Source organism: Aptenodytes patagonicus, chromosome 6 (assembly GCF_965638725.1).
Source record: "Aptenodytes patagonicus chromosome 6, bAptPat1.pri.cur, whole genome shotgun sequence".
Lineage (NCBI taxonomy): Eukaryota > Metazoa > Chordata > Aves > Sphenisciformes > Spheniscidae > Aptenodytes > Aptenodytes patagonicus.
In genome coordinates this window covers 25,015,493-25,158,591 of record NC_134954.1, presented here as the reverse complement: position 1 = coordinate 25,158,591, position 143,099 = coordinate 25,015,493, and the positions used below count along the sequence as shown (strand labels likewise).

General features: G+C 46.0%; 3 protein-coding genes and 3 long non-coding RNA genes across 12 annotated transcripts; 3 read left to right on the top strand and 3 right to left on the bottom strand.

Moving 5' to 3' along the window:
* Nucleotides 1-58,687: 58,687 nt before the first annotated feature.
* OTOS (otospiralin) lies at nt 58,688-62,133 on the top strand. The gene is made up of 4 exons (XM_076340690.1): nt 58,688-58,731; nt 59,037-59,115; nt 59,453-59,479; nt 61,748-62,133. Exons 2-4 carry the CDS (start codon nt 59,064-59,066, stop codon nt 61,930-61,932), a joined length of 264 nt encoding a protein of 87 aa, XP_076196805.1. The 5' UTR covers nt 58,688-58,731; nt 59,037-59,063; the 3' UTR covers nt 61,933-62,133.
* A 323-nt stretch (nt 62,134-62,456) lies between these two features.
* On the top strand, nt 62,457-64,758 carry COPS9 (COP9 signalosome subunit 9). Its single transcript, XM_076341598.1, has 3 exons — nt 62,457-62,568; nt 62,693-62,765; nt 64,458-64,758. The coding sequence occupies exons 1-3, from the start codon at nt 62,506-62,508 to the stop codon at nt 64,493-64,495; spliced, it is 174 nt and encodes a 57-aa protein (XP_076197713.1). The 5' UTR covers nt 62,457-62,505; the 3' UTR covers nt 64,496-64,758.
* Nucleotides 64,759-77,385: 12,627 nt separating this feature from the next.
* Nucleotides 77,386-83,405, bottom strand: ADIPOQ (adiponectin, C1Q and collagen domain containing). Its single transcript, XM_076341596.1, has 3 exons — nt 83,239-83,405; nt 79,866-80,085; nt 77,386-79,426 (listed from the first exon to the last, which is right to left on the bottom strand). Exons 2-3 carry the CDS (start codon nt 80,074-80,076, stop codon nt 78,900-78,902), a joined length of 738 nt encoding a protein of 245 aa, XP_076197711.1. The 5' UTR covers nt 80,077-80,085; nt 83,239-83,405; the 3' UTR covers nt 77,386-78,899.
* Nucleotides 77,674-106,008, top strand: LOC143162003 (uncharacterized). Its single transcript, XR_012995635.1, has 2 exons — nt 77,674-77,949; nt 102,224-106,008. It is a non-coding gene; the product is annotated as an uncharacterized LOC143162003 (long non-coding RNA).
* Nucleotides 95,517-117,605, bottom strand: LOC143162002 (uncharacterized). 6 transcript variants are annotated; one of them, XR_012995633.1, is made up of 7 exons: nt 107,195-107,566; nt 101,742-101,879; nt 101,495-101,635; nt 100,608-100,831; nt 100,104-100,136; nt 98,306-98,447; nt 95,517-96,933 (listed from the first exon to the last, which is right to left on the bottom strand). It is a non-coding gene; the product is annotated as an uncharacterized LOC143162002 (long non-coding RNA). The 6 variants fall into 6 exon arrangements; XR_012995632.1 differs by lacking the exon at nt 107,195-107,566 and adding an exon at nt 117,403-117,605 and having other exon boundaries at nt 100,104-100,831; XR_012995631.1 differs by having other exon boundaries at nt 100,104-100,831; nt 101,495-101,664; nt 107,195-107,568.
* A 7,922-nt stretch (nt 117,606-125,527) lies between these two features.
* Nucleotides 125,528-128,166, bottom strand: LOC143161602 (uncharacterized). 2 transcript variants are annotated; one of them, XR_012995559.1, is made up of 4 exons: nt 128,014-128,166; nt 127,044-127,150; nt 126,033-126,206; nt 125,528-125,926 (listed from the first exon to the last, which is right to left on the bottom strand). It is a non-coding gene; the product is annotated as an uncharacterized LOC143161602 (long non-coding RNA). The 2 variants fall into 2 exon arrangements; XR_012995560.1 differs by lacking the exon at nt 128,014-128,166 and adding an exon at nt 127,737-127,902.
* Between the last annotated feature and the right edge of the window lie 14,933 nt (nt 128,167-143,099).

Genomic DNA, 143,099 nt, shown 5'->3' with positions numbered 1-143,099 from the left:
TGCCAGGGTGAAATATGGATTCAGAGCCACTTCTGTGCTGACTTCAGGTACTTGCCTGAACTTTAAAGCTGCTCACTAACCTCTGGTGAAACACCCTCTGACTTCGATGGAAGCAGCTGGACTAATTTGGGCATACATCTACAAACTTCACCCACCCCAAGTACCACCTGTAGCAGCAGTATGAACGGGCAAGGACTGTTACTGATCGCTCAAAACATTTATTTTGCTACCTGTTGAAGTTTAAATGCCTTGCAATGGAACATTTTCCTGGCAGCCCTAATACTATCCATTTCTTTACAAAGCTGCTTTCTAGCTATTTGGTAAAGTTGTCTGCAAAGTTTCCCAATACTTCAGCTACAGGGCTACGTGGCCTGCAACCCAGATGGGGTTGCTGCTAGTCTCAGGGAAAGATACAATTAATTATCTGCTGACAGCACAAACCGGCTTTAAATTCTACAATTTGGGGGGGGGGGGCAGGGGAGACAACAAATGAATCCGATCTTCAGTGGACAAGATACAAAGGTAACAGATGCTGGTATGCCATGACCTAGGTCTCATCACTGTTCCTGTAGGACTAATGTAAATAAAATTTAACAACCAAAGAAAAAAGTGAGAGGGGGATTCATCTGTAACAGCTACCAGCTACACTCTAGCAGTTTGGCAGATAGTAAAAGCAAGGGTTAGCTCCTTAGCGTGAGCACAGTGGAGCTGTACTGAGTGCCAGATGAAGATGTCCAAGCACCAGTCCTCTCTACAACATGGACATGACCCAGCTGAAAACCAGCACAGCTCTGGCAGGAACACTTATGAGGACAGGGCATCTCATTCCATCTCTTCCACAGGTGATGGACACCACCCACACAGAAGGAGTGAGAAGACCGAGTGCCTTAAGGACATTAAACAGGCCCTTAACACCTAGAGAGCATACAGTTCTGTGATACGGACACAACCTCAAGTGAGAGCTTCATCAATGACAAGAAAAGCCCACAGGAAAGCATCCTGTGCCTCCCTGTAACAAGCCAGTCTGGAGAGTCAGACATAAATACCACCTAATCCTTACATTTCTGAAGTTCACAAAACAAAAACTAGAATTAAAAACAAACAAGCAACACAGATGACTGCTCAGACTGCAACCACAGAAACAAACAGCTAATACAGAAACCAGACACTCAGTAAGGTATCTGCAGATGCTCTGTGCACACAGGAATCATGACATAAATCCATGGGACAACTAACAGGGAAAAACACTTGGGACTAACATGACCCCAAGAACAGCTGAGAAAAGTAGCTGAAGAATGAGAGAAGAGGCTAAGAATCATCAACAGAAGTCTCAGGTCAGGGGAGGAAGATATGGGAGGCAGTAAAATGCCATTCAGTTATCAAGAAGGATTTTGTCCTGCTTGTCTGCCAATCCTGGCTAATTTACGACTTCCAAGAAATAAGGCTCATCTCTGAGTGCAAAGCATGCTACCAAGCTGAGGCCTTCAAATAGGTCTTTTAAAAGGAGCCATGATCAGATCTGTAAGACTGAGGATGAACAGAAAAACCACACACTCCAATTTGCTCTTTGTCCTGTACTCACAGATTCCCTTTCTTGTGACTAATCAGACAGAATAAACACACTCTTGGAGCTAGATGTCATGGCTGATGAGTCTTAGTCAGATTATCAGGCACAAGTTGTGCCAACTGATATCAGGATGAGCTGATGGATTCTCAATAGGCTTTTCTTTATTCACATTTGGCTTTTGTGACGCATGCCCTTTACTGGGAAAGGAAGGAGCTGAAGGGTTCTTCACACCACAAAAACCCTCAGCAAGAGGAAAAATAACTCTTTTCTGATGCTGAATCTATTCTTCTACTCTTTGGCTTTCTTGCTGACATGAAAACATCAAAAGTTATATGCAGGATGAGATCATGTCAGTGATCTCAATCTGAATGTTACCATATGGGTTAATAGTTTTGCTGGCTCCCACGCTGGAAGTGGTTTAAATTTTCCAGAAGTTCAGCGGTCCAATTTAAGAAAACAAAACACTCCCAAAACTTTAGACATTAATCTTGGGTGCAATTCCAGTACAATCAATGGAGCCACAAGATGGAAAAAATTGGCAATTTCTTTGTATCTCAGACAAGACTAAGGTTACATTGGCCACAGATAGAAAAACTATCTGTTTCTCCCGAGTCAAAAATGAAACTACACATTTGACAAAGAACAAAAACATATAATTCAGTTCAAGCTAGGTTCAAATGCCACAATTTCTCAACATCTATATTTCACATACATCAAGGACACAATGTTTATATGTTATCAATAAAACTTCCAGAATCTCCTTCCTGCCACGGTCAAATTCAGCTTGCCACAGATGTAATCCGAAGGGAAGGCTTTCTGTGTGTGTATATATATACACACACACACAGGGTTTTTTTATCTATAAAAACTGAGATCTGGAATCTGCATGTATGTACACATGAAGGGTAAATAGCTTACAGCAATGGACTCAGTGTATGGGTAGTAATAACTGAGGTCTGGAATCTACATATATACACATATGCATGTATATATATAGGTTATACGTAAAGACTGAACAGAGGCATTCCTCTTGATCTGGAAGTCAAACTTACATCTCTAGGAACTCGAGGGATCAAGCCTTGATTTGCAAGGGTATTTCAGGGACCTAAATATACAGGTAAATGCTGAATGGATTTTACAAAAGCCACCTGAATGAGCTAAGAGTTGCCTCACTGAAAAACAGCCTCCTTTGTTAAATTGTGCAAATCCCTCATAGGAACTTACCCACACTTAGCTGCTCCAATAAATTTATGAATCTGTTTCCTTACCTTCCCCCTTACGTGCATTGGCTCAAAGTCAGCAGCTGACTAATCGGACGTGGGTTAGATTCTGGATGGGGACAATGCCTCATTGTGGTAAAGGTTGTTGCATAGTGAGTTCACAGCAATTCACAGTTCAAAATGTCTCTCACAATTGATGCAAATCAGAGCAAAATAACACTCAAAATATAAATATAGGGAAAACAACTTGTTGATGGATAAGGAAAGTGATTATTTGAAGAGAAACCAAACCATTAGTGCAGACTGAATAAGCACATAATGAACAAATGGTTAGAAATATCCTCAGCACAAGGACAGTGGAGCAGGTAACCATTTCATCACAGAAAAAGGCAAGAAATAAAATTGGCGAAACTAACATTGTTACATGTGGCTTCTTCACACATTAATACCATGGACTGCTAAAGCACCTATATGCAACCTGCCTGCTCAATCCTCTTTGTACAACTGATATCAAATTTATCACTGGTTCCTATCCATTTGCTGCGATAACGATTTTCCCCCAAAACCTGTTTTGATGAAATTTCCCTATAACATCCTGACATGGCAGAGGTGACTCAGGCTTCTGTGCTGCTCATCTGCGCTAAAAACAGCCTCAAGTTTTCATTCTACACTCAGTTTTTAGGTTGAGGTATTGGCAAGATGACAGACTTGACTCTGATCTCACATTGGATTACCATCTGCAGACACGTAGTTCCTCTGTTAAGAATCAAGATTCATCCTAAGGCAGCAGATGAGAAATCAGAATCCAGCTCTACCTTAAAATTGAATTTTCAGATCTCGGTGTCAATGACCAAATAAGAGACCCATCAAGGACAGGTTACAGATAACTAGAAAACTAAACAATCATGCTTAGGGCTTCTGAGCATTTGTGTTGTTGGTTTGGGGTTTTTTTTTTGGCTTCTCTACTTTGCATATGCTTCATTACTAAAAAAAGGAAAGATATCTTAAAAAAGGAAAAAACCAAAATAAATATCTTTGCAGATGAAGCAACAGTTATAAGCTATATAGAAAATCACTACAATAAACCAACAGAAACCTAGCTTTGTGCTCATTACAGGCACTTCATCAGAAGCTTAGATAGGAAGCAAAATATGCAACTCCATAGGTGGGCAATCAGGTACTGAACTCTCTGGGCCTATACTGAAGCTGAGGCACTACCCACAACAAATTGAAAGAAAAATATTTAGTTACTATTAACTGAGAAAGGGGGCACTGACAGTTGTTCCCCCTGATTCAGGTCTCATTGTAACAACAGTCATTAACTGGGATGCAATGGAAAGTTCACAGAACACCCAATAGGGCTCTAATTCTCTTTCCAAATTAAATTTGAACTTGTCTTGTGATGACTCTGGCCACCTTTGGGAAATAAGGCAGTGATCTCAGTCCAGCTCTTAATGAGAAGGTGTCTATGCCACCAACACCTTTACAGCTGATGCTTACAGGCATTATGTTTGCAGTCTAAATAATCAGGTCAGGAATTGACACCAAAGCTGACCCTTCCAACTCTGAGATGAAGCAGGACCAGCTACAACCTGTGTGGAGCTACCACACTGACACATTTATGTCTAACATCAAATGATGTAAATTAGCAATAAAGTTACTGGAAAGAAATCCCTAATTTAGCAGTTTAAATTAACCTTTAGTATTCAAACAAGATGGAACAACAACAATGTAGGAAATCAGATGCAAGACAGGTAACTGGGGATGCCTTTCAGAGTATGAGACCTCACTATCATGAAGCCTGGACCAGCCCAGGAAGGATCAGGTAAAGCCCAACAAAAAACAGTGTAGGAGCCATGGATTTTACAGAGCAAGTTTTAGGGTTTGACCTAATGTGTAAGCAAAACCATATGAACAGCCAATGATAATTTGATTTAGCTGATTAATGAAAAAATAAAAAAGGTCAAAAAGTGATGGCAGAGAAGATTCACAGTGAGTGTATCTGCACACGCCTATTGCCTGCAACAATTTGGCTACTCGTTATTAAAAAGGAATACCATGAGAAGCTCATATATGACTGAACTAAATGACAGGAAGCAACTCCCATTGAGGAGGAATAAGGATGATTAATATGTTGGAGGGTGATATACATCATTCTCGTTTGTGCTGTTTCCACTGCTCTAGAGGAACTGAACACTAAAAATAAAAAACCTCCTTAGTTTAACTAGGATTTTATCATCTGCTTTCATATTTAAAGGAAACGCATCTGTTAAAATTAGAAATTAAACAGAATAAAAAAATTATGGGGAACTCAATTTTGCTTATAAGTTTTGCTCAATAAACAGGACTGCCCAACTGGTTGCATTGAATGGGCTAGTACTCCTGTGATGTTAGATAGGGAACAATTGTGTTTTGTCAGCGGAATTTGTTGCTTTTTGGAGCACACAGAGAAAGCCTAGCAATAACCAGAAAACAGAACATACACATTAAACAGCAGCTCAGCTTGCAGCAGAGTATTATCTCAGACTCTCCCTCATGCTGATAAAACTTACCCACTCTACAGAAATTGTGACAAGGGAAGAGACTGATATTTACATCAAAAGGCTTGCTCCAAACACTTATACACTAATTCTGAAGAAAAATCCAGAGCCATATAGGTCTATACCCAGTTTTTCAGGTCTAGGAATCATCCAATTAAATTAGAATTTCCTCATCTCTTGAAAAACAAAGCACATTTCTAGTCACAAATCTGGTGAACTTGGCAGCAGAGCAACTTCTGGGAAAGCATTTTCCTAAGCGTGTGGAAGATCAACTTTGGGATTGCCTAGTGCAAGCCTAGAGTAACATCAGGGCTTGTCATTCCAAGGGGCTTGGCCAAAGTCATGACTCCCAGATCACCATGAGGCCAAAGGAGAGATTTGGCAGCAGGGCACTGGACATGACACAAAGAACTACAACATGACTGCCGAGATAAGAACTTGGGACCTCCAACAAACCCCTTGCTAGAGCTGGTAGGCCTCTAAGGGTTTGGTTTTGCTATGGTCTCACTTCTTGGCATATGCACAAGCCATCTTGTTTCTACTCCCACTTCAAGAATGGCTCAGGCCCAGTTGTTAAAGTGTTCCTACAAGTCCAGTTTCCTGGTATCAGGCAGGTTGTTTTAAAGCAAAGGTATCAAACTGAAAGTGAGTGGTGTTCTCTGTGGAACCCTCAAAACCCTTCAGGCTTCCTTCAAAAAACACCTCACAGTAATTTTCAATTCATTCTGAAATGTAACTGAACTTACACAAAGTTTATGAAGAACAGGGTTTCATCCCCACCACCCTTTTAAGTGTTTTAATGGTGATAATTTACTTTAAAATGAATACCTAAGCCTAGTCTTGTAACAGGTCTAAGATGCTTCCCACACATTCAAGTAGATATTGTCATCATCAGATAAATACTTAAAACACTTGATAGATAACATTGTTTTGAAAGGTGTATTGAGAGCAAATTGCTCACTAACTTTTGAAAACATACTTTTTCCTCCCCAAAACAAAAGGGAAACCCCTCCAGTATTTTCATCTCAGAAGACTGGCCATTAAAAGTCACACTAAAAAAAAACCCTCAGAGGAACACGTTTGAGCTACATTTTGAAAACTTCTCTCAAATATTAAGAGCTTATTGCTGTATCAATGAAATCAGCAAAGCTGAAGTGGATCTGGCGTACAGAGACCACTTGACCCAGTGGGATCCTGATTTAGGATGCTGCTATGCTGTGAGAGAGCTAAGTCTGCAAGTCAGATCTTTAAGCTAAGAAACTACAGAAACACCCATTTATCATTTCAGGACAGAAGAGATTTTCCTCTGCCATCTGAATCTGAAGATCCTTGGATTCTCCTGATGGTATATCAGACCTCTAACATATGAGTATCAACAGCATCCTCAGTGCTAGAGGAGTAGATGGTAATGTAAGGGTTGGATAACTGCCAGTAGGTGTGTGGCATGAAGGGCATCAAATTAGGAAAGCACCTCCATCAGAATAAAGACAAAAACATGACACACAAACAATAGTAAAGGGCTAAGGAGAGCAAGTCAAAAGCGGGAAGCAGTGTCTTCAGCTTTTCTTGATGAATCTATTTTTATTTGTAAAGCACTCGGCTTCTGGAGCAGCTAGGTGTTTATCTGCTAACAACTTAGTAGCATCATCTAACAATAAAACTTCACATCTATTCCAGATTGCTGCTGTTTGTTAAAGACTCCAGTGTATTGCAGAAACTGATGTTGAATTCATCAAGCCACAGAAAGGACAAGTCTATTCACTTACTCTATGTAAATCCACTTTCTTCAGTGTATTTATGCCCTAGTGCATAGTTACAGATGTCTCCAAAGAGGTAACTCCCCTGGCTTTTGAGAATTTACAGCCAAAGGGAGTCCAGGAGCTACAGCACAATCTTGCTTTCAAGCTATGGGCTCCAGCAGCTCTCCAGGAGACCACAACCACCGAGGTCCAGACTGCTATAGGCACTATGTAAGCTTCTATGTCTAACATTTGAAGATTGAAGCTGAGTGGACATATAAAAACAATCAAAGTCTACTTCACCGCGTATATTATTCAGGCAAGTGCATTTGTTAACCACCTAGCAGCAGCAGGTTCTCAGGAGCCAGCAGTACAGGTGCCAGAGCAGAACAGATACCTGCATGCAGGCAGGGAACTGGGAAGAGAGGAAGGTGTTCTCTGAACTGGAATATTAATGGTCATTTTGAAGGTTGGCTATGCTGTAAGCCATTTTGGTTCCCCGACAACACTGATAAAACAACAAAAATTGAAGTGTTTCTAAAACGATATTTTGTTGTTCCTGTGGGGATGCCAATGTATCTACCTGCAAAAGGTAATAGCTCTGTCATGGAACACGGTCCTGATGGTTAAAAACTCCCATAGATCAAAGGAAACAATTAACATCCTAAAGGTTAATGCCATTTGGTTGCTGTTATATGAAGTACACAATGCTTGTTTGTTTGTTCTCTCTAGTTTTTTAGGCTTGCCAATGTGACGCCCATCTACAAGAAGGGCCGGAAGGAGGATCCGGGGAACTACAGGCCTGTCAGCCTGACCTCGGTGCCGGGGAAGATTATGGAGCAGTTCATCTTGAGGGCGCTCACAAGGCATGTGCAGGACAACCAGGGGATCCAGCCTAGCCAGCATGGATTCATGAGAGGCAGGTCCTGCTTGACCAACCTGATCTCCTTCTATGACCAGGTGACCCGCCTAGTGGATGAGGGAAAGGCTGTGGATGTGGTCTACCTGGACTTCAGCAAGGCCTTTGACACCGTCTCCCACAGCATTCTCCTCGAGAAGCTGGCGGCTCACGGCTTAGACAGGTGTACTCTGCGCTGGGTCAAAAACTGGCTGGACGGCCAGGCCCAGAGAGTTGTGGTGAATGGAGTTACATCCAGTTGGCGGCCAGTCACGAGCGGTGTTCCCCAGGGCTCAGTTTTGGGGCCGGTCTTGTTCAATATCTTTATCGATGATTTGGATGAGGGGATTGAGTGCACCCTCAGTAAGTTTGCAGACGACACCAAGTTGGGCAGGAGCGTTGATCTGCTCGAGGGTAGGAAGGCTCTGCAGAGGGACCTGGACAGGCTGGATTGATGGGCCGAGGCCAACTGTATGAGATTCAACAAGGCCAAGTGCCGGGTCCTGCACTTTGGCCACAACAACCCCATGCAACGCTACAGGCTTGGGGAAGAGGGGCTGGAAAGCTGCCTGGCAGAAAAGGACCTGGGGGTGCTGGTTGACAGCCGGCTGAACATGAGCCAGCAGTGTGCCCAGGTGGCCAAGAAGGCCAATGGCATCCTGGCCTGTATCAGAAATAGTGTGGCCAGCAGGAGTAGGGAAGTGATCGTGCCCCTGTACTCGGCGCTGGTGAGGCCGCACCTCGAATACTGTGTTCAGTTTTGGGCCCCTCACTACAAGAAGGACATCGAGGTGCTGGAGCGTGTCCAGAGAAGGGCAACGAGGCTGGTGAGGGGTCTGGAGAACAAGTCTTATGAGGAGCGGCTGAGGGAACTGGGGTTGTTTAGCCTGGAGAAAAGGAGGCTGAGGGGAGACCTCATTGCTCTCTACAACTACCTGGAAGGAGGTTGTAGCGAGGTGGGTGTCAGTCTCTTCTCCCAAGTAACTAGCGATAGGACGAGAGGAAATGGCCTCAAGTTGCACCAGGGGAGGTTTAGATTGGACATGAGGAAAAATGTCTTTACTGAAAGAGTAGTTAAACATTGGAACAGGCTGCCCAGGGAAGTGGTGGAGTCCCCATCCCTGGAGGTATTTAAAAGGCGAGTAGATGAGGCACTTAGGGACATGGTTTAGTGGGCATGGTGGTGTTGGGTTGACGGTTGGACTCGATGATCTTAGAGGTCTTTTCCAACCTCAACGATTCTATGATTCTATGATAATTTGATATAAAGACAAGTTCCTCACCTGGTGTAAAACACAATAGCTACTGCATTTATATGTATTTAGCTTTCACTTCATTCCAGATCCTCTGGAATTTGTAAGCTATTCTATGTCTCGTAATTTATAAGTTACTCCCCCTCATTTTAGCACTCATTTTCAGAAACAGGTTTTATATTTCTTGCTTTTACGCTTGCAAAGTCCCTTCTACTTTGATTTGCCTTAAGGCAAATGTAACCATGCTGTAGCCATGTGTTTGCTTACTGGAGCCACAGTAAATCTTTTTTTAAGGATTGAAAATATCCTTGGCAATGTTGTCCTGCCTTCCTGAGAAAAACAGTGTCCTGACAGGTTTCTAAAGCAAGTGCAGCTGGACTAACGCTGGGTGGGAATTTTCCTTAGGGGAGTCTGGCTTCACTTTTTAAAATTTGTGCTGGATGCCTCAAAAAATGTCTCCAGTTTCAGGGAGTAAGAAGAAAAAAGCAAAGAGGCAAGAATGCAAGCCTACAGAGAGGACAGAGAAGATGATAGTTTCCTAAGACCATTTTGCCTTACGTACTGCATAAATAATTGGCAACAAAAACTTCAGAAAATTTAGCCTGCACACAGTACTAATTAGAAGATACTTTGATAAGACCGGAGTGCAAAAATATTTACTTTAGCCATCATCTTATTTCTGGAAACCTTGCGTAGCTAATGTCTGATATATTCCCCTTTCTCATTCCATTGGCTGACAGTGAGTATATGATAAAACAGAAGAATGAAACATTTATAGGTAACAGATACCAGATTGGAACTTCCTTATTTGTTTAGATTTTTTTCCCATAGTTAACTCTTGTTACTAATTCTTCACATGTGGCTTTACAAACAGGAGTTGGGAGTATCCTCGGTGCTCACCTAGTGCTGTGTTGCATATCACACACACGGAGGCTAAGACAGTCAAAAGCTGTGAAGATCTAGGCACTTTAGCCTCACTGACCATCATTAAGAAACGCTCTGGCATTAGAAAAAGATGAAACATTCAGAGATACTTAGTATCAGAGGTACCAAGCCTAACATGTATGTTCAAACCTCCTTTGCCAATTTCCAAGTTTCCTAAAAAGGTGGAGGAACACGTGCTATATAGCTTTTTCCCCCCTCAAAAACATGCTCAGCAGGAAGCTTCATAAAAGGACTTTAGCTTCTGTCCAGTGTAAACTGGACAAATTGTCAGTGATTTTGAAACAATTAATTCCTGGCTTTTAACCTGTCCTGGTCACATTGGGGTGATGTGGCTTTCTTTATCATCAGGATTGTTTTATTGCCCTTGAAGGTATATTTTGGAAACTACAGATGAGATTTATTGCAATTGATAAAGAAGTGGTGGTCCAGCATCTGAATCACTCCTCACAGTGTATCAGGGAAGAGCTTACAGAACAGAAGCTAAGTTGCTACTGAAGTGAAAAAAAAAAAAGTCGGCTCCATATCATTCACTATATTTATTCTTATTTCTAGCTAAAGCCCCAGAGAGAACTTCCCTCAAGAGGTTCATTTTAAAATGTCCCTAGGAGATGAGCACTTGAAATCTGGCTCCAGTATTTCTACCTCAGTAAGAAAGGAACATCTAACAACTCAGACCCTTGTTGTTATGCTTTGATGTCCTTGCTCAATTTCAGAGAGTTTATTTGCAAAACAAGGTTATTTTGCTTCCTTCCTCCCACCTTTTGTATAAGCTACCTAAATTATGTTCTTTATTGAGCACACCTTCTGTTACAGTCCTAATTACAGCACAGCAGACTCGTCTCAGGGGCAGCCTTGATATATAAACTGCCATGTCAAGAATGACAAGAACTGCCACTATGAAAGCCTGAATCTTTTTGTTTCTTGACCCGAGTGCTCAAGAACTGTCATTTTACTGTCACATTCACAAGATCTTTTTTTGCATTTAATTCACTGCATAACTATAGCTTTCTGTACAACCAGAATCCTAAAGGACTGAAATAACTTCTCAGCCTACAGACTATATATAACACTATAAGGTAATGTGATTTTAAATCTTTGTTACTGTACATGACCAAGTAGCAGAATTTTTCTCCACAATGAGATGCAGTATTTTGTGCCAAGTTAAGCTAGGTGTCCATGAATAATTCCCATGGTTACTATATTAAAAAGCAGCAACCAGTAAGATAGCTCATGTTTTAGTGAACATCATTTGCCAACCATTTTATGAGCACTATAAACATGAACTGTCTTCACCTTCATCTTAAAGGATAACACAACACAGTATTTAGCTTTCTCAGATTTACATGATTCAGAGATCAGAGCAGATCTAGGTATTTCAGTATCCCAGAAAGTGAATTTGAGGCCACTATTGTTTTTCATTGCTTACTAAAAGACAGGCTGGGTTAAGCTGCAGAATTAGCTCTCCTCTGATTTTACCAGTGCCAGTCCATCATGACTGTGCCCTACTACAAAGGGGCAATCTACAAAGCACCTCATCATTATGCTTTTCACATGCATTGTACCAAAACATCTACCCAAGCAGTTTCCAAAGGATGAGCGCCTGTGGGAGACATGGGGTTTGTGCTGTTCAGGATCTGACTGTTCAAGACTGGGCACTTCAGTGACTACAGCCAAAAATACAAATGGTACACTATTTATAGAGAGGAAATAGATCAAATTTGAAAATGAATCACTCACTAACTCAACCTGAATATAGCTTCTAGGAATAATCTGCACTTGGTTGATTTCCATATTATACATTACCACATTACTACAGCATTTCCATCCCAAGGCGCTCACCCTCCCCTGCATGGGCTGGGCCTTTGTTCAGTGTAAAATGCACCCCAGTGGGAAACATCCTTTTGTTGCAGCTGCACCTGAAGGCATCGGTTCCCCTCTAAGGACATGTCACACCCAAAACATCAAGCATTTGGTCTTATAATATGGCCTTTTAAAACTTCATCTTCTTAACAAAGCTAGTGAAAGCACTGTAGAGTTTTATGGCTATAAAACCTAAACTCAGATGATAGTGTCTATATGCTGTGAACCACAGCAGGCAGCTGCTTGTCATGTGCGGTCAGCAAGTTCTCCTTCGAGTCACCAACACTGCCTTTATTCCTACCTCACCCTTCCCTCAGCTCAGAGGTGAAATTTCTCCCTGCAATGTAGGACATTAACCCTGTCATTACAAATTTGACACTAAAAGATGAACTATACACTACTTCACTGAGAAGCCACCTTTAAAAAAAAAAACAGATGTTATATCTGATCCTTAGCATGCACCCAACAAGAGCAGCCCAGATTTCCAGCAGAAACGTGTCAGTTTCCCTTTCATTTACAAGTTACCATAGGAGCTGTGGATAAATGTGCTTGTACTTGGTGAAGGAGGATTAAAATGGGCTTCTTCCATAAATATATGATAGCCATTTTACACCTGACAGTTGTAAATGTTGTACAAGCACAAAATTCCATTTATTAATATTTTAAGAGGAAAATTAGATTAGTACAATGAAAATATTGTACTTCTGAGTTACTGAGGTAACACAAACCACTATTCCAAACATGCTAAGTAATGTATTTCAAGAAGCTACTAAGTGCTACAACACAAAACCAGAGAAGTACACTGGATACTGGTATACAACTGGCATACATACAGCACATCCATATTTTGCCACATACTGTGTCCTGAGATGCACTATAAAGAACCACAGGTTGAATTCTTCCTTCATTTACACTGGCATGACTGTACTGGCTTCAGTGGGACTGGACTGGCATAGCAGAAGGAATCTGTTCTTCCCTGCGGTCTTTTCCTCAGAAACGCAGCAATCAAGCTTCCTGTCAGAGTAGCTAACTGCAAAAAACCCACAGACCTTGGGTTTATCTGGAGCCAGATACATATTTGTGGAGAAACCCTGAAGAATGTTCAGGTTTCTCAGCCCGACATGCTTCAAGCAATTTAACAATTGGAAAGAATGCATTTCTAAGTGAGCATTGTATAAACATTATTTTCTGCAGCCGTCTGCATCTTTTTTCTGCTGTAACCACACATACCTAAGTATGACTCATGCCCATGACAGGAGCCTGGAATTCCTGTGTCCCAAGCTATAAGCCAAGACATCAAGTTATCCAGTTTCCACAGACGACTCCTGTTTTTAATCCAGCATTTTCTCTCACCCAAACCTCGCTTCTATATAGTATTTTACGTTGCAAAAGTTTTAGAGATAGCCTTGTCCTCCTCTTCTGCTTTTTATACACAGAGGAAAAATTGTGGCTGCCCAACTCATATGGATGACAACCCAAAGTTACAAGGTCACCTCAACTTGTTTGTGAAGCACCATAGTTTAGAGGAATTATTTACATACATGTATAGAAAAAGCACAGCAGCTCTGCTAATTAATATTTTGACATCTACTATTCCTGACCATCAAGCCTGCAGTAAACTCTGTGTTAGCTCATTCCTTGTGCAAAGAATTCTGCAAGGCAAAGAACATGATGCATCAAGTATTATCAATTTACAAGTATCCTCTAAATCTCTGCACGTGCTTCACAGATATCACACATTTCTTTTGTTTCAATGAGCTGATATTCAAACAGTTACAAACAGCATTGGCCAATTCTATACTTCAACTGCGAATGCAATTAGCGTAATTGGCTGTTAATCTACATATAACAGGAACCTGGGACACATTCTCAGCAGGCATGCAACCATGCAACCCCTCTGACCTCAGAAGATCCATGCTAGCTGACACTAGGGCTAAATCCAACCTGTAGTGCCTGGTGCTTTTGTTACAGCACTCACTGCTCTTCTTCCCTCAAAGTGAAAAAGAAAGCTGGAGATCAATTACAGATGCAGACAAAATCTTCCAAGCCACATTCAGTTTGGTTTCTTTATCATCACTTAGTCCAGATACCATGAAATGTTCAACTGCACGAAGGCACAGACTCAGATATCATATATTAATGTTATCTATTACTCTGTGCCTTTGGGGAAGGGAGCTTCCTCTCTCCCAAGCTGCATATTTTTAACATCTGCTATTTTAATGCAATTTTAAAAAAATATTTTAGCTCTGGAGCAAAGAGCTTATTGGATGGCAGAGTCCCACAGAGCCTGAATTAGGTGTTTCAGGTCACAAATCTCATATTTCAGCCTTTTTTTAGAGGCACATATTACCTGGGGAGAAAGTTCTGCTGTTTGCATCTAGCAACAAGCAGTGTAGAAGAATGAAGATTTATTTAAAGCTACTTTTTATACATTTTAAAGAGAAGAGATGACTGTTTAAAGATGTTGAACACCAAACTGAGTGTGCTTTTAACCCCTTTCCTGGCAGTGCGGAGAGGAATCTCTGCCAAATGAACTGGAAGACTTCCACTAGGAACACTCATCTGCCCTACACACAGCGCTACCGCTAAAATCAGTGTCCCAAGGCACACTGTGCAAAGGGACAGTGAGAGAGAAGGAGAACCCCTATCTCGAGCTTACACACACTGTTTTGGGCTTTTGCATCGGGGAAAGCCTCTGTCAGAGCTGTATCTGCATAAATGAACAAAGGATGGCCGGGACACTGGTACACGTGCCCCGCTGGTGCTGGGCTTACCTTCGAGCCTAGTGCATCTTTACATGCACGGGGATTCCCCATCTAACTGCCCCTACAGCCAGTGACACAGAATTGGGGAGGTTTAGCTAAAATAGCCCCATCTCGTGACTCCTGTTAGTATTACACAGAACTACTATTCAAATGAGTGCTTTGTTTCTATTTTAGTTCTTTCAAACTAAGCAATATCTTGTAAGACTGTAAGAGGTTTCCCTTACACTTTTCATCATAGAGCAAATACAGTTTTAGCATATGGCTAGCAGATTAACAAGAGGAGATCTGTTAACAGGAGACCACCGCAGAAGTGATTCCCACAAAGTTGCAGATTCCCTGCAGAGCTCAGACCCGTTGCTTGCAGCCAGAGCTGCCCTCCACATGCCTTTCCCTATCTGTGTTTGGAGAATGTGCTCCCCAGCCATTGTGGGTAAATATCTTCCAGGGAAAGTACTGGCTCCCTGCAGACAAGATCAGGTCTCAATAAAGTCCTAGTACACAGCTCCCTACAAAACAGGGTGGGGAAACAGTCCAACAACTCAAATGTGGAGAAACAGTGCCTTAATGTAAGGGGCTCACCAAGGCAGTGCCCACCACACCCCTTTCCAAACCAGTATGTCCCACTCTGTTCAGGACCAGTCAAAGACCTCGCACTGTGGCAATGCCCCTTTAGAACAGAGGGCTGTCCAAGACGCGCGACTGCATTCGCCTTTTGTCCTAAAAACATGGACTTAATCATGAAAATCTGACACAACTGAAGTTAGCGGTTTTGATCTTGGGGATTGTTTGTACGCTTAATACGGAAAGGCTGTATCTGATTTTGTTGGTTCCCACTAACAATCAGTGCAAAATGATGAGGTATTGATGCTATCTGAATTCTTTCCTCATTACACCAAACTTAAGAAAACATGCTGTGGCAATTTGCACTTGTGACATAATGAGTGTCAATTGCTACAAAGGAAGCACAGACAATCTGAGAACTAAGGGATGTGAGGATTAAAGTGATTCTCTCAGACACTCACTTTTATCTTAACTAGGAGGAGTCTTGCTATTAAATTCCACAAGCAAGCACAACTCTGAAAAACTCAGTTGGTAGCAGTGCCTGATCTCCCACGTGTTTTCCAGTGCAAGGAAGCATTAAGAGGATCTGGTTTCCCTTCGGAAAGCCACAGGACTGTTGTGTCCCTTTTCAAATATTGACAGTGACCCCCCACGTACAGCATCAAGGAAAGTTTGAGTCACAGCTTCCCCAGCTCACCAGTCTCCATCCTCAATTCATCTCAGTGCTCTTCCCAAGCATCCCCCCGCCTCGTTGCATGCCTCAGATTTCCTCTCTAATTGTCTTTGCATAAGAAACATGCCCTTGACTATCTCAGAAGCACCTCTTTAGCCCCCCCAAACTCCCTTCACCCCACGGTTGCTGCAGTGATAACCCAACCCATCTGTGGTGGGCCAGATGCTTTATCACTGTTGTACAAGCAGCATCACTCCTTTGGGCTAGATTCTGCTCACAGTGCAAGAGGATAAAAGAGCAGTGCTTGTTTTGTCTATGCTGCACCTATGAGCAGCACAAGGCTCAGGATGGGCAAAAACCCCACACATCTCCCCAGAAGCTGAGAGCCATCTGCAGCCTGCAGTGTGTCCCCACCTGCTTGCTAATGGCCTCCAAAGGAGATCATTTAAAGCTTGCTTGGTTAAATATAAATTGTTTAATCTTTGCAGTGTAGACATGCCTAATCCACAGCAGCATGAGATTAAATCGAACACTTGTTATTGTTTTGCTACGGGAAGCAGACTGTTTTTAAGGGGCGGGGGGGGGGAGGTTGGAAACCTGTGTCATTTCCAAATAGATCGCAGTAACTGATCTCAACTAAATAAGAAAGTTTCCTTAATTTTTTCCCTGTCACCTAATTTCTGTTTTGTTGCCTATTTTATGCCTATGACTTGTCTTGAGACTAAAAGCTCTTTACAGAGTTCATCACTTTCAATACATTTATACAGCACCAAGCACAAGAGAACACTAAACAGATGGGCCTTTAGCGCTATCAAAATATAAATGTATAATCATATGCTGCATCTCTAACCTACAGGGATCAAATCTGGTATAGCATGCAAGAGTCCTGGGGCAGGACCCTTCTTTCATTCTGCTGCACACCAAGGCAGTGCAGTAAGCCACGGCCTAAAGTTAAGCTTTTAGATTTTGGAATTATGTATTTAGAAACTGTACATCTTCCGACTTTTTGGAGCATGGTCCAGGTTGGCTCCAACTTACTGAAATGCTGTAGCCACAGAATGCTGAACAGTAACTGAAGCATATACTGGTCAAGACCAGATACAGGCAGTAAAGTGGTTATTCACACACATTTTTGGTCCCTGAAGTCTATTTCAGATGGCTGCACTTCAGTGTAATCACCTTGACGCACAGACACAAGAGGAACTTCAAAGAACTCCTCTGTGATAAAACAGCAGGACTCAAGCAGGAGCCCTCAGCTGCAAAGGTTAAGCAGATACAGTTGATGCCCCAATTGAGCAGAGCTAAAAAAGGAGATTATGTGAGTGCATTTGCTCATGCCTTCATTCCTCCTGTCCCCCAAATGGGCTAAAGCTTTGCCCTGTCAAACTCTCTTTGAGAAACAAGGTGCTCCATCTGTTAATCTTGTCTTGCTGCTTTTCCTGTAAAAGTTAGTACAGTGGCTTTCCAAGCTAAAATCAAGGCCTCCAGATCCCTGATGCTGTATGTCTAGAGGAAGCATTATTACCCTGAGCTTATAGGTGGGGAACAGTTTGCCTCTAGACTACTCAAAAAACTCTTAGCTGAGCCCAGGGCTGAACTGAAGTTCTGCCTCCCAGCCAGTCCTTCAGTCAGACCTTTCTTTCTTCTCTCCAATAGGATCTGTGACTTTTCCATAGAAAAACTGTAGAAACTGTTACCGTTTCTGCACATAAATTTCCACATATGAGGTTGACAGAAGAAGGAAGAAAAATAAGACAGTGGCCAGTAAAGTCAGAGAAAGTAGCATACGATAGCTGTCAGAACTGGTCAGAGCTGAGATTCCCAGGTTTACACATCCAAGGAATTGAGTCAGCTTCCTCCCAATAAATATTTATTGGGACCACTGACCACTTCCAAGGTCAGCATGTGCCAGATACCGACCTTAATTACAACAGCACAAACAGCTTTTATCAATCATGAAAGTCATTATTCTCCAGGTGCTGATAAGCCTGTTCCCAGCCCTACTCCAACTTTGTTATTTTTAATAACTTATTCTGGAAGGATTTGGAATGTGAATTCCCTTTTCCATTCATTCCTTTCTGTTATTACAGTCAGGGATTCCAGCAGTTGGTTTCAAGCGATATTTACTGCTAAAAGCCTGTCAGACATGCTGACTGGAAAATATTCATTACACTGAAAAAAGAAACCCCTCTTTCTGTCGATGCACTGGATTTCTGCACTCCAGGCAGTCAGCTTCACACCACCCAGACAATTTCATACCAAGGAACAATTCAGTTTTGAATTCCAGAACTTCAAATATTAGTAGCAGCAAAGAAAACAAGCAAAAAAAAAATGGTGTTTTCAGTGACCTATGTAACTTCCCTCAAACAGCCAGCAATGTTCTTAGCCAGTAAATGTTAACATCTGTAAGCCCCAGCTCTAGTCTGTTATATCACATATTCCTGCTAGGCTTTAAAAAAATCCCCCCCTCCCTCTTCCAGTTCAGTCGTGTACTGGAAGATACTGCACTGGGACCTCAGGAGGGGACACTGAGCTCTCAGGGACTTGTGCTGGTTTGTCACCTCTGCACCCTTCCAGCCCCTACCTGCCACAAAACCCCACGGGTGGCCAAGATAACCCTGATGGCCACAGCAGCCTTACTTATCCACTTTATGAAGCAGGATATGATCAGCAGGTCTGACAACACCCCTACCTCCTCTGTAACCCCAGGATTTCCAAGGGGAACCTCAGACTATGGGTGCCTATGCAGAGCCTCAGCTGGAAGAAAACTTTGAATCAACTGCAAGGCTCCAGGAAGGCCTTTTCACCCTGGAAAAAGGAACCAGTGGGGTAAGGGTTCCCACAATTCTTCTCTCATTTCCCCAAGTTTCACAGTTGGCTGACAGAAGAGGAAAACCCAGCCTTGTAAGATTTTGGGGGCATGTCTGGTGCACACCACGCTCAGGTTTTCAAATGGAGGTCTGAAAGACTTTCAAATGTGCCAAACCGACATCAAAATCTAGTTGGTGGCAGTAACAACGCAGAACAGAGTCTAGATTACAAAACAAGCTCACAAAGTTTTCAGTAGTTCAGATGCAGCTCATCTGCAGCACATACTGTGCAGAACTATTACAAAAATATTCCTCCGAAAGCTCTTCCCAACATCTGCACTTTTTAAAGTCACAATTAAGAGCTGTTGAATGTTCTGTTCCTGCCGTTTTTCCTAAAAATCATGCCTTGGCAGATAAACCACTGTTACATCTTTTCTGCTGCAATGTCCTTCCTATGCCAGCTACAATGCCGAGCACTATTTATAGCCACATAAAACCAAAATGCACTTATACAAGATTCTCTTAGTAAACCCAAGTTAAGGAGGAATTGCAAACAGATCAGCTTCTTTGTGTAGTAAAACTATTATCATAAATCTAGGATCTAGAGAACTGCAAGCCTGCATAGCAACAGAAAAGTTCAACAGTTGAGTCCTGTTCTCCTCACTCAGGTAAGGCCAGAGTACCTGCACCAGGACCTACAGTCCTCCAAGAGATCAGGAAAAACCCAGGATCTGTCAGGGCTGGACCAGTGCTGTTCCCCAAGAGGGGCGAAAAATACAGTCTGTGGAAGAGGATAATTGTTTCTGAACTACCTCGGCTCCTTTGCAGACCTTTCTAGTGGTGACAGACACATACTGCTATTTTGTTAAGTTTAATTCTCACTGGTCTTTGTCAGGTTTTGGGTAACACATCAAGACCTTTTTCTCCAGTCCCCACTCTTGATACAGGTAATGTCCTAATCTCCCGGTCTCCATTAGATGTCCTTCCTCTCAGCAGATGGGACTGGGCATGCAAGAGGCTGGAGCCTCCCCTGCCCTCCACCTGACACGAAGAGGGAGAAGAGCTGGGCTGGCAGCACAACTGCCCACTCTGCCCAGGACATCTCTTGCAGGTGTAAGGCACTGTAAGAGTATACAAGCACCACCATGCCTGTTTACTTGCCACAGTTTTGCATTCCAGCCTTCCACAAAATTAACCCTGACCTACACCATTGCAACCTCATTTACAATCAGACAATTATTTCAAGGTAACGCAGCAGCAGTGCCTTGGAGAACATAGCAAACCAGAAACGCAACCCTGAGGTATGGTGTCATTGAGCACTAAAGAGTAGGTCTTATGACTCATCCCATTACTGCATATTACAGGATGCTAATTATGGCTCAAGAAGACCAGTGAGATATATAGGTATGGAAAGAGTCTGGAGTCTCTGAAAATGTTGGACACACTATAAGAATAAGACCTGCATTAGACTGCAACATGAGATAAAATTGTAAAGGGAGCAAGTGAAAACATTGAAAATAATGGGCTTCTTGCAATTATAACGTTGTCAGCCTCTTGTGTTATTTCTTTGAAAAACTACTAGCTTTTCCCTGTAATGATCAGAAGGAGGGCATGTGCACACCTATGTAGGCACCAAAGACATTTTTAAAACCTACTTTCAATATACTTTTAAAGTTAAAAAAAATCAAGGTGGAAACTTCATATTGCAACAATCTTCCTTCAAGCATGCTTTAGGGTTTTCACAACCCCAAACCATAGTGACTATTCAAGCGAGGACACAATGAATCAAACATTTCCTTCCCTTAGAGCTGTTGCTGGAGGGATGCAGTCCTCAACTAATTGACTGTCTCTTCTTCCCCAAGGAGGGACCCATTGCTATGTATTGTACATTGGACATTCCTGTGACCCTGTTTTCTCAACTTAGACCACCCCTTCCTTCTACTCCATCTCAGGAAGTTCCTACAGCATCCGTCATTGGTACAGAAGCAGAGTGCTCTACCACAAAACATCCATAAGCCCTCTTCTAATCAGCACAGCTGAACAGCACAGCCCATGCTGGGATACCTCACACCCCACAGCTTTTTTCACATATCTGACCACAACACATTTCATGGAAGAAATTTCCAGCAAACTTTTGTATGAGTGTGGGCTTACATCAGGTTCTTAAATTATTGCAGTGTAGGTTACTGCAATTGCCCTATAATGCCAAAATTTCATGGTATCTGCAAACAAGAGACCAAGTATTTAGACTAGGATTTTTCAGAAGCACTGAAGGATTGATAGTCCCTACCAAAAAGTCCTTAAACCCCTTCTGGAAACTGTTTCTTCACTCTATTTTAATCTTTCTATAGAAGTAACACATTTAACTGGTGCAGGGATGCTGAACAAGTAATGAAAAGGTCAAACCTAGCAACTAGAGTTATTTCAGTATGAGGTATTATACTGTGCCCATCTATACTAAAAGAACTAGCAAGGTTGTGAAGCCAGGTGTTAAATAGTTCAGAGAGATCTGTTGAGCCTTTGTGTTGCTTCCTGAAAAGCCTGTTTTATGATATAGTCTAATTACATGATCACATCATATTTTTCTCCAGAAGTTCCCCACCTCATTCAAGACAGAATAAATGACAGTATTATGTTTCACCTTCTGTGACCGGTACCTATCCCATGGTCCTATTTACTGCACACTGTTCAAAGTGTGCACTAAAGAAAAATATTTCTTTATGGCCTCTTCCAGTGCTTGGCACTCTTGCATCCAAGCACTCCAAACACCAGTGAAAATCTTTTCGCAGTAAGACAAGGAGATGAGGTGCTTTTACTATGTGTACACAAAACAGACTCTGCACCTATGAAAAGGCACTCCAGACCTTAATCTCAGCCAGCTAAGACCAATTTTCAAAACTCTTGACATTATATTTGGTTCTTGGCTGGCTTAAGAAGCTGTTTGGGACTCTGGCACTGAGCAAAACCAACCCCAAAATAATGAATATACAAATAGCAGATGCTGGTGAAAGACTCATTTCCACAGGAACTCATGGTGGGCACAGATAAACACGTTTGAAAGGCAAAGCTCAAACTCCCCTTCCACAAAGCTCGCCTGTTCTCAACTTCTCCTGGGACTCCCCTTACAGCATACCTACACGGAGGTTCAGGTGTGAAGCAATTCTTGTAGCAGAAGGACCAGCCACTTCCTGAGCACAACCAGGTGCAGGGAAGGGGTGAAGACTCAGTTGGAAATGGTACCCTCTGATCCTGTACTGAAAGGGTCAAAGGCTCCCTAGGCAGCCTTTGTCCCATCGTGCCACACACCGCTTTCTCCTTTGAGACCTCACCATTTCACCTGTGTGTGTGCAGTTTCCTAGGCTTGCCTGTTTTAAAATTACTTTTCCATATCCAAGTCTTCAGACTCTTCACTCCTAGTTTTCTTTTTCCATCTCCCCATTTAGCTTTTAACCTTTCTGCAGGCCAGCCAGCCACATTCATCCCCCAGCTCCTGGGTGCCACACGGCCACCAGAAAAGGATGCAGAAAGCACACAGGAGAGTCTCTGCTCCCACTATGTATCTACTTTTCCAGCAGATTTTTGGGGAAATGCTGATGTACTCCAGAAGGCATACCCACGATGAACTGCGAAGCAGCTACCAAATCAAATAATTTCAGAGCCTGCAAGACTGGAGAGCGTGGAAAGACCTCTCACTTGGTCAGGTTTGGATGGCTCTTCCCCACAGGAGCAGAGGCCAACCCACTAAACCAAAACAGTCTGTATTGGAAATTTCAGTCCATAGCCCAGTGGTCTTAAGACCTTTACGAAGGAAAATTTATAAAAATAAATATAACAGTACCTTTATAAATACATGCACCATTCTTGCTGAAGCTTCCCAAAAACATCCAGCCTGATGCAGATATGCAAACTGGAAAGTTTTAGTGCACTGTACTTGAAGTCTGATAAAGTTTGGAAGAAAGGGGCAGACCACTTTGCCTGTTGCTCCAGCTCCACTTTTAACTATGCAGATAATTGGTATTAAGAAGCTTCTTTAAACAACTGAAATATGACCAAGTGAAAGCAGGGCTTCCCAGGAAGTCCTGCTGCTGGCTGAGGGGTCAGCCCCAGGGTCCCACACTGCCAAGAGTGGCAACTGTCGGCTGGATGTGGTTGGGCTGCACATACAGCCCTGTTCTGGTTGCTATGGAAACATTGGTGATGTCAGCACTACGATGAAAAAGGACCTGAAAGGTAAACCAATGAGCTCAAATTAACATCTGCACATGGATTGTGAGCAAATAAAGTCAAGAGCACTGATATCTCAGTTTGCATTTGTCTACTATGCATCTAAAAATGCACTTGCAAACTTTTAAGTTTAAATTCAACACTTTTGATGTTTCCAAAACCCCTTTGGTATCCTCTGCTGAAGTGTGGATATGGCTGTTCTGTAATAAAATAGGCAAAAAGTGACAAACACGCAAGAGCATTTCTGCTTCCACTGCTATCTCCCTTCCCACATGCACAGAGTCAGCGTAGCAAGCTCTGCAACTTTCCCATGAACTAAAAGTAGCAACATTGGAGCAAAAGTATTGAGTGTCAGTGATGATGAGAAAGTTTTGTCAGGAAAGAGCAGATAGCATCTGACACGTGGAACAGCAACAGTAATGTGGAAATTAGAGACCTAGGCATATGCTTTCTAAAATTATCCATGAAACTAAAACCAAGGGCAACATACTTAAAATACTCTTATAGGAGGCCTGCAGACAGCATGCATGCTGCAGGACTGCTGTCTGAACAGGATTCGCAAAGCAGCCTCCCCTGTGTTGGACCTGGAGTCTGCCTTTGGGTGAGCACGGACTCCAACATTAGCCTGTCCTTTCCCACCTTGAATGCTGATGTCTCCACCACCACATGTTATTATAACATTGCTAGCAAGACACACTCGGACATACCTTTGGTAGCTCTTGTTTCATGCCAGATTGCTCAAAATATTCCACATTTATTTTATTGCTGCCTAATTGACTTTCCTCCCCCCAGGATAGCACTAAGCACAGCCAGAACATTTATTTGTTTGATGCAATGTGATTTTCAACCAACTGTGGAAAAAGTTGGCTTCCCAGTCAGCCTCTCAAGGACAAAAGTGACGCTGCAGACAATATTTCTCTGAAAATAGCCCCAGTTCCCCCTCACCGTGACCCTGCCTTCAGACAGCTATCCCTGGATTTGCTGCTGCCCAGTAACTCACCATGCACTAGCAGAGGGGAGCACAGCCCTGCCTGGCACACAGCAGTGCTGGGCCAATGGCAATCACATGAAGACAAGGCAAAACATGGGCACTGGTTAACCAGGACAGTGCTCGGGGGATGTTACTTTAACTCTTCTCAGTCACAGCTTCCGCTGGGGAGCTTGTGGCCTGCCATGGAGGATACCTCATCCCCATACAAGAAGCAGACAGGATCTCTAGATCTTTTTGAAGCAGAGAAGATAAAAATAGATACTTGCAAAGCTGATGGTTGATGAATCTCATGCTGCTTCACTGACACTTGAGAATTTTACCAGCCATTCCCCACCTTCCCCTCACTTTATCAAAACCTCCAGTTTCAAATTATCTCCCGGTGTAAAAACAAGAGACTTTGACACCAAACCATGCAACAGAAGCACTCTTGATCTGTGGTTACCTTACACCACTTGCACTCCAGTAACACAACCCATTGAAATCAGTGACCCTATTTCTTCCTAGGGCTGTTGCTGTTCTGGGGAGCACAGGAGGAGTGCCACAAGCCTCACATCAGACAAGGTCAAATACAGTTCTTGCTGATCATGAAACAGGCAAACACAGAGAGGAGCTACAGGAGGAAGCTCCTAGTAAGAATGCAGCACTAGGAACAGCCCTGCTGTGAACAGCCATGAGCAGGGGAGTCAGTTCTCATGCTTCTAAATGACATATGTGCCATCCCACATGCATGGGGAAGATGGATTCAGCATTACTGGCAAAAATCAAGTGTTTGAGAAAGGATTTTGATGGCAAAGGGAATGACTTAATGGGGCATCTCACATGAAAAAAGTGTGAGAATAGGAACAGTGACACTTGTGGAGGAAAAAAGATTAATAGGGGCATTAAGGATGGCATCATTAGCCTAGCAGAGGGAACAGTAATAAGCAACCAGGCTGGGTAAAAGCATGTGGGAGTTACATAGGTAGTCTGGATAATCAGACAACATATGGCCACTTTGAGAATGAAGCTTTCATGAGGTCAATGAGGAATGAATTCTGCCACACAGCCTGAAAGCTGAGAAAGTTTATTTAAAGGGATAGACAAACCCCAACAAGTTATGTATATTCTTCAAAAACTAACATGCAGAAGGCACAACACCATTTCATGCTAAGGCTGCAGTCAACTGAACTGGGACTAGACCCTTAGCCTTCACAATTCAAGTTGCATCTATTTTGATTTGGTGTTCGTGACCACAAGTACTGCATTTGCCCTGTGTGCTCAGGCTGTTAACCTACAAGAAACAGCCATACTCTTTACTGATAACTCCACATTCTGCTGGTGCAAGAAGGTTAAAGAGTGGCATAATGAACTTGTCCTGACCCTATAGCCTCTAAAACAGCAATAGAGCCAAGTGTGTGAGGTGGGCTTAGACAATCTGGAAACACAAACAGGGAAGGCACTCCCTCTCTCCAGAGGGAGACCTGGTAATCCTGCAGATTGCCTTCCTCCCAACTACTCAGCATAACCCTGTTACCACCCTGAAGTAGCAGTTTGCATAAGGTAATATACTTTGAATATTTCAGGTTAAAACCTGCCCAAAAGTCAAGACAAAGCTTACCCTACACAGCAGACCCAGCTAAAGCTGTGCATCAATCCTTTAGCAGCACATAGGCTAGGCAACAAAATCAACACAGAGCCCTTACACTTAGGCATGAGGTTGCTGGATTCAGGACATCTGTTTCAGATGTCGCTGAATAAGGGTGTCATCCCAGGAATGACTGTCTCCTTTCCAGTAGGATGACCAGTTGTCATCCTTACCCTCACTGGACAGACAGGGCTCTTGCCTGACATCTACAGTAAGGAAAACAGCCAGGTGAAAGATTCTTAATTTTGGCACTGACCAGGGAACGCAAAGCCTTTGCTGAACGCAGACAGTATGCCTTTTCCCTCTTGTATCCAGCAACATCCAGTAAACACCACAGTTCTCTCCTGACTCTACTAGTTTTACACTGCAGTCAAGACCCCCAGAGCCTGCAGTACTGCACATTTGCACCTCCTGCAGTGCTTTAGCCCTGCAATAGTTAAAGATCCCATCCAGAGTCAGGATTAGCATTTGACGCCTTTAGGATCTTGTGGCTAATAAAAGCCAGGAAAATGTTACGGAAGAAACCAGGAACTGCTTCAGAAAATTGAGACACAGGTGACAGGGAACTAAAATCCTTCTCAAGCTCTTCAGCAAAAGCTGAGGTTTGGGTTTGTCAAGAAGATCTGAGTCTCATGCAGACATTCAAGGCTTGGGCCAAGGTCAGGCACAATACAAAAGAAAACAAGCAAATATTAATGCCTGGCTTTACTCCTTTATAAAAATTCAGTCCAGCTCCAGTCCTAATTTTCTTATCATTTCTTAGCATTTCTGTCACCCTGTATGAACTATGTGCTATTGATGTATGTACCCAATGTAAAGATTAATTGAAGAACCACAATTCAGGACATTAACTTAATTCCCTTCTGCAGGTACTCTGCAGTATTTCATACAACTTGTGGCCAGGAATATTTTATTAGTTCCATGCAAGAGGACTCACAGCAAGTGCTGTTGCTCAGCCTTGGTTAGCTGAAGCTGCCGCACAAATTCCAGATCACAGAGGCTGGGGAGGAGACAGGACAAGAGAGGGAAGCTGGCTCTGATATATGAGGATGATGGGCAAGTACACAGTCCTTTATTTTAGACTGAGAGGGATGCTCACAGCAAGAGTTGGGGCAATAGTGCCATTGCTTTTGAGTCCTAAGATAGGAAAAGCAGGGTCCGTGGGGTCGAATTTCCTTCCAGTTGCCTCAGTGCTTTCAAGAATAAGAGCTAAGCCTGGTATTTACTCCTGGTTTTAGGAATAATTATCCAGCAGCATGAAACTCCTTCACCTAATTTGGAAGAAAGGAAAGCAAAGACTATCAGATTAATCCTGCTGGTAAAAAAACCAGAGAAATGCATTAGTAGAAGTTGTACCACTACTTGAAGCAGACAAAGATATCACAAAAGATAGTCTTAACTCTGAGGACAGGAAAGAAGAGCTCTGCAGCCACAGAAAGCTGCTGCCTGGCCAGGGACTGGTCTCAGCCCAGCTTTAAGTGCTGAAAGGGAGGTTTCTCCAAGCACCTATACTCACATTTAGACACCTGCTCAAGAACAGAGAGCGTAAATGTTTTCCAAGCCACCCTTCAGCCTCTGCTGGGCTGCTCCCTAGACTTGGTTTAATATGGTGGATGTTTTGTTCAGGGAGCTGATGACTTTGTCCATCCCTGAGGGGATGACTAACCACTTTCTGGAAGTTTAAGTATTCAGACCACTTTAAGACACCTGTCTGGAAGGTGCTATCCAGGAGGCAAAACAAGCAGCTAAAACACAGGTTGCCCCCAAGGTCATGAAAAGGGTAATATATTGGTTAAAATAGAAATTCAAACAAAATATTCAGAAAGAGAAAAACGTGTCCAAGAAGGCAGTTTAGCAGTTGGCAACCAGTTTTAGAGTTTGACATCTCTGAATAAGAGGGTCTACATAAATACATTTTTACACTTTTTTACATCAGCTCTTAAAGTCAGACCTCAGTCCTGCAGCTGATTCAGAGCTCTGCTCATGATGCAGAAACTTTTACAGGTCTCACCAAGACTGCCTTTTTTGTAATTTAATATAAATGCCAATTTCAGCACACAAATTAACTGTGAGGCCAACTCTTTGAAGAGCTGGCTATCCTCAGTTCCCAGTGAAGTCAAGGAGAGCCAAGGCATCCGTAAAGGCACAGGATCAGAGTATATTAGAAAATGGACTATTACCATGTTATAAAATCCTGATACATTCAGCTAGTTAATGCCTCTGAGGAGTAGAAGGGTAGACAATAATAGGAGCTAACAGTTCATTCCATAATATTAGAGGAAACTAGATGCAGTCAAATTCTGTATTTCAGCCTAAATATTGTTAATGCATTTCTAAATAGGTGGGCAAAAAAAAAATCAGTCAGTTTTAAGTATTCTCTAGATAGAATAATTAAGTCTCCATTGTGACATGTCTCTGTAGGCATTTATTTTTCCATTAATAGAGGATCAGAGCTATAGTTTAATTATTCATAGGGTTCTAAAGAGATACTCCATTTTATTCAAAAAGTCATTGGATTACAGGAAAAGTCCACCAAGCTCCCATACACCTTAATAAGGCAAAGCAAGCAACATGAAGGGCAGGCTCAGAACAGAGGGAAAGGAAGGCAGGAGAGTACTGCCAGTGGCAGTGGACACCCTGCTCCTGGCAGGGACAGTTCCCCGGGCCAAGCTCTGCAGTTATGCATCCTGGGTCACCTTTACCTGTCCTCTGGGGATTCCCCCACTTTCTGCCCATGTGTTGGCTGTATTACATGGGTGAAGTTTCACATGAGCATCACTACACTGATTGACACTGCATCTCAGCCTGGGATTTTCACAGGGGCTTATGGGACACAGCTCTCCTCTGCAGGCAGAGCTCAGCTCCTTATTTCTTTACATTTCTTTGGAAGTCTCAGACTTAATTTCTCCAGCACTTGTATGATCCCTTCATACAAAAATACTGATTCCTGAAATCTACATAAATCAGATTATCCGGTCTCCAGGGACTGTAACTTAAACATAATGCATAAGCACAAACATTTTCTGATTACATGTACAGTCACGCTCCACAAAAAGCTGCTGTAATAGGGAAGATTATTCTTTACCTGCAGAGGTACCTAAGAGGGGTTGCTGCTTTTGCAGTGACAGAGCATGGCACTGAGCACGGGTGTTGTCACTGCTGTCTGGTGCCCTCTCCTGGCATTAACAGTGACACGACCTGGTAAATCTTGGCTAGATAATGACAAGCGAGGTATTTCAGCCTAGAGTGTATCTTCAGGACTGGGTGGAAACTGGTTAAACCATACATTAGAAAATATAGTTTTACATCAGATGAGCTTAAGGTATGATAGAATAACTGGTTTTTTCCTCTTTTCTTGGTGGAGAGTTCCTTAAATTAACATTTTGGGGAAAACAAAAGCTTCCAGCTCCCCCAAAGAAGAGTTTAATTTTGGTTACAAACTTTTTAGCCTCATAAAAAGGAAATTGAAATAGTTTGTGAAACACTTCTGGTTAGAAACAAGCCTTTCAATTATTTAGAACTTCTCAACTAAAGAGTTTTATGAATAAAGTCCCCAACACCTGGAAAATTTTCTCTGAACCTACCTTAAAAAGAAAGAAGTTTCAGCTGGATAATTTTTCTCAGAAGTGGGAGTTAAACCTCTGAACAAGCTAAATATTTTTAGGACAGGTAGCTACAAGTCATAAGATTTAAAAACATAGAAAATATACATGTTACCCCACACAAAATCATTGTCCAGTTGAAAGCATGTACAGAAGATTACATAGAGTATTGTGATTTCACTGTATATTCATGCATGACCAGCTGATCAATACTGGCAAAATCCTGGTCTGGAAGACCCAGAAGGAGCTTACAGATACATGATATTAGCGCTTACACTAAAGTGTATTGCCTCCTGTCTATAAAGGAAAGCCAAAACAGATACATCTCCAATTCTTTATTTTTAAGCTAGCAGAATTTTAGAATTGGCCTACTTATTAGTCCCTTCAGTATGAATTATATGGACATTACACATTAGCTCCCCAATTGAATATTCTCTATCTTATATCCACAACTACACAAGCAATTGGAAGCAAGACTTTAAGTCAGACCTTAAGAGATCTCTTGCACAGTTGTTGAAAAAAGGACTATTAATCTAGATCACTAGCACAAAACTTTCTTCAAATGTGTTCATGAACAAAAAGTCATGAGGTTAAACATGGCAAATTCAAAATTAGCAAAATTATATTTCAAGGAATCCATGATTAACTGGCAGAGCTGGCTGTCACGATTGAGAGCTTCACTGAGTTGAGGCACTGATATGATTAACAGCCACGTAGGCCACCACAGGCTAGGTTACACAGGTCTATTTGAAAGTTACAAAGCAAGTTTTGAAAGAAATTCTTGTTCCACACCTAAATCAGCTTCCAGTCATCAAGCTTATAAAGAAAAATACTCTTATGCATGCTTTATGCCCAGCATTTATCTATACCTCTTCCTCTGAAGCACTGAGCACACAGGATACAGGCCCGGATCCTCCATGCCCCAGCCCTGAGCCACTGCTTGCATTTCCCTCAGGCTTAGCTGCGACTCCATGCCTTGCCATCATCTCCATGGGCCTTAGCCTGGGATCCCTCCAGGCAAGTGCTGTATGAACAGAATATGACAGACAGTGAAAACAGGCACGTAAAACATTTTACAGCCTGGCCACCTCATCATATCCTCACTCAATTGCTTTAGCAGCATTTCTCTTTCCAAACCCACCTTCTCAGGCCCAGCCATTACAACCTTGCCCCTCAAAACACCACCTTGCCCTGCCAGTACACTTCAGGGAAAATAGCCTTTGCTCCCAAGGAGTCTGCGCCAGGGACAAAAGAAGGAATGATGCAATGGGGAACTACACACAGGACAAGATCTTGGGGGGGGGGGGGGACGGACACGACTCTCCATTTGTAACTTTTTTTTTTTATAATCCAGGCTCAGTCCTAGGTGCTTTTCACACTAACTAGTGCTTTGTTGGGTCATTTTATTTTTCTTCCTGAGACAGATGCACCATATCAGTTCTCTAGCTGAACAGGCTGTAGTAAAATGGGGATTAACACAGCTAGTCCCCAGCCCTTGCTTCCCCAGTCACACCTGCCACTCCACCTTCCCTTTGGCCAGAATAGCTGGCTGTCCTCATATCCCACAGCTCCTCTGAAAGAAATGCCAGTTTGGGGATACAGTAGGCTACAAAGCAGCAGCAGCATGACCGAGCTCCTCGTATTTTGTCCAGCTGAACTCCCCTGTGGTGTGTGGAGCAGAGACCTAACCCCCATGCTTGGGCCTGCAGATCTCCCAAGCACAGAACTGAAATAAACAGTTTAAGGAAGCATTTTCTTCTAAATCCCATCCCTCTAAGCGAGAATATATGTAATACCAAAAAATGGAGAAAGCCTCAGTACATTCAAATACAGAGCTCAGGCTGTGAACCTCTCTCCAAGCCCTAGACCTGAAAAAGTCAGAGGGCCTGCCCTGCTGACAGGAACACAGTGGCCCCTGCACTCCTGCCAGGCCCAGGGGCAGCACAGCAGCGTATCTCCTCAAGGAGGAATTGCTTTTACAAGCCAGACCTTGAGAAAGCTTAAATGTTTGAATCATCAAGTGACATATGGCTGAAGTCTGCCAGCCTTTAGTCCAGCCCTCCCTCCCTTCAGCTCACCATACCACTCACCAAGGGAAGTTAAGGGAAAAATAAGAATAAAAATTAAAGCCACACTTCATGAGATAGCAAACAGATAGGCAAGGAACATCCCTGCTGAAAGGATGCAAGTGTCAGCCACCACTGACCAGCAAACCAGGCAGCTGTGCTGTAGCACTGTCCTGGCAGGAGGGTCTGCGATTTCAGAGACCCAGATGGAGGACAACATTTGCTCTTTCTTATCTTAGAAATTAGCCATCACTGCATGCTTTAGGACCACCCTCCTTTATGAGTACAGCCAGAGATATTTATTAAAGAATATTTAAAAAACATGGGGAAGTTGCAGGAAGCTGCAGCTTGGTTAAGGGTTAAAATATTGGAATGAGAGTTACTGTCAAAATCTAGGAACACAAGATGCCAGACCTCCCATGTTTTTACTGCACATTTCTGCAATAAGAGTCACTCCATTAGTCTCCACCAAAAAAATATTTCTGTCTGTATACTTAGGTCCCTCAACTTAACAACATCTGAGGGAACCCTCTCACCCTGGAAATCAAGCCAGGCTGGAATGCAAGTAGGTGGTACGTGACATTTGTATTAACTCTCATATGTTTAAACAAAAAGGTGTCAAGCATTGAAAGTCATCAACTGAAAAAATTCTTACAAATACAGTTTAATTGCAAACACATCCCCTGTCTCTCATTAGAGACACTTAAAGCAATAGTGCATTTGCACAGACCCAAATGTAGTCCTTTTGAGAAGACCTAGAGTTACTGACCCTCCCAAAGAGCAACCCTGACTTTGTTCACATGGTGCTGCAGTTACCCAGATGCCCAACTTCACAATCAAGTTGTCCATTGGGTCAACAGGACTTAGTTCTGTAAGGAACAGTAAACATGCCTATACTCACTACCCTTAGACCTCTAAAATACACAGAAATCATTTTAGAACACGGTTCACAATGAACATAATTTCTCATCAAAAGTGTTTGTCTCCAAAGAGGTCTGTGCCTAGTTAAAGTTTCCACACCCTCATCTTCCCTTCTTCATCCACAAGTTTTCCTTCAAACTTCTATTTTGTCTCTGGTTGAAGGCAAATGACATTAGAAGGACTACTTTGTCCACCTCTTAGAGGAAGTAAATTTCCACAAACAAAAGCTTCATTTAATGAATTTAACCACAGAATTTTAATTCGGAGATGTCAGTCAGTTAACTGGGGAACAGTCTGTTATGACCACCTGCCTAAAATACAGTGCCTCCTCAGGACTGCAAGCTTACGTATACACCTATACTAAGTGACCAGTTCAGGCTTTCCTTCTGACCTCCCTGGCTCCAGCTCCTCTTAGCCAGCTTTCTCCAGCAGGAACTGAAGCCAGCTGCCCTGAAAGCATTGAAGGTAACCACTTCTTCAGGATAATCATACTGAACAGTGCTCTTCAAGGTCTCACTGGTTTCTCAGTATAACTGACTTGCAAAGCAGAGGCAGAAGCTACCACAAGTAGCAGCAATACTCATCTAGCTTTTTTTTCTTTTAAAAAAAAACCCAAGGATTCAACAGAAAAGTCTGAAAAATATCACATCCAGAAACCTTCCCAAACTAGAAACCTTCCTTAAAACACTCCCAAATAACAGACAAATCCTTCCTTTCCTTCTGCTCACCCTAGCAATACCAACATGTGGGAAGATACCTGCCTGCACCCCATATACCCAGGGATCAATGCCATGAGACAGGAATAATTAAAGCTTTTAGCCCTTCTGGGTCCAGAGACTTTCTCTTTCAGGAAAACCCCTCTTCAATACTCACACAGCACAGATGAATGCCCCAAGAGTAGAATCAGGCCCTTTTGCCCTGTTCTTGCTTTTAAGGGCTTGTGTTCCCAGCAGCCCTGGGGAGGCAATCAGTGTTAGTAAGTGGGGAAGTGGAGTCACCTGAGGTAGCTGCACCTGAAGCAACACCTGCCCCTTAGCCAGTGTCCTAGTGAGGACTTAGTAAATGAAAAAACAAAGGTATTAACAGTTCCAAAACAAGGACCAGGGAGGGGAGTCCATTGCTTTGAGCTGACCCATGACTCAGCACAATCCAGGGGCCTGACAGCCATGGTCACCACATGCCTCAGTTCTCAGCCTGCTACGGGGGAAGCAGGCAAGACTGGATCACCAAAATAACCTCAATGTTGTCAGCTGTACCATGCTGTGGAGGGGCGAGGGGGGCTTCAGTGTCCTGGCACCCCACTGGCACCGGAGCCAGGCGGGGACAGCCCTGGGGCACAGACCACTGCAGCTCACACAGCTCTGTGCTTCCCACCCTCTCTGAGGGTGGCAAATCATGTGCCTTCCAAGTCTCACCTCCAGTGCCAGAGGCAGAGGCTGGAGGGATGTGCCATGGGGTTCACTCTTCTCAGGGCAGCAAAGGGCAGCCCTCAGGGCTTCCCGAACCCCAGCCGGTGATGGCTGCGGGACCAGAGGGCCAGGGAGCAGGAGGTTTCCCAGCGAGCAGCTCTGGGGGTCGTGAGAAGAGGAGAACAGATACATATCCAGGCTCCTCCCAGACTGATTTCTTTCTCCTGCTCAAAATCAGCATCCCTCAATGGGGCTGTTCTCATGATAGAGGGCTATTTATTTTCATGCTCACCACCTCGTGGTTTCCTGTCCCCCTTGCCCATTAGCCGAAGCCGCAATTATCTCTGCCTTATTCTGACAATGCAGCTTGTGAAAACCATGACTGAGATATTTCCAGGACAGTTGAATTAAAATTCTCATAGGTCAGCTTTATCCTGTGGCAGATTTGCTGTATTATTCGGATACCAGCAGTCGGTCATGATTAACAGAGCAGAGGACAGAAACGCTGAGCCACTTTCTCGCACAAACGTGTATTCCTGAGATACCTGTACATAAAAATGTGTCACTTCCAGATTATGCAAAATTAACAGGTTTCAGATGATCTGTAGGGCATCTTGATATTCTTGCTGTGTCAACAGAGCCAAAACCATAGTTCAGTTCTTTAACTGCACTCATCCAGCCTCTGAATTTGATTGCAGAGAATTATTACAACCAAGGCCTGGACCCTGCTGTGTCAATTACAGCCAGAAAGACTATAAGACACAGCTCCTGCTTCAAAGGCTATTTGCTGTGTATACTGACAAACAGAGCACTTGTTATCCCCATTTCCCAGACAGGTAACTGGGTCACAGCGAGCCTTTTGCCTGAAAGTGAAAGGGGAAAATATTTCACCCCCAGCTTGAGTTCAACGGGAGCAAATGTTGGGCACACACCACATTCTGGAAAGGCAGGTGAACAGAAAGGCAAAGCCGTGACCCTTTAAAAGTATCCTCAGTGCAGAGCATACCTGGCCAGGGCTACAAATGTCTCTACAGGTACATGAGGGGAAATCTGCAGAAGGTGGAAATGCCGCTCCTTCCTGGGGCGATGGTCGCAGGCAGTGGCTTGCAAGGGGCTTGCTGTGCACGACTCCTTCTTTGCCATCAGTGGAGCAGCAAGTTTAACCGCTGTCCATCCCCATGTTTGCCTCCCTGAAGGGGAATGGAAACCCCAAGTGCCTGCTCTGGCACCCTGCTGTGCACCTGTCTTGGCCACCATGTACTGCTTTGGAAAACAGGCATTTTCCGAGGCTCAAGGGAAAAGCTGGTTGCCTGACACACATCTAGGAGAAAGGGGACTATATGTATCTGGCGAATATAGTTGTTCTCCAATCTCATTCCTGCTGATCTAAACCAGCGTGAATTTGCACTGAAAACAGTGAAGCAATGCTAGCATGGAGCCAACGTATGTGAGAGGAAACTCAAGCCTCATGCCTCCAGCTTGTATTTAAAACATGTTGCCTACCTGGATTGCTGTGTATGACATAATTAAGATAACACATCATATAGTGCTGGAGCAACATGAAACAGTGCCTGCCCTACCTGACCTTTCCTGCATTATTGGAAGCTCATTTGTGCCCAAAGCACAAAAGCATGTGCACTGCTATTCTCCTTATGGGCTCAATTTACTCCTGAATATTGTCATCTACAAAATATTCCTGAGCAGGAGAACAGGTTAGGTGATAGACAGTACTTGACCATTTTTCTCAACACGGTTAGATAGTTACAGGCTCTAGTCACAGCTGTTCAGCATTATGCTGCTGTAGAGCTTCCACTTTTCTCCTCGGCTCATCTCATATGAGTTCAGTAGATCTGGAAGCTGGAGAGACCAATAACTATATATTTACATGCTATCTGTTGTCTTCTTCAATGAACAGCCTTAAGCCATCTGGAAGAGTCTCTAAATTACTGCTCCGTATCACGCCAAAATGCTCAGCAGATCAGAAGAAATGCTCAGAAGTGCATCTCCCCAAATGGTCTCAATTCTGCAAAGACATTCATTGTGAATACCTCTATGAATCTGTTTTTGAAGTGTGTAAAAATCTTTTTTCTTCCTTCCTTCCTTCCTTCCTTCCTTCCTGGGAAGCGTACAGAGCATGTCACTGCTACAGCCCAGACAAGCGTCCTTTCCAGGAGGGTCCTACCACATGGACACATGCTCCAAATTGGGTGCAATCTGGGGCAAATTGTCAGTTGCTGATGAAACCTATAACTTTCTGTTGCTCTCAATTTTTTTGTTTAAGCAGAATCAAAGCTGCAAAATATTTGATTTGTATTCAGAGGTATGTATTTTTTACATCCCCAAGCAGTTGAATAAGAACACGAAGCATAAAGATATAAAGAAAGAGAAGCAGAATGCAACAATTGAGGTGAAACCAGGGAAATCAGTCTAAGTTCTGCATAAATACGTTGGCAGGAATGAGCCCCATCCTAGATCTAGGGAGATGACTAAAGATAGAAATGCCTATTCTATCTTTTAATATTACAGTTGTTACTATTTAAATCAAAGCAGCATTTTGGTCTACAATTTCCCATGGTTACAGAGAGGTGCTTTTTTATCCTGATCTGTGCTTTGGGGAAGAGGTTTGTCTCTCTTCTACTTAGTAACAGGAAAATGATGTATATTAAAAAAATATTTTTAAGCCAAGTTGTCAAAGTTTCAAATTTCTTACTATGTAACCAAATCCCACAAGATCCCAGATCTTGGAAATAAGGGTCAGAGACTTTTGAGGTTTTCTAACCCTTAATATTTACATTCACAAATGCTTCGCAGTGTAAAATTCTGAGAAATGGTCAGAGTGATTTTCCCATGTTTGTTTATCCATGTTGACACTGTGGCAGCTAGCTCATCAAATAATAATGAGGCTGTTTCAGTGTAATACACAAGGAACTGCACTTTTCATATAGTTCCAAGTCAGATGGGGCTATTTGTCATTTTTGTAGCTGAGCTGAATCAAGTTGCTCTAACTTTAAACCTGTATTACCTTTCCCAATCTGAATTGCATTATGGAGTTAATTTAAATTACTTCAGGAAACAGCCATGGCACTGGAGGTGCTTCTGTTGATAAAAGTGTACCTTGGAGCATTAGTCAGGTTGCACACATAGGGAATTAAGCGCTGGACCCATACAGAAGATGAGATCCTGGCCTCAGCAAAGTTAATGGCAAATCTCCTTTTGGCTGCAGTATGATCAGGCTTTCTGTCTGTCCTTCCGGAGAATGAGATAGGAGGTAGTAAAAAAAATAATAAGGTGCTAGGTGCACAGTTCCCAAATGTAATTGGCTACATGGTGGCAGCAAACTTGAGACCTTCACATAGCCACTTGTTTTGCATCATACATTTACCCTTCTTCTGCAGGTCTTATGCAGAGTTAAGGTCTGAAAAGGAGTTTCAATGAGAATAGCATAGCAATATGTTGAATCTTGAGAATAAATCATATCAGTTATTTCTGAAACTACCCTGCCCATTACCAATTTCACCCACATGTGATGACAACATTCTTTTTTTTGATCTATAGCCAGCACCCATGAAATCACAGACCTTAGAAAATGCCCTGTGATTTATGTCACTAATGCAGACAATGCAGGCAGCAAGCTACAAATGTTCCCTGCACTGCACCTGTGGGTTACTCAAGTGGCACAGCAAAAGAGCTGCATAATTCCCCAAGGGGATGAAGAGAGCTGGGATGACAGCACAGACCGGGGTTTCTGGCCTGCACCCCTTCTTTGCCTTAAGTGACGGCGAGCATCTCCTGGGACCTGCCGAGTCCAGAATCCCCTTTCATTAGCAGCAACATTTTGCCTTTCACAGGGGTTGAGCTTCCTGCACTATCTTATCTGCTAATTGGGAAAGAAAATTCAAGATGGTGGTGCTCGAGTGTTGAACTGCTGACTTCTTCCACAAAATCAGAAGTCTGATGTGTTACTACAGTACTGCCATTGCCAAATGGGAAAGAAAATGATGTTTGAAGACTTGACGTCTTTCTATATTAAAGCCTTCCATCTTCTAGGTACAGTAATAATAAGTGAGGCCTTAGAAGAGAATGAACTGAAATACCACCTTAATTATAGAACTGCTGACACTTAGAGGTGTTCTTTGAACTTCCAGCGTGCAGCTTTTTAGGATGAAAAGCTACAGGTCCTAAAGCTGTCCAGAAGCTCTGACTGTTCCTCTCTGTCTTTGACACTAGATGCCCATTCTGACTGGTTTTCCACATTTCCCGAATTTGGTCACATCAGCATCGGGAGGACACAAGCAATCACAGGGGCGTTCAATCTTCTCCAATGGCTGAACCAAATAATGAAAGGCATATGTATTCCTGTTGTGAAGGTTTCCCAGCCTTCCCTAAGTAATTGATGTCAGAATCAATACACCACTTTTTGCTGCTATGGCTCAGCAGCGTTTATGGTAGGTTTCCTTTTTAACTGTGCTTTCATTTTTCCAATTTCCTGCTCTTAGAATCTTGTCCAGTAAATTCCTTGTTTGGGTTTTATGGACTTTTTGATCATATTTCTTAGAAGATAATTCTTTTGGGATGTCACAGGCGCAGAGGAGCTCAAAAGAATTATCATTGTTGACAAGATGTTTGACCATGGACAAGTGTTCCTCATTAAGAACAGGTTCTATTTTCTACTTATAAAAACAAACTTCCTGCACACTCCAGTTACAAGGAAATGGCCTTATTTTTATAAGGACACATTTATGTTTGAAGCCAGCAAGGGGCTTAGTCCTTCTCTGGCCTTTTATCACATTCATGCTTGCTTTCCCTTGCCCTTGCCGAACTTCAGAGAAACTCCTCTCAGTACATCATCAACCCCTGACCTAAAGCAACACAAAAATACCTTAAAAATAATCTTGTGTGGTTGCTGCAGACTAGCACAGACTGCTGAGTCTACCATACCTCCACATCAGAATAAGAACTAGAGTCATCCCACATATCCTTGGTTCCTGCTGGCTCTGTCCTTGCCTTGCGTTAAATTCCTGGCTCTTCTGCCGTGCTAATCATCTTGCAGCACTTACACACATGCAGATCTAATGCCTAGAGCAATAGCATGAATTGCCTGTGGTTACCCAGGAATGCCGTCACAGAGGTCTAAATACAGCCTGGCTCTCCCAGGTCTCATTTGAATTTTTTTTTTTTTTTTTCTTCTTAGTGCCATCTTTACCAGCCTCCCTAGCTGAAACGTGGTGCAGCTGACTGCAAGCAGCTGGCACGCAGGAGCAATCCAACTGAAATTAATGGAGTTGTTAGAAGGCTTAAACCCAATCGTCTGGATAAGTTACCTGAGGTCACACAGGGTGAAGACAGTGGAAATCTAAAGATTTCAGTTGTTTCTGGCTTAAATCCTGGCAGAAGCCATGATTCAGCAGACATTAAAGCATGTACTTAATTAAAACATCCAACTTAGCCCATTCCTGGTCAATAAGGCATGTGAATGTGTGTTTAACTTACTTTCTTTGCAGTGTTGTCAGAAATAGCTGTTGATTGCCCCGTTACCTAAAGCTAAGTACTCCGCATACTTTCTGCCTGGCTTTGGACCACTGTGGTGGTGTTTCCAGAAGAAATGAAGATTTACAGCCACACTGCAATGGGAAGACTCTGAGTCCCGGCCGTGCTGGTTGCATCCTCTCCCAGTTCTGGCAGCCGTGCCCCCCTCACCCCCTGGGTCTGTAAGCCTGGGCATTATCCTCTCACTGCCGCCTGCCCTACACACTCATGTGCTTTCAGAAAGGTCTCACCTGCCCTTAGCAAGGCCAGTGTCTGGGGATATAAAATACTTGAATATAAAAAACACAAACTCCCGCCTTTTTTTCTCCTTATTTTCCATAAATCATCCTCTAAGTTCCCTGTGTTGTAAACACAAGACTTGTGTTTATAACATGTATTGGGCTTGAAAGGGATGGTAAGTTGACAAAATCTTAGTTTTCTCTTACAGCTTCAGAATGGTTAAGGACGGTCAAGGATTTTACATTACACACAGTTTATTTCCATTGTAACAGCCACCAATATTTCTTTTTAATCTTTTGTTAAGGACAAAGAGAAGAAGGCGGGGAACTGGAAGGAGGGGGAGTGCATTTAAATCATTTCTATTTTAAAGTTTAAACGAGGCTTTTATTTTATTTAAAGCCCGCATTCACTTTGCTCTTAGCAAAAAAAATTTCAAATAACAGAATTTCCCACCGAATGGCATTTCCACATTTTGAGCAGCTCTTGCAGCAATACATACCTTAAAGGGGCATTGTGAGCCTGAATTAATTACGGCTCCATCCTCACACACACTGGGCTCTCTGGCCTCAATCCAGCAGAGCACTTAAAGTGCGTGTTTCTCGCCAGGCGTGCAAGCCGGCCTGCCGGTTTCGCTGGGTCCCTCTGCCTACGTTTAAAGGTAAGCATGTGCGTAAGTGCTGTGCTGGAGCAGGGTCAAAGGAGGCAGCACCTCGCAGGCTGAGCCTTTAAATCTCTAGAGCATCTTGAGGTCTTCAGAAAAAAGGCAGTGCTGTATCAGAGGCATGTGTTTACACACGGAGCTGTATGTAAACCTTAAAATGTAACCGTGTGAGCCTCCACAGATCTGATGTACCCGCACTTGCTTTTTTTTTTTTAATAAGCAAAATTTAAAATATTATCCACTTCAGAATTGATATAAAAATAACAGCTGTGCCCCTTCCAGATGGGAAGGAAAAAACATGCAAACAAGCTCACACACACACACAGAGTGAAAAATACTTTATGTTGAAGGATTTATAGTCTGTATTTCAGGGTCCTCCTGTTTCACGCAGATGAAAATGGGCATTTTATCATCAGTGTGATGATAAAAGCATTAAGAAGCATGTGAGAACAAGAAAAAGGGAGAGAGGTCGGCCTAACTCAAAGCAAAAGGAAAAAGCACTGATGCGAGGGTAAGCTCACATTAACGAGATGATGGCAAAGGTACAGGACTGGGAGTTTGCGGAGCATTATTGCGTGGGAGTCGTTTGCGGAGCAGTATTGCTGGTTCTAACTGAGTGGAGGGGTGAGGAAGGGATGTGTGCATCGTGGGGATAGTCAATCATGTTTGCAGTGTTTTAGCGAGGTCAGGAGTTGATTACGTGTGTCAGGCTCCAGCTTCCCCGGCAACTTCGGAGGGATTAGGAATCGTGCTGGCTTGGGCACTGGGGAGGTGATGGGACTCTATTATCTCCCACACTTGCATTTCAGATAATGAGGGGAGGAAGGACACTGGCGACTGGAGAGGAAAACACAGGATCTTTGTCTCTAGGCCAAGCGAAAGGAAAGCTGCGTAGTGAGCAAGGACATTTTATACAAAAGGTGAGGGATATTCTGGCAGTTTGCTCAGTGGGAGTCAGAAACTAACGTAGCAGGTCAGCTAAGCTGAAAAAGAGAGGTTTGTGGTTTAGGGTAATCCTTGCAATACCTGCTGGTGGTCAGCCTTCCTCCAGGCTGGAAGTGGTGAAAGGAGTGGAGGCACCGACCGGGTTGTACAAACACTGGGAAGCATGCAATTTACAGAGCAGCCCATGCCTTGGTCTAGAAATCGGGAAACAAGCCTAACCAATAGAGACCTTGACAGGTGCCCCCAAGTATTAAGAAGTACGGTGAGGAATGGATTCCCCCTGTCCCTTTTGTTTGCCCAAAAGACCCTCTCTCTGCTGGTTCTTGAGCATGGCCAGCCTGCAAAAACAAGTAAGCACTGCTTGTTACCGGTCCCCATTTTGGGGTGCTGCTGGGGGGAGCACAGGAGTGTCAGCATATGCCTGCTCACCTGTGTTGGGGCCAGGGCTGGGCTCAGGTGGGTTGTGGGTGTGGACCACAGTGCAGGACAGGCCACTGAGGAGCTGCTAGGAGGGCACAGTGACATGTGGAAGCAGGTGACAGCACAGTGCAGCTGAAGCCTGCTCAGAGGGAAGTTGTATCTGGACCATGTGGGTCAGTGCCTTTACACATACTTATGTCTGAAACGATAAATTGTCTAAGCTGCTGTGCTTTGCATGTGCTTGTACAGGAGTCACGTTTATCAGGGCCCATCCTTAAACGAAGGAAAAGGAGAGCAGAGCACTCAGGCACCAGCTGCCTTGCACAAAGTGGGAGAAGACGGTGCCCTTGGGAAGGGAGGTTCATGATGTACTACCATGCCATGTGTCGCCCAGACCAGGGAAATCAAAGCGCTGGCAAGAATTCAGCAAGAGAGGGAAAACTCCTGCCCTTTTCTCCCAACAACATCTGAAGTGCCTGCCTGGCTTCTGGCCGCTGTCCCTAAATGCTGCACAGCTCTAGCACTGGGTGAGACAAGCTGCCACATGCCTGCAGCCATGGGACCTGGTCCAGCACCACTGATGGCCCTGCAAAGGCTGATGCTGAAGGTGAAGGGCACGGGCCAGGCAGACAGCACTGCCTGTCAGTATTTTGTACCATTTGCCTTCTAGTGCAGTTCACAGGCATTTGCCTTGGAAAGCTTACAGCAGGGAACACAGGCACAGAAAGCTTGGGCCACAAAGAGAAATTGCCTTGATTCAGCCTCCAGGCAGCATATTTAGTCTTTGTTCCTGTCCTGAGAGCCCACAAACACTAGAAGAGCCACAAGTCAAGGGGAGGGGCTAAAGTTCATCATGTTTTAAAGAGGTTAAAGATAGATATGAGCATGATTTTAGATTGAACATATCAATACAGGAGTAAGCACCTTCATGATTTTCCAAGATCACATAGGAAGACATTAGCAATGCCAAGAGCTGAACCTGCATTTGCCGAGGGATGCTTTGGGGCTTTGCCAGCACCCGCACCCTTCCTCTCCCAACTCACCCATTGCCTCCTTTGGAAAAATGTCAGTAGTTTGTTTCTTTTCCCTTTCACAGACTGACATGTTGTCAAGGCCCTGGGGGCATTAATAGACCCTAAAGCAGCTTCACCTGGAGGCTCCACCCACAGCCCTGCCCATGGGCCCAGGAGCCCATTTAAGCTCAGCCCAGGGCTATGAGTCACAGTCTGAGCTCTGTTAGATTGTTGCTCTCTAGCTCAGCTGTGGTCAAGTCTGTGTCTGCTCTATGAATCCTGCCTGTACTTTTGGGACCCTGACCCATAGTGGGCTTGGGTGAGTCACTGCTCAGCACTGCCTTCCTATAATGGCTGATGGAGCACAAGTGGGGGGAGAAGGGTGTCTGGGAAAGTGGTAGTGTGTTTTCTGCCCTCTTGTTGCCATGAAGGTGAACAGTGTCTGCACAGAAGATGTAAGGTGCTCCTGGTTTCTTTTTGGGAAGGAAGAAACAGTGATACCTTCTTCAATCACAAAAGCAGTCTGCTGAAATACTTGGTAAAATACAACTCAGAAAACTGGCTTAGGCAGAGTAGAGAGCTTATGGCTGAGTTTGATGGCAAAAAGGTGGTGTGCAGGAAGAGGCTGCAGGGAAAGACGGAGGATTATAGACTAGGGAAACCCTGCCTGGGTGTGTAGGGATGGTGTTGGGAAAGCCAAAGCTCATCTGATCTGCAAACTAGCAAGGGGTTTCAAGGGTGACAAGAAGCTTTTCCGCAACTGCATAAGCAGCAGCAGACTCCACAAGGAATGCGTAGGGCCAGCACTTAAATGAGGAGGGGTGTTTTAGTGATGGTGGATATAGTAAGATGGGTATGCTTGGACCTTCTCTGTCTTGGTCCTTGCTCATGAAGTGTCCTGGGCCTTTCCCCTACACACAGGGCCTGGGGCAGAGAGGTCCTAGAGGCAACGGAAGGAGGATGCAGACAGGGATCCCCAACCAGGCAGGAGGGAGAGTGTAGGTGGAGCTGAAATGGTGATGGTGGAGTACCTGCTCCAAACCTGCTGGGATCTGAGCTCTATTGATTACTTTTGGCTTGATTTTTATCCTGTCCCTGGTACTTCAATCTCAGCTTTCCACATATTCCCAGTGACGCCTTTGCCTAAGCAGGCACCTCAATACTGAGAAGGTGTGCTGTGGACAATATTCTTGGTGTCTGTGTGATTTCCCTGCCAGCTAGGCTGTGTGTATGCAGTGTGGTGATGACTGCTCTGCCACAGCACCCATGTCCCTGCTCCTGTGCAGCACTGTGGTGCTGGTGCCCAGGAAAGAGGGAGTCGGGGTGCAGCTCCCTCCTGTGCACATAGAATCCCGCAGCTGCCTCCCTAGGTGTGTGCCCTATATCATGATGTGCTATGGGCTAGGTGCTTGTGCCTGCAAATAGTGTCAAAGCTGTGATGCTCTTCTGGTGGTGTTTCTGCTCCCTGGGCCAAAAAGGAGGTGTGAGTGTGCAGCGGAACATCACCTGGGAAGGGGGTGCTCACCCCTGACTGCAGAACTTGGCTTCTGGAGCCTGAGAGTCGGGGGGAGAGAGGACGAAGGGGTCATAGTGTTCTTTCCATGGGATGAAACTTGCAATGGAGGGCATCCTTCATGCTGTTTCAGATTACTTTAATATATCTGGTCTGGTTTAGCATTCAGAAATACCCTGTGGAGTTTCTTCTGCGGCGGGGTGTGGGGTATGGAGAGCAGGGAGCTAAATGTTCCTTTCAGTTAATACTGGGCTGGATTCTGCCAGCCTTATTCATGCTGACTAGTCCTGCACTTAGTGCTTATCTGTCTGAAGTATCCCACCCAAGGTGTGAGTCCTTCTGTAGTATTTTACCTTGTTTGATGGAAATAGGAGCTTTTGATTGTTGAAGCAATAGAAATTAATTTGTGGTGACTTAGCGATGAGATACTCAAACCTGTAGAAAGGAACTGCCTAAATCCACCTTTTGAATCTGTAGTGCATCCCATCCTTGACAGTATGACTGAGCATCTTAATGGTGATAGTGACACTGAGCTTTACTGCGCAGACTAGAAATAGGGACTGGCTTTTATTGCTTAATTAGAGCTTTAAATAGAACATTGACCCAATACTCCCGCACCCCCAAAAAAAAATGTTTGAGGACTCCCCTTCTGCTGAGCAAACAATGTCAATGCTATAAAACAAAGACTCTTGAGGTAACATCTTTCCCCCTTCTGAGATGGGGTTATCACTATTGTGATTTTGGTCCTGCTTTTTGTTGATCTCCTGATGTAGCTTAAGTTTTGCCCTGACTCTACTCAAATTAAGTGTGCGACCAACAAAATGCCAAATCCAAGAACATCTGAATACCTCGAAGTGTGAGCAATCCTGTGCTTCTAAGTTGGCTGCGCTGCAGAGCGGGGATCCCCGGGCCGTGGACAGCAGAGGGAGCCGGAGCCCCGCGGCAGCAGCCCCGAGCTGGGCTGGGTCCTGCCCGGGAGTCTCCCGTGGAACCGGGAAGGTCCTCGGCAGAAAACACATCGCTGGCAAATGCAACTTCCCCTACTTCATGCGAACTGTCTTACTCCACGTGAATGAAATGAACTTCCATACCAGGGCTCTGGTAAAGCTGTCTTGCAGATGCATATGGCTTAACTTCAGCCAATACTGACAAAAAGCTGTATTAAACTGAATATTGAGTCATGTATAGTCTGGGCTGTCAGTCAAGTTCAAATGCAAACTGACTGCAAAGCAATGTGTCAAACATGGGCTACAGGGCATGATCATCAAATGATGAACTACATAGCAATAAGTGCTGCAGGCAAGAACTGCTTTCCCTGTGTTTAACTGTAAACATCAAGGAATTTCAGAGTGCAAAGGCCAACAAAGCTGTTTTAAAGATTAATTTATACCATTTGGTCACCTTTTGTACTAGGTTCAGTCCTGTTCAACCTCACTAGAGTTTAGCACATCTGTCCAAACTAGAACCTTAAACCTCTAATAATTCCTTTCTGCAAAGTAGCTTGTACAACTTGGTAAGGCTACTAACTTAGAAGGCTAAATGCCTGATCAGAATAAATAATGCCTTAAAATAGGCTAGCTATAAATATAAGCTCTGCCTCCAATGTATAAGGCAGTAGCTACCTGGGTGACTATGACTTAGAAGTTCCTGACAGGCATGTGACCCTCCTTGGCTGCTTTGCTAACCTTGAGGACACAGGAGACAAAAGTGTTCCCAAATCCTCCCTGCTCCAGAGCTGGGGATGCTGAGCCATGTGCCATCCTTTCCATGGGACTGGCATAGATGGGCCGTGGTGAGTCATGGGTGTGCAAAGAGAAATGATAGCCACAGCTCCGTGGTCACACTCCTGACTGCAGATGTGACACTTCCTCTGTGCCCTTCAGCTTTACTCCTCAATGCCCAGCAGAGTACGAGTTTCCAGCTATAATGGCACTTGCAGGTGAGTTACAGCCCAGCTCTCCCCATGGCAGAGTGGGTACAAAGCTACAGCAAGGGCAGTATGGTGTTTGTGGTACCCACGGTGCTGGCTGGCCCATGAGAGATGAGACTACATGCTGAGCCAAACTGGGATTCTTGCAGTTCTTGGGGGTTTTTCCTCCCACTGACCAGGCAGGGTGACTGTTCAAAGCTGTGGTAACATCCTGACCCTACTGCAGCCTTCACTGAAGACTTCTTTCCCTCTCTTGCAGGTCCAAGAAGAACACAAATGTCTGAGCCTTGTCCTGGAGCAGCATGAGGGGCACTGTCCTCCCAGGTGCAACTGCTTCATATGCTGGCAGGCAGTTCCTCCCTGGTGCATTAATGCACTTGTTAAACCTTTACAAATTGAGCTTGTTTCACCAAATGCTGGAAGACTGAGGGGGAGGCAAGATGTGGGTGCTGAGCAGCATCTCCAGCAGCAAGCACACAGGGTGACTGCACTCTTCAGTCATATCGTGCAGATCAATATATTGAACTTGATAGAAGCTGCCTCCTTGGTAGAAGGCTCTTTCAAATGTAGACATCCCCATTCGCAGCTGAAACAATCTCTTGATAGCTGGATGGTGTCCCTGGGCTAATGCCCTGCTCCTGGGTGGCCAGGTCACTGCCAGCATGGCAGGGCACCGTGCAGCACTTGCTCCCTTCACATGTGGCTTTTGGTCTGGCAGCTGCTACAATGATACAGCCCCTAATGCAGTCTCATTGGTTGCTGGTGTCAAATATACTAGCAACTTGCTCTGATTTCCTTGATGGATTTTTTGTAATCAAGCCCATCCCTTCATCAATTTGGTTTAATCAATTTTATTGTGCGTAGGGCAGAGCTGCTTGTGGGCAGGTGTAACTCTGGTGATATTGAAGTAGCCTTGGAGCATGAATCAATGGGAAGAAGAGACTCTGGGTGTAAAGAAGCTTCTGTTCATGCTACTAAAATCTTAACATTGTTTGGTAACAAAATATTTAATACACTTTTACTTAAAGAAACATCTCTGTGAAATGAAAACAATAAACAGCTGCTGATGGCTTAATAGCTTAAGTGTAGCTGGGACATTCAATCAATCTGAAAAACAATTTATTGTGAGTATATTTCAAAATGGTGGAGGTTATTGCTATGATACATCTAACCATAATGGCAATGGGAAAAATATATCTTCTCTTGAGAACTGTGAAAGGGCTCAGTGACCAGTTTGTTAGATTCCCTGCTGAGTTCAGTCATCTGTGGCTGTGCTGAATAGCTGAGTATGGCTAAAGCAAAGAACTGACTGATTTATCAAAAAAGGTGCCTTGGAAACAAACTTAGGCCTAATGTGGGTGCAGGAAGGGAGAGGACAAGTCCTGGATGCTCTGCTACCAGAATCTGGGTGCTGCTGCCTCTCATTCTCCCTGCAGCACAACTGCTTGGAAGCAAAGACTCCTCACTGCAATGCACCTTCTGTGGTGCTAACAGGCATTGCCAGCCTTGTCTCCTGAAGAAAGATGATGTAGGCAACCAAGTGGACTTGTTGGATCTAATATTCCATTTTGCCTATAGCAAAAATTGTTTGAAACCATTAGCAAATTCTAACCCACTTTGGCAGCCTAGATGTGAGGTTCTTGTAATTCATGTGAAAATTTGCAGATGGACAGTGGAGAAAATGTATTGGTGTCAATGGTGATAGGAGGGGAGAAGTTGGCCTGTAGCTGTTCTTTGCTTGCCCAGGAGCAGCTGCTTGACTGGTGAGCAGGTGGGGTAGCCTCCAGTGCTGTTCAAGCAGCCTTGCATGGACCCTTGAGAACCCCAGCTCCAAGCACCAGGTTTGGCTGCCCTGCCCTGGGAGGGAAAGGGACAGTGGGGGAGAGCTAGAGCCCCTTGCAGGAGCTGGGGATACCAGGGTGTTCCAGGGGAGAGGCACTGGGATATCTGGCAGGAGCTTCTCATTGGGAGTCAAGCTGCATTTGTCCTGCTGCTAGTGGAACTACTCCCTTGCTTTGGTTTCACTACCTGCTGCTGCATACAGCACTGCCTGCTCTCTGTGAACACCTGGAAACTCATTTGCATCTACAAATATAACCTTTCTTCAGATAGAGGTTAAAATGATAAGTTGAAATAAATGTGAACAGATTGTCACGTCCCACCTACGAGAAGGGGAGAGTGACTGAGGTCCGCAAATCCCCTTGGTGTGGATTAAGGTGAGATAACACTCAAGGTCCAGACACGAACATCAACTTTAATGGAACAAACACTTCTATAAGCATCAACCCTCTGTGTATTAATGTGTCACATAAGCTAAGCAGCTTTATGAGAAGTTGAGGTAGGCCTTATGGTACTTAGCAGCATCAAGGGCAAGGAGTGAGAAGGAGGGGTGGGGGGGGAGAGAGAGAGATAGACATCACCAATCCTGGATCCAGCATCAGACCTGCCAACAGGGACTGTTGGTGCGGAGAGCACCCCAAGGAGGCTCATGTGCACCCCTACTTATTGGCCCCAGCCCAAGGTTTCTAGAATCTTCTCTCACCCCAGCTTCAGGAGTGGTTGAGACATTAGTCAGTCAAGGAGAGTGACGCTGGGCCCCTCCCCGTGGCTGGCTTCTGGAGCTTTCCCTGGGGCATTGCCTGTGCTCACAGCACAGTCACTTGGGCCTCGTCCCTTACACCACCCCGTGGCTCAAACACTCCAAGGTCCTCTTTGATGGTGGTGATCTGGACATATCGCAGAGAGGAAGGGATAGAAGAGAAGGAGTGGCAAATCAGGCACCTCATTACAGCAAAGCTGACAGCTAGACCGATTAATATTAACAAAAGCATTACTAAAGCTTCTACTATCCAATCCCACCATCCCGTAAGTCTGAGGCTTTTGAGCAAAGTTGAAATCCACAAGGCAGGGTTCCAATCCCCCGTCCAATCACTCGGTAGCATTGGTTGGAACAAGTCTCCTGTCTTGGCTGTGATTTCCTGCACCTTCTGACGGGCTTCCTCGATCGTGGTCGTGGCATTGTGTATGGTAACGCAGCATTCTCCAGCCGTATGGTTTAGCACTCCACACACACCTTGTTCTTTAACTAGCAGCATGTCTAAGGCTAAGCGGTTTTGCAAGGCCATCTTCAACACCTGCTGTACCTGTAAGTTCAATTCTCCAAAAGCACGTGAGGTCCAATTACTCAAAACATGCATTTGCCAGGTTAAATTTTCTAACACAAACTGGTGTCTTTTAAGAGTTACATATGGGGTGAATATATTTTCTAACATCAGAGATGTTGTCATGCCCCAGGTATAATAGTCAGGTATTTGGACTCCATGCACTGCCCACTCAGGTGCAGACTGGGGTGTTTGAGTATCTCGTTTCTTTCGGTTGTACCCAGAATTAATAAAATCAAATGTTTTGGAAGGGCACATTGATGGAATCCCGATGGCACAGCGTAAACCTGCCATTTCATGTACATGTAGGTGTGAGTACATGCTCCCATCTGAACATGCCCAAAAGGTACCCTGAGGGGCTGGATATTTAGCAGTGGAGCATGTTGATGGGTCGTAAGGTTCAGCTAGTTTGGCTTCCCCTTCCCACGCAAGATTCCACTTCGTTTCATGGGTAAGTGTAACTCCACATTTTAACGCAGTTTCTTGATTGATAATGTTTCCATAACACATAGGATCTCCAGGCTTAAATCCTGGTACGGAAAAACCCCAACAAATACACATATCTCAAATAAAGATTCATAGTTCTGGTACATACCAGGTTTCTATTGGATCCCACGATAACGAGTCACAGCTAATTGTTTGTGAGCAATTCATTAGAGGAGTATTTTCATAGGGTAGGGGATCTATTTCTCGTGTATCAACTATACTATCTGGGCTGGATAAGAAATGTTTAAGGGACCAAGCATATTCATAACGAGAATGATCAAGGTGAGCATAGCCACCCCACTTATTAGGAATTTGAATACACCAACTGGGGGAGAACGGGACATTATATTCGTGGTGTAGCGGTTCGCCGTGAGGCAGGGAGTCCCACCACCGTACCAGATTACAGGGGATCTCCACCTCCTGGGGACACCATGTCCATTTCAGTACAAGATTGCAAGGGATCTTCACTTCCTGGGGACATAACGTCCAATTCTTTCGGGCTGCAAGGGCAGCACTTGTAGTTCCCTTACAAAGCTGTTGCTTCCAACAGGTAGCATTCCACATGTCTCTCCAGGTCCTGTTAATTGGAAATAGGTAGGCCTCTGGAGAGGGTGTATACCAAGTTGTCCCGCTATATTCTTGGAATGGGGATGAGTCTGCTCCCCACAAACATTTTCCTTTCCCATGTGGATTTTGGATGCACTTTTGGTTTAGTATTTCTAGCTTTGAATTTAGAATTTGTGAAAAATTTAGCCAAATAATGGCAAATTTAAATCCCACTGATGTGGATGTGGGGAGGTCCACACAAAGACCTTGGTCTGTTCGATTCCAGATTCGGGTAAAGCCAGTAATCAGCTCCCATGCCAAGTTGGGTTGGTTATTCAAATTCCCAGTTGGTTGAAACAAGATTATACATTCACAAAGTAAGAATATAAACTTCTCCCACACCATCTCTCTCTAGGAAAGAAATAAAACAAGCTTAGTAAAATCAGACAAACAATGCAAAGAATGACCCACTCAAGAACCAAAAGCATAAGTCCCACAGTGGGCTTCCGGCAACCTGCAAAATATATTCATAAAGATGAACAATGATTAATAAGATGGGACAATCCATCGGGTATGGATTTGGTGATCCTTCCCATGTGCGTCGGTGGCCACCCAAGTATAGAGATTTAGCGGGTTTTTTTAAGGTTAAAGGCACCGCTCCCACCATCGGTAGGTCCACCAGAATGGGTTGTCCCGGATAATGGAGCAGATTCACAGAGTCCTTAGCCTCCCTTTTTCCAGGAAGTATGGACAGAGGCTTGGGACAGAATGCGGTGAGTCGTGGGCACCCATTAATTCCCCAGTGGCTATTAACTTTATATGCTGCATCTGATAGTCGCTGTGCCCACCCAGGTTCATGAGGTTTCAGAGCTCGCTTTAAGAGTCCGTTGGTGCGTTTGACAATGCCATTTGCCTGGGGGTAGTACGGAGTGTGGAAGATCCACTGTATTCCTTCGCCCCATGCCTACTCTTGAACCACCCCAGCAGTAAAGTGGCTTCCATTATCCGATTGGATTGATTGGGGTTTAGGTAGATAACTGAACCATAACTTCAAACTTTTCACAGTATTGTGTCCCCAAGTCATGGGCCCTCCTCATGCCCATCTGCCTCCTCGTGGGGCTAGCGCGTCCCGCAAGTGGTCTTGCAGTTGCACTGCATATAGTTTCAAGGAATCGGGTAAACCTTGGATCAGGGGAGTCATTCTGTCGTGGTTAGCAATTAATAACATTGGGGAAGGTTGTTGAGGGACCAAACGCCTATCATGCATTAATTGAAGACAAGCAGCCTTTTGCAAACTCTCGATCAAATGGTTTGTGGTCAGGGTTTCAATACACACAGGATCTCCCCTTTCCAAGGGGTCTAGACCCCCTGCCCAATAGGCAGCTCACTGGGTTAACGACCACGGCTCCCTGGGGTCATCAGTAGTTAGGAAAACCCCTGGCCCCCAATACCCCTGGGCCTCATCTTCCGACAACAGGACTCGGTCACCACTGGTTAGCGATACCCTCCATACATATTCCGTTTCAGTTTCTTGGGCCAACCTGGTGTATATTTCCTGGATTTTTGACATTTCTGCTGCCAAATATGGCACCGTCTGGGTGGTAATTTGTGGAGCTCCCCCACCCTGGCCATCATCAGTGGTCTCCGTTTTAATCACCGGCCTCATCACCACTTCCCCATTCTCGGGGTAAAATATTTCTCTCTCAATTTCTAAGCTCTTAAATCGGATACAAAGGTCTTAGGCTCTGTTTTTCGGCCACCTGTGCCAAGCTTGTAAATCCCGGCACACTATCCGGAACAGAAACAAGATCTGTCCGGTCGGGAGATTTTTGTCCCCCTTCCTCTAATTCGGACCATAAAATTTTCTCTTGGTCCAGTGTATCTGACAGGGCCGCGTGGAGTCGCTGAGTAGCGTTATGTTCAGCGGCTAGTTGACCCTGCAGGGTTTTTATTTGTTCTTGCAAAGATTCAACCATTTCATCGTTGGTTCGCTTAACCAGGTGCCTCTCCTTCTGGGCTGCCACTAGTGCTGCTCCCAACACAGCACACACCGTGTCTTTCCCTTTTCCCGGTTGCGCCTTTTGTTCCTTCATGAGTGTTGTAATTTTATCCGCTACAGCTTTCGGGTCGTGCCAATTAATATGGGCCCATGCCATTCCTGGTGGGGAAGGGCATGCCTCATATTCCTTTAACTTTTCAATAACAGGGGAGCAGTCAAGCACCGGCATTTCCCGGGCAGCCATGGCTTGCCACTGCTCGAACCTCTCCCGGCTTATAGCTGAGAGGTCACTTCCCAGCTCTCCCCCCCCCACACTCACTGGGCGGAGAGTCGGTATCCCGTAGGACCTTCCAACACTGAGGGGATCCTGTCCATGATGCCAATTAATATGTCACATCCCACCTACGAGAAGGGGAGAGTGACTGAGGTCCACAAATCCCTTTGGTGTGGATTAAGGTGAGATAACACTCAAGGTCCAGACACGAACATCAACTTTAATGGAACAAACACTTCTATAAGCATCAACCCTCTGTGTATTAATGTGTCACATAAGCTAAGCAGCTTTATGAGAAGTTGAGGTAGGCCTTATGGTACTTAGCAGCATCAAGGGCAAGGAGTGAGAAGGGGGGTGGGGGGGGAGAGAGAGAGATAGACATCACCAATCCTGGATCCAGCATCAGACCTGCCAACAGGGACTGTTGGTGCGGAGAGCACCCCAAGGAGGCTCATGTGCACCCCTACTTATTGGCCCCAGCCCAAGGTTTCTAGAATCTTCTCTCACCCCAGCTTCAGGAGTGGTTGAGACATTAGTCAGTCAAGGAGAGTGACGCTGGGCCCCTCCCCGTGGCTGGCTTCTGGAGCTTTCCCTGGGGCATTGCCTGTGCTCACAGCACAGTCACTTGGGCCTCGTCCCTTACACAGGTACACTTTCTAGTTTGCTCTCAAGTCTGATTTATTTAAGTGTAGAATTACTCAACTCTATGGTTTGTAAATCTGACCTTCACCTTGACAGTTAGCTCTAGTACATGTGTAAGTGGTTCATTTTAACTTGGTTATCTCTAATTGCACTATAGTTATTCTGTTAATTGTTTTGTAATGATCCAAATCCATCTGCTGTGTCTATCTTCAATTGCCTCCAGGGACTACTATAATCAGGATGATTAAACCAGCTGCTGGCAGGAAAAATGTCTGTTCACAAGAACTGGAAATATGCAATATTTCAGTAAAACAAACTGGGTCAGCCTGGGAGCTCACCTGGCCCAGCAGCAGAGGATGCCTGAGGAGAATAAGACACAGCACAAAAGTGCAGTGATGCTTGGTCACACTCTGCTCCCAGGCCAGGCTTAGACACCCTCAGCCAGGACACTCTGTAGTTGATGATAATACATTATGACAAGACATGCCACAGCTTAACTGTATCAAAACCCACTACCTTTTGTTTTGAACAAGCCATTGCCAGACTAATTTGATGTTTCTTGGTAGAAATCAAGGTCTCTTCATCCCTTTGCTGGCCTGAAGAGTCCCAGTCTGCTTTAGCTGGTCCTTGACTGTGAACTCTCCTCACCCCCTTCTTTGTGTCTTTTCTTGTTCTATCATGTCCTTCTGCGATGGCGAAACCAAAAATGCATGCAAAATCCAAAATGGGAGCAACAATAGCATAGCGATGCCTTGTGGTTCTTTTCCTCTCTTCCTATTTGATTTGCCTTTTTGTTTGTGACTTGAGCATTGAACATTTTACTAGAACTATCTATTGTAGCCCCAAATTAGTTTCTGAGTGGGAATGGTCACATACCATGGCCCTTTAAAGTTGGAGATATTCACCCAGGTACCTTATTTTACATTTACTTCTACTAGCTATTTTGTTATTCAACTGCTTGGTACTGTCAGGTCCTCACCGGATTCTGCCTTGTCTGCCCTGGGCTTTACTATCCTGGGCAACCCAGCATCATCAGAAAATTTTGGAACTTCTGTATTCACAAAAAGCGAAGCAGAGCTCAAAGGAAAGAAAATGAAGCTGTGAATGCCTGAAAGATCTAGAGCAATTCACACCTGTCTGAGCAAAGCATATTCTAGTCACATGAATCTCCTTTTGACCTGTCCTATTTGGAACAAATTGCTGGAGGAAATAATCAAACATTTGTGTTTCCCAGGGATGGTCTATATATCACTGCCGTTGGTCGTTTCTGATGTGTGAAAGTGTTGCAGCCCTACAGAGAACATTTTGTCTGCTCAAGCCAGGGGCAAAGCACTTCAGATGCAGCTGCAAGTGCCACTTAGTTTTTAAATAAGTTCTTACAGAACTCTGCATGCATGTGCTTTTGCCTATTGATTAAATAGGAAATACTCTGTTTCTTTAAAACAATGTACAGATTTTTTTCAGTGCCTGGAGGATTATAGAAATTTTTTTGTTTGTGTAATACCAGTCTAATATAGCTATTGAGATAACAAAGACACCCATAAACTCCCTTTTTTGTACTCCTTTATCTTTGTTTCTAGTGAATCAACAAGGAGAGCTGAATTGCTCCTCGGGGACTAGCTCTGCATAAAACAGCCCATTAGCAATGGGCCCACCTGCAGGGCTCGCAGCTCCAGGACTGTTCCCCATCAGGGAGCAAGTCACACAAACAACTGTGCTGCCCAAACTGCATTCCCCTATTCCCGAGGGAATGTCCTCAATGTTCCAATTGATTTCTGTCTCTGACAGAGTTGACTGATGTATGTGGGATTTTCTGGCTTTGAGAGCCATCTACAAAAAGTACATATTGATTGGATCCTCTTGGGACAGGTGGGTGGGATAAGCTCATTACCATCAGCCCCTTCTATAATGTAGCACAGCTTTTATGAGTCAGTGTGTTACCGTAAATCGGCAGATGAAGAACTCTCCAAGACTCAATTTGGAGTTTTAGAAAGCAGGCATTCTTTATTGCAGCACTGGGTGCAAGGTGGAATTTCCACAAATCAAGCACACCTAAGGCTAGATCACCGTTACATTTATACACAAAAATTACGAGGTAATACACTCCCAATTACAATGATTGGTTAGTGATTTACATAAACTTATAATATCTGCTGTGTCATTCTCTTCTGTTACTACGCTTGCGCAGGGGAAGGGTCTTCACCTGGGCAAGGGTCTTCTTGACCTGTGGGTGTGTTTTTTAGTATTATAATGAGGACGGTTCACTTCAGGTTACCTTAAGATAAATGTTACTGTCAAGTTAACTCAATATTCATTCATCTACCATGTCAAGTTGTCAAATAAGTCATTCCATATACAATGAGGCCTAAGTGGCCTGGTCGTGCTCTGAAGACTTAAAGGTAAGGTTAACGTGGTTCACTGACTAACACAACAACCCTTTACATAACACTAACATGAAGATTAATAACACAGCAGCAACCCCTACACGACGTTCACATAAAGATTAATCAAAATGTTCTTATATTTACTCATTCACCAACAAACACAAAATATAGATTCAATAAAAATAATAATTAACATTTACAACAAGTGGTCTTATCTAAAAAACTTCATGCAAACTTTCGAATAAGGTACCTGAAAAACATGCTGCTAGCAAACATAACAGTGTTTTGAACTAATGTGACTTTCTGAAAAATAGTAAAACAGTGAATTTCTTTCCAAAATTAGTAGAAATTAAAATACTGGACTCTTTCAGCAGCTGCCCTGTTAAGTGCTAATAGTACCTACCGAAACGTGGTTGCTGCTGAGCCAAATTTGCATTTGTGGGCACCATGGCATCTCCAACTACTGCTCAGCAGTGAAGAGGCTGCAGGGCAGCAACTATTAGGTAGGGCTCTGTTAACTGATCCATACCAGCACTTGTGCTGGGTATCGAGTGTTGTTACTTCAATTGCCTTCTGTGTGGAGTCTGAAAAAAGGAAAGGGGTCCTAGAGCAAAAAAAAAAAAATGGAGGCTATGGAGTGAAGGTGCTTGTGGTGTATTACAAATGCTGCAAGTCAGTGCACAGTGTGCTTTCTGGTTCATTCCAAAAGATGTGATGCTCTGTTTGGTGCACTGAACCCACCATGCCCAGTCCTTCAAGCAACTGGAGTAGTGCTCTCCTATTTAACAGCTTCTGAATTATGATGCCAGATCCAGCTCATCAGTTCTTCTGTAGTCCCATGCTGTGTTTAAAACAGACAGACCTAGTGGGGGGAAGCAGTCATGTACAGCAACATAAGCCTTGGTAGAAAAGGGATTAAAATTAACATTTAAAACAACTGTATCTCTTGGCTGTATCCCCTGATACAACTGTTTTAAATGCTAATTCTCATCCTCTTTTTATAATTTCCTAGGCTGCCTTTAGCATGGAAACCCTCAGAATTTATTTCCATCTCCAATCCGTGCTTTAGCAAATGGAGAACTTCGATATGAGTTAAACTGAAAGCCTGTAATTGTTAGAAGACTGTCACACTGTCACACCTGTGATCCTCCTAGCTCTGGAAGTGGGTAACTCCAAGCTTCAAAAGACAGAATAAGAAACTGTAAAGGAGGTTGGTGTAAAGGTGTATGTCAGCGTGACCCTCAATAGTTACATGAATTCTCCTAAGATCATCCAGCATTGTAGCAGACCACATTGTGACCTGAGTGACCCTGAACCTGATAACCTCCGTGACTTTGTCGTCCTCCTACAGCACCATTAACTCCTCGAGGGGAGAGCTGCAGGATGTGGCTGTGTCAGGAACATCGTTATTTTCCTTTGTCATCATCCAAAATATGTTATCTCACATCTCACTTGGAACCACACCTCCCTTATCAACTGCCAAAAAAAAAGCTACTGATGGATGTGCACAGAAGTAGCTTTAGGCTAATTATTTATTTACAGCTAATGACTATTTTATGTGTGTATTAGCATATGTCAGTGCTGCTCATAGTTTATTTGAATAGGATATACAGATTAGGCAGTGAAAGGCAAAGTGCTGTTTGGCTTTGCAGGCAGTGCTGGTGGGTGGACCCGAGTGCATGTCTACACCAAAGGACTCCACCAAGCAAGGGAAGTGCCTTCTCCCACGTTGCAGCTGCTGTAACCCAGGCAAGTGGGACAGAGGTGCTGGCGGTATCTGGCTGATGTAGGACCCTTCCTGCAGGCCTAGGAAATACTAAACAGGAGGATTAAAGCCTTTTAAAGAATAGGTTCTGCTTTCATAATATTTTTCTTTTCAGCCTCCACAAGAGTTGGCACAGCTTGGTGTGCTACAAAGCACTCTTTTTTCCCCTTGCTCAGAACATCTTTAATTAATTCTTGGCAGGACTATCTAACTCTGCGTGTAGATAGGAATAAACTCCAGCAAAGCTGGGGCCTCCTGCAAGGCCACTCACTTCGGTCTCTCCACTCCAGGACTTTGCGTGAGTGTGCAGACTTTCCCTGCATGATACTCCTGTGGCAGACTAGTGGATATGGTAGAGCAAAGGCACCAATGTCTGAACCCACACACACAGTTGGGAAATGCAGTTGTCTAGAATCGAGATAGATAAATTATTTTGTACGCCATAAAGGCAACTGAAAACTCCCAGCCAAGAGGGAGCAGATCAGATCAGCACCCGTACAATCAGATCATTGCAGCATGAACGTGAGCAGTGAGCTCTGCACTGGCGGTTCAGCAGATCCTTTCCAGAGCAGAGCCATCTGGAAACAGCTGCCACGTTTGGCAACACAACCTGAACAGCCACATCTTCTAGAAGCATGGAAATCCCTACATCACCCCATGAGTCGCAGAGCTCTTTCTGTTACACCTTAGTCCCTGACCACACCTGCTGCCATCAGGACTTTGTGCTAAAAGTAAATCAACCAAGATGTACACATCGACTGAATATTCTCCAAACTGTGTCTCCCCTCCGAGCTTCTCGAAGTGCTGGATCCATTCAGCAACCTGCACAGACTGGAGCCCAAAGCACCTGCTTGGCATTGGGAGAGGAATCTTTCCAGGAAATCAGCATAATGTGAAAGTGCATTTCAATGCACCTTATCGACCCTCTTTGAAAGCTGCAGTACCTGCACCATCACCATGGCTGAGGTCATTGGGGACCTACTTCTTTGCTTAATGTAAGCCAGTTGATTTCAGTGGGCACTTGGTGCCTATGTACACTTTAAGATCTAGATTTTAAGGATCTCAAGTAAGAACATAAATCAGTGTCAAGTGTCTGTGGTTTTTGTGGCTCAGCTGGAGAGGGAACTCAATATCCTCTTAGCAATTTGCTCAAATAACATTTCTTAAAATCTGTTTTTCTGAAGGGGTAGAAAAAAGAAAATTGGGAGGGCAGCAAAGGTAATAATCACTGAATTTGCTTCTGGATTTTCTCCCTCTGTCTTCAAAATACAGAAGCGTTATTGCCAAAGTTCCTGATACCCTCTCTGAAACCGTCCACTGTCTCTTCCACGGACAGTGCTGAAATATAATGCAAAAGTGAGCAGTAAAAAAACCTCTGTGTGAAGGCAACAAAAGCAGATTGGTGTAGTAACTCAGTGACGTTTATCTCCTTTTCCCCCCACCCTTCCTTAAACAGCGCTGCTGTTTTACAGCAAAAGAAATCCTTTCGGAATTTTGTAGCCGACTTGGAGCTACAGACCTTTACTACTGCAAGAAGAAGAAAAGGGGAGAGAGAGAGGTAATTTCTAAAGTGAAATTAAATTAACCACAAAATAAAATATTTCCAAAGACACTTAATTTCATGTCAGTTCAGTGGAGCCTTTTGGATTTATGCCACCTAAAAATAAAATACCAATACACACTTCAGGACTGTGGTTCTTTTAATACTCTGTGTTGCAGTTCAGAAACTGTAAGGAAATGTAATTGGATCTTGTTATGCCTAAATTACTAATTAGAATCTGTTTCGGAACATATTTGTCTAATAAAAGAAGTAACAGACTTTGTATAATTATTAATCTCTTGTAATAATCCCCAGCTGTACAGATTACTTTTCAGAAACACGCAGAAAAGATGACATTTATTGGCTTACTTTTCTTCTGTATGCTGATGAACATCCTAACAGGTAAGATTACTGCTGAATTTATTCTCATTTATTTTTTCAAGCAGCCAGAAATATTTTGTTACTTATACAGTATCTTCTATTTAGTATCAGATATCGCTCATGTATTAATCACAACTGCGCTGGCTGTTAGTTAAAAGTATTTGGTTTGTAGCACTGAGTGACTGCAAACGGAATTCCTTATTCAGCTGTTCAAGAAACAAAAAACATTTGGCTGTACAGAGGGTCCTACGTGTGCATTAAAGAACTTGTCAGCTTCTGGCTACACAGTAAACGTTTTATTAACTGAAAGTCCTTCTGTGTGGGAGCTGGTACTGATGAGTTTCCTCTTCATCTACAGATGCCCGATCAATCCAGGATGGAGATGGTAATTCTTAATGTTTTTCTTTCCTTTGTATCACTAACAATTAGAAGAGTCATTTGTAACTCCCAGACCTGATCCCCAGCAGTGATTTTGGCAGGAATGCTTACTAACCTCAGTGGGCTGTGGAAGTGCTTTCATCTCATTCTGGTGGAGAAAGAAGAGTGAATTTTTAGAAATTTCTTTAAAATTTATTAAAAGCTGACATATTAATGTCTAATAATAGAGCTAATATACTTGCAGCCTTAAAACGAAAAGAGGTTATGGTCAAGTCACTAATTCTGTTGTACAAAATCATAACTGGAAAGCACCAGACTTATAAACATATTAGGCATCTGAGAATTTTGTCTGTCCTGAACAGAAATACTATATGCGTGTCTAGTTATTGGCAAGAAATACTGACTTCCATGACAAAAAGCTTAAAATTTACAAATTGCCACAAATCCAATTAAAGAAATGTTGGAATAAATCCCTTAGCACAGCTACCCTGTGGTTCGTGTCACTTTGCACGATTAGCCCATTGGATTAGTGTTTGCCTTTGATTAAAAAAACCCTCAGCATCCTAATGATGTTTACACTGGCTTACTGATGATTATATTAGTTAACCTCTCTCTGGTGTTTTCAGACAGAATTCTTTCTGAAAACAAAGTTGCATAGAAGTATCTGCAATAACAAGGTACTGCTATTGCTGGTGTACATCTCGGTTAGTATAACCAGCAGGGCAGCCAGCAGCATCCTGAGTGCACAGATACAAATATGCAGGGAGAGCATTATAACAGATATGGAAAGTAGAAATATATATGCGGAATAAGGGTTAATATGATTACTTTTAATTCAAAACGTTTTTCCCATATGTTCCATTATATTTCCTTATGGCTCTAAAATCTTTTGAATGCATCATCTGTGTTTTCACAAGTTTAAGGGCGCTATTGTATTTGTGCACAGCAAATATTTCTGTGGCAACCTCTTAGACAGTCAGGAAAGTGTGTGTCAATCTAAAAATAAAACCTTGTTCAGGCAGTATCCTGTTGCTCTCATTACCAACAATTACGGTTTTCTTTCACACTGGGCCAAGCAGCAGACTGCAAAGTGAATCTAAGGTCAGCTGGTATAAACAGTGAATTCTCCTCTGCAGACAGCATTTGGCTGGTTCATTTGATTTGTTATATGCCATCTGTGCCTGCGCGCTGCAAACTTTACTCTGTAAAATTAAGGTCTGACAATAGGATTGTTGAAGGCTCTTAATTCCCACTAAAGACCCTGGTCCCAAGCTGAGCCTGGTGAGTAGAATGGCTCCCATTTACTTAAATGGGCTTTAAATGAAATCAAAATACTGGGTTTAGCTTTGCTGCACAGAAAGACATTTGTAACTATGTGGTCTCAGCAAGTGTTTACATTTTGTATATGCTTCTGTGTTTGCCCAGATTTGGGCCCAAGGGTGGTCAGCTCCTGCATTTTCAGAATTGCTTTTGTTTTCCTGCTGAGTTGGAAATCTTGTTTCAATTGAAATAGCCAAGGTGACTTGTTTCAATTTCAAAATCTCACATTTTCTCAGATATTCCTACAGCAGGCACAAATGCAGCTGTCTTCCAAGTGGCAATGCCTTTCCTCTCCATTTTCTTAGCCTGTTTCCTATGGCCCGCTGAGAAGAGGCATGACTCTGCGGTCCCAGGCAATGCCAAGGCAGCACGGACCCAGTCACCGGCAGCCCAGGGCAGATGCTGCACCCCTGGCTTCTGCTATACTCAGCTGGGCTGCCTTTGTGCTGAGATGGTGGGCGAAAAACTGCCCAGCTCTTTTCCCTGGCAGAGCAGGCAGCTGCAGGGGCACAGCATAGATGATGGCACCTTATTCCTTGTATTTTTATATTAGGCAGAGGAAATGGCGTGGAGGAGGAACGGGCAAATATGGCTTTAAATTGCAATTGCTCCTTGCTTTTAAATACCCATCTGCCTTCTAGAAATTAAAGCAGCCCAGGGAATTCTTGAATTGTCCCAAATGCCGATGGTGTCCCTTCATTCCTGCTCTCCGTCTTGTCCCATTCCATCATTCCTGGTGCAGCTGGAGCAGAGGGCACCGGCTTCATCAGGTGAACAGCCACCTTCTGCGGAGCCGGGCACAGAGGGCTCAATGGCTCTGCCAGCCTCTCTCCTGCCAGAGGAGCCCACAAGCCCCCCAAGAGGACATAGGACACCAAACCATGTTGGCTCCCAGGCCCAAGCTTTCAACAAAAATTCTTCATATTATACTAATCTGCTTTTTTTTTAATTTTAGATCTCTACCAGGGATCTGCAGCCTTGCCGTACTGGCCCTTCTCATCCAATGATTTCTGGTCCTACGTGGAATATTTCCGGACCCTGGGAGCCTACAACAGGATCGAAGAAATGGCCAGAGCCTTCTTTGCCCAGTTCCCTTTTGGGAGTCACCTTGGGTATCATGTGCCCAACCACGAGCACTAACTGCTTCACTCATTTTTCCTAAAGCTGGTGCTGAGATGTTTAAGCAAAAACACGGCTGCCAGCAAATGCACCTGAACTGCCCCTCAACCGCTTGTTAATAATCATAGCAGTCACGTGTAGCATTTCATGCTTTAAATCAGTCTTTTCTTTTTTACAATTTATGCTGTTGTGCGAAATCAATAAACTCCTTGATTCTGTTGCGAGGGTTTGGGAGTTTTTTTTACACATAACGCTCGCAGCCTTAACTCAGGAAACTGATCTCTGTGCGTATAGCAGTTAAATACCAGTCCACCCAGTCTGGTGGCTGGAAGGACCACCAGTATAATTCCCAGCCACATCCCTTGCAGGGTAACAGTGCCCTCTCGGCAGTCCCTTGCCTAGCTCAACGCCATTTTCCTCACTTCAGGCCTGGGCCTGGCCCCGGCCCCGGCCCCGGCCCCGGCCCCAGGACAACCAGAGAGAGGCGATACCGCCAAGCGCGCAGAGCGGCGCCCTCCGGCGGGCCTTATAGCGGAAGTAGGCGACCGCGCGGCCGGAAGCGGCGGCGCGAGGGGGAAGAGCGGAGGCGCCGCTATGAAGCCGGCTGTGGATGAGATGTTTCCTGAGGGAGCCGGCCCTTATGTGGATCTCGATGAGGTGAGGGTGTGTTGGGGGAGCTGCCTGCGAGGGTGGGGGCGGCGGGGTTCCTGGGCGTGGCGGATGGTGGCGGGGCCGTGCTGCCCGGCCGCGGCCCGGAGGCGCTCAGCGCCTGCTTTCCCAGGCAGGGGGAAGCACGGGGCTGCTGATGGACCTGGCCGCCAACGAGAAAGCGGTGCACGCCGACTTCTTTAACGGTAAGGGCCGTCGCGTTCCGGGGGTGCGGGGATAGGGGGTCACCGCGAGGATGGTAACGCCTTGGGCCTGCCAGGTAACAGCTTCAGAAACTGAAAGTTATCAAAAGAAACCTCGCTTCGTTTCTCTCTAATCTCATGTCTTTGGTGCCTGGTAGTCGCTAAAGTTCTCACTAACCGCACTTGTACCGAGCGCTATGGTAAGAGTGCCTCAGTGTTCAATGAGGCGGGTGGGAGTGATACAATGCCTGTGTTGCTCCTCTCCTGGAGGTTTTAGGCGATTTGGCGTGCTAACCACTACAAGGAAAAACGCCTTGATCTGTTTGCATAACAAATAGCTTATATTAAACAGCGCAAATACATATATAAATGTGGACAGAACTTTACAAATTGTCTCTAGGTGTTACTACGTTATAGATAATTCTTTAATCTTTTAAGGTATGCATGCATATGTATCCAAAGCAAAATAAAACATTGGGTTTTATGTCTTCTGCATTTGAAAGTCAACTGTATGCATATAAGTGTATACAGCTGCTTTTAGAGAGGGGAACAGCTATGTATCTGGCCACTTAGGGGTAGAATATGCAACACCTTACACTTGGTTACTAAGGTGGGGGTTTTTATGTTTCTTAAGGAGTATATTTAGATATGTCAATAGTGAATTTCAGATATGTTATTAAATCTGGTTGCTGTGGTGGTGTTGATGTCACAAACTGGTATTAATTCTGAAATAAAGCAGGTTTCTCATGTTGCTCGAGACTTAGAATACAGGAGAAAAAGGAAGTTCAACTCTCAATAGTTGTGAGGGACCTAGCTCTTTGTTGGAGCCAGCATATTCAGGAGTAAGTATTTCCATAAAGTTCTCCCATCAGGTTGTGGTATTATATTCTATTGGTAGTTTAGGACTCTTCTAAATGAGGATTAATCCTCAGTCTATTGTATGGCACTTGTACATTCCTTCTGTAAGAACAAAGACTTGGTTTCAGTTATGTTGTTAGTTTATGCTCAATATACAAAGAAGATACAAAGCCAAGTAGTTGAGAGTACTTCCCAAAGATGACTAGAACAGCTGTGATTAGCTGGACACATTTCACTGGTCTGACCGAGATGAGTTTTCTGAGAGAGAAATGTTATTAACACCTTCACAGCAATGAAATGTTTTTTAAGGAAGGGATTTTTAACAGCAAATTACAAATGTGAACATCAATCTGCAAAATTTATAATCGTGTGTGTGGATACTATGACCTAAAGCCAGAATTCTGCAGGAGTGTCCGTATCTGAGACTTGCTGCATGCATAACGCTAGTACTTGTTTAGTTCTGGAGTCTGGGAATCATGGTTGATCCACTCTGAATGTGATGGCTACTTATCGTGTTTATAAAAGCCCCTCCTTTGAAGCTTTACTTTGCTTTCATGAATTTAATTGCAAAGCTTGCATGGTACAAGTGAAGCAGTTTAATTTGTGTGGTAGAGGCATACTCCCACATACTTGAGTCTGCCTTTCTTTCCTCTCTGTCTCTTCCCACTGTGATATTACACTTCTAGTAACTGATGGTACAGTAACTCTCATTCACTTAATTCATCTTTATTTCTGTACTTAATCCAAATAATTAAAAACTGTACTTGTGGAGTATATGCATATATAACAGTTGAAACTTCTAAGGTTAATTTTACCTTATCTTGCTTTTCTGACTAGATTTTGAAGATCTCTTTGATGATGATGACATCCAGTGAACTTAGTTGTCCAGCTATGCAGTGCTGAGATGTGGATTTTTCTCTAGGATCACCTGTGGTGTCCATTATTTATTAAAATAATCAAAACAGAAAAATCACAAGGTGGGGGGAAATCTGTATAAGCTGCTTGGGGAATATGAAAACCAGATGGTTAAAGATAACTAAGGGGGGAATTGTGGACTGTTATTTCTAGGAAGCTGTGTGTAGATTTTTCTTAAAATTTTACTTGCTGATGTGCTCATTCAATAAAATACTAACAAAAACTCTCTCTGCGATATTCTTTGAAAGTAGATACTGCTGTGTTCTGAGCCCCCGTAGAGAATGATTTTTTATTAAATCATTCACTGTTACTTTTGGATATTATATAAAGATACATGGCAGGGCATATTGCTGCCTAGCAAAGTTTTTTGTTCATCCCACAATATAGTATTATCTAGGGCTAAGGCAGTTGGTTTTTCTGAATAGTTTGACTCTCATTTGCCAGTCGCACTAAGAATAGTGTTGTGCGTCTTCCCCTGTTTCAAGAGAGATATTCAGCTACCGTCAATACTTAGCTTTTAATCTGGGAAGGTCAGGAATAAAAAGTAGTAGTTTTGTCCTGATATTTTAAGCAGAGAAACATTGTGGCCCTGGGTCATGGGAATACTTGGATTTAAAAATCTAGTTTAATTCTTGAAATTGTACTGTGTAGAAAGAAAATAATTTTAGGATTCTTTTCTCCTGCAGCAAGTACTGTAATTATTCATACTTATTATGTACAGTGTATATGAATCAGTCTGTTAGATGTTAATTCAGATTTTGACACAAGTTTTCAGAACACTTTTAGGAATATTCTAAATATTTTGGTCACCTTCAGTGACCAAAGTGAATCTCTGAATGAATGGAACAGGTGATTTTTTAGAATATTATTTCAGAGTCAAGAATTTAATCTTGTCTAATCTTAAGTGCAGTCTGTATTTCATACATTGATCATGCTACTTAAATTTTGCCTGGAGTGAAACCGTTTCCTCCCAATCCTTCTTTCACATGTTTTTGCTTAGTTTTATCTTAAAAAAGGAGATCTTAAATCATAGAATCATTAAGGTTGGAAAAGACCTCTAAGATCATCAAGTCCAACCGTCAGCCCAACACCACCATGCCCACTAAACCATGTCCCTAAGCGCCACATCTACACGTCTTTTAAATACTTCCAGGGATGGGGACTCAACCACTTCCCTGGGCAGCATTAACCACTCTTCAACCAATGTTTAACCACTCTTTCAGTAAAGAAATTTTTCCTCATGTCCAATCTAAACCTCCCCTGGTGCAACTTGAGGCTATTTCCTCTCGTCCTATCGCTTGTTACTTGGGAAAAGAGACCAACACCCACCTCGCTACAACCTCCTTTCAGGTAGTTGTAGAGCGCGATAAGGTCTCCCCTGAGCCTCCTCTTCTCCAGGCTAAACAACCCCAGTTCCCTCAGCCGCTCCTCTTAAGACTTGTTCTCCAGACCCTTCACCAGCCTCGTTGCCCTTCTCTGGACACACTCCAGCACCTCAACGTCCTTCTTGTAGTGAGGGGCCCAAAACTGAACACAGTATTCGAGGTGCGGCCTCACCAGCGCCAAGTACAGGGGCACGATCACTTCCCTACTCCTGCTGGCCACACTATTGCTGATACAGGCCAGGATGCCATTGGCCTTCTTGGCCGCCTGGGCACACTGCCGGCTCATGGTCAGCCGGCTGTCAACCAGCACCCCCAGGTCCTTTTCTGCCAGGCAGCTTTCCAGCCCCTCTTCCCCAAGCCTGTAGCGTTGCATGGGGTTGTTGTGGCCAAAGTGCAGGACCCGGCACTTGGCCTTGTTGAATCTCATACAGTTGGCCTCGGCCCATCGATCCAGCCTGTCCAAGTCCCTCTGCAGAGCCTTCCTACCCTTGAGCAGATTAACGCTCCCGCCCAACTTGGTGTCGTCTGCAAACTTACTGAGGGTGCACTCAATCCCCTCATCCAGATCATTGATAAAGATATTGAACAAGACTGGCCCCAAAACTGAGCCCTGGGGAACACCGCTTGTGACTGGCCGCCAACTGGATTGAACTCCATTCACCACAACTCTCTGGGCCCGGCCGTCCATCCAGTTTTTGACCCAGCGCAGAGTACACCTGTCTAAGCCGTGAGCTGCCAGCTTCTCTAGGAGAATGCTGTGGGAGACTGTCAAAGGCCTTACTGAAGTCCAGGTAGACCACATCCACAGCCTTTCCCTCATCCACTAGGCGGGTCACCTGGTCATAGAAGGAGATCAGGTTGGTCAAGCAGGACCTGCCTTTCATGAACCTGTGCTGGCTAGGCTGGATCCCCTGGTTGCCCCGCACATGCCTTGTGAGCACCCTCAAGATGAACTGCTCCATAATCTTCCCCGGCACCGAGGTCAGGCTGACAGGCCTGTAGTTCCCCGGATCCTCCTTCCGGCCCTTCTTGTAGATGGGCGTCACATTGGCAAGCCTCCAGTCATCCGGGACCTCCCCCGTTAACCAGGACTGCTGATAAATGATGGAGAGTGGCTTGGCAAGCTCCTCTGCCAGCTCCCTCAGCACCCTCGGGAGGATCCCATCCGGCCCCATAGACTTGTGAGTGTCCAGGTGGCGTAGCAGGTCGTTGACTGCTTCCTCTTGGATTATGGGGGGTTTATCCTGCTCGCCATCCCTGTCTTCCAGCTCAGGGGGCTGAATACCCTGAGGATAACGGGTCTGACTATTAAAGACTGAGGCAAAGAAGGCATTAAGTACCTCAGCCTTTTCCTCATCCTCAGTGACAATGTTCCCCCCCCCAACATCCAATAAAGGATGGAGATTCTCCTTGGCTCTCTTCTTGTCATTAATATATTTGTAAAAACATTTTTTGTTGTCTCTAACAGCAGCGGACAGATTGCGTTCTAGCTGGGCTTTTGCCTTTCTCATTTCCTCTCTGCATGACCTAACGAGATCCCTGTACTCCTCTTGAATTCCCTGCCCCTTCTTCCACAAGCGGTAAACTCTCCTTTTTTTCCTGAGTCCCAGCAAGAGCTCCCCCTTCAGCCAGGCTGGTCGTCTTCCCTGCCCGTTCTTCTTACGGCATATGGGGACAGCCTGCTCCTGCACCTTTAAGACTTCCTTCTTGAAGAATGTCCAGCCTTCCTGGACCCCTTTGCCCTTCAGGACTGTCTCCCAGGGGACTCTCTCAACCAGCGTCCTGAACAGGCCAAAGTCCACCCTCCGGAAGTCCATGGTTGAGGTTTTGCTGGTCCCCCTCCTTACTTCACCGAGAATTGAGAATTCTACCATTTCATGGTCGCTAAGCCCAAGACGGCCTCCGACCACCACATCTCCCACCAGTCCTTCTCTGTTTGTAAACAGCAGGTCGATCGAGGCACCTCCCCTTCTAGGCTCACTTACCAGCTGTGTCAGGAAGTTGTCTTCCACACACTCCAGGATCCTCCTAGACTGTTTCCTCTCTGCCGTGTTGTATTTCCAGCAGATGTCCGGGAAGTTGAAGTCCCCCATGAGAACAAGGGCTAGCGATTGAGAGACTTCTGCCAGCCGCTTGTAGAACACTCATCCGCCCCTTCATCCTGGTTGGGTGGTCTATAACAGACTCCCAGCAGGATATCTGCCTCGTTGGCCTTCCCCCTCATCCTTACCCATAAACGCTCAACCATATCATCATCACAAACGTTCAGCTCTAGACAATCGAAACACTCCCTAACATACAGAGCCACCCCACTGCCTCTCCTTCCTCGCCTGTCCCTTCTGAAGAGGTTATAGCCATCCATTGCAGCACTCCAATCGTGAGAGTCACCCCACCATGTTTCTGTGATGGCGACTAAGTCATATCTATCCCACTGCACAATGGCTTCCAGCTCCTCCTGTTTGCTGCCCATGCTGCGTGCATTGGTGTAGATGCACTTGAGCTGGGCTATCGATTTCGCCCCCAGCATTGGCATGCCACCCCTAGGCTCATCTCTAGTGAGCCTGGTTTTATCCCCTTCCCCCTTCGAACCTAGTTTAAAGCCCTCTCAATGAGCCCCGCCAATTCATGAGCGATGATCCTTTTCCCCCTGTGAGACAGCTGAACTCCATCTGTTGCCAGCAGGCCCGGTGCCGTGTAAACCTCCCCATGATCAAAAAAGCCAAAATTCCTCTGATGGCACCAGCCCCTGAGCCACGTGTTGATCAGGTGTGTTTTCCTGTTCCTTTCAGTATTCTTCCCTGCCACTGTAGGGATTGAGGAAAACGCTACCTGTGCTCCCAATCCTTCAGTAATGTAACAGTAAATGTAACAGTAAGTATGCTGGGCCCCTGAACTTAAAAATGTAAGCACAATGAAAACAGTAGGACTAGGTGTCTTTTTATTGTGTTCCTGTGGATTTCTCAACATCCTCTGTTTCATCATGTGGTGTATGTTAAATTGGCATTCTGACATTTACTCTGCCTAGTGTCTGACATTACAATGTGTCCCTGAAGGAACAGTCTTGCTGAGGCAGTCTGCTTTTCCTTTTTAGTGCTCGCTTTGCTTAAAGAGGAATGGATTTCAAGCTTTCCTCGTTGAAAGCAATGTAAACATTTTGACTGAGTGGTAGCAACTGTGTTTGGACTGTTCTAGCTTTGGTGCTGTGCTTTCTCCAAACTAGATTTTGAGAAATGAGCTGCTGCCAGTACATGGAGGCTGCGTTCTGCGCAGGTGCGAAAGATGAAATAGATTTAAGAAGCAACCCTTGCTTCCTCTGCTTTTTTAGCTACTTTCTTTTACTGATGCCCAGATTCCTCAAGATGGTCACCTTGGTTTTGGAATACTTCCTTGTCCTTGTTTTGTGTAGGTTTCTCCTTTGTTTTTCATTTGCCTGCCTTAAGCTGTAAGAAACTTGAGCCTTAAATTTTCTCAGCAGCAGGAGTATATTCTATGCTACAAATCCATCTTGAACAGTTGCTCTTCAGTATGAATGGTGCTCCAGTCCCTTCCACCTTCTTTTTAGAGATGTTCAAAACCTCAGTGAAGCATTGGTTTGAAGGTGCTAATGGTGAATAGTTTTGTAACGTCATCTTGCTCGATCAAAACACAGAACCTATCTTCGTGAAACTGGGTAGAGGGCAAATAATGCTCATGGGTCCAGCACAGCCTAAAAGTCAAGAGTTTTCATCCTTGATAGGATATAGTTACCCATTGAAGGTAGGTACAGCTAACTCCTTCTTGTGAAGCTTTCCAGAATATCAGTGTTGCATGTTAAAAAGCAGCATAAATAGTACTGCTGGTACCTGGGAAGTGTGATATGCCTGTCTGTAGGGAAGGAACTTACTGTATGCGGTGTGTAAAAGTGTTTGGGTTAGTAAAATTCCTTATGAAGAAAGCTGCTGAATTTCATGAATGCCTTGGTGCGCAGCTGATGCCACTCTGGCTGTAGCTACTGAGAGTACTGTGAGTAGGTGGTTCTCTGGTATTGCTTCCCAGCTGCTAAGCTTTAACTTAAATCTGATACCTGGTGTGGGTTTGTTCTCTTGGGATGAAGTGAAATGAAAGTTCTTCAGAGTTGGAATGGGATGATACCGAAGGTATGTGTGTTGTAGCTGTCTGGAGTGTGAAGTTCTCTCCTTCACAATGAGATTGGGTGAGGAGTGTGTATATAGCTTCATCTTTCTAAAGAGGGCTGTCAATGTGTAAGAACTTTCATCATGAACTGTAATTTGTTTGGGTCCCTTTTGGGACAGTATTAATATGGAAAGGCTAATCTGAAGAACAAAATGCCCTTCAGCTTCAAATGGTTTCTGTGTTATCATTTGTCAAGGCTTTCAGTCTAATTAGTCTGCAGGCTATATCAGCCTGTTGTCAGGAAATAATCACAAGATGTCAGAACCTCTAATAAACATTGATTTAAAGGGCATTTGCCTGCCTTGGCCATTTCATTTACTGAGCTTTGATTCCTGTACTTTTTGTGGAGATTGACACTGCTCATAATAGGTGTTTCTGAATGAAAGAATGAGCCTGTTCTAGCAGCATTTTTCACACATTTAGACTGATGTATATTACTTTATAAGCTGTTGGGTACTGCTCAGTATTTCAATGTCCAAATAAATGCTCTAATCTGAATAGATTTATGGAGGTACTGAGGTTAGTATCATGAATTGTCCTGCTGACTTCAGTGGGACAGCTGGCAATGTATAAAGCTGACCTTCTGCCTGAGTCTTGGCAGGATGAGGTGCTAAGTGCTAAAATGCTTTAGAAGGGGTGCAGTCAGTTGTGCAGTGCAGGTGAAAAGGAATGGCTTCAAAACACTTAAATGTCAGCCCGTTCCCTTCGGTACTCTCACAAGGCCAATTCTCCATTTGCAGGAAACTGCAAGCTATCACAGTATATTCCTGGGAATTAAAAATGTGTGATCTATTTTGAGCTGAAAATAATCAAGTCATTGTGAGGGAGAGAAAGTTACCATGCTAAAGGAAGCTGGCTGTCATCTGTGCATAACATTTCTGCAGTGCCTTTTCTGAGCTGGCTACCAGGTTAGCAGCAGAATCCAGTGCTCCGCTGCTCTTCATGTGAGCAAGAATAGGTAAGCTCCGACCTAGTGTGGTAGTAGTGGGTTTTCCTTGGTTGTTTTGGGTTTTTTTTCTTGGTTAACTTCCAGGTAATTAAAAGGTTTTCCTTTCAATTTTTTACTTCAATAATTGAAGTGGAAGGTATTTTTCTCAATAAAGAAGGAATTCATTTAGATGAATAAATCGAGTTCTTACTGCTTCTGCAGGGTTTTGGGAAGCTGGCAGGCATCTTCCTGCTCTCAGTGTGCAGTTGTTCAGCACATGAAAACATGCTGGGCAGATGACACTGCAGCCCTGTTCTCTGCAAGTCTCCCTGTCAGTGATGGGGCTGGAATGCGAGTGTCACATCAGGGCGCTCGGAAAAGCACTAGCACAATGCAAGTCAGTCCTTGGCAGCAGGGATGGCTTTAAGGACAAGGATTTGCTTCCATGTTTTTACTTCCAGATTATTTTTTTCAGTTTGCCTTTTGTTTGCTCCAACTGGTCTTTGCCAAGCAGTAGGGTCAGAATGCTAATCCAAATTATAACCTTTTTCTCAAGTTACTACAAGGAGTTCAGAGCAGAGGGAGGAGCAGAGCCTTCTAAAGCTTTTCACATTGGCAGATAGGGCCTTTTTGGTGAATACTTTTTTCTTATTTATGGAAAAGTCAGTTTGCATGTAACAAGTTTCCAGTCAGTTCTAACTTTATCTGTGTTCACAACACCTGGTCTGCAGATGTGACATGTATGTACAAACCTTATATAATCCCATGTGAACTCATGTAAACTTATAACCTCTTGAGGGAGCAGATCCTATTTTGTATATTGTTGTGTATAAACAGGCATACAGCTGAGAATGGCATGTACGAGTTGGGTGACTGAGCACAGGAATACATATCAACAAGGGAATGTGACAAAGCATCCCTGGTGCAGACAAGGAGCTGCCCCCACCAGGGGAGTCTGAGTCCCCCTGGCCCAGCTGAGGATGCTTCGGCAAGGACACTTACAGAGGGGACTCCTGTCATCTGTCCTGTCGGAGAGCTCCCTAGTCAAAGTGTGCCCCTGCTCATGGCTCCCAATAAAGCTTGCTGAGCAACGTGCTGCTTTGGTCTTTCAGTCTCCTACTGCTTTGAAGTTGCCTCTGCATTGCTGGGATACAGGTACTGTGGTGTGGGAATCCCCCTTCTCTGTGCTTTACCTCATCCAGGATGACAGATCCACCTTGGCCTTAAAACACTAACCAAAACATGTGACAGAACTAGAATGGCTTCTCTAGAAATCCCTGTCAAGGCAGTGGAGAAGCTGTGCTGTCCTGACTCCTTTGGGCGGAGCACTGTGTTTTCACAGATGCCTAGAGGATTGGAGGGAGCTGGGTGTGTTGCTTCATACCCCCTGTCCTTCCCTGCCTGACTCTGTAAGGGATTTAGAGAGGGGCTTCAAGTGCGATCTCCTGCTCTGCCTCCCTCCCTGATACCTCTCCATAAAGCTATCCTGCTTTATGAGAGGGATCCCACAGATTGCCTTGTGGGTGGAAATCCTCTGATATGCCACACAGGAAGAAATAGATGTTGACGTTTAATGCTTCCATTTCAATGGGAATAAACCTTTCCTGCCCCTTGGAGTGGCTGGAGAGTAACAAACTGCACCTGCATGTAAGGAGGTCACACAACTGTCCTCAAAGAGCAACGGTGTTATGCTGGGCTGGTCTCCTGGGATGAGTTTAAGGATGAGCTGAGAGTGGGTTTGCCGATTTACAATCCCATGGCAGACTGAGTCTTTTCATCACGTACCTACATCTAGTACAAATATCATAAAAACACTTGGCAGCCTTGCTCCCAGCCTGGGTATGCTCAGGATTGGTTTCCTCCAGAATATTTCAAAGGGTAAACTTTAAATCTGAAGTACAATGGTTGATTAGCTAAATGTAGGTCTTTATCCTAATCCCTCTGCCTTCTTCCATGCCAAAAAACCTCTAGTGAGTTTATACTTCACAAATAAATACAAGTCTTGCAAGCAATTTATCTCCTTCTTGTAGCTCTTTGTGGTTTAGTGCAGCTGCTATTTGTATTCCAATTAATTACTGGCACAAGTGATTACACGGGATGGGGTTGAGGCACAATTAGGCTCAGCCTATAATTGTGTTTAAAAGGACCACGGATGCTTTCACAGATGGTTTCCCTGCTGGATGAGACTGGCCAGTCTCTCCAGCTGTAGCCACGTTATTTCTCCCTAATTGTTAGTGCAGTGACTTAAGTCTTTCATTGGGGGGTGTTCTTGCTTTCTGCCTTCAAAAGAGCATGCTGCCTTCCTGCTGTCTTTCTCTGAGCAGCAATACAGGGAGGGAAGAGTCAAACAGCTGTCAAGATCAAAGGAGCTGAGTGCTCTCTTTATAACCTGCCCTAATTACAAAGTGGCAAATAAGACCTCATTCTTGGTGCCTTCATTGTATTAGTTGCTATCTAATAGGAGCTGCTGGCAATGTTTATGCCCAGAGGCATCCCATTTGTGTGCCTGCAGCAGTACATTAGTTTCTAAAGGGAAAACCAGCCATTTAAACCTGCCACAGCTAGAGGGGCAGTAAATAGTGAGACCTAACTTTGCACTAGCCATCTACTGTCAGGATCGATTTTAAAAAAAAAAAAAAAAAAGCCAACCCCAAAACATTTAAATTTGTTGGAGAGCAGGTGATTCTGTGCCCTTTCAGCATGCCAGTGTCATTCTTGGCTCCTTCACAAGATAATCAAACGTTCAAAGCACTGTGCAATCCTCGGGAGCCAGCCCAGGCCTTGCGTATGTGCCTGTTTTGGCCAGGTTTTCCCATCCCACAGGTTTATGAAGCATGGAGGGAGAGTAAAACCACAGCAACTCAGTAATGGAAAAAGGCTGGATTCATTAGGAACTTCCCCTGAGCTTGTCCCCGAGGACCTTGTTACCCTCCTGAGCCCTATTTGCAGCTCTCCCCTAAAAGAAGCATAAGGCCCTGCAGCTCCCTGCCCTTGGGCTACCGTGGTTGGCCTGGCTGTGTGACCCTGTCGTGGCAGAGCCAGGGACGTGGAGGCGTGATATGCATACCACATGCACGGATTTGGGTTGTTCCTGGGCTATAAGGACTCCCTGGGAGCTCACAGCCTGGTGGGATAATTGCTGGCCATGCTCAGCTGCTGCTCCTGAAGCTTGTCAGCATGTTTTTGGCTTGTTGAGACCCCATGTGCAGACACCCACAGGGGCTGGGCAGCCTCAGGAGGCAGTAACAGACGTGCTAAGGACAGCTTCAGGGCTGGACGCTGGCTGCAGTGGGGCAGAGGTGTGTTTGCGGAGGCGGGGGGGTTCTTTGCCTGCCCTGTCCCGTGGCTGTGCTTGCTTTACTGATAGGGTGAGCATCTGTTGGGAATATTTGCCCTAGGGGAGAGCTGGGAGGGGGCTGATTGCTGCTCCTGGGTGTACAAAGTGGCTTTCTGGGTGGTGGCTTAAACTGGGATTTGGTGCCTGCTAGGAAGGTAAGCGTGTGTGTCTCTTTAGCCGAGTTCTGTAGAGCAAGAGTCTTACAAAGATTTGAGGGGAAAGACTTCATAAAATAGTCCAAAACCCTAAAATAGTCCAAAACCACTAAAATAGTCCAAAAGCCTAGGGGCTTTGACCCCTATTTCCACGCAGCAGGGACTCACCTTGTTCACAGCCTGCTGCCTGGGCTGCACTAATTGAGAGGCTGGTCTGTCATTTGCTAGTTTTTGAGGTGCCTGGCTGGGACATGCATGAGCAATGCAGGTACCCTGCATGGAGCATCCTTGTCCTGAGCAGGGAGCTGGGAGGAATATGGTCTCTGTGTTCACATCCCGGAGGGTGAGTATCCTGGTGAAGCTGCATTTCAGTTTTTATGACTGTGACAAGGGAGAAAAGCCAGTACACAGAAAGCCTTAATGGTTTTCTTTAAAACTTCCCAAGTGCTTTGTCTTATTGTGTTTAGAGGGGTTCTTGATAAAACACACAGCATAGAAAGGGTGTGCTATTCTCAAGCAGGAAATCTCTGTTTGATGAGGATTTTAGCCTGGGATTCAGACCCTGAGGTTTAACCCTTTAAAGTGTGTTTGAAAATGTCCTGTAAAAGACAGAAGTCCCTACTGTGCTTCGGGCAGAGAGGAGCTGAGAGGAGGCTCGCACTGGAGCTGCTTTGTTGCCCTCCTGCCCTGTCACAGCCCTGCCCTGGGTTACTGCATGGGCAAATACTCTTAAAGGCAGGTCCTGCATGAACCAGACTGCCCCCTCCTTTTTGCATCCTCGCTGCTTACAGAGGCAACAGTACTTCTGCTCGTCATAGCATATATTTGGCATGTTACTTGCCCTGGTTGTGTTTGGAGTGCTGGGCAGGGTTTGGGAGAGATTGCTTGCTCAATGTGTTTACGTGAGAGACCCGGTGCAAGTTGAAGACCACGTGCTGTGTTGCACACCAGTGGGAGGAACTGAAATGAGGTCTCTGTGCCAGCCCCCACAGTGGGACAGTGTGAGGCGGCTCGTCAGCCCAGCAACTGAGGAACAACAGGGGCGCTTTCAAGAGAAGCCATGTTCCTGTTTTTCAGTATCTATTTTTGGTGAAACAAATATGCCCCTCAGCAAGCAACCTGACTCCTGCCCTGACAGTGAGGTGTCAGCTCTGTAGCTCCCCTGGCTGGAGTCAGAGTCCCCAAACACCTCCAGTGCCGAACCCCTGTTCAATGGTCCGGGGGAGCAGAGCACTGCAACCCCCCATGACCCTGGTTTTGATGATCCCACACAGCGTACAAGGAGGCAGGCACCTGCGCGTGAAGCTGCCGCTCGCAGAGGAGCTTGGAAAAGCCATTTACAGGGTGATAAAGAGGCTACATGTTTAAACATTAAATAAGATAAAAGACCTTCTATACTAATATACAGCATTCTTGTGGAGCTTTGTTATCTCATGGTCTGTGATAACGTGCATGTGTGTACATCTAAGACATATATTCTGCTCATATATGAATATAGCAGTGACTGCAGTGTTAGGTGACACTTCTCTTTCTGGATACGCAGCCCTGAGCACCCCCACCCTGACAGCTGGGACAGGGGAAGACCCAGGACCAGAACCAGAGCCAGGCTTTGAAACAAGGACTTCCAGGCTGGGTCTCTGCTGCAGGGCTTGTTTTGGTCCTTCCTGTAGCCCTCTGCTATCCCGTTGCCACGGTGGCCAGGAAGCTGACCAGGAGTCGAGCGTGACCCTGGGCCTCTCCTGGGGTGCTGATCATCTGCCACAAGGTCTGACTGCACTTGTGAGCATCCCGAATGGTGTGCGGGATGATGTGGAGGGCAAGCAACCACGTGGGGTTCAACAAGACTTTCCCATAAAGGCCAGCATGGCCCTGGTCCCCGAGTTTCTAACACATGAGGTGTTTCTTGCACTACATCCATGGTAGCTTGAGGTGGGAGATGCTGTTGGCCTGGGTGGAAGTCATATCGATATGGGTCACTCTGGTGAGAGGGCCATTGCAGGGGGTTGTAAGAAATCCTGGGTTCTGCCCTGGCCTAAAGCACACAGCATCAGATGTGCATGGCAGTGTGAAAAGCCATGTCTAAGCCTCTGAGTCCTGGTATACAGGATAAAACTGTAAGCATATTTGCTCCTGCTGCATGGCAGCAAGGAAAGGAATAATTTTTGACTGCCTCTTGGGAACTAGTCTTTAGATTAGCATTTCCTCCTAGTGTTTACCCCAAATGCTTCTTAGCACTTTGCTTGTTTCAATTTTCCCTGCCTTCAGAAAATCCATCTGAAAATATTTGAAAAAAACACTGCAAAAGCTCTGACTTGATCCTTTCAATTTAAGCCTCTTATGCCATTTGATCCAGCAACTGCTGCATCTCCTTTTGTTTATGGATTAGTTTTTTACAGTTTGGGGTTTTTTTTCCCCCTGTTCCCACCCCATTAATTCACACAATAGGAGCAGGTTTTTTCCCAGCTCTCTGAATTCAGAGTGATCAGGTTGAGCATCACTTTAGCCCTTGCTAAATCTAGTATACTGGAAGCTTGAAGCCTCCCCGGCCAGCAGAGCCCCTCTCTCTGGCTGGCTGGTCAGGGTGGATTCAGGCACAGTGGTTTTGGGGAAACAGTTGGGAAACCAGAGCTCTTTTTAACCAAAAAGGAGGCAATACAGTGCGAGGTGGTGAAATGCTGAAGCCTTGGTGAAAGCTAGAGGGTGGGGAGTTTCTTGGGAAAGCAAAAGGGTGCTGCTCCTGCGTGTGCCAGCCCAGGATGCCCCCACCTTGCTGGCAAAATTTTTTTTTTTTTTCCTGGGCTGCCTGGTGAGGCTAGGAGAATGTCCCTTTCTTCAAATCCTTCCCAGTGACGCATACAAAAATGTGGGAGCATTCTCATTGAGAGAGTGTTTTATTGTTGTTATTATTTGTAATGTGGTAATTCACTGGAGTGTAGAAAATGCTGCTGCTGTTCGAAGTTATTTCAGTTGAAGCTTTTAATGCTGTTTTGTGCTTGTAATAACGCGTTAGCTCTGATCTGTGTTAGCTTGTTCTGAAGCTTAATGGGAGTCATCTTTGAATGTATCTGAGAAGCCATCAAAACCTCTTTTAAAAGTCAAGCAAGCTCCTTGAAAAGCAGCTACTAATCTCAGCCTTAATACTCTTCCCCCATTAAGGTAACCTTGCCGAGAGCTGGGGCAGGTCCTGGCGGTGTTCATCCCAGGAGCCCACTCAACATGGAAGGTTGCACAACCGCCTGAAGCTCTGCCCATCTGGTGTGCAAAACATTGCTTATGGCACACTTACGGTGTGGAAAAGTAGAAACACGGTTGCTAGATCTCAACTTCTGACTGCACTTGGGAGCTATTCAGAGGGAAGATGGGACAGGATCCTGCCAGCTTGTAGATGGAAACCTCTGGGCTGAACACGTACTCGTGCCATCACCCCCAGCACCAGGTGAGTGATTTGGGAAGGGACACCTCCACCCTGAGGTCCCCTCTGCCCAGGAGCCTTGAAAGACCTTCTGCTCCCTGGTCAGGCACTGTGTTTGCAGGGGAGCTTCTGGCATTTCTGAGCATCACAACTGTGCGGCCAACACATTTGTGACCACCTCAGGACCCCCAGAGCCATGCAATCAATGGGCTGCTTTTGTGGTGTAGCCTCACTGGCATTTAGAAGGCTTTTCAGATAAATCAAAAGAGAAGATCCCTGCCCTAAATGAGCATGCTGTCTACATTAGAGAAAACGATAAGGGATAAACATAAAAGGAAAATCAAAGAATTAAAATCAATGAAAGTTAATAATCTGAATATATTAAAAGATCTGGGCTAAAGAAGGGAGACAACAAACCATGGGTGGAAGTCAAAGGCCCTAATAAGACAGGATAAGACAGGGAGTTACGATGGAAAAATCAGAGCCATCCGTTCCAGCTGAAAACAAGAGCAGAGATGGCTTTTGTGAATAGTCTTCTCCCTCTTCTACTCAAATTTTTAAATGCTGGCTAAAATGTTTACCATTGGTTTAAATGAATTTAGGTAGTTAAAAAAGGGAAATTTAGAATGTGGTATTTAAATGTAACCAATTTTTCTCTTATCAGTTTTAAACGTAAAAAAAGGTTAGCCCATCTTGAGAGTTACTGTTTCATGATGTGGCAGGAGTGGTGTTTGACTTTGGGCCCAGGTTTCCACAAGGAGAGCAAGAGCAGAGGTAGGAGTGAACTCTTGGTCCCATGGAAGTCACTCATGTATAACCTCACTGATTTTTCAGGTAATAGGGTCTACCCTTAGCAATCGTTGCCCCTGCAAAAGGCAATTTTCTGGTAAATACAGTATAGCTATAGCGCCAGTGCCCCAGAACACCGTCCAGGGTTAAGCCACCTCGTCCTCTCCCATGCAGCACCCCTTGCTTTAATTGACATCCAGGTCTGGGTACAGGAGGAAACCCATGAAAGTGGAATCGTTGATGTTGTCGGCATAGACACCATTGTTGTCCCCCTCCCCATATACCTGAAGCCAGACCTCATCCCCAGTGCTGAGGTGCAGCAAGACAGAGCCGCTCGCTTGGTCAACGTTGTTCTTCTGGAACTGGTCATAGGTGAAGATCACTGCCTTATCCTTCTTGTAGAGGCTGACCTTGACGTCTGTCAGGTAGACTGTCAGGTGGTAGGCGAAGTAGTACATGCCAGGGATGCTGCAGAGGAACTTGCCGGTGCTGGCGTCGTAGTGGCTCTGCTCATTGTAGAAAATCTTGCTGAAGCGGATGGGGACATTGGGGTGGGGGGCTCGCTCCGTCAGCCCCACACTGAAGGCAGAGCGGTAGACGAAGGCGCCTTCGCCCTTCTCCCCCTTCTGCCCTGGGTATCCGGGAAATCCTCTCGGCCCTTCCCGCCCCAGGACTCCTATTTCGCCTTGGTCACCTTTGGGGCCTTGAACACCTGGGGGAGAGAGTGGGGGCAGGGAGTTGTTTGCACTATGCCGGCAGCCGCTACCCACCGGCCCGAAACGCAGAGGGGGCTGTGGCATGAGGATCTGCTTGGCAGCATGGAGCAAGAAGGGTCCCCTGAGGAAAGGCTGGATGACCTCAACACCCCTCATGAGCTGAGTCAGCAAGTGGAAAGCCCGCTCATCCCCCCGGGCTGTGTGCAGAGCTGCCGAGAGCAGCATATCTGAAAAAACATCATTAATTGGAAAAACAACCACCAGACCAAACTCTTTGACTTGGGTTGTGGAATCTCCATCCCTGGAGATACTCAAAAGCCATCCAGACAAAGGTTAAGCATGGACCTACGAGATGTGAGACCTGCCAGGGCTGGCCCTGAGCGCTGGGGCTGCCCATGGGCTCCAGCACCGACATACTCCCTGCTCCTCACCAACCTTCCTCTCCTTTCTCTCCCTTTTGTCCATCTTTTCCGTCTTTCCCGTCCCGGCCAGGGAGCCCGTTGTGGCCAGGGTAGCCAGGCGCTCCTCCCATCCAGTTGGCACACGGTGTTTTGGGGTCGGGCTGGACCTCCTGGGCGGCCACCTCTGTGCAATGGGGGGCCACCAGCAGCAGCGAGCAAAGGAAGAAGCCTGCTGGGCCCCTCATCGTCAGTTCCTGATGTGGACAATGGCTTTGTTAGCTTTAAAGGTTAATAAGTAAAAAAAAAAGTGAAGAAAAACTCCACCCTTGAATAATGGAGAGGCCCAGAAGACTAAAGTTCAAATCAACATGTCTGAAGGAAAGCAATTCTGCTTGCCCCAAGGGCCCCTCCACATCCACCATGGTGCTGGTGTGAGCTCCAAGAGCCAAGCTGGAATGGGGCTCCTGGGAGCAGTGTGGACCTCAGCCCGGGAGCACATCCAGCGCGGAGTGGAGCAAACGCCAGTTACTCCCCCAGTGCTCACGGGCTCTTTGCACAGGCACAGATGTAGCTCAGGACCTAGCACAGCAGATGCCAGGGTATCCGTGGCCAATTTCTTTGCAAAGCTCTGCTCAGTTAGCCACGATATGCTCTAACTTCTGCCCGGCTGAGTGAGCAGCTGATTGGAAGTACAGGTCTGGCAGGGCCTGTCTCAAAACCTCAGAAGCCTTTAAACCACATGCTCAGCTTATCGCTGTGTGTACAGCCCGCTAACCTGAGCCTATCTAGTGTGAAGAGAAACTACAGCCAGGCTTTCCATCTCGTCTGAGTGACTATATGAAATTATGATACAGTTTTTTTCCACCCAAATTATGTTTCTGGATTACGGGAAGACAAGTTGCACAGCATTTATGCACTGTAGGGTCATATTCTTCTTTAATATAGTTGCTTTGCTAATCAGAGCAATTAGTGCGGCTCCCCAGAACCAGGTCGGTGGTGACACCCTATGGCCAGCCTGGGGCTTTGTTCCGATGCTCCCAGAAATCAGTGGGACTTTGGTGGGCTTTGGGTCAGGCTTTTAGGAAACAGATATTTTTAAATTACTGTTTTGTGTGATGCTGCTCCTCGGGCAGAGATTATACTCTGGAACAAAAAACGTATCCTGTTACGGGGATTGTGAGTGGCATAATGGGCAAAAAAAAGTGAGTAACAGCATGGCCATTAGAGTCCCTTAGCTCTGTAATTTCCAAGAAAAACAATGTTTCAGAGCAATTCCTTTGCAGGGTTTAATTTAAATAGGCAAGCTATTTAAATGTCATATTTTAACTAATGTCTTATTAACTCTCACGTAACTGCTTCAAAGGAAGCTAAATAACAAAGAAGTTACCATGATTTCAGTTTTTGCAGGATAGTGGGGGGGGGGCGGCTTCGAAGAAAACTTCGAAGCTTTGCTTAATGACTTTGGCGGGCAGTACCTAACAGCATAAAATCAGGGAACTCCTAAAACCGTGCCCACCCTGCTGGGCTCTGGCAATCCAGCAGCCACATGGCACCCTGAGATGGGGCCGTGGCCCTGGCTCGGAGGCAGTTTTGGGCTGAGGGTGCCATGGGGTCCAGCGACCACAACCTGAACCTTAGGCAGTGTTCCTGCATCTCTGCGCTTTGGGAAGCGAAATGCCCCTTTGCAACAAGGGATGTAACGATCGTCCATGAACCAGGCTGGACAAGTGAAGCAGATGTCTGTAAATCCTAAAAGTGGCTTGGTTTGGCAAGTAAGGGTGTGCATATTTGGGCACACTGCAACATGGCCACTTTGCCATGCCCCAGTGGATGGCACTAAGCGGAGGGACCCCTGTCCCCCCGCCTGGGTCCCCTCTGGCTCGGCTACATGCATGCGCTCCAAAATCAGCACAGGCTGTCTGGGGACATCTAGCTGTTTGAAAACATGCTAGTGTTCAATAAAAATCTGCCTCTAAATTGAGTTTCTTGAGCTGTGTTTTGGTGATTTTGTTGGGGTTAGTTCCGCTTTCTCATATGCTGCCTAGAATTCAAATATCATTAAAATTTTAGCAACATGTGCCCCAGAGCCAGGTCTTCTGCAGGTGCAAAGTAAAACCCTCCTTTAAGGTCAAAAGCGGTGCAAATTTGAGGCAGCCCAAAGCAGGGCTGCAGGGAGCTCTCCTGGCAGACGCCTGTCCAGCTTGCTCTGAAGGGCTCGAAGCGATGCCCGTCCCACAGCATCCCTGGGTGGCTCCTCACTGTGGATACGTTGCACAACCTAGTTTCCTCCTTTCTCATAAGAAAAGTGTTGTGATAGGCAAATGCAAAACTACTTCTATTCCTACTGTTTGACTCAACCACAAGTGGTTTGCTTGTTTGAGAAACTAAGCAGTTCTCTGTCATAAGTATGTCTTACAAAGGGAAAGTTGTAAGCTATGTCTGCTAGGTCTGAGTTTAAATTCTGGTTTAGGTATGATATCCCTTTACTATATCTTTCCCATTTCTTTTCGTCTTTCCATCTGATGCTCAGCAGTGTAATGCGAATAATCTGCTATATTTGAATGTCAGTTGTACCTTTTGGACAAGTAATAAATGAACTAAGTAGTCTTGGTGACTTTCAGTTAATACAGAAGCTGCCAAGGGAATAAAAGCTCATATGCGTTATATGAAGCTTATTCATTTATCAGCAGAAATCAGCATATCATCCATAAGAACAATGCCATTCATAAGTGCTACATAGTGATTCAGACCACGATTCAGAATTTAAATTTTACATAACACTATATAAATATTATATATTTTATATATATAAAAATATTATATATTTTTATATATATATAAAATAAGTCTCTGCACAAAACACAATAGAAAATCCATCTGTTTTCAAACTCCAGTATTTTCTTCAAAGGGTATTAACCAGGCATTTGGCTTATGTTGATCTTTTTTTCTTTTTGTAATTGCTTGTAGCATAGTTTTTGCTGAAGTTCCAGCAGTGACTTGCTCCAAGGGGCTTGCACCTTAAATCTGGGTGGTGCAGGTTTCTGGCAAGGAGCTGATACGACTCAGGGAGATTTGGGGCAAACCCAATCTTCCCAGGAGTCTTCGAGGAAAGAGGTGAATCGAAAGGTGCCAGTGCAGTACTCGCTGTTATAGCCACGTGGTTTTTCACTGCTGTTCCTCACTACTTTTCATTTAGGAGTTTTGATCTCTAAATAGTGTTTCCAAAAACGGGAGTATGAATCTAAGGGAGATTGGCTATTCTTGGTTTAAAATACTCGCTGGCTATTCTGAGAATAACTCTAAGAAAGGAAACTTCTTGCGAACAGAAAAGTCTGTCTGTCTGATTCAGCCCAAAAGAAGAGAAAATCCTGAAGTTAGTAAGAGGAAAAAAAAAAAATCATGCTTACCAGCTGCTTTGAGTCCTAGTTGGCTTGCTGCAGTCTCTTTAGAAATGAAGTCCGGCTACCACATCGCTATCCCTAAGGGCATGGGGAGCTGTCAGCTCAGACACTGCATTTTCCATTTGCTAGTGCGCATGCTGACCTAAAAATTGGGTTTTCCCATTAATTTTTCCTGAGTTTCCATCACTTAAGTTTTGGACCACTTATATAATCCAGTCATACTCGGATAGCTTGCGAAGATAGCCTTAATGGGGAAAAGATAGGTTTGGGAATTTGATAGGAACGGAAAGAGCAATGGTTTGCTGGAGAAGCCCATGTGAAAGCCTGCTCATCGAGGGCTGGGCTTGTACAGCACAAGCTGCTGCTCCGTGTAAACTGGGAAATGTTGGTAGCAGCTGACGGAGAAAGTGTGCCTACAGCCTTGCATTAATGCACTCAAATGGGGTTTTTTCAACGTGTTTGTAAACTAATTATTCTGTGAGAAGTTTTGGCTTCTCCTTTTAATGGCAAGAGCCATTCCTGCCTGGAGGCTGCTGCCACACCGAAGAAGGGCAAAGTTACCCGAGGGGAAGGGCAGCACTGGGGGAAGAGTTTCGTCTTAAGCCAGCCAAGCGCGTGCCAGCGCTATTGTGAATTATCAGAGTAATTTCAGCCCTATGGATGGCTTTCAACCTATCACACATTTTGGCTTTAGGTCAAAGCAAAGTCTTTTTTTCCTTCTGTCTCTCTCCTTCTGAAATGGAGGTTGAACCTTGCACAGTGGAGGTTTTCCTCTCCAGCTGCTCCGGGGCAGTTCAAGGTTAGCTAGGAGGGACCTTGGCAAACCTGGGCTCGCAAAATAAAAGAACAAATAAATAATTTCTTATAGGTAGAGCTGGGAGTCAGCAAGGGTGAATTTTGAAGTCCTGAGGAGAAGGGTGCACAAGGGAGGAGCCACAGGATGGCTGCTCGCTGCTTGCCTTATTTTGGTCAAGCCCTTAGTCCAGCATTTGAAGAATTTGTTGGGGTTTTTTTTTAATGATTATTTTTCCATGCAATGTTGAGACATAAAACAATCCCTCATGCAACCCCAGTAAAATATGACAGAGATCTAGTTGGATCTGTTGTTTTCCTATAAATGATTTGCTAGAGCCCTGTGTGTGTTTGTGTGTGTGTGATGCCAATGTTTCTGTCGAAGTCTCATCTCCTGAGCAATGAATGGAGGAGCTGGATCTTGGAACTGAAATAGGAACTTTTTTTGCAGTGAAGATGAGAGGTTTTTTCAGCTGCCTCTGCCCAGGGTGTGAGCAAGACAAGGCTGGTTTCCCTGCCAACTCTCGGCTTGAACCCCGAAATGCATGATTGGGGTATTTATTAGGCTGCCAGGATTTGAAAATTGGACCTGATGTGTTTAATAGGTAGTACTGCAATTACCTTATGGCCTTTCAGTTCAGTTGTTAGGAAAATACCACGGTGAAAAATCTTTCAGTGGTTCATGAAACAGCCTCCCAAACGTTATCCCTGCCTCCCAGAAGAGGAATGGAAGTTTACCTCTGGGGGTACAATCAGTTGATACAACCCCCGACGCACTCGCTTGCAGTTATGTTGTCTTACACACTTGGTTTGCGGGTTGGTGCTGGCTCCTGTTCCCGCTGCAGAGGGAGATATTGTACGATCCAGTGAGCTACTTCTGACTGTGTGACAGGAAAACATTTAAAATGCCCTTTGCTCTGCCTGGCGACAAGCAAAACCTGCCACCAAACGCAGACTGGACCGGCAGCGCCCACAGCTGTGGTGCTCAGAGGCAGCAGCTCTGGTTGGGGCTGGGGGGTCTTTTTGGCACAGAGAAAGCTGCTGTCCCCAAGTCCTGCAATACCTTCTCCTCTTTGCACCATGGTCACCAGATCTCCGGTGTGAGACACGCTGCCCATACCTAACTCAGCTACAAACCTTGTGCTGAGCCTGACCTTATTTTCTCTCTTGGATCTGATGAAAGCTTGCAAATACGAAAAATACAAAACCGACTTGATGGATTGTGGATTGCAGCTTTCACTAAGAATTAAAAATAAGCAGAAAGTTATATTTAGCCATCTATAAACAGGAATAAAATAGAGCAGGAGGCTCATTATCAGCTGTGATCCATCAGCGCAGTCACAGTCCCCGCTGGTGCGATTCGAGGGGTGAAAAATCGCTTTGGCTGTGGGGAGGTCAGAATGGCTGCCTCAGGAGGAGGTCGGTGGCTGCCCGGGCCAGCCTGGCCCCATGGGCAGGATCCATGCCATGGGGACCGGGGAAGGAGACCCCAGCTGCCCACCGCTGTCCTCCCCCAGTGGGTTTGAGCCAGCACCACCGTGGAGCCCAGCCCGTGGGATCCCTTGTCCTCCTGGTCGTCCCTTCCCGAGGTTGCTGTGTTCTCCCCAGCACTGGGGCTGGGGCCTCTCTGCTGGGAGCTGTCCCCTGCCCTGCCCCAGCTCACTGTCTCTGCGGGACGCCTGGCCCTTCCCTCGTCTTTCCGCTGGCCCTGGATACTGCACGTCCCAGAAACAACACACATTCCCTACTTTGCTAAAAACGGCAAAAACTGTTTACGCCATTTAGCAGGCTGGCTGACAGGCTGTTACATGCTATTTTGGTGCTGCCCAAGGCTGTGCACAGTGGAGGGACCACAGGCTCCATGCCAGGGGGGCTGCTGCCTCTGTCCCCAGGCACCACCCGCACCCCTGGCCGAGCCGGCTCACCTCTCCATGGCAGCCCAGCCAAGGCCGCCCATGTGGCCAGACAGACCCTGTGCCCGTCTCCACCATTGCCCCATGGGCCCCACGGGCCGCAGGATGGCGGCAAGTGCTGAGGAGCCAAGTCCAAAGAAAAAGCAGTAAAATGGCCTTTAGAGCCGGTGCCGCTGTCAGCAAGGACCCCAGCCACAAATTGCAATTTTCTGTGATCCCATGCATCATTGTGCGCCCAAACCCTTCCCCATACAGCATTGCACATTCCTCTAGTAGCTAATTATTAATGGGGAAGAGGAGCTCTCTCCCTGTGGGCAGGCTGGAGGGTGTCAGCCTGGTCCTGCGTGCCCTTGGGGGCTGCTCAGCCCCTTCTCCAGCAGCCTGGCTCCCGTGGGGTCTGCCGTGCCGGTGTGTGCACCTTGTGCAGTGTGGCATTGGGCTGCTGCAGCCATTCGCATCCCCCACAGTGCCGCTGGGGAGGCACAAGGGCCATTGGCATGGCACGTGGTGCAGCCATGCCTGTTACAAGCTCATGGACCCTGATGTTCCCACTGGATTTTCCTACATAAGCACAGGGAGGCTGCTTAGGTCCAGGGACAGGCAGACCTGGCAGCACTGGCCAAGCAGGGTTATGTGGGTGCAGTGCAGGTTGGGCCAGCCCACAGGAGGGGACAAGGGCTTTACAGGGCCATGTGGAAGTCTAGCTGGGCTCTGCATGGTGGGTTGCTCACCCGAGGCGATGGTAGCGCAGGTCGGGTGGTGGAGAGGACAGGAGCCCCATGGGTGCATGCCATGGTGGGGATGCTGAGCCAAGCATTTGGGGGCCACCAGAAGCCAGCAGCAAGGAGGGGACACGCCCTGCTCAGCCAGGCAGGGGGAGCCCTGGCCCTCACCTGGCTGCAGGACCATGGGACCCACCTGATGCCTTTGCCTTTGCTGGATGAATCTGGTCCACTTCTCGGCAGCAGGGTTACCGATTTTTCAGCCCATTTCACACGTACAAACAGGGTCTTTTCTTCCCTGCAATGGGCAGCTCGGGCAGAACAGCTCCTTGCCAGGCTTGAGCAAGAGCGTGTTTCTCTTCTCAGTGACTGCAAATAAACTTCCTCGGCCTCAGGGGATCCCTGCTTGGCTCCCAGCAAGGGATCTTGGCGCAGCAGGGTTTCCCATGCCGAAAGGGACATTGAGACGCATTTGTTAAGGAAACATGGCCCTGTAAATACTGCTCAAAGCTCCTTTTATTAACATTATAGCTGTTCCCAGGGCGCTCGTTTCTGCACTGGCAGTTCGGGGTGCCGCTTTGGTCTCGCTGGGCTGTGCCAGGGAAACGCAACCAACGGCCCGTGTAGGGGGGTTATGCATGACTCCGTCCAGCTCCCCTCCGCTCTCACGCCAACTTGCAGCTGAGCCAAGTACTGGCTTCTTTTAGCACAGGCTGGTCTTGTTTTGGGTCTCATTCTGAGCTGGGAAGAGGCCGGGCAGAGAACAGAATAACAACCTCAGTGATCTGGTATGCGGAGCACTCCCCTGCAACATCCCCTGCCAAAACATCCTCCCCAGATTTTGCTCCCAGCAGTGACTGCATCTTTCCAATGAGGCATCTGAGAGGGTACCTCTGCCCAGCTCTCCCCTTCAGCTTTGCTCCACAGGCTGAGCTATTAATGAGGTATTTAATGAGATTTCTACTTGCCCATTAAAATGAACACCTCAATGCAGGTGAGGAAGGAGAGCTTGCAGCTGATAATCACACAGCCCTCCAAAGCCTAGTTGCGTTCATCGAAAACACATTTTTACAAAGTAGATAAATTATTTATTAGGACAGCATTTCTGAGTAATTCAAGAACGGAGAAGAGCAGTTTCCTTTCCACACATGAATTTCTTCGTTATCCAAGTCAGCCAGGCCCTTCGGCTGTAAGGATTGGACAATAGATGGTGCTAACCGCCCTGGCACCGCAAGCCTGGCCAAGTACCGCCAAGGCTGGGGGGACTGGGCGCTGGTTTGCAGTGATGCTCCTGAAGAGCCACCACTTTGGCAGAGAGCAGCAGGAGGGCACGTCGGGGTTTCCTCCAGGCGTCTTGGACAGCCAGCGTGGCGCCTGCCCTCGGTGGCACTGTTGGCAGAGATGCTCCTGCAATTCCCATCTGCTTGGCCCAGCCAGGCCCTTTCCCCTGCCAGTGTGTGGGCTGTGGGTTGGAAGGGAGCCATGACCCCAGCCAGCTGAAAATAGAATGGAAGAGAAAAACTTAGGGGTTTGTTTGGGGCTTTGTGGTATTGTTGAAATGTGGTGGAAGTAATCCCAGCTCAACTACCATGGGCTCCCTGGTCCACATCACTCTTCCAGCCTTTTTAAGGGGGTGTTTGCCCCCAGTCCCCTATTTTGTATCACTTTTGCTTGCTGAGGGGCAGAAATGGCATCATCGCCCGGGGTCACCACTCCCCACTACTGGAAATGTCTCTTCTTTCAGACCCTGTACTTGCTGCTCTTGATTTGCGGTAACAGTGCTGCTGGTGTGTCTGGAGGAGCCGCACAAACCAGAAGAGTGTATTTCCTCTGGGTCTGATGGGAAAGAGGAGGGGGCATGTGGAGCCCTGTAACCCCAAGTGGTTTGGCAGAGGCTGTGGGGGCAAGTGGCTCCGTGCTGGGACATGATGCAAACAGCAAGGGGCCACAGGATGCTGGGGCTCCTGCTGCTGCTGCTGGGGTTTCAGGGTGACCCCCAGGTCTCCCCACAGCAGCCGGTTGGGATTTAGGACTCCTCGCAAGGGGGTTTTCTTTCCCTCTCTCTGTCCCTTCCCTCCTTTCATCCCCCATTGCAAACAGGACAGTTGCTCTCACTGCAGGCAGGCGTGTGGGTGCTGGTGCACCAGGCTCTTCCGAATGTGGCCCCAGGCAGGCAGGGTGCAGGCAGGGCTCCTCTTGGCTCCGTAAACCGCAGCCCTCGTCTGCTGTGTTCGAAAGCACTGTGTGGTGACAGCTCAGCGCCATCCACATGCACGTCCACCCCGCCACTGGGGTGAAAGTCATTAGCCCATGAGTGAGACAATGCCCTCCCATCACACTTTGCGTTATGTAAATGCACAAGAATCATTTTTGGCCATAATGGTTTTTCCATTCACTGCGGTATCAATCCAGAGCCACCGGCTCCAGTAACCTCTGCCATGCATTAGCTGACTCCCTGCTTTTTGCAGCGTAATGGATGGGATGGCAGGGCAGTGGGGCAGGAGGGTTGGGCACTGGCCCACTGGATTTTGGAGCTGTTTTCCCTGTGCAGGACCCTCCTGGATTGTCATTCAACTGCCAATGAGACTGAGTCACTGTATTCTCGGGCCAGGCGACGGGTCCCTGCGTGCCTTGAGGAGGGTCTGCGCTCAAACTCAATAATCTTTGCTTCAAAACACCAGTGAGGTGCTAAGAGATAACAGTTTGCTTGTTTCTCCCATCATTTACAAAATCTAATCACTTAGAAGCAAGGACATGATTAAAGGCATTATGAATCTTACATTATCTATAAAATGAAATATCATTGTGGAATCCGAGTGATGCATATTTCACCAAGAAACTGTAAATCTGATAAAAAATTATTACTATATGTTTTTACTTTGGGCATTTCACAGTATAAATCATCACAAAGCGCTCTTTGGGAAGTTGCAGAGAATGATACATCCGTGACACTTTCAGTAGGGCATTTCTTTGTGCTTAGCAGAAGGTGTTTATAGTTGCTGTAGGGCAATAATAATAATAATAAAAGACTTATGAAGTCTTCAATTATTCATTTTTATAAGTGCTTCTTCTCCTGACCTGAACAGCCAAAACCACACTGTGACTGATTTTAGCAGTTGTTGGTTTTTTTTCTGGAATCAAATGACTTTGCCTCCGCTGCAGACTTTGCCTCTCTTTCATATGAAAGACAATGCCGGTTCACTCTCACCTATCACAACATTTTATGTTTCTTGTTTTGGAAAGTACCCTTCCATCTCGCAGCCCGAGAGGCAGCTGGCTGACCCAGCAGCCTTCGTTCGCACTTGGGCTGCAGCACCTTGCCTCGTGTCTGCCAGGAGATTTACATGCGAGCCGGAAAAGCAGATCTGGAAGCCGAGAGCAGACTGGAGGCCTCAACACACTGTCGCTGCAGACATACTGAGGAACTTTGGTGGATGTATTCGAAGTTCACTGCAGCTGCGTTCACTGCAGTGGGCTGTGATCAGCAGCCCTGGTTAGAGCTTCCTCCCGCATGCTTGTAACTCAGCCTGGGCAGAGGAAATGCTTCCTTCTGCTGCAGACCTGATGTTTTAAAAAACCTTTACAAATGCAAGTGCAAAACATGCAGTGGTTTGTGTCGGTGCCCCTGAGCTGGCGCTCGGTCATGGCTGGATGCCAGGGACCCTCCACTCCAAGCGCACAGCCATGAGACCCTTAGTGCTGCTCATCTGCCAGGCTTGAGACAGCCGAGTACCCGTGCCCACATGGAAATCCGGTGGGATTAGGCCCCCGGACACCAAACCCACAGGCAAACCAGATGTCCTGAACCCTCCTGCTATCGCACACAGCCTCCTGCTCCTGCCGTGCCCCCCCCAGCTGCCCCCTCTGGCAGGACAGGTACCCCAACTGTGAGCCTTGGGGTGCCCCGGCCTGCTGGGCCGAGATCCTGTTGCTTTGGCATCATGAAAGTCTCCTCCAGCAAAAGCCATGGAGCTAGATAGGCAAGCAGGAGTGCAAGCGCTTCTATATTAAACCACATTTTCTGGTGCTCCTTTATAGGTTTTTAACGTGATTTCTATGTCCTTGCCTGGCCTGTCGCCCACAGCCAGGCGCTCCCCTTCCTCCTGCTCCTCACTGCAGTGTTTTCCATGGATTACATTCAACTGAATAAATTAATCTCTTTTTGTATTTATAATCCCTACGAGGGTGGTGTCTTTAACAGAGACTGTTCCTTCTCGTTGCTTTGGCAAAGCAAGTACCAGCTTCCTGCTGTGTCTCTTCTTAGATGACACAGAGGTTCTCTGAATAGCAAAGAGAGAAAATGAAAAGGATCTAAGCTGTTTCTTTTTTTTTGCAGGCAGCTACACGTATCCACCTCATGGAAAATTCCCCCCAATACTTTAGTTTTTTACTTTTCACATGCTTGCATCCTTGAGGCTCTGCCTGTGAAGCATGCTGCTGGCTCACTGATGGAGATGGGGTCATCAGAGAGAGTCTCTTTGACAGAAGAGGAGCAAGAAAGGGGCTTTTTCTTCCCCACAGCCAAAGAGGAAAGATTAAGGAAATTCAAAGAATCAAAATGAGGTGTTATATAGGTATTCACCATGGGAAACACCCCAGTACCTGCCATCTGGGACTGCAATGGGCCTATACTGACCTTACAAGTGGTCCAGCTAAAAAGTGTAATTTAACTCCTATCACAGCAAAAGCCGTTCCTGTGCCTGATCAAGACTGCTGACTTGAAGCAAGAATGAGTACTTGGGGCATTGCCTCATTTTCTCAAGGCAGGGCAGAGCACTGGTGCCTGCTGACCCCGGAGCTCTTTCCCAGCCCGCCAGCTCTCTTGGCAGGGAAACCCCTGAGCAGACTTCCCGTCGGTGGCTTCAGAGGGGCCTGCTAGTGGCACACAGGCACTGAGATGCCACCTGCACTGTGTGGCTGCGCAGCATTACCCCGCCTTCCAAAATCGAAGGTTTCACTCGCCCAAGCGGCCACCAGTGTGGGCAGATGATGCCGGTGCCATCGCCATCCCTGCCAGGTTTCTGCTGGCATGCGCAGTGGCACGGGGCAGAATCTGGCCCCTGAGACCCACAGCTTGTTTATTTGTTGTCTCTTGGCTTGCTCTCCGCAAATATTTTCATCCGGCTGAACCACAAATAATTGTTTACAGCTTTGCCGTTTGGGTTTGTGATGAGCCTGCAAATGCCAGCATGTGTTTGCCAGAGACAGTCAGGGTGCTTTTGTGCTAAGCAGCTTTGTCATCTCTCACTCTCTCAGTTTTGTTTCTGCGCTTTGTTTGTCTCCCACCTTCCCCTCAGTGTGTGGTGCCTTTTCTGATACCTCTGAAAATAATTGACCATGTCTTGGTCATTTTTTTATACCTGTTTCTGAAATGTAGGAAAGCGGCATCTCTGCATGTGTTCCTCGGTGATTGCTGCTCATGCAGCGTGTGTCTTTATGATTCAATTAAAAATGTGATGACGTTTCTCTAGCAGACCCTGCCACCATCCTGGCAAAGCATTTTCTACCTTGAAAGCATTTTGCAGTTGGCAAGTGCAAAGTATTGTAACAGCCTTTCCCTTCAGGACAGAGTGCTCAGGCTGCATTGTAATGACTCCAAAATGCAGAGTGTTTCTGATGCTCTGAAATGGAAAAGGTAGCCCCAAGGCCATTGCCTCGGCCAAGCATTTCTCCAAGGCTGTGACTACCTGCTTTTTGAATTGGAATAAATGCAATTAAATTAACCACAGTGGCTCTCTTCTCTCTTCCCTCAGCAGACCCCTACCACCTCACACAGGACACACGGGTCCCCTTGGCTGTGCATATCTGTGGGCCCTGGCTCTCCTGCTTCCCGTAGCAGCTCTGTCATCTGCAGGGAGGTTTTGTACATGCTTATCAAAGAGAAGCACTGACCATGTTGCATCGCCCTAAAGAAATGTTCTTTCTCTGTCCTGCTTATTTTACTTCTCTGAATTTGTTCATTACTCTTCTTGCTGTCTCCTACACTGTTCACCTGGTATTTGTTTTCACCCCCACCTTCTGCATATTCAGTTTGTTATTTGCAGTTGTTCCTGAGCAGAACGTGAACCCAGCAACATCTGAATTGTGTTTTCCACTGCTGGTGGTCAAGACCTTATGTATGATGAGATTTTAATAACAGGTGGGTTAGGAAACACTGGTGACAAGAGGTGGTAAAGGAGTGTGGGTAGGAAACTGTCTCAGCTGCAGCTCCTCTACATCAGTGCATCCTGAGGCTGCTGCATGGTGGTCCAGCCTCGGGTACAGAAAACCTCCTGCTTTTTCACCTTACAGAGGCAGGCTGTGAAACCTGGCGGTTCAACGACCTTCCTGGTCAGCTGGTGAGTCAGCTGTGGAGCGTGGAAGCCTTTGGTGTATTTTGGTTTTGGTATTGCTCAGCTCCATCCTCTCCGTTTGGGCTGTCTGACCCATCGGCTTCTCCGCAGCCTCCCTTGCTCCTGAACTTGGGAACCTGCTTTCCCAAGAGCATCCCCTGTAACATCCTCTCTTCTTTATGCGGGGAAGCTAGTGAGTTAGCAGTTGCAGCAGAGAGACTGGGGATGTTTCATTTCACAGCAAAACTTTCTGTTCCCAGTGCATCTGGTTTTGAATGTAGAGACCTATTGCTAACTCCTTGCAATAGACGGGAATTTACCCAGTCACTGCTCAGTTACTCTGTTCTCTAAGAAGGTTGTTAAAATGCTGCTGATGGGTTATAAACTAGAAGCAGTCCTTCATAAACCTGATGAAGTTTTGGTTATGTCTTTTCATTGCTTATTGCCACTTCAGTATTTCACTTATATGAACCTTAAGGCTTTTGGTGTCCATTGTAGCCACCTGTGAATTTGTTTGGGCACAGGATATGGTCCAAATGGCTGTTTCCTCAAGCAATGCCTTCCTAAGAGCGCGGAGAGCTCAATTGGGGTGAGGTTGGTTGTTTTTACCCCTGGAGGAAGTCAGCTGAAGCCTCCAGCTTGGAAAATGGTTTGGCACTTGCCCCATCACCAGAGATACCTCTTATTCTAAGCGTGGGGAAATATGTCTGTTTTGCATACTTGTTTAGCTCTGACCATAGGCAAAGCATGCCATCCTTTTATTTTCCATAAAAAAAGGAACCTACTCTGTTGTCTCTCTGACTTTTCTTTGAGCTGTGTATTTTAACCATTCCCTCAGGTTATGCCTAGGCATCAGAGAGATGTTTCTCAGGGGGTGTGCGTATCGGGCAGGCTGGTTAGGGTCTCACAACCTCCTCCTGTCACTAAGGAGACCTGAGAAGTGGCACCTGCACTGACTGCCTTGGACAGCCCACACCGAGCCGGGGGATGTCAGGGGGGCTACGGCATCTGCTCAGCATCAGACTCCCTGTTCAGAAGCTCCCTTTGACTCCAGCTTGGTAGGTATCAGCAGGAGCTACCTCCCCTCCATGTAGTCTAAGGATGGCTGAGTGGTGTTCATTGTACCTTGGCATTGTCTCCCCTCCCCTTGCTATATTCATGCTGTGCATTGCTCAGGGCAGAGGTCTAGTCAAAGGAGGCAACCGTCCCCTGAGCAAATCTCGTAAGGAAATCTCTTTTGCTGTTGGTGATACGCCTCTACCCATTCATCCCTCCCTGCACAGAGCGCTACCAGATTCTTCCTTGTGCTCTATGTATGTGTGATTTATTTCTCCGCAGCAAAATTCTTTGTTTCATGTTTCTGCAAATCAGCCTTGCTGCTTGCAAATGTGGCGGCTCTGCCCACAGGTAGGCTCTGCCTTGGCCTGTCTTTACTCCCACCATCTGCACGCTCCTTCTGACCGTTTCCTGCCTCTTCGCTTGGTGTGGATTTTGCAAGAAGCATTTCCTCAGAGCTCCTATTTCTGCCCTCTTTCGGCACGTTCCTGTGGTTTCTGTACCAGTCTGCTGCGATATCACCCTGCTTTCCTACCCAGCCTTGTAGCCCCTCTCATTCATGTGCTGTGGATGCTGCCCCATTCCAGCTGTGGTTTTCTATATTCAAGGAGGAATATTCTGGCAATCTCTTCCTCCCTTTTATATTTCTGAGCCCATTACAAATTGAGTGAAGGATTCCCCTGTCCTCCAGAAGAGCACGTTTAATTTGGCTGTCTCTGTGGTGTGTATAAAAGCTTCTGCACGTTTCCTGCCCCTTTTGTTTCTCTTAAATCCAACATTTTTCAAAGTTTAATTCAATCTATGAATGCAGTATCTTTAAAATCCATGTAGCACAGTACAATAACCTGCTTACTGTTCTCCACTTAACTTCTGAACAGACCTACTGCCTCTGTTTTAGAGGCATTAAATAAAAAATGTGGCTTTTATTCATCTTCCCTTTCAGGCTCCATCTGCCTCCTTGAAAACCTGAAGTTTTTGCTTGAATCTTTTCCAGCTGTCAGAAGTATTTTGGGGAGGCTGAGGTAGATTAGATTTTATAGCTACTCTCTTCCACATTCAGCACTCTGCTTTTCCCACCTGTTTCCATCTTCTGCATTTAGACCTGCACCTTTGGTACGGCGCAGCATCACGGTCACCAGGAAAGACTTTGCAATTGGATTAGGATGAGTCATTAATATAATAGAGGGAAAGATTTGCATGTTTTTCTCAGGCTGCTGCCACTAAAATAACAGCAGCTGCTCTAAACCCGAACAACCTTTCAGCTGGAGCCTTCCAGCATTTGCAGTCCAAACCTCTCACAGATGGGGCTGCAAACAACAGCCCCCTTCTATAAATCCATACATATGGATCTCTGCTAACCCCAGCCATTTCGCTGGGCTACTGTGAGTAAATACACATGCATGTGGGAATAAGGTCAATGACTGCAGGTGGCCTTTTGCCAACACATTCAAAGAGAATTCAAAGAGAAAAGCTTGGCTTTTCTTTCAAGGTAGGTGCTGTCAAGGCCAGCTCCCTCTTTCCAAACGGACACGTGGAGGGGGCTCTGGTGTTCATCCCGCTGCTGCGTGGTAAAGGCTGCTGACTGGACATCTTCCCCTTGGTGATGTTTGGCTTCACCACCCCCTGCAGTAAACCAGGGGCTGAGTCTCCTGCCGGGAGATGCACCCTGCCACTGTGAAAACAGGAAGCGGTAAAAGGCTAAACCTTTTTTTTTTTTTTTTTTACAGCTTAATTGACCCAAAAATGAACAGTTATCTGCTGTTCTTATCTAATAGTGAGTCTTTTTCTTCCTGTGTTATTTTAAGTAATGCAGAAATCATCTTGTGAACCTCATTTCCTTGAGATCTTTTCTCAATTCACAGCTTCCCCTTCGCACACCTTTATGTAAGCAGCTCTCAGGTCACATCCTATTCTGAAGTCGTGTCTTGGAAAAGAAGAGATGCAGGAGATGTGGGCTGAGGGGGATCAGGGATAACTCCCATTTAGAGCTGTGATGTTTGTGGATTTGCAGTTGGTGTCTGTACAGCGACAGATGGGAGAATAAAGCTCCAGAACAGGTGGAAAGGACAGTTACCACGAATGGTCTCTGGGCAGAGCCTGGGCTGGGGCCAGCACACCTCAGCGTGCCGGCATCAAGGAAGCAGGTGTTGTGCACACAGAATGACAGACTGCTGAGACTGACAGCTCCTGCAGCAGGTCTGCGGGCTTTGCCGGTGGAAGGACACCCTTAAGGATATCCTTGCAGACTGGAGTAGCCAGGCTTGGTCTGAGCTTTTCTCTTGTTAAGTGTTCAGAAGCATACATGTTTTCTTCTTCTCTGGTCTGGGGGATCTCTAAGCAAATAAAGGTGGTGGAGGATGCAGGACAAGGGAGGGCTGTGTTTCCTGTGCTCTGAGCCAGGCAGCCTGCAAGAGCAGGTCTTCTGCCCCTCTCTTCTAATTAGAAAGTTAGTCACAGCACTACCTTTCGAGGGGAAACCCCATCCCTGCGGGTCCTGTGCTCGTGCAGATGTGCTGGAGGGTTGGTGGGGAGCATCTGCTCAGCACTGCGAGCGCTGCACAGTCTGACATCTCCTGTGGCACTTGGATCCACGTCACTGCCCTCCTCCCTCCTCCTTTTGGATTCACAAGCCATCTCTCTGGCAGGAGATCTTCCTTTGAATGGCAGCCCCCAACTCAGGATGAACTGCTGTGCAGATCTTGCAGGGATCACAAGCATGGATGGTGAAGGCTGACATTGGACCAGTCCAATCTCCTTCCTTGCCTCGGTGCTGTCTCCACGCAAGTCCCTCGGGAAGGGTGTGCTGCCTTTGCTGCCGTCCTGCCCTCATGAGCGGGAGGAGAGGAATTGGCCTGAAGCGTGCATACCTCTGCATCGGGTGTATGGCTGTGGGAAACGGGAGGAGAGGAGGAGCTCAGAGGATGCCAAGCTTCTGAGCTGGCCGTGATGGAGCATCACACTAGAGTCACCACTTCACACTAGAGAGGGATTTGGCCTATGTCATTGAGGGAAATTTTGTGGCAGTGATTCTGTCCATGCCTAAATGGAAATGGGGCTGTTCTGAGGTTGAAACGGGCCACGAGCAAGCAGTGCAGCCAGCCTGGCAGGGAGACCGTGGGCAAGAGGCAATGTGTTGCACGGGGCAGGGGAGGCATGGCTGAGGAGCTGCAGGAAAAGTGCTTCAGAAATCAATGTTCACAGCTGAAGGGGGTGGTCAGAAGGTAGACATAAAAATAACATGCAGAAAGGTTATGTGGCATCAAGATAGGATCAAGCCACAAGCGGTTGAGAAGCTAATGGTGAGCAAGTCCAGGCAGTAAAGAGAGCAAGCGTCAAAGATACGAGAGGCACCTTGCAAGATGGTGTGGGCACAGGGGCTGAAGCATCCCTTGTTAGAGGAAGTGGGAAATATGATAAAAGAGAGAGGATAAAGCTGCTGTAATATCTATAGGGACAATTAAGGTGTTTAATGCCACATTGATATCTGTCTTTCATGCATTTAAAATAAAAAATATCAAGAAAGCATGGGCCAAGCAGGCAGTACCAAAAAACTGGTGAAAGAAAATAGGTACAGCAATCGTGAAGAAATATGATCCTACACATCCAAATGATGGTAGAGGAGTAGGGTTATTGTTAGCACTATGAAAAATTAAGGTGAAAGTAACCGGGGCCAGTCTTGCAGAAAGCAGTGTGTGAGACAGAGATTGTTTTAAGAACAGGCTGAAGTTCCTCTGATGGACCATTCATGCTCCAGTGTGAATGCTTAGGAGGCATCCACAGACCCTCACTTAAACACTTCTAAAGCAAACTAGAGCAAATGGCTTGGGTGAGGCTTGTTTAGGAGGAGGGAGGGCTGCGTCCCACATGTTTTGCTTGTGACTGTATGTTTACATTGGCAAATACATCAGAGCTGGTATAAATCATTGCCTGGAAATTCCTGTGCATATATTACCAACCAGTGACATCTTTATTTGTCCTGACTCTTTGTTTATCTCAGATCCCAAGGCCAGAGAAGAATCCCCTATATGTTTTCTTTCAGCAGCATAAACATCACATCACTACCTGGTGCTACTGCTCATCCCACCGAGCAGGGTTTGCCATCAACAGCGTTCAGCAGTGCTCCCCTACAGCCAGCTGCTAGAGCTCTCCTCTGCACCTTGAATCCTCCTGTACCAGCATGGGGAACGGTCCCTCCCGGTGCCAGGACAACCTGGCTGCAGCCAATCCCTCATCATCCCTCCCTGTGGCATCCCCTTACCTCCTTCGAGAAGAAGGGAAGCATGCAGAGATGTGGGAGGACCGAGGCACGGGCAGCCCAGCCATCAGCCTGTGGTTTGCAGGGCAATGGGAAGAGGAAAGGTTTTCTTTGGATCCTGGCTCCCGGGTGTAACCAGTATAACCTAGATTTCAAACATTTTATTTTGGTTACTTTGATTAGCTAACCTGCTGGTGTCTCAAAGGGAAGCGCTGGGTATCTGCTGGGTCCATGGTGCACCAATTATATGGCATTAGTGGAGCCACACTTCTGAGAGGGATTAAAAATCTGTCTAGATGTGCTGCTCTTCTTTTTTTTCTGTTTTTGTCATCTTCTCTTTCCCAATTTTTTTCTGAGAAACCTAGGAGTCCCATAATAACAAGTGCTATTGGGTGAGTCCATCGTAAGCATGGTTTAGGACTGCTATTTCTCTAAAAAAGCATGCATGCTGTAAATTTTAGAGAGAAAACTTTAATTATCCTTGTCATGTAAGGGGCAATGCCAGGGAATTTTCTGGGAGTGATGGACAGGAAGGGCAGGCCCTTGCAGCAGAGAGGAGCCTTTTCTTGCTGGTGTGAGTAAGAGAATGGCAGGGCCTGGCTGCTCCCGCAGCACCAGCCGGGGAGGTGCCAGACCCAAATTGGATGGTGATGCTGCAGTGTTGAAACGGTATCGAGGAAAACCCTATATTCCCTGCTGCTGCTGGTAGAGGCTGAAAAGGAACAGCCATTGGCTTGGGGGATGCTACTGCCTTCCGTAAATCCACTGCCATTTGTCTTGCACTCTCAATTGGCACCATACAGGCAATGAACCCCGCAGGAGAGGTGGGTACCAGCGGCTGGGAAGGTGTTTGTGTGCTTAGGTTTGTTTCCTACAACTGGGCTAGGGCAGCAAACATGTCTGTAGCTGCATGGCATTTCTCATCAGAGACGCAGGAGTTGCGTGGTTGCCAGTCACTGGAGCGACAAGAGACTTCTCCCCTTGCAGTATTTTGGAAATCAGCCCCAAAAAAGTGCATCTTGATTTTAAATTACAGTAATGGACTGGCAAGCTGTCCTGACAACCACCACACTGTGCTTCTAGTAGAAAAAAATTCTAGATATTTTATTAAATCACGAGGTTGCAGGGCTCAGGGTGAGCATGGTCTTGGCGTGCTGAGTTTTGATGTATCTTTACAGGTTTCTTAGATTTACTGCATGGAGTTCAGCTCAGATAAGCTCCTAATTCTTCAACTCTGCATATACATACACCAGGTAGAACATGAAGTAGCTACGCTGGATCCACTGTTTCTTAATTCTCAGCTGGAACACCTCCTCTATGGGCTCCTCATAGAGCCCCCTTGCATTTGTCCGGGACTCTGAGGAGTGGTGGGGAGTTTTATGTCCTGATGAGAACTACTTGAAAATGCTTTGTTGAATTTATTTTTCAGTTAACTAAGTTTTTTGCTGGGTGTTTTGGAGGTTTTTTCCTAAGGAACTGAAGAAAAATATTTTTATTAAATTCCATCAAGAAAAACACTTCAAATTGAGCAGTTTCCATGTTGGAGTTTTTGGTTTTCATTAAAAATGCTATCACTAATGGCAGGTGCTGACAGGATTGGCTGAAGTGTCTGATCTTTTTTTCAGGGGTCTGACTCTGGAGTGCCTTGTAATGAAACGGTTTAGTGCATACAGTCTAATTACTATAGACTGACAATGAAACAGGATGACTCAGCCAGCCCCAGACCAAGCTTGTTTGATTTTTTGAGCCATGTGGTTTGTTCGCATTTCACGGGGGACAGGAGCACAAAATTAAAACTCACCTGTAAAAGCAGTTTCTGGCTCAGAATATTCCTCTGGAAAAGAAAAAAAGACTCTGCAAAACTTCTGATGTGGTCACGGTGCCCTGATGTGCTTTTATCTTTGACCCATAATGGTTTACAGTACAGAGAGGAGAGGCAAGGGGTTTGGTGTGTTACTACTTCAGGGCTGTGCAATTCATTTTCACAGGGAAGACTGTTGCCTTCCCCCCCAAAAAAAACCCCAACATAAAACCAAACACTAAGAAACCCCACGCAGTGGTAGACCAGAGCCTGTGAAAGCTCTTCACTTACTTCAATGCAAAGTCAGGAAGATTTGGGCTGATTTTGCACAGAAGCAAACTAAGGGCTGCTCTCCGGGCTGGGCCAAGGAGGCAGGCAGCAGTGGGCGCAGGCAGACTGCAGGCAGCTCCTTCTGCAGCAATTGCCTGACCATGGCCTGCTAGAGCAGGGAGCAGCATGAGTGACTGCAGAAATGAGTATGTTATTTGTCAAAGTCTGGATTACCGTAACGAAAGTGAAGTTTTGGGCCTAGCTTAAATCAAAGTCTGACTGGGGACTGCTGACGGTCATGTCTCAGGTGTGACAGCTGCACTCCTGTGTCTGCAGAGTGAAAGGCAGCTCTTCTGCAGGCAGGAAATCTTTAAAGGATGGCCACTGACCTCTGCTGACCCAAAGGAATGAATACGGACCATGTAGCAGCTGCAGGCAACTGCACTCTTCCTGCTAGCCTGAAAAAACAAGCATCCATGAGAAATAAAACAGAGCTCTACAAGGAGGAGTCTCTTGCCTGTGAGCCTGGGCTGGGGAATGCCGCTCTTCTCCAAGGAAATTCCTCTTGCTCATCCTTGACCTCCCAGACTGTTGGCTACAACCCAAGGAAGACGTCCTCCTCTACCAGAACGCTGATGGGGCTGCGGTACACCTGACCTCCGCGAAATGAGTTTGTGAAAAATTACCAGTCCTTCCCCGTCCCTTTCTGCTCGTAACAGCTACACATGGGAAAACCCGATTACCTCCTGCTGCTACCTTGGTAGGTTTATGGCTTGCAGTGTAGGTGGGACTGGACTTTCTTCCAGAATTATGATATTGCTTTAGATGTTTAAGAGGTAATTTAAAGATCTTTCAGTTGCATTTTGAACTTAACCAGTCTACAAATTGGTTTTTGGAGGACGGCAAGTTCTGTAGCAATAGCAAGGACCTCAAGTTCCCCTGCTGAGATTGTGTAACCTGCATGATCCTTTTCTGCAGAAAAGAAGATCCTTCTTTTCTTAGTTGGAAAGGCTAACTCACCTTTTTTTTTTTTTACCATAATCAAGATAAGAAGGGGTGGGGGGAAAAAAAGTCATTCATATAATCTGGTAAGCTTTAAAGTATATTAATTCCTCTCTTACCTAAATAATGCTCAATGCCATTTTCTTCCCCATTTTATACTTGCAAGGAGCTGAAGACATTAGCAGCGTATATAATCGTGTTAGGATGCTGATCACAGGAATCATTCTAGCTGTTAATTGTTCAGACTTGAACCTTCTCTCCTGTGTGAAGAAAACAAAGAAAATGCTACCTGCAGTTGGATAGTCACTATTTTTAGCTTGGCTGACACATAACACCAAAGGGAGTAGTGTGATTTTTCTCATCTACCTGTTGCTGTGTATCACGATCTGGCTTTGGAGCAACCTCCTCCTGCACCAGTCTGGGAGGAAGTCGGAAGTGAGCAGGGCTGGGTCACCTGTGTCTGTGCATACTCCGCTCCACCCCACTGCTGAGCCTACAAGATTGCTGGAAAATAATAATCACAGCCCACTGAGATTATAAAACAGTATACATGGGGGTTGTGCTGCGCCCAGGGCATGGCGTGGGGCCCCAGAGGCAGAGGACTGGTGTGGTCAGTCATCCTGACCAAAACCACATCTGAGAAAACCCCAGCTCCCATGACCTGCCACGCTGGGTTTTGCTCATACCATTTATTAGGGGACGGATCTTGTGATAAATCCAGCACCCCGCCAGACCCTGGTAAACCTTGGTGTCTGGACAGAGTGAAGAGTGAACGCTGCCTTTAATACATTCCATGTATTTAAACTCATACCTTTCCCTCATGCTTTGACTCCTTCTGCCATGCACAGAAGTGAACCTGGACCGGTCCCTGCAGCAGGGTCAGCGGGAGGCAGCTTAGCAGACGGGCATCCCTGATGAGCTACGTCCCAGCTCAGGATCCGGCCCCCTCTCCCTCCTCTGACAGATGAAAGGAAGATGAAAGTTCACAGGCTGCGGTACCATCCTAAACTCCCTACTTGTGCAGATAGAAATTGGAGAAGAAAACGTGGCCCATAGGCTGCTGGGATTCATGCTAACCCATTCGCAGGCAGAATCCTAGCTCCGAGCAAGATTTTGCTTTCTTCCATGTGTGGCAACTCAGTGACACAGACTTTTCCAGCAAAAAAATGGATCCACTTTTTTTAGCTCAGGCTGGTGTGGACTTGCATTTGTAACGTTGTCTGCAACTGCAATCTGAGACAATTGAACCTGCCTAATTGTTGCTGTGAGCATACACTGCACATGCCAGCAGTGATTATACATCCTCCCTTCTCATTGCTGTTGCTGCCTGGGGTCTGCCATTTCTCTACCAGTTAAATGTGTCATATTTTTATTGAATAGCGACGTCCCAGCACTAGAAAGAGATAAATACAATGCAGGCATAATGAATCATGGGCTCTGGTAGACATGCTCAGCCCCAGAAGACTGTCTAGAGTGGGCCAAGAGATGAAACACTGTGGCCTAACTCTTGTTTTTCTTCACTTTTGCCTGGAAAGTGCTCCCACGGGAATTCAGAAAACAAGACTCATCCTGCCTGTGCAAGAATCCAGGATCCTGAACGGGCCGGGAGGAGCAATATGCCTGGAAGGGCAAGGGGTCTGAGTGGCATCATGCTCCACTCTGCCCAACGTCCCTCTCTGAGAAGGGGGCTGGCTGCTGCTGCTGCCCGGGGAGGTCTGGTGAGGGGCTGGCTGGGCGCAGGTTTTACCAAAAAAGCCTTGGTCAGCGCAGTGCATGCCAGGCTAAACAAGAGCCGGTAACAATACCCTGCTGTGAGAAGAGCAAATGAAAGGGAGAATACAGACAGAACTGCACATGTACGACACCATGCAACCTTTTCCATCTGCTCAGGGCAGGGTAGGCTTCAGGGCAGACATCAAAGATAAAGCCTGACTGGAGAGGAACCAGAGATGGGCAGCAAGAAGGACCGGAGAATTTGGAAACATGAGCTATGAGGACAGACTGAGCAAACTGGCATTGGTTAATCCAGAGGAAGGAAGACTAGGGAGACTAGTTAAGCCTTTAAGTATATAAAAGACTACCACAGAGTAAGACAGTAAATTGTTCTCCCACTGGATAAAGGGGAAAAAATTACAATAATAGAGACTTTTGAAAAGACGTTGAGAGAAGCTTTCCAACTGCAGGATAAATAAGCCCTGGAAAAGATATAGATTGGGACATCTCCATCAGTAGATGTTTTTAAGACCAGGTTAGACAAACCTCTGTCAAGAATGCAGCTTTGGGCAGTGAGGATGGACAACATGGATTTTTGGGGTTGTCTTTATTTCTTCCTTTTTTTTTTTTTTTTTTGAGTTGGTTTCACTGTGCTGAAGCCAAAAGCTTCAGGAGAAAGTTTCTGCCATTGCACGGCATGAAGGCATTCATGCACATCCCAAATGTGCTGGGACTTCTGTGCAACTGGTCTGCCCAGCACGTGTGGTTTCCCTGCGATTCAAGGAGAGTCAGGTTAGGCAACCGAGGAGAGAGCAACTTGTTGTCATAAAGCTATTAAAGCTTTAATCAGGAATTGAAGATGTGACAAAATATTTTTTTCATGTAAAAGCCACTCAAACCTACCTTTATAGGCCTCTCGGTAAAGGAGTCTTTGAGAAAGATAATGCCATAAAAAGCATTATCTATTGTTCCTGAACTTCTAATATTAGCAGGCAGAGAGGATAAATATTAATCACTTCATTGAGCAGCTGAGTGCTTGTCTGTAACATTTCCAGCAATGCACAGGTAAATGTGCCCCCTCCCTGCCGAGACAGTTGTAACTAGAAGTCATGTGAATATAGTCATGGGGGCAAAGCTGTCAGCCAGCAACTTACAGACCTGCCTGTTTCTTTCCACTAAAGCCACCAAGGGCACCGGAAACCGAACCCGATGGAGAATCAGTAACGCTGGGACATGCAGCAGCAGCTGATGATGCTGGGGGTGGTACAAGAGTCCCTGAACTGGCCTGGGATGGGGCTGGGACAGGACAAGAGTGTGCTAGGATGAAAGCCTTCTTTTTCTGCTGTTCCTCTTTCAAGCCTGCCCATTTCTTTAGCGTGACAAATGGAGAGGAGCAACTATGACTCCCAGCACTTACCCTGTAACTGCTTGTTCTTCTGCAGCGTAGGAAAAAATTACTTGGATGAAGACGCTAACGCCAGCTTTGTTCCCCAGAAAGAAGCACTGCCAGAAGGTAGGAGTCATGGGCCTGAAAAAGCCAGCACAGCTCAGCACATCCCTCTGGAATTTGGATGCTCTCCCTCACCTCCCCTGTTTGCCCAGGGGCATGGCAAGGCAAGTGGGTGAGGTTCACCCCGCAGAGGCTCCTGGGCTCCAGCAAAGCTTGCTTTTGGTTATCTGCAGATTTTGTAAGAGTTTCCAAAGGTAGACGAAGGTTTCCCTCCACGATGGGTGGTCCCTCTTCAGGCACCGTCATGGTCTGAAACCTCGGTACAGCAAGAGGAGAGGGATGAAAAGTGTCGTGAAGTGAGGGGGGGGTGCTTACAGTGGTTTGGGGCTTGCTGTATGGGCCAGGCAGGTGAACTTGTTAAGTTATGCTCCTTCCTGCAAGCAGCGCAGCACAAGGGGAATCTGAGATGGAGCCGAGGACTAGCAAGAAGGGGACTTCTGTGAGAGGGGAACGAGTGGAGGGAGAGGCAGAAAGCGAGCCTGTGTGTTACTGACCTGGAGCCCCTGAGGTAGAGGGCAGGAGGCTTTTGCCAGCTCCTTGCACTGACAGCAGGTACCTACTTCTCTGCAGTCTAAGTGCAAAAGGACTGAGAAGATGCTCAGTGAAGGATCTCAGCTCAGGCTAAGACCTTTCTGAGCAAACAGCCACATAAACATACCACAATTAGTTGTAAATGTGGGCTGGCCAGCTGCCCGTCTCACTTATGTCCCTACTCAAGAGCTAGGCAAACTCATCCTGCCTTCAGGTTCAGTGTAAGGTTTAACCAGCTTTTAAATGCTGGGAAGTGCCCTAAACCATTTTGCCTATGCAGAAAAGCATCTGTCTGCTGCGAAACCCCAGCTCCAATGCTGGTGCTCCAAGAACAGCGTGCTAGGCCAAGGGTCCTGAAGGACACAGGGTGCCATACAGAAACCTGGCCAGGACCCGTGCCCCAGCCTTGCCCAGGCAAGCAGGCTCTGCCTCCCCACTTCTCCCGGTCAATGCATCAAACTACTTGTGGGGAGCACCCTACTCAGCCCCTCTGCAGCCGGGGAGAGGCACCAGGAGTCAGCTGCACTGGGCACGAAAGCTGTGCCTCCTTCAGGTGCCTGGCTCCGACTGGCTGCTCCAGCGAATAGACGCTCCAGCTAATTGCAGCTCCTGCTCACCACAGCTGCAGGGAATTTTGCCTCTGGCTAATGTATGCTCCAGACAGTGGACAGCCCATCTCATTCCAGGCCCTGCTCGCTACAGTTCTGGCTAATTGAAGCTCCAGCTCTGCACTGAAACTCCAGTTGATTTCAGCTCCTTCTCCTTACAAGCTCCAGCTATTTGCAACAGTCTGGGCTTTTGACAGGGTTGTAAATCAATCACTATCATAACTTGAGTATTACTATTAAATGTCATAGCTGTACGTTGTATAAATATGAATTAGTTTGTATGATTAATTACTTAGTAACTATTCCAAGCAGTGTACAAAGAAGAGCTGGGCTCAAAGAGGGCGTGGGGGGTCTGAAAAGCACCCTTCCCCCCAGAGACCACCTCAGACATGGAGTTCAGCCTGGTGCATGCCGGTCTCCTGAACTTTGGGGTTTGATGCGACCAGACCCCCACCTCTGCAGAGGGTCCATGCACCCCACCCACCCCCTGCTTTCCCCTGCAGCCCCCAATGCCCTCCCACCCCTCTGCACAAACAGCCAAACTGGCTTCTGCTTTTGGCCCCCAAAACAGCTATTTCAGTGCCCATTTCTGAGCCCAAAAACCCAGCTGCTGAGCCTGTTCTCAAGTCCCAAAAATGCAGCACTTGACCTCTGTTCCTGAGCCCAAAACCACACAACTTAGCCTCCTCCGTCAGGTCCTGAAAACACACGACTCGATCTGTTTCTGAGCCCCAAAATCAGCCACATGAGCCTGTTTTCAAGCCCCAGGAACACAAGACCTGGTCTCCATTTTCGGGCCCCAAACCAGCTCACCCTGTCTGCTTTCTGACCCCCTTTGCAGTCCCCATGTGTGATGCTGAGGGATGGGGGGAGTGTAGCTACCCCACAGCCCTGCACCCCCGGGGCCCCACATGCAGTTTTGGGGAGTGCTTGGGAACTGCGGAGGGCCCGGCCCCATGCCTCCGCGGGGCAGCACCAGCACAGGCAGGGCATCACCAGCACCACCCGGCCCGTACCCAAAGCTCCCCCCAGATTGAAGCACCCCCGCGGGGAGCCGGGCCCAACCGCCCCGGGAGCGCAGCCCAGTCCGCCTCCAGGCACCACCAGCAGCAGCAGCCGGGGCCCTTCCCCGCCCGTGCGGGCACCGGCACCCGCCCGGCGCCGCAGGAGCCCCCCGGGCCACCGCTGCCCGACTCCCGCCGGGAGCGGCAGAGGCTGCCCGGCCCCGACAAGGAGCAGCCGAGAGCCGGATGGGGCTGCCCCTGCTCCCCTCGGCCGGACACGGGCTCGGCCCCAAAACCCCCCGACGAACCCCAGGACAGCGCTCGGCCCGAAGCCGCTTCTGCCCCCACCAGCCCCAGGAGAACGGAGCCCGGACCCGCCCGCGGGGGCTCCGACACATCCAAGACCCGCCGCGCTCACAGCCCCATAACGCGCCCGGCCCCGCGGCCCCTCACCTGCCCCAGCGCGGCTCCAGCTGCCCCACGGCCGGAGCGGAACGGAACGGAACACAGCGGTCGGACCGGCCGCCGCACCGCTGCACCCACGCAGGCACCCGGCCCCGGCCCCAGCTCCATTTAAGCGCCGCCCGGGCCGCGGCAGCGGCGTTCTCGCCAGCTTCCCGGTTCCGGACTCGTCCTTCCTCTTGCCGGACGCTCCGGGGCGGTTCTCGTCCCTTTTCGCTCTGACGTCTCGAGCCGAGCCGGTCCCACGCCTCCGGGCTACCGGTGGTGCCCGTTCTGCTGCTCGGTGCCGGGCCCTGCCCGCCGGGGCCGAGTGCTGTTCTCCGCCCGGCCGCGAGAAGCCGTCCTGGGGCTTCCTCGGTGTGTCCGGCCCCGTCCCGTCCCATCCCGAACAGGGGAGAGCTGGGTACCAGTGCGGAGCCCCGGGGCAGAGGTTGCCCCAGTCCCGCCGCCGGCCCCATCCCGCCGCCGCCGCCTTTCCCGCCGCGGGGGGGTGCACACACGGTATCCGCGGGCAGGGGCATCCCCGGGGAGCCGCGGTACAGTACACAGAAAACAAACCGCACAGACTACCTCCCTACCTACAAAGCCTCCCTTAGGGAATTACAGCAGCAGCTGACCGATGGAAAAACCACAATGGCATGACATGGTGACCCAAAGATCCAAAATGGACACCTTGCTACAGAAACTGGTGCTAAAGACACAATAGATAAAAAAGAACAAGAGAACATGACTGCCATGACTGATACTAGAGCAAACCTTACTGGACACTTAAGGCAAAACTGGAATAACAGAAAAAGCTTGCGTGCCCAGGACTGCAATAAAAGACTCCTGGCTGGAGACTGTTATGAGCACAAATAATACACATCCTCTTCTCCAAGAATTCCAGGGAAGACAGTGACAAACCTGCGCTGGAAATAAGTGCCTAGTCGATGCCTCTAAGTAACAATGACTGTGGCATCCAGATGGACAGTGAAGGAATGGATGCAAAAATTGTCAGGAATGAAGTAAGTAAAAGGCACGGAGAAGCAGATACCTCAGAGTTCTGGAGGGTATACTTTAATGTACCCAATCCTTTCCAAGGTGAGACTCCTCTGACGTTCAGCCCTGCATATTGTGATGCAGAGGCCTGGATGGTCTACACTGTGTCTCTGGTGACTTTATTGTACCTCTCATCAGCTGCAGAAAGACTAAAACAGAACAGACCTCACTGAGACCCAAATCCAACCACAAAACCAATCTGAGAAATGCTGATGAACCCTCCTCCCTTTCACAACCATCCCCCAGTCCCAAAGCTTTAGAAACCCCTTCTCTTCTTCTGAACTGTCAGGGAAGAAACCCCACTCTTTCCTGACAGCTCCTTCCCTGTATTCGCACCCCCTGAACCCCTGCGTCAACCACTCCTCAGGAGCTGCTCTTCTGAGCCGTGCCCTACATTCTGCGGGCACCTCCTGTCTTCCCACAGACTCTGGGCTCTGCTACAGGCCCATGAGATAAGTGAAGTCCTGACGCTTACAATCTACGAGGGGCCTGCTGCAAGCTGCAAAGGTTCTAGGGACAACATGGTACTCTGTGGGCGATCGGGAAAGGCGATGAGCCGTCCCATACCCTGAAAGACACTATGCCTTATGTCCCTGCCCCTTTCTTGAGAAATGCTAAAACTCCACATACAGATGCATACAAGATGCTCCCCCTAGCCCCTGCTAGATAATCTCACCATCAGTCCCATGAAGAGAGATGAGGCGAGGCTGTGGCTCCTATACCCTGCCCCCCCCACTACCCTTCCCACAATCCCCTGGGAAAGGGACGGGACGAACCACCAGAAGGATTCGGGGCGGCGAGGGGTCTTCTCACCTGCCTCAAGTTTACAGCAGGCAAAGCACTGAACAGAGAAAGTGACCTGCCTGTACTGGAAATGACAATACCTGCTCTTTTACTACAGCTACATCTATTACATCAGCAATGCGACCAGGTAGGTAATTAAACTTAATTTTTCTGGGGCGTAGATAGAAAAAGATAGATGTCGTACTAAGCTACGTAGGAAAGTAGTTCATTAAATGCAGTAACAATATTACTATAAAAAAATCATGTGCTTTAGTTTCCTATTAAAAAACCCAAATGCTATGGGATTATACTTCATTTCTCGCAAGACCACGCATGCTACCTAACTTCTACCAGAACTACATTCTGGATAGGACTGAACGACAAAGCAGAATTAGATCCCATAAGAATACCTCCTCAAAATAATCTCCAGTTGCAAAGTAAATTATTTACTGTAAATCACTGACAATTCAGAGTCACCTCAACGGCCTCTCTGACTGACTCCCTTAACAGAACTAGATGAGTCCCAAAGGATAGAAAACACAAAAAAACCATGGAAATACAAGAAATATATCAGAAACTGTATGAAGCAGCCTAATTAAGACCAAAGTAGCTAGAACAAAAATGAATTGCAAAACACAACAAAAAACACCCTGGGAGATGTGTCGATAAAAATAGATGAAGGCTATCACCTTCTCCGAAAAACTCAAGATCTGAGCTGACAATAGACATCTTTGGGGTACCAGATACCAAATAGAAACATACTATAAGACAGAAAACAGACAGACTGCTGTGGAGCACGAAGATGGCTTCGGAAAAGGTTCTGACAGAACAAGAGGCATTGTCACAGGGATTAGAGAAGTCCCAAAGGGGCTGGAGAGACCAAAGAAGTCTTAGGGATGCAATGAGCTCAAAAGGGAATTGAACAAAGTACAGATGTCCTCAGGGGACCGGGGACCAAATGGAGGTGCACCAAGCACAGCAAGACTGACCAGGGTAACAGATGCGGACTCAGGAAGGGTTCTGAGTGGAAAAGAGGGGTGCAAAGTGCCCTCCTGAGCTAGAACGGGGCTCTGGGGCATAGGGGATCTCTCACGAGAGCTTGGCAAAGGGAGCGGAGGAGTCCTGAGGGGGCCTGAGAGACCAAAGAAGCCTCAGAGATAATAATGAGGAACTCTGAAGGGGATTTCAACAAAGTACCGATGTCGTCAGGGGGCTGGGGGCTGAATGAAGGCATCTTACTCTTTGCCATTTAAGATAAGAGTGCTCTGAAGCACACCAAAAAAAAAAAAAAAAATCAAAAGTGAGCTAAAGTGCTACAAGAGTGCTGTGGAGTACAAGAAAGGACTCAGACGACATTGTTGTAGAGAGTAGAGGAATTAGGAGGGGCCACGGTAAGAAAAGAAGGCTTGGAGACACAGTGAGGGCCTTGGAATCTCAGGAGGGCATCTAGGCAAACTAAAGATGACTGAGTGAGAGAGGAACCAAACAGAGACACCCTCAATGGCAGAGAGAAAGATAAAGGAGCGCTGCATAGCAAAGAAAGACGGCAGGCTCTGACGTAACAAGAAAGATGGAAAGGGAGATAAAGTGCTACAAGGTGCTGTGGAGAACGAGGAGGGTCTCAGGAGGCATCGTGACTGTGAGGAGAGGAGTGTTGAGGGGGGCTGATGGACAAAAGAAGGCTTGGGATAACAAGGAGGAACTGGGGTGATCATCTGAGCAGAGTACAGATGGTCTTGGGTGGGCGGGGACTGAACACAGGAATCCTAGATAGCATAGAGGAACAAGATGGATGTGGAGCACAAGGAAGGTCTCGGGAGGCATCGTGACTGGGAGAAAAAATGTCCCAAGGGAGCCAGAGAGACAGAAAAAGGATTTGGGACATGATGATTAAATCCAGAGGGGATCTGAACCAAGTAAACATGTCATCAGAGGGCCAGGGAACAAATAAAGGCACAGCTAGAGGGAAGAGAAGACAGAATGACTAGGCCTGGGTCACAGATATGGACTCAGGAAGTCTTCTGAGGGAACAAGAGGGGTGCAACGTCTGCTACAAAGCTAAAAGTGTGCTAAGGGCAACCTCAAAGGCATCGATAGGCATCGTGACACCATTAGAGGGGTCCTGAATAGGCCAGAGAGACCAGAGAAGGCTCAGGGACACAAGGAGGAAGTCTGCAGGGGATTTGAACAGAGTACAAATGTCCTCAGGAGGCTGGGGACCAAATGGAGGCACCCTAGATGACAGGCAGAATGATAAGAGCGCTCTGAGGCAAAAACCAACCCGAGGATGGGGTTCAGAGGTAACGAGAGAGGATCAAAATCTGCTACAGAGCTAAAACAGGGCTGTGGGACACAAAGAAGGTCTCGGGAGGCATCCTAGATGGCATAGAGAAGAAAAAGAATGCTCTTAGGAGAGGTGTGATTGCAACAAAACGAGTCCAAATGGGGCTTAGGGAGCTAAAAGTGTCCTGTGGGGAACATCTAAGACCTCAGGAGGCATTGTGAAAGCAGCAGAGGGGTTCTGAGAGGGACAGATAAAAGAAAGCTCGAGGACATGATGAAGAAGTCCAGAGGGGATTTGAACAGACTACAGATGTCCTCAGGGGACCAGGGACTGAACAGAGGTATCCTAGCTAGCACAGAGGACAACATGAGTGTTCTGGAGTTAAAAGATGGCATCAGGAAAGGTTCTCAGGGAGCAAAAAAAAGAGTGCAAAGTGCACTACAGAGCCGAAAGAGGGCTGTGGGGCATTAGAGTGGCCTCAGGACGCATGATGACAGGAGAAGGGTGCTGAGAGTGAAAGAGAGACAGAAGGTGGCTCTGGGACACAATGTGAGACTCAAGGTGTCCCAACAATGTACAGATGTCCTCGGGGGATGAGCAACTGAATGGAGACATCCTAGATGGCAATGAATAAGGTAAGAGAGCTCTGGGGAACAGAGAAAGCCTGAGGAAGGGTTCGGTCTGAATAAGAGAGACAGAGAGGGCTGCAGAGCTTGAAGGGTGCCGTGGGGCACGAGGACAGTCTCGGGAGGCGTTGGTACAGGAGAGAGGGCTGGGTGAGGAGAGGCACAGGGAATGTGGACATAGAGACAAACAAAGGATTGCTGACACAATGAGGTACTCAGGAGGTGATCTGAACAGCATTACAGATGTCCTCAGGGGACTGGAGACCAAATGGAGGCTTCCTTACACGGTGGAGGGAAGATAAGAGTGCTCTAGGGCAAAATGAAAGCCTGAGGAAGAGTTGTCTCCGAATAAGAAAGGTACAAAGCCTGCTGCAGAACTGAAGGATGGCTGTGGAACACAAGGACGCTTGCAGGAAGCATCATGACAGAAATAGAGGGGTGCTGAGGTGGCCGGAGAGATAGAAGGTGGCTCAAGGGCACAAAGGTACTCGGGAGGCGATTTGAACAGAGTACAGATGTCATGAGGGAGACGCCGACCCACTGGAGGCAGGCGAGATGGAGGAGAGGACAAAAAGACTGCTCTGAGGAAGAGGGATGACCTGAGGAGATGTTCTGACAAACCGAGAGGGGTACAAATTATGCTCCAGAGATAAAAGCATGCCGAGGAGACCCTCTAAAGCCTCGGGATGAACCGAGAGAAGAGAAAAAAAATAAAAGACACAAAGAAAATTTTAAAAGCAACAGGGTATGTGACAAACAAGAAAATTAAAAAATAGGGATAGACAGCTTGATAAAAGTAGACATAGAAAGAAAATTTTAAAAGCAAAAGGGTACAAGACAGAGGAGAAAAAAATTTAAAAACAGGGACAGAAAACTAGATAAAAGTAGACATAGACAAAAATTGGAAAACAAAGGCATTAAAGGAGGAAAAAATTAAAATATAGGGACAGCAAACTAAATAAACAAACAGAGACATAGAAAGAAAATAGACAAATTGAGAGAGTACTCAACAGACAAGAAAGAATTAAAAAATAAGGACAGGAACTAGATAAAAGCAGACGTAGAAAATAATTTTTAAAGTGACAAGATTAAGTAAATAAAGGAAAAAAATAAAAAACAGGAACAGCAAACTAAAACAAAGACGTAGAAACAAAATTTAAAAAATGACAGGGTATGGCACAGACTAGAATGAAAAAAAAATAAAGACAGTGAACTGGATAAAAGTAGATATAGAAAAAAATTAAAAGTAATGTGACACAGGAAAGATGGGAAATAATAAAAAAATAGGGTTAGACATCTGGATAAAAGTAGACAGAAAGAAAATTTTAAAAGTGACAATGTAGAGGATAGATAGGAAAAAAACAATAGAGACAGAAAAATACATGAAAGTGAACACAGAAACAAAAATTCAAGAGTGAAGACATTAAGAGAGGAAAAAATTAAAAAACAGCAAAAAAACTTAAATAGACGGAGACATAGAAAATTTAAAAATGACTAGGTACAGGACAGACTGAATTAAAAAATAAAAGACGGCGATGGCAAACTGGATAAAAATAGACGAGGAAAGAAAATTTAAAAGCGACGGGGTACAGGACAGACAGGAAACAATTAAAAAAAGAGAGAGAGACATCTTGATAAAAGTAGATGTAGAATGAAAATTTTAAAAGCAACAGGATACAGGAAACAGGAAAAAATTAAAAATAGAGACAGAAAATGAGTTAAAAGTACACCTAGAAACAAAATTTCAAAACAAAAAGAATTGAGAGTAAAAAAATGAAAAATAGGGACAGTTAATTAGATAAAAGTAGACATAGAAAGAAAATTTAAAAAGCAATGCGGATCATGATAGACAGAAAAGAACTAAGAAATAGAAACAGGAACTGGATAAAAGTAGACAGAACATTTTAAAAGCAACAGGATTAAGGAAATAAAGGACAAAAATTAAAAAATAGGGACAGCGAACTAAAATGGAGACATATAAAGTAAATTTAAAAACCAACAGGGTACACGACAGACGAGTTAAAAAATAGGGATGGGAGCTTGATAAAAGTAGACATAGAAAATTTAAAAAGCGACGGCATTAAGGAAACACAAGAAACAATTAAAAAACAAACAGTGAATGGGATAAAAGTAGAATCATAGAATCATTTAGGTTGGAAAAGACCTCTAAGATCATCGAGTCCAACCGTCAACCCAACACCACCATGCCCACTAAACCATGTCCCTAAGCACCTCATCTACTCATCTTTTAAATACCTCCAGGGATGGGGACTCCACCACTTCCCTGGGCAGCCTCTTCCAATGTTTCACCACTCTTTCAGTGAAGAAATTTTTCCTCATGTCCAATCTAAACCTCCCCTGGTGCAACTTGAGGCCATTTCCTCTCGTCTTATCGCTTGTTACTTGGGAGAAGAGACCGACACCCACCTCGCTACAACCTCCTTTCAGGTAGTTGTAGAGAGCGATGAGGTCTCCCCTCAGCCTCCTCTTCTCCAGGCTAAACAACCCCAGTTCCCTCAGCCGCTCCTCAGAAGACTTGTTCTCCAGACCCTTCACCAGCCTCGTTGCCCTTCTCTGGACACGCTCCAGCACCTCAATGTCCTTCTTGTAGTGAGGGGCCCAAAACTGAACACAGTATTCAAGGTGCGGCCTCACCAGGGCCGAGTACAGGGGCACGATCACTTCCCTACTCCTGCTGGCCACACTATTGCTGATACAGGCCAGGATGCCATTGGCCTTCTTGGCCACCTGGGCACACATGTTCAGCCGGCTGTCAACCAACACCCCCAGGTCCTTTTCCGACAGGCAGCTTTCCAGCCACTCTTCCCCAAGCCTGTAGCGCTGCATGGGGTTGTTGTGGCTGAATTGCAGGACCCGGCACTTGGCCTTGTTGAACCTCATACAATTGGCCTCGGCCCATCGATCCAGCCTGTCCAGGTCCCTCTGCAGAGCCTTCCTACCCTTGAGCAGATCAACGCTCCCGCCCAACTTGGTGTCATCAAGTAGACAAAGAAAGGGCATTTAAAAAAAAAGGATTAAGAAAATGAAGGAAAAAAATTGAAAAATAAGGACAACGAACTAAAACGCAGACCTGGAAAGAAAATTTGAAAAGCAAAGGTGTAAAGGACAGACAAGAAAAAGATAGAGTACAGACAGTGATCTGGATAAAAGGAGACATAGAAAATATTAAAAGCAACAGGGATTAGGGAAATAAAGGAAAAAAAATAAGGACAGCGAACTAAATAAACATAGAAAGTAAATTTTTAAAGTGATGGGGATTATGAGAGGAAAAGATTAAAAAATAGAGACAGAAAACTAAATAAAAGTAGACGTAAAAAAAATTTTAAAAGCCTCAGGGTTAAGAGAGGAAAAAATTCAAGAATAGGGACAGCAAGCTAAATAAATGGAGACATAGCAAGTACATTTTAAAAGCGATGGGGTACATGACAGACAGGAAAGAAATAAAATACAGGGATAGGGAGCTTGATAAAAATAGACATAGAAACAAAATTTGAAAATCCAAGGGATTAAGAGAGGAAAGAATTAAAAAATAGGGATGGCGAACGAAAGAAACAAAGACATAGACAGATAATTTTAAAAGCAAGGGCACTAAGGAAATGCAAGAAATAATAAAAAATACAGACAATGAACTGGATAAAAGCAGACATAGAAAGAAAATTTAAAAGCGATGTGTTAAACGACAGACAGGAAAGAATTAAAAAAAAGGATAGGCCTGTTGACAAAAGTGGTCATGGAAAGAAAACTTAAAAAACAATGAGGTACAGGACAGACAGGAAAAAATTTAAAATAGGGACACCAAAGTAGATAAAAGTAGACATAGAAACAAAATTTTAAAAGCCAAGGGATTGAGATGAAAAGGTTAAAAAAATAGGGACAGAGAACTAGAATGGAGACATAGAAATAAAATTTTTCAAAAGGCAGCATTAAGGAAGGACAAGAAATAATTCAAAACTGAAGACATCAAACAGGATAAAAGTAGACATAGAACATTTTAAAAGCAAGAAGGACTAGGAGAAGTAAAGAAAAAAAATAAAGAATAGGGACAACAAACTAAATAAATGGAGACATACTAAGTAAATTTTTAAAGTGATGGGGTACATGACAGGCAGGAAACAAAGAAGAAATAGGGATAGGGAGCTTGACAAAAGTAGGCATAGAAGGAAAATTTAAAAAGCGATGAGGTACAGGACAGACAGGAAAGAACTAATAATAGAGACAGCAAACTAGATAAAAATAGACATAGAAGCAATATTTTAAAAGCCAAGGGATTAAGAGGGGAAAGAATTAAACAATATTGTAGCAGATGAAAACGCAGACATAGAAAGAAAATTTTAAAAGTGACAGCACTAAGGAAAGACAAGAAATAATGAAGAAATTAAAACAGGAAATGGGATAAAGGGAGAAAGAAATATTAAGGAACTAAGGAAAAAAATTAAAAAATAGCAATGGTGAACTAAAACGGAGACATAGAAAGAAAATCTAAAAAGCGACGGCACTAAGACAAATAATTTTAAAAAGACAGGGAATGGAAAAAAGTAGGCGTAGAAAGAATATTTAGAAAGTGATAGGCAATAGGGAAATAAAGAGAAGAATTAAACAATAGGGATAGTGAACTAAAACAGATGCAAAAAGAAAATTTAAAATGCAACGGTACTAAGGAAAGACAAGAAATAATGAAAAGAAAAGAGCAAATTAAAGACAGTGAATGGGATAAAAGTAGAAAATATAAACAGCAATGGGGATTAGGGAAATAAATCGAAAAAACTAAAAATAGGGACAGCGAACTAAAACAGAGATGTAGAAAGAAAATTTAAAACGTGAGGGCACTAAGGAAAGACAAGAACTAATTAAAAAATAGACAGGAAATGGAATAAAAGTAGACAGAAAATTTTAGAAGCAAATAGGATTAAGGAAATAAGGAAAATATTAAAAAATAGCAATGGCAAACTGAAACAGAGACATAGAAAGAAAATTTTTAAAAGTGATGGCACTAAGGAAAAACAAGAAAAAATAATTAATAAAAATAACAACAGCAAATGAGATAATAGGAGAAAATTTTAAAAGCCAAAAGATTAAGAGAGGAAAGAACTAAAAAATAGCAACAGCAAAATAAAAGGCAGACATAGACAGAAAACTTAAAAAGTGACGGCACTAAGGAAAGACAAGAAATAATTAAAAAATTAAGACCATGAATGGGATAAAAGTTGGCATAGAAAGAACATTAAAAAAGCAAGGGGGATTAGAGAAATAAAGAGAAAAATTAAAAAATAGGGACAGCAAACTAAAACAGAGATGTAGAAAGAAAATTTAAAAAGCGAGGGCACTAAGGAAAGACAAGAAATAACTAAAAAAAGACAGCAAAGGGAATTAAGGTAGCCATAGAAGGAATATTTAACAAGTGACATGCATTTCCACTTCCGTCCGCCGACATTTCCACTTCCGCTCACCTGTGCGAGCCGCAGTACCGCTGTTCGGACGCCAGGCAGCGCGCCACTGCGCATGCGCTCTTGAGGCGTGGCCACACTGCTTGGCGGAGGGCGGCCGCAGCTGCAAGCCCACAGAAAACCACGCGAAACTGGCAACGAAGCTACACCTTGTGCCGCGGGGGTTGCGGCAGCAGCAAGGGCTACGCTGTGCCACACGCGCCCGAGAGCCAGGCGGCTGCCCGGCAGCCAAGGCTGCAAAAACTACACCTCCTGGCGTGCACGGGCGAACACAGCATGGCTGCTCAGAATTTGCGTGCCAGAAGCCTACACCTCCCGGCCTGCCCCGGGGAACCAACGTGGCCGACCGGCAGCCCCGTGCCCCAGGACTATGGCTCCCAGCATGCTGCAAGAGGCAGCCCTCCCCGCTCGGATGGAGAAAGGAAAAACCGCGATGGGCTCCAAGACAGAGAGGGAGGAATTTCAAAAATGAAGGGACCAGAAGCCATACAGAGAGGGGCGGAGAAAGGGAAGATAGCAATGGGCCCCAGCAGCGAGGGAAGAATTCAAAAGTAGGGACAGGGAGCTGGACTGAGTGCGATGGAGAAAGAAGGAAAAAAAAGAAAAAAAAAAAACCACAAAACTGCAACAGGCTACAGGGCAGAGAGGGAGCGATTAAAGACTCGGGACAGGCAGTGGGACAGAGAATGGAAAAATAGCAATGGGCCACAGGGCAGAGAGGGAGGAATCAAAAAACCAGGATTGGGAGCAGTCTGCAAAGAGACATCGGGAAACGAAAATTCAGAGAGTGATGTGTACAGGGCAGAGAGGGAGGAATTTTAAAATATAAGACGGGGAGCCAGACAGAGAGACACAGAGAAAAAAAAACCAGCGATGGGCTACAAGACAGATAGGGAGGAATTAAAAAATCCTGGCAGGGAGCCGGACAGGGAGAGACAGCAAAAGAAATGAAATCACAACGTGGCACAGGGCCAAGAAGGACAAAATTGAAAAACCAGGCCTGGGAACTGGAAACAAGAGAGGCAGAGAAAGAAAAGATACCGATGGGCTCTAGGGCAAAGAGGGAGAAATGAAAAAACAGGGGCGGGGAGCCAGAGAGAGACTGGGAAATAAGAGGGGGAAAGCAACAGGCCACAGGGTACAGAGGGAGGAAGTACAAAAGAGGGGCCGGGAGCCGGATGGAGAGAGGTGGAGAAAGAGAACTTCAAAAGCAATGGGCTACAGGGCAGAGAGGAAGGAATTTTAAAAAATCGGGATCTTGAGCCAGACCAAGGGAGACACAGAAAATGAAAATGCTGAGGGGTAACAGGGCAGAGAGGGAGGAATTAAAACACAGGGACAGGGAGCCAGACAGGGAGACTGAGAAGGGGAAAAGCCCTGACAGGCTTCCAGAGAGAGAGAGGGAGGAATTAAAAATGAGAGACAGGGAGCTGGACAGAGAGATGGAGAAGGAAGAAAACTGTGGTGGGCTACCGGGCAGAGAAGGAGAGTTTGAAAATGGGGACAGCGATACAGAGAGGGAAGGAGAAAGGAAAGAAGCAACAGGTGACGCAGCAGAGAGGGAGGAATAAAGAAAGAGGGACAGGGAGCCAGACAAACTGAGACAGAGAAAGAAAATATAGTGGCGGGCTAGAGGGCAGAGAGGGAAGACGTAGAAAAACAGGGACAGGGAACAAGACAGAGTGAGGTGGAGAAAGGAAAAAATACCAACGGGCGACAGGACAGGGAGAAATTCAAAATGAGGGGCAGGGAGCAGGATAAAGAGAGATGGAGAAAGAAATACTCGCGATGTGCTACGGAGCCAAGAAGGAAGACCTTGAACAGCAGGGACAGGGAGCTGGACAGAGAGCACCAGAAACAGCGGAAATACCAATAGGCTACAGGACAGGGAGCAAGGAACACAAAAATAGTGGCTGGGAGCTGGACAGAGAGACGGAGGAGGAAAAAATAGCCACAGGCTACAGGGCAGAGAGGGGGAGGACCTAAAATATGGGGACAGGGAACCGCTCAGAGCGAGATGGAGAAAGGAGGTATAGGGGAGAAAAAACAAAATTGCAGCAGTGTAGGAAAGAGGGGTGGCCAGGGGAAGGGCAGGGAGAGACTGGGATGTGGAAGAGGGGCGACAGGGCCCCGAGGGCCTGGGACTCATGGCACCTCTCGCTCTTGGCGCTGCCAGGAGAATTCGACAGTTCAGATATTTCTTTCTTGTTTCTCCTCCCTTCCTTTTCTGTAACTCCGGTCGCTTGGCTGCCCTCCACCTAAGAGAATACGTGGGTGTCTTACAGCTCTTAGGAGACAAAGCTTCCTAGACACATAGCCTCGCTCACTTGCTTACTACGCACAGGATTGGACAGAGGGAGAGAGAAAATGATGAGCAGGGAGCAGAACAGATGGATAGAGGGAGAAATTGAATGAGAGGAATAAGGGAAGGAGGGAGAGAGAAAGAGATAGGGAACAACCCAGAGTGACTGAGGGGGGAAAAAGAGAGCCAGGTCAGGACAAAGAGAGGGAGAAAGAAAAAACTGCACTGGGCTGCAGGATGAGAAGAAAGGCCAGGGAGCAGGACAGAGGGGAATAATGGGACAGCGAGCTGGGCAGGGGGATATAGTGAGAAACGATGGGACAGGCAGTGGTATGGAGATACACAGACAAAAAGTTAGGGGGAAGATGGAAGACAGAGAATAAGAGAAAAGGGACACGGAGTGGGGCAGAGATGGAGAAAGAAACAGCAGGAAAGTGACAGGACCAAGGCAGAGAGATGGAGAAAGAAAGAAAGAAAAAAACAGTGATGGGTAGCAGGCCAGAGGGATAAGGAAAAACAGGAGGAAGGACAGAGCGATACAGAAAACAGGCAAGGGACAGGGAGCCAGAAAGCAGGATACTGCAAGAGAGAGGGACAGGGAGCAGGACGCTAGGATAGAGGGCAAATGAGAGCAACAGAGAGAATGACAAAGAGGTGGAGCACAAGAGAAAACAGGGACAGGGAGCAGGACAGAGGAAGAGAGACAGAGAGGGACAGGTAAGACAACAGATAATTGGAGAAAGAAAAGAAAGGGAACAGCACAGAGGGTCACAGAGAAAAAGAGAGGGATGGCAGAAATAGAAAAATAAGATGAGGGAGAAGGACTGAGGAGCAGAGAGAAAAAGGTACAGGGAAGAGGACAGAGATGGAGAAAACAAAGACCGGAGGCAGAACAAAGGGAAAGATTGACAAGGACAGGGAGCAGGACAAAGGGATGGAGGAGGAGGAAACAGTGATGGGCAGCAGGATAGAGGAAAAAAGAGAAAAAGAGCAAGAAGAGCAAGAGAAGGAGAATGACAGAAGGATGTAGAAAGACCAGGACATGTAAAAGGAGGGGTTGGGGGGGGACACACACATCAGAAAGGTCAAAAGAAAAAAAAAGAGAGATGGGGAGCAAGACAGTGTGATAGAGAGGGACAGAGGGAGGGAGTGGGATGCAAGGATACAGAAAAGCAGAGCTACAGGGAAGAGGAAAGAATGACAGAGAGGGAGAGAGGAGGATGCGGAGCAGGATGCAGAGTGGGAGAGGGAGATGGAGAACGAAAAAATAGCGATGGGCAGAACAACAGAAATACAGAGAATAAAAAATTACTTCTAGGGAGCAGGACAGAAGGATAGAGCAAGAGGAAAAAATCAACAGGGAGAAGGACAGGTAATACACAGCAGGACTGTGTGTTCCCCCAGGACACTGGGGGAATGAGAGGGAGGGAACACAGAGCAGGACAGAGGGATGAAGAGAGAGGGAAAAAATAGGGACAGGAAGAAAAGCAGAGTAACCAAGAGGAAAAAAAAACAGGGAACTGGACAGAGATGGACAGCAGGACAGAGAGCTGGAGAAAGAAAAAACAGGAACAAGGACAGGGACAGAAGGATAGAGAGGCAGAGAGAGGGATGGGGACCAGGACAGTGGGATATAAACAGAGAGGGACAGGGAGTGGGACACAAGATTGCAGAGAGGGAGGTCCAGGGAAGTGGAACGAATGACAGAGAGAAAGAGGGGGGCGGGGAGCAGGTCAGAGAGCTGGAGGAAAAAAAATACTGCTGGGGAGCAGGACAGGAGGATAGAGCCGAAAGAGATGAATGGGAAGCAGGGCAGCAAGATGCAGACAGCAAAAAATAATGATAGGCAACAGGACAGAGGGATTGACAGGGGAGTAAGGGACAGGGAGCAGGACAGAGGAATGGAAGGAAAAAATACTGATGAGCAACAGGACAAAGGGATGCAGAGAAAAACAAGGAGGGAAAATGAAGGAGGGAGAGAGAAAGAAAGATGGGGATAGAGCACAGGACAGAGAGAGACAAAAAGCAGAACAAGGAATGGGACTGGGGGCAGCGTGGGACCAGATGCAGATTAAGACAAAGAGGTGGAGAAGGAAAAAAACTGGTGATGGGCTGCTGGACCGAGACAGAGGAAGAAAAAGTAGGGCCAGAGTCGGGAGGAGAGAAAGGAAAAAAGGGACAGCTGGCTGGACAGGGGGATATAACTAGAAACAATGAGACAGGCAGTGGGAAAGAGGGGGGTCCAGGGGAGGGGCAGGGAGGGACCGGGACGCAGAAGAGGGGTGACAGGGCCCCGAGGGCCTGGGACTCATGGCAGCTCTCGTTCTCAGCACTGCCGGGAGAATTTGACAGTTCAGACACTTCTTTCTCCTCTCCTCCTTTCCTCTTCTGTAACTCCGGTCGCTTGGCTGCCCTCCACCTAAGGGAATATGTGGGTGTCTTACAGATCTTAGGAGACGAGGCTTCCTAGACACGTAGCCTTGCTCATTCACGCACTACGTGGCCGCACTGTGCTGTTGGTGACGCATACAGACCCTTGGTGCATGTTGTCGGCCTGGCCTGAGGGATCTTTCCTCACCAGGAGAGGCAGGCTCTCTCTCTTGCCTACAGTGGGATGTAGCTGCCAGCTGGATGGCCTTCCGATTTCTTCTTCTTTACATTCCTCTGGCCTCTCCAGCTTCAGCTGTGGCAGCTCCTGTCCACAGCCAGTAAGTGCTCTGCCTGTCCCTTTTCACCCCCATGCTGTGAGGAGAGCAAGGCCAGGCAGAGACAACCCATGCAAGCCTGAGGCAGGTGAAGTCAACAGCATCCCCAGGGGAGGAACAGACAGCCACGTCCTCAGCGCAGCCTCTGGGAGAGGGAAACGAGAAGCAGCAACTGTTATTATTGTAGCTCGCCCCTGGCCAGAGCCCCTGCTTCCACAGGGGCTTCTGGACATGCCGCTCTTTCCCCTCACTGCTGCTAATGGCACCTGCCTTAAGGAGAATCAAGCGCATTTGAGGGCCAGCTTGCTGCTGTCATAACAAGGCTTGGGGGTGGCCTGGGGCTATGGCTTCAGGGGAGGTGCCGGAGCTGGGGGCAGCTGTACAGGGTGAGCGGGGCCAGGGGAGGCTCAGGGGGAGTTCTGGCGAGTTGGGGAGGCACCCGGCATCTGCACTTGGGGGGGGTGTCCGCCTTCTTCCCCTCTTCCCTTCTGTCAGCTCTTGGGCAAGTCCCTGGGGCTGCCCTGACCTGGCTCGCCTGCGGTTACTGGGAACCTGCCACAGCAAGCGGTTTGAAGCTTCCCGTCCCGCCACCCCCGGGCGGCCAGCGGGCAGGAGACACCCCTGCACCCGCCAGAGGGGCTCGTTCGCCTCACTGGTGGCCCCGGCCCTCACCCACCACCGGGAATCGCGCCCGGCACACCGCCGTGCTGCGGCACCAGCGAAGGCGGCGGCGGCGGCGGCGCGGGCGCTGCAGTACCGCGCTTCGGCCACCAGGCGGCAGCAGCAGCGAGCACCCGCCGGGCGGCGCTTGCCCGGGGGCGGCACCGGCGCTGCAGTTCCGCGCTTCGCACGCGGGGCGGCAGCGGCGTTTCCTTACCGGGAGGCAGCAACGAGCGCAGCGACATCACCTCGCAGGCACCTCAGCGGCAGTATGGCGTTTCGTTCGCCAGGCGGCAGCAGTGACTACGGGGCGGGAAGGGCGCAACGCCCCACCTGCAGTAGCACCTTTTCGTCGCCGGGCGGCAGCAGCGAGGGCTCCCCAGCACGGCTCCGAGCAGCCCCCGCCGCCGCGGCGCGGCCCCTCCGCGCACACACCCCCCCCACACCACACCCTCCCCCCGCTGCCCCGGGATGGTAAGGGCAAACAGAAGAAATCAGGAGATGGCAAGGACAAACAGACTCTGGGAGCACAAGGCAAAGGGAGAGCCCTGGCGCACATGGAAAGAAAAACATATGACCCTGAAGCACACCAAAAAGCAGTGATGATGAGGCGGAGTACCCTCAGCAAGTTTGCAGATGACACCAAACTGGGAGGAGTGGCTGATAAGCCAGAGCATCATGCTGCCATCCAAAGGGACCTCAACAGGATAGAGAAATGGGCTGACATGAACCTCATGAAGTTCAACAAGAGGTGTAACTGTCAGCTGGCTTTTTTCCTTCAAGGATAGGACTCGGTTCTGTTATTCGAGGAAAAACCGTGATCTCACCTGTCTGTGCTTTTGCGCCACACCTAGACTAGAGCCCTGCAACAAACTCTGACAGCTCTCAACTCATCCACCATCTCAGCAATGGCAGTGCATCATGCCTGCACAGCATCAAACCGAGACCTCAGATCTTGAGAGCACCGAGGGGAACGCTGGGTGGCACAGGAGAAGGTTACGGCAGTGATCCTAACCAGAAGACTAATGTATAGTTGAGGAGTTAGTGATCAACGTAACAGTTAACCTGAGAAGGCATACGGCCCTGCTGTGCTATGCTGCACATATAGCTTGGTCTTCAGGCATGTGTTGTGCTGCACATACCCCTTGGTCACAGGATAAACTTAGCTGACTAATTGTGACAAAGGAGCCTGTAGGCAGTTCCTACTTGGCACTGGTGATTACACGTATTTGTCTTTATCTTACACTGAAGCAGCAGGTTCTCAAGTGAATACTCTCTTGTTTGACAGTAAAAGGATGAATAGAATTATTTCTTACAATAAAATCCTGTGAGAGCTCTAAAGACCAAGATGTCAACAGAACCTCCCCACAGACAGGAGCTGCACTGCAGGCTGTGCCTCGAGTGGAGATCTCTCCGACTCTGCACAATGTGATGTTCCCAACATCTGAAGGAATGTAAGATTATACTATGCTCTTTTTCCTGCTAGTGTTAGCTTCAATAAATGGAATTTTGGTCAATAATTTACAGAGTCTGAATGCCTTTCTTAGTGGAATCACAATGAACATTAGCCCTGGTGCATGATGGTTACAAACCTGACAAGCCTACTAGGGTTCAGGGCTTACAGTTTATTATCTAGGGACTTAGACTCTTCCATTTAACACAGTAAGCCTTAAAGTGATAAACTACAAATCTCAGAACCCAAGCAGTCATTGGGGATTTAGAGCTTATAGATGAGATTAGATTTTTAAATCCGGTGCCCTGATTAATAAATGAGTAACAGTAAACCCTGATAAATACAGAGCCCCGCAAAATAAAGTAATAAACCATAACCCCTGAGTGAGAAACCACTGAAAACCACAAACTCTAAACAATAAACCATAAGTGAAAAACTCTGAGCACTCAGTTTTAAGCAAGAAATGCCAAAGAGTATGTGAGCAGAAAAATGGTAAAGAGAAAAGTAAAGAGAAGATGAGAATTTTTGCCTGTAGCATTACAAGTTTCCCCTTCGTTTGGAAGGGCAGCAGAATGGGAATACACACACAACAGAAACACTTTGCAATTGCTCTTTATGGGCTTGGTTTCAGCCACCATTCATAAGCGACCATATGTAAGAATCAATCCATAGATCGATCCACTGTACTAAGCTGCACTTCCACTGAACCTACCTGCAACACAGCGAGCACTAAAGCTCCATTACAGACAATTAACTTAATAGTTGTGGTCCTCTCAGCTCTGTGGGCAGATATCCAGAGCCAGTGACACCTGTAACTACCAACCAGCCTCTCCTTAAGGGAAGTGGTACCTGCTGAGAGAGAGAAGTGTTTGTGACAACTGGTAACACTATTGCTGCAGTCACTACCACCACCCCAAAAGCCTTTTCCTCTGTCCAGTAAATACCACTGTAAAGACTGAACAGAAAATGCCTCACAGAGTTGCCAGAACAAGGGTAAAACACTGCAGCTGGGAAAATACTTTTTATTATGTAAAATAGACTGGATTTTTTAGCCTATTACTCACATGATGAACATTTGTAGTCCAAGGTACCTAACCCCTTGGCACATCAAGCAAATTCCCATTGCCGGGCCTGCACATCATTCACCAAATGCCCAAACTTCAGCCTCCCAAACACAACTTCCAGCTCCCTCCACCCAGCAGTACCCAGACTTGCCACACAACCTGTCTCATCCCCAACTAGGGCACAACCACCTTCCACCCACCCAGCCTCCCTCATCTACGATGCAGTCCCAGGACTTAGCTGTGCCCACGCTGCGAGTCAGAGCTTGTCCTTTGTGTCTGGCTGCAGATCCTGCAGAGCTCCAATCTGTGATGCTCCTTCAACTGCCAGACTATGCTTCAGCACCTGCAAAAGGCCAGAACAGATGTTACCAAGAGGCCAAGCAACTGCACAGCCCTTCCAGAACTACCCAAATCCAAGGCCCGTAATTGCTCCCACAATTACAACTGACCCTCCGTGCTGCTTCAGACATGTTCTCTGGCTCTGCTTCATCACCAACATGCCACAGCAGTCCCCACAGATGGTCAGGCTTGCTCAGGCACCCAGTTAACTCCAGCCTATGGCAGATGGTACTTCTCAAGGCAACTCCAGCACAGACACTGCAATGTTGGAAGTGTCTGTCCGTCTGTCTTGGCATAAAAAGGTACACAGGTCAAACAAAAAGGAGAAATAAGCAGTCCTCGCTGACCTAGCCACCCTCTCATTCACCACAGGCAGAAGAAGGAAAGCAAAGATTTCAGACTGCAAAGTGATCACCCACCACTGTGCCCAACAGTGCTACACATTCAGTGATCTGTCACCAGAAACACTCCTCTCATCCACCCCGAGAGCAAGGAAGCCAGCCAGTCCCATGCCACCTCTCCAGCCCTCCATCTTCCACACACAACCTATGCTTCCTTGCTTAGCACAGCCCTAGGCCTTCTCCCACAGAAAACACAGGCACACCACACCAATAGCACCCAAAGTTTAAGGTCATCTTCAGACTGCTCAGAAAGCAGCATTCAGCAAAGACAGGGAAAAAAAAAAAAACATGGCCTTTAAAAACTCTGAACAGTGGAGAGACTCAGCTAGCAGGAAACAGACAAGTTTTGTCACCAAGAAAGTGATAGAGACAGGGTTTTGCTTCACTCACACTGCTTAAGAGACAACACAAGTGGCCCAAGTCAGACCTTGCTAGAAAGTCCTACTGACAGAACCACGTGCCAGAAAGCAGAGTCAGGTCCAGGTTTCTGCTGCACACAGGCAGAATAGGAGCAGAAAGAGGCTGATGCAAGGAAGACACCGGTTTGCATAAAGACAGATCCATCAGGAAACAGGGCTTGATGCCAGTGTCACAAGCATGATTCAAGCCGCACTGGGAGGCAACCCCACCTGGGCACTGGAAACGATGCTGTAATGGCAGACTGCACTGGTGCGGAGTACAGATGATGATGGCAGCTCCAGACTGCCCTACCACACGCACCTGTCCTGACATCCAATCAGGTTACACATCAGAGTGGGGGTCCTATCCCAGCAGGGTGCTGAGTGTGTATCGGTGCTGCACGCGGCTGGCTGGTTGTTTTTGGGTGCCTGGGAAGACAGTGGAAGCAATGTGAGACCCACTGGCACACACAGGACTGGCAAGTCCCATGGCTTTGGGGCAACTGTATGGGGCAAGCAGGGCTCAGGGGAGGCTCAGAGGAAATTTTCATTAGTTGGGTAGGCACCCACAGTCTGTGCCTAGGGGTGGGGAGGCCTCAAGGTGCCTGGGGGTGTCTGTCTTTCAGCCTATCTTCCTGCTTCCCCCAATTCTCAGGTTACTAACTTGAGGATGCACTTATGTACCTAATGGGTAGGACTGCCACAGCAGGACCACCTTGTCCCCCCACGGGGAGCTGCTGCTCCACTATCCTGCTCCAGAGCCTGCCTGCCTCCCCACAGCTCCCAGCTGTCAGCATCCACAGGACAGAGGACATGCACCAACTGCTGCAGGAGAGGAACAGGGCCCCTGAAGGGAAGGGAGAATCTTCCCCGCGCTCCTGGCAGGCTCTGCCTCACGCACCCCGCAGCCGAGTGTGGCTGGGCTGAGACACTCAATGCGCTGCCTCCACGGAGCGATGGCCCCAGCAGGCAGGAGGCATCCCCAAGCCCGCAGCCACTTAAGGGTCTCACTCGCCTCAGCGGTGTCCCCGGCCACTCAACACCGAGCAGTCCCAACCCTCGAGGCCTGCACGCCACCGTCACGCTAGTTGCAGGCACCGCGCATGCACCAGCTGCCAACGCTGCCGGCGGGGGGTGGCACAGTAGAGACGGCGAGAAGTGCTCACAGCACGGTACCGCACCGCTCCTGTTCTCTGTCCCCCGCCCCCGGCGCTCACAGTGCCCTGCTGCACCGGTCCCGCTCTCGGTCGCGCCCACCCCCCCCCCCAGCGCGGTCAGCGCGGCTGGTTTACGCATGCACACTGGAGCCCGCCGTGCACGCCGCCGCACGGCGCTGCGTCAGCGAGTGGAGGGTGCTGCTGCAGAGGTGCGCGAGCACCGCGGAGCAGCGCCGAGAGTGACTGCCCGTCCCCACGACAACGGGGAGCACCAAGAAGCCAAGACAGTCTGCGGCCGAGCTGAGCGGCGGGAAGGAGCGGCGAATATAGCTGGCGCCTCTGCCGCGGCAGTACTCCGCATGCGTACACGGCCGCCGCCCCCGTCACCCCCCGCCGCGAGCACGACGGCGGCAACGTGGGTGCGTGCGTGCCTCCAGCTGCAGTACCGGGTTGCGAGTGGCGGAGGGTCGGCGAGGGCGGCGGCACTGCGCATGCGTGAGGTGGAGAGGTGGCAGCAGGCCGCCAAGGAGATCAACGGGGGCTGGAGGGATTGGTAAGAGGCGGAGAGAGACAGTGAGCAGGACAGAGCGACTGGGACAGCAAAAGAAGGGCGGCGAGCAAGCTGGACAGACGGCTAGAGTTGGTGGGAAGGATGGTCAGGCAGAGGGATAGAAACAGAGGGACAGGGAGCTGGACAGAGGGATGGAGAAAGAACTTCTGCAGCTGCAGAAAACCTGAGTTCAGCCAAGCGAGCCGTGTGCACCAATGCCTAGTGCTCAAGGCTAGCAGGCACTCTCCAGCATCTTATCAACTCCACTGCCTTGGTATCCACTGTGACAATAATTTGTGATCTGCTGCTTGCCGACAGACAGTAAAAGGCATCATCCTATAAAAGCATAAAGCAATGCAAAACCTGAAAGCCCTGTAGAAAAGCACAAGAAACCAAATTTGGTATACAAACATAAACACTAATCTAATACACACAAACAAGGTAAAGGAGAACGCGCAAGCCACCAACACTGCCCCTCCACTCCCATTTTGAAGACTACCACAACATTTGGGTTTGCTGCAAGCAAGAAATCAGACTGAAGTGGTCACTGCGGGTCAACCTTTCAGGAACTTCCTGTGTCCACATTTTTGGCATAACCATGCCACACCCCTCTTTCAATTCAGGCATGCACAAACAGATCCACTTCTTCAAACACTTGCCTAGTTACCTCCTGCTCATAGCCTCAGATCAGACCACAGAGCTGAATGCTGGCTGGCACCAGAGGAAAGATACGAACTCCCCAAAATGGTTCACGGCCTACTGTTTAGGGTTCAGGGCTTACAATTTATTATATAAAGATCTGGACCTTTTCATTTAACAGTAAGCTGTAAACCCTGAAGTTTAAGTGTTAAACTACGTATCTTGGAACCCAAATGATCGTTGGCGCTTTACAACTTATGGATGAGGTTAGATTTTAAATTCTGCGCCCTGATCAGTAAATAAGTAAACTGTAAGCCCTGATTGATAGATACAGTCCCACAGAATAAAGTCATAAACTGTAACCCCTGAGTGAGAAATTGTAAACAATGAACTCTAAAGAATTGATGGAATGTGAATGACTGAAGCCTCAGTTTTGAGCAATACACGCCACAGCACATAAAAGCAGGAAAACAGTAAAGAGAAGCTGAGGAATTTTTGCATACAGCTTTTAAAGTTTCCACTTCCTTTGGAAGTGTAGCAGAAGAGGAGGATACACACCAGGAACATGTTACAGATGCTGTTTATAGGTCTGATTTTAGCCACTATATGCAAGAATCAATCCACAGGATTGCAGTAAGCTGCACTTCCACTGAACCTACCTGCATCACCGCGAGTACTAACTCCATTAGAGACAATTAACATATTTTTGGTCCCCTCAGCTCCATGGTCCAACATCCAGAGGCAGTGCCACTGAAAACCACCAGCTGATTTTAAACTGTCTTGTCACCTACCAGCGCTCTCAGGCAGGCCTGCCAACAGCAGGACCGTCCGCCCCCAGAGTTGCCACATCACCATCCTGCTCCAGGGCCTGCCTTCCTCCCCACAGCTCCCGGCTGTCCATCTCCACAGGGCCGACTGCACACGCTGGCTGGTGCTGGGGAGGAACTGGGGCCTTAAAGTCAGGACAAGGGATGGGAAAGTCAGATCTGCGCTCTCAGAAGACCCTGGCCCGCATGCCCCTGCACTGAGTGGGCCTGGGCCGAGACCCCCCCAGCCCACACCTCCACTTCCAGGCAGCCACAGCCACAGCCAGCAGGAGCCATCCTCGAGCCTGCGACTGCCAAAGGTCTCGCTTACCTGACTGGTGTCCCTGACCCTCACGTGCCCCTGCCACTGGGAAAGGGGCCCTGCCCTCTGCCACGCCACTCCCAGGCATGGCACATGCACTGGCCACAAATCAAGGAGGAGAGTATGTTTCCCAGGCACCGAGCGGCAAATTGAGACCTCAGTCTTTGTTTTTTCTGTCTCATACGAGATTCCTCAAGGATTAAGGCAGCCTCCTCTGTCTTCTACTTGACAGTCTGAATATAGCACATGCAACTTAAACAACTGTGTTAACCATGAAGAGAAGGCCGAGGAATACGTTACTTTAAGAGTTGTATTTTTTTCCCAAATCTATATAGTAGGCAGAGAAAGTCAAGACTGAAAATACACAACAGCATGTGGTTTTAGCACAGTTCCTCTTCTGCGCAGTACTTTGCAAATCTAACATCCTTAAGTTGTATCAGATACTTTAATCAAATCTTGCACGATAAACAATTTACAGTATTTAAAAGAAAAGAACAACTGAATGCTCTTCAAGGCAAAATGAAAATCTTTTTTTGACAGAAACTTCACACAGCAACATAGAAAGAAGGACTCCAAAGATAATTCATCTTCATTAACAGTGTTTTCCCTCTCCATTCTTAAATATAGTTGCACTCAAATCTTTGCTCGTGAAATGAGAAGTATTTATGAGGAGAGACCGACTGCACAGGCCCAGCATCAAAATCATACATGGGCTTCAATACGAATGGAGCTTTGACAACACTTATCATCTGAGCCCAGCTAATGAAATCTGTCAACATTATACACCAAATCCAAGACACATGGACTAAAGTGGAAGAGAAAGAGTCAAATTCTAAATCTCTCAAAGCCAATGTTTCAGTTCCTACAAGGAGCAATGGCTGAGGAAGTTCTGGAGTGGTTAAATGTGTTGTCCAGATTTGGATCTCCTCCTCCTCCACACTGATGGACAGGAATTCCCCTTCCCTGTGGGGTACACTTTATACTGCATGGCTAAATACAGGGTGGCTTGAAAGCACTTCTTTCCTGAAGTCTTACTGTTCCGCAGGCAGCACTGTTTTTGATACAGGATGGGCTCTCCACCAAAATGAAAAGGGAAAGATTCAGTCCTCAGTAAAAGTACAATTTCAAAAGTGACTATGTCTGTGCATGTCAGTTTTCAGACCCATAGCTTGGCTGGGAAAATGAACACTTATGAAAATTTAAGCTGAATTTTCAGATTTTTAAAAATGTATTTACAGCCAGATAAGATGCATACTTGTTTCTTGCTATTTCAGCCATTAGTAACAAGAAGGGTAATGTTATCTAAAAGTATTGAGTTTTTTATCATCATACTAAATGCAAGTACAATGTAAGACAATTAAACATATGCTGCATATAGACCCACCAAGAATTGTTCCAGCTAATTCCATTCCTTTATGGGAAAGTGAACAGCGTAGTAGCTCTGTTAAGGAAAGATGGAGCAGAAAAGCTCTAATGGAAGCAAAGTGGGATGCAAAGTATCCTGCAGCATTAGTAGCTGTATGCCAGACCCAGTGAAACTGCTGACTGTATCTCACTCTTACATATCACAATCCACTGGTTTCCTAGGGAGGTCTTGCTATAAAGAAGCTTGGCTAGTGCCCCTCTTATTTTCCACAAGTCTTTCTGGGCAATGGTTTCAAGAGATGCTGCCAAATGTCCCTACCTAACAAAGCGCTCCAGCCTGTCTTCAGATTCCTCTCCCATACAATTCTTTAGCTTCCCTATTCTCTTAGCCTCAGTACTGAAGCCTTTTTAAAATTCATCTCACTTAGCATCCCAGACGAAGTCCCTGATTTTGCCTCTCCCCTCTTCACTACATCATTGTCGTCTCATCGCCAAGAACCCCGAAAGAAACATTATTTTTATTCTTACAGGTCTCTTCGAATTCTGAAAATTCCTTAGAGCTGAAATCCTTTTCAGCCTTTCTTCTCTTTCAATTTCACTTATTCTCATTTATGCTAAGCCCTCTGCAGCTTCTCCTCAGTTTCCATAAATCCTCTCCTTTTCCCAGGCCTACCTCATGTTTTTTTTCTCTCAACCATTTCCCTTTCCTTTACAGCTTTTCCTGCATTCCCACTCACTATATAGATGCAGAGAAATTGTTTTTTACTCCACTGCAAGCCTGGCAACCAAGTGAGTCTTGGGCCCATTCAGTTCAGCTGAGCTCCATCATTGTTTGGCCTGGCTACTCTCTTCCATTCCATAACAAAAGAAGTCAGGGAGCTAGGCCACAGCCTACAGAAACTATTATCTGCTGTATGTTCTCTGTCTTTGCTGAAAAGGAACTCTGAGAAATCTAAATAGACAGTTTCAGTGAGGGCAAAAGGTAGAGCGAGATTTATGTCTCTCTATAATTACAGCTGGGGCAACCTTGAAACCAAGAACAAAAATATTCCTGTTCCAATGTCCTAACATCCTGGTTCATTCAAAGACTGCAATGTAGCAACATAACAGATGCTGAGAAGGCACAAAATATTCAAACACTTCTGTTTTGATGTTATAAAGGACACATTTATAATTAAGTGTTTGTCACTGAATGTATTAATAGCAAACTCAGCCACGTCAAATGTATTTTCAAAGAACTACAAGTCCTGCAGTAGACTCCCAACAGAAAGTTGGGAAAAGCAGATAGAGGAAAAACAACATTGGAAATTTGCATGACTTATGCCCTTTAGAGATTCACCCCAAGGGGACGGGGGTATCATTTTACTGGTTTGATCTGATACTAAAGGTCTGGTAACAAAGAAGGGCTGGGAACAACCTCAGTGGTGGCCCTCACATGGGCACCCGTTTGCTTGTCCAGGTTTATTCACAGGCTACTCGAGAACTGAACTAGGGTCACCTAGTGGTGCGAGGAGGTGGTACAAGGTGATCTGTATAAATACTGAGAGCCTGCCTGGTTGGATGGGATAACTGTTGTTTTACAGGAGGTTTACTCCTATAAATGGTGTGACTGAATAAACAGTACTTAGCTTTAGAAAAGCTGGGATGGTCAATAACCTTGTTGTTGCAAAGGAGAGAAAGCAAGGCTGTAGAAGTTGCACTAATTACTCCTGCTATATCCCAGCACATTTCAGAAGGCTGCACGCTGGAAGGCAACAAATACAAGTTTCTGCCCCACTAAGCTCACCAGACTACAGCCAAAGGCCTAAGTAGCAATGAATATGCCTAAGCAGACAGGAAAAGGGTGAGAAATGCACTTAAACCAGAAACTGATATCAAGATCTGTCACAAATGTTACATGACCCTGGAAACGTTTTTGCCTTCACAATGTTCAGAGTAAGACATACCTATATTAGGGATTATGAAGATCAGCATTTCTGGACTGCGTCCTTGTATGGTAACCAGTACAACTGCAAGGCTTGAAGACAAAGGTAAAATGTAATAGTTCTTAAATTATTAAAACTCCTGTCACTGCTGTTTTCAGTCTGGTGGGTGCAGTATGCTTTCAAGTTTTTCTTCATTCATTTTCTGATCCCTCAAAAATTAATCATTAGATTTGCAGATAGAGGTATTATGCTCCATTAAACCAGTTGCTATAGCTGTAAAAAACCAGACAAGCTTTTGAACACTCGGAGGCCTTCATAAGGTCCAAAATAGACGTGGCAGACCTAAATAAAATTAGCTGAGCTAAATACAACTAGAAAGCAATGGCTCAGAGTTTAGCTAGGTGCATATCAGATCATCTCTGAAAGACAAGATAGCTGACAGCTTTGAAGTGAAAGAGAAGTTATTAAGGGGCTAAGAGAGGAGACAATGGTAGGGAAGAGAAACAGGCAGTTTGTTGCCTATGGAACAGAGAGGTTAATGAGGAGGTATATTATGATGTGCCATAAAACCAGTAAGCCTATTGAGTCCATGGTTTTATTTGAGGCTAAAGAAGGGCTCATGTGTCCAAAAGCTTGTCTACTTTCTCCTACTAAATCAGCTGATCTAGTAAAAGACCTCTACCTACAAATTGTTTCTTATGTCCTGCTCTATTGTCCATGGTCCTGTTTCACTATCACAGATGTCATATTTAAGTAAGTGGAATACCACAGCTCATGCCTTGTTACACTGCAACCTGCACTAAAACTCTCTTCATACCAACCATGATTAGCTCTGAAGGTATATTTGGACACTGAGGTCTTTGAAAGATGTGATGAGCAGTTACAAGACAAGCATTATACAGATTTCCCTATCAGAGTTGTTTAATATGAGCAGCTTTTTAAAAGCTAGATTAAAAATTTAAAGAAGCCTACTGTAATCTATAGGTTCTGGTCTGGTCCATCTCTGTTTATCTTCATAGTTTAATGACCACATTCTCTAGCATGACTCTGCAGTGCATAAGAGCTCTCCTACCAATTATCTGACATCTCCCAATCCTTTCTCCTATCACAGATGCTTCAAATCGCTACTCCTGCTGCTGTCTCACTTCTTGATCTTTTTTCACTTCTTATCTGGACCAATGCACAGCTTTGATCTGTCTTAACTCTCCAAGTTCAGTTAAGAAGCAATACAAAACTGAACAGGAGAACAGTGTATAAATAATAATCATTAGGAAAATGCAGCGCACTCTCCTTCATTTCTATTACTCCAGAACAAAACTCTGTCCCCTCTTAATACAAGTAATCACAAAAGGGTCTCATTAAATATTTCCATATAATATTTGAAGCCTACCAGTGGCTCTAAATATACCTAAAATGCTAAAAGGAAAAAGCACATTAATTTAAGTGAAGCTATGGACATTAAATGTGCCAGGGCTGAAGGAGACCCTGGAACCAAAATATTTTCTACTATGCTTTTCATAATTGTTACTGGCTTCATAAAGAGAGGTTTACTCTCTGCTGTACCTTTTCCTAAATGAAACACATTTCCTCAACATATATTCACACAAGTGATACTGAGCTTTATCCAAATGGGCCTCCTGAACATAAGCCATATCAATGTTAAGTGCTCTAATAACTACAGGCTAAATCCTATGATGTCTCAGCTGGACCATTATACCCATTAAACATTTAAATAAAACAATTTTCAACTTATGTACAAGTGGAGTGGTTTTATTTTTTTTTAACCAGGAATCATGTCACAAATAATTCTGTACTATAGCTTTTATAAAAGCTATAAAATATACATTTAGATGAAAAATAATGGCTGGGAATTCCTACCTTAAAAATTTGTATGTCTCTTGTAGCAGAGAACACAGCAATAAAATCCAGAAACTTCGTAGCAGTCATCCCTATGTGATCTAAAACATTCAGAACATCCCTTGTAAATAATTATTATTAGAAGAACATATAGGACCCCTCAAATAACAAAAAAGATGCCTTAAGCCTTTCCTGAAACACTAAAACCATCACTTTAAGCAGGGCTTCTTCAGAAGATACTGGGGAACACAGAATGGGAAAGATCTGTAGCCTATACTTAGCACTGACAAAATTTTAACCAGTGGAGTTCATAAGATGTTACAGTCAGAAGCACTGCAGGGCTTCTAAATGTTTTACATATTTATGGAAAATAAAAATATGGCCACAAAAACAGTACTGAAAAACTCTAAGGCTCAAAACCCACTCAAACCCACCTGCTTCAGATCTTAAGTGCCACCACAACAGCTGTATCAGTGTAAACACCTGTAACAAACTGACCTTCATAGGCAATGGGCTGCATCAAAATATAAAGTCACTAGCAAAAGCATCAGAAAGAAGCAAATGGAACTTAGGCCTTCTTATTATGTCAATCGTGGCTTTTAAAACAAACAACCAAGTGTCCGTCCGTCCCCAGTTAGTACTAGCTATAATTAAATTTGTCTTCCTATGAACAACTAATGTAAAGAATGCAGGGCCTGGGATTGCTGTTGCCCAGCCCAGTGAACAGAACTGCTGTATCCGCATTGTGAACAATCTGGAAGCTGTGGGAAAATGTTGATGAAAATCCTGTTAAAAGACAATGAAAAAATAACCAGACTATACAGTGAGAAAAGCATGAGATGTTGTTTCAGTGTTTGCACAGGATAAATAATGCTATGGTCTGTGTGAACTGTGTAGCTAGAAAATCATCATTGAGCCACGCCTGATAGACAGGGACCAATTCATAAGAGAAGGCATTGTCAAACTAATTATGCCCAGCTTCCTCATATAGCCCCAAAACATTTTTAAGAAACCCACTTCATACAGCATATACTGCAAGGTAGCTACATTTGACAGCTATTGTAACTATGATGGAGAGTAAACTTAAGGATCAACCTTTTAACATGGGGATATTTACTTAGAATGATATACCTGAGGTAGCAAACATACCCAGCACAGCCAACATGGATGCTGTAAATATGACACAGCAAGAAGTTGTTTTCTGCAGACTTTCAACAGAAAAACAATCACCCATCTCTTAAATGGAATTTACAGCACACGTCAATCAGTGTGAATGAGGAATTCGTAAGGCTGGCTCCATTAGCACTCCTTTAACTGTTCACCAGATACATTTCTGTTTATGTCCGGCCTAAGTATTTTTCAGCACTGTGACAAGACCTCTGTCCTTCAGCATGTATGACACCGATTTTAACAGAGAGATGGGGTTTAACACCTACAGACCATTTTGCGCTGCGATGGTTTTGATAACAAGGACTTCTGATTAACATCTTGTAACCTTGACTAATGACCTTTTTCTTGCGCAAACCTGAACACAGAATCATAGAATCATAGAATCATTGAGGTTGGAAAAGACCTCTAAGATCATCGAGTCCAACCATCAACCCAACACCACCATGCCCACTAAACCATGTCCCTAAGCGCCTCATCTACACGTCTTTTAAATACCTCCAGGGATGGGGACTCCACCACTTTCCTGGGCAGCCTCTTCCAATGTCTAACCACTCTTTCAGTAAAGACATTTTTCCTCATGTCCAATCTAAACCTCCCCTGGCGCAACTTGAGGCCATTTCCTCTCGTCCTATCGCTAGTTACTTGGGAGAAGAGACCGACACCCACCTCGCTACAACCTCCTTCCAGGTAGTTGTAGAGAACGATGAGGTCTCCCCTGAGCCTCCTCTTCTCCAGGCTAAACAACCCCAGTTCCCTCAGCCACTCCTAATAAGACTTGTTCTCCAGACCCTTCACCAGCTTCGTTGCCCTTCTCTGGACACGCTCCAGCACCTCAACGTCCTTCTTGTAGTGAGGGGCCCAAAACTGAACACAGTATTCGAGGTGCGGCCTCACCAGCGCCGAGTACAGGGGCACGATCACTTCCCTACTCCTGCTGGCCACACTATTGCTGATACAGGCCAGGATGCCATTGGCCTTCTTGGCCGCCTGGGCACACTGCCGGCTCATGGTCAGCCGGCTGTCAACCAGCACCCCCAGGTCCTTTTCTGACAGGCAGCTTTCCAGCCACTCTTCCCCAAGCCTGTAGCGCTGCATGGGGTTGTTGTGGCCAAAGTGCAGGACCCGGCACTTGGCCTTGTTGAATCTCATACAGTTGGCCTCGGCCCATCGATCCAGCCTGTCCAGGTCCCTCTGCAGAGCCTTCCTACCCTCGAGCAGATCAACGCTCCTGCCCAACTTGGTGTCGTCTGCAAACTTACTGAGGGTGCACTCAATCCCCTCATCCAGGTCATTGATAAAGATATTGAACAACACCGGCCCCAGTACTGAGCCCTGGGGAACACCGCTCGTGACCGGCCGCCAACTGGATGTAACTCCATTCACCGCAACTCTCTGGGCCCGGCCGTCCAGCCAGTTAGATAAAGATATCCTAAGATAAAACTCCACTTAATGAAGTCCTTACTATTTAGCCCTCAAGCACACTGGCACACTTAGGTCAAGAACCCAGGAATGTGTACCTCTAGGCTCACATCATTCTGCTTTGATGAGTACAAGACCTTGTCAGTGAGGTCAGGTGTGGAAGCCGTTACACCACAGATCTGCATTGCTGATGTTCTGTGCAGTCCTGAGGAAGTCACGTAAGAAAGACCAGTGTTGCCTGAACTGATGGTGTCATGCTGAAACAATTCATTTGAGGCCAACTAAAATGACCTCCCAAGCAACACTGCTGTTGCTTTATGCTAGCATAAACTGCAAACTATCCTCCCATTTAATCTAAACAAGCCCTACAATCTTCTTCAGTAAAAATGGATGTGGTAATAGTTAACTGCTCAGAGATGTGGGATTAATGCTTATATAGGTTTTTGACAACCATAATTGCTGAGCATTATTGTTAATGTATCACTTCTCTATTAACATTCTAGTCCTAGACAAGGACTCTGGGTTTGTCTGGTTTGGAGAGAAGGAGCCTGAAGGGCGACCTCATTTCCTTCTACAGCTTCCTGAGGAGGGGACGTGGAGAGGGAGGTGCTGATCCAGGGACAGGACGCCTGGGAATGGTTCAAAGTTGCGTCAGGGGAGGTTCAGACTGGACATTAGGAAGCATTTCTTTACCAAGAGGGTGGTCAGACACTGGAACAGGCTTCCTAGAGAGGTGGTCGATGCCCCAAGCCTGTCAGTGTTTAAGAGGCATGTGGACAATGCCCTTAATAACATGCTTTAACTTTTGGTCAGCCCTGAAGTGGTCAGGCAGTTGGACTAGGTGATCGTTGTCGGTCCCTTCCAACTGAAATAGTCTAGTCTAGTCTAGTTTAGTCTATTCTATGCTATGCTATTCTAATATTGATGCTATTGTACTTCTTTAGCTATGAAAAGGGTTGAAGCATCTGAACTTAATGATACTAAGGTTTTCCAAAAGGGAGTAATTGAATTCACTTCATATTAATCAGAAATGTCATTCCCAGTACATCATCCTGGGTTGTTTTTTTTTTTATTTTCACATGAGACTGAAGTTAATTACATGGCCTAAACTGGAGGAAGTACTAGCTCAAAATTCAGCACAATCCTAGCACGGAACTAGAGCATTGTTGTAAGTCTGAGTAACTTGGTGGAAGTATTATCACTGCTTCTTCCCAAATCCCTGCTAGAATCTCCAGAATCTTGAGAACTTTGCACCTCCAGGAGTTTTATCATCTGTTAGTTTGTTTGTTTCAAGTATTAAGAGTTTTAGCACTTCCTGTAGTAAGGTATGAAATGCATGTTAAGATGAGGTACTAAAAGTCTTCTATTTTGGGAGAGCTTAAGATTCTGGTCAGCACATCTGTGCAAGTAAGAAACTGTAAGATCGACTGTTACCTACTGAGGCAGTAGCACCTACAGCTTGGATACATGACTGGGACTCCCCTGTACAAATACAGAGCAAGAGACGGACTTAACTGTTTTTAGTCAAGTGGTAAAGAGAGAAAAAAAGGGAAACAAATACGTAGCTGCATTGCCTGCCCTTAGCGTCGTGGCAAATGAGGAGTGGAACTTCTGACAAACCCCTGCTTCCTGCTCCCAGCCACGTGTCCTTATCAGTAGGTCTTGTGGCCTCCCATCCCAGAAGAATCACTAGCAAAGGGGAGCAGGCAGAGATGGAGCAGAGGGCAGGTTAGGAGAAAAACACATGTACACGTGCCTTGTTTAGCCTATTTGCCAAAGGAGAAGAGGCTTGTGAAATCATTTGTACATGGTTCTGTGTTCTCCAATAACATTTAAACCTTTTCATTAAGTTTAAGAAAGTGGAGAGAGGTCTCAGCATTACTACTTTCTGACAGTTTTGTAAAGACTGATGAGAGAGGTTAACTATTCCTCCAATGAGAAAAAGGCTCAGCATCAATTTACTTCTTAATAGATGCCAGGTTATTAATGCAACCAGGAGAAAAGCCTCTATTGTAGCTTGCATTGTCAACCACTGAGAATCAAACCAAAAGATGATATAAATCAAAACAAACTGAGACCTACTTGCTTCGCTGCTTATAAGAGTGTTTATTTTATCATGTTAGCTAGAAGAAATCGTAAGAATTCCTTAAGCCGCTAAACCTGTGCTCACTGCCATGTGTTAAGTAACACACACCAAGCAAATGCAAGATTTACAAGATAGAGCCTAGCTTTTCAGAAGATTATCACATTTATGTAACAGGTGGATTTTTTTGAAGGAAACGAGGTCAAAACTAGAACTGGCTCTGGGACAGGCAAAGAGAATGCCCATTAAGAAAGGCGAATGTGAAAGGTTGAAATAACCTGGAGTGGCAGCATAATATTTTGATTATTCAAATAGAAACACCAAAGCCTTTTCAGTCCTATTGGACTAAGTTACATTATATTGAAATCCTAGCACTAGGAAAAATTTGTGCCAAATTTTAAAATTCTATGCAGACTATTCTAAGTTCTCAAATAATAAATGTCCAGTCTAGCTTCACACTAAGGTCAAGGTGAGGAGGGCTTCAAAAAGCAGAGGGGATGACACAGAACAGCTTTTGTCATCAGGGCAGTTCATGGCAGGGCAAGACAGAGATGGCAGGACAAAAATGGAATCAAACCTCTCAGTACAGTCTTGAATTGGGCTATATTCTTTTTATATATCCAGCTATGCACTTCACACCATGGAAGTCTCTTTCCTAACCAGACAGATTACCATTTCAGTTGCAGTGTTGTAAAAACTGAATTCCAGTACTTTAAACTTGGACTTAATGCTTGGAGTCAACAGTTTTTCTTTTTTTTCTCCAGATTTTGCAGAGGCAGAAATAATGTTTTATTCTGAAGCTTTCCCTACAATGTTTTATTAATTTAATGGTTGGACTCACTGTGCACATTTGCAAAATTATTATATAGCTTAAGTGGAAATGGCTAATTAAGTGCTTTAGAAGTTTACACTTAACACAGTCCAGTTACGGGGGTAGCAGTTTCTGTTACTGCCATGTAAATCCTAACTATATTTCAAAGCTACTTCTTAGTATTTGGTGTTTTGAAGTGTCTTTTTTACTTAAGTTATAGACAAGCTCCTACTAAAATAACGCTATTACTCAGTCATTAAAAGTAGGAAGTTCTGTAATGTGCAATGGTAATTTGACTTCTGCAAATGCATCACATGCATTGTGATGTAATTTTTTAATGCATGATCACAGGCTCATTTTCCATAGGACTTGCACCTCAGTCAGTGCACCAGTATTCCCCTAATGCGCTGCTATGCAGCACTTTGTCCGTTCTTTCTGAATGCCGTCTCTTTATCCAGCAAAATCTATTCCTTCTTCCTTCTCACCAGATTTTTATCAGGTCCTATGGTGTACTGACAAGTAACACAGTTTCCCATTCTCATATACTTATCTTTCACCTCGTCTTAAATTTATCCTCTTCCATCAAAATTGAGGCCAAGCTTTTTTTTTTGCTTAGCTTGTCCCAGGCTTAGATGCTTTCCCATCTTAGCCCTTGTCTCATGAGAGCTTGTCCCAAGCATTCCTCTCTTTTTTCCCAGCTTTTTTCCTTCTATCCTCATGTCACATGATCTTTTCTTCCATCTGATCTGGAAGCCAATGGGACACCTGATTATCTCTCAGGTTCTTCCTGTGACTTTTCCCCTCCTGGTTGTGGGGAAAGGAGTGTAACCAGTCAGTACAGGAGCACGGATGTATGTGCAATCCAGTCACACAAGGGAACCATAGAATTTACAGCCTGTTCAACCACGAACATCTGAAAAATCTCAAACAAGCATGTGCAAACAGGTGTGTCCATAGGGGTGGGGGGAGCATTTCTCTGTCACACTTTCAAGCTTAACACTGAAAAACCTAGGGGTTTTTTTTAGATTGTTTGTTTTTAACATGGAAACCAGAAGGAATGATGCTCTTTTGCTCCACTCTAACAATACAAAGGAGCTGGGGGGGGAGGACGGGGGAGGACAATCACCAACAGTGGCTATTCTATCGTTTTCTTTCAAAAACGTGGCAAAGCAACAAGCTAGACACAGCTGAAATGCGCTGGCTAAAAATTTCTCAAAACTTTCATCTGAGACAGACACAAACCATGCCCAACACCATCACAGAGAAAGTTTGTCAAAGCCATGGATACCTGAAAAAGGGCCGCATACTGGAAAATATTAGTAATCCCTACTCACATACAACATTACCAGCATTGCCTGTAACTATGATTCACGCATTTTTATGCACGTGATGTTTTATAAATTACTGGTATGCTCTAAAAGCTTTTTTTTGTTGGTGGTCAAGGAGCACTTCCCCAATTTTGGTATTTTTAAAAGTAAGCAATTTGATTTTAAAACAGGTCTACAAAAATTGTCTCAGCTCAAACATAATTTCCCATATTGGGGAAATTTGGAGGTGGAATGTTCTTCGTTCATCAGTTTGCATTTGAGGGTTTGTTTAGTTTTTAAATCCTTTCATGACAAAATCCATTTGCCATTTCAGGTTAGAAAGGAATCCCCTTCCTAACACTTTCCTCAGTTTATTATGGTGAAAAAGCAGGTATAGGACATTGTCTTGAGGAAGATGATGGATTGCAGAAAAGGACCTGGGGGTCCTGGTAAACACCAAGTTGAACATGAGCCAGCAATGTGCCCTTGCTGCAAAGAAGGTGAATGGTATCCTGGGCTGCATTAGGCAAAGTATGGCCAACAGGTCGAGGGAGGTGATCCTTCCCCTCTACTCAGCACTGGTGAGGCCACACCTGGGGGACTGTGTCCACTGCTGGGCTCCCCAGTACAAGAGAGACATGGACATACTGGAGAGAGTCCAACAAAGGGCCACGAGAATGGTGAAGGGACAAGAAAGCATCTCTCCTATGAGGAAAGGCTGAGAGAGCTGGGACTGTTCAGCCTGCAGATGAGAAGGCTCAGGGGGGTCTCGTCAGTGTATATAAACACCTGCAGGGAGGGTGCAAAGAGGAAGGAGCCAGGCTCTTTCCAGTGGTGCCCAGTGACAAGACCAGAGGCGATGGGCACAAACTGACACACAGGAGGTTCCCTCTGAACATCAGGAAACACTTTGTCACTGTGAGGGTGACAGAGCACTGGCACAGGCTGCCCAGGGAGGTGGTGGAGT

Coding starts and splice junctions, on each gene's coding strand:
- OTOS (XM_076340690.1), top strand. CDS start 59,064: ATGACATTTATTGGCTTACTTTTCTTCTGTATGCTGATGAACATCCTA. Junction 59,116..59,452: donor GCTGATGAACATCCTAACAG/GTAAGATTACTG, acceptor CTTCATCTACAG/ATGCCCGATCAATCCAGGAT. Junction 59,480..61,747: donor ATCAATCCAGGATGGAGATG/GTAATTCTTAAT, acceptor TTTTAATTTTAG/ATCTCTACCAGGGATCTGCA.
- COPS9 (XM_076341598.1), top strand. CDS start 62,506: ATGAAGCCGGCTGTGGATGAGATGTTTCCTGAGGGAGCCGGCCCTTAT. Junction 62,569..62,692: donor CTTATGTGGATCTCGATGAG/GTGAGGGTGTGT, acceptor CTGCTTTCCCAG/GCAGGGGGAAGCACGGGGCT. Junction 62,766..64,457: donor GCACGCCGACTTCTTTAACG/GTAAGGGCCGTC, acceptor TTTTCTGACTAG/ATTTTGAAGATCTCTTTGAT.
- ADIPOQ (XM_076341596.1), bottom strand. CDS start 80,076: ATGAGGGGCCCAGCAGGCTTCTTCCTTTGCTCGCTGCTGCTGGTGGCC. Junction 79,427..79,865: donor GGGAGAGAAAGGAGAGGAAG/GTTGGTGAGGAG, acceptor TCTCTCCCCCAG/GTGTTCAAGGCCCCAAAGGT.